The 144,179-nt window shown below is 36.0% G+C and overlaps 3 long non-coding RNA genes and 1 pseudogene across 4 annotated transcripts in view; 1 reads left to right on the top strand and 3 right to left on the bottom strand.

Annotated features, from left to right (window-relative positions):
• Nucleotides 1–5,783, bottom strand: part of LOC131381640 (uncharacterized) — a 10,144-nt gene extending 4,361 nt beyond the window's left edge. The window contains exons 1-3 of one of the 2 annotated variants that reach the window (XR_009210522.1): nt 5,740–5,783; nt 5,504–5,539; nt 4,820–4,898 (exon numbers count right to left, since the gene is read on the bottom strand). This is a non-coding gene — a long non-coding RNA (uncharacterized LOC131381640). Of the gene's footprint in view, nt 1–4,819; nt 4,902–5,503; nt 5,540–5,739 lie in introns of both variants that reach the window. The other variant, XR_009210521.1, reaches the window with a different exon arrangement.
• Nucleotides 5,784–28,596: 22,813 nt separating this feature from the next.
• Nucleotides 28,597–36,039, bottom strand: LOC131381643 (uncharacterized). The gene is made up of 2 exons (XR_009210523.1): nt 35,979–36,039; nt 28,597–28,740 (listed from the first exon to the last, which is right to left on the bottom strand). It is a non-coding gene; the product is annotated as an uncharacterized LOC131381643 (long non-coding RNA).
• Nucleotides 36,040–47,658: 11,619 nt separating this feature from the next.
• On the bottom strand, nt 47,659–82,819 carry LOC131381645 (uncharacterized). The gene is made up of 3 exons (XR_009210524.1): nt 82,452–82,819; nt 51,259–51,337; nt 47,659–47,742 (listed from the first exon to the last, which is right to left on the bottom strand). It is a non-coding gene; the product is annotated as an uncharacterized LOC131381645 (long non-coding RNA).
• Nucleotides 82,820–134,439: 51,620 nt separating this feature from the next.
• Nucleotides 134,440–134,834, top strand: LOC116475321 (small ribosomal subunit protein uS8-like; annotated as a pseudogene).
• Nucleotides 134,835–144,179: the final 9,345 nt, after the last annotated feature.

Here is a 144,179-nt window from a genome sequence, read left to right as displayed (position 1 = left end):
TTTATGCATCTTATTTATGCTGTTATGGCATGAATTCATAGAGAATAGGTTCCGACAGCTTAAGCCTCTTTCGACTGGTTCTCAAAGTGTGTTTCTCAGGGTGTAGCAGGCTGATTCTTCAGGTGAACCTAGGTACCTTTCTATTTGGCTTCCTTCTTTTTCTGATTTTCCTTCACACATTTTAGAAAGCTATCTTAGCTCTTAGAGTGCTTAATACGCCCAAAACCTACATTAGTTCTCTTTGCAAGAAGCTTAGCTTTAACTTGCTTATTTACCAAGATGACAACAGCATCCTGGATAACACTGTAGACTCTTCTAGTTTTGTCAGGGTAACATTTGCGGGCATTTCTTTCTGATCTCTGCTCATTCCCTTGATGTCTACAGTATTTCGTTTCTTGTAGACTCATAGGTATATGGCCAAAGGAAAAATTCCAAGTTTTCTAAAATGCCTGGAGAGCATATAATGGGTGTCCTTCTTCCTTCTTTTTGTGTTTGTCATGTTGGTGGATTATTGGAAGACGGAAGTTCCAGCTGAATGGAGCTCAAACTTTTTATTGCATGTAAAGACAGCACCTAGTGTTTTACTATAATTTTGAGGGGAAGCACGAAGAAATACAGCCCTGAAGGATGCCCCACTTTAGAGAAGACAGGCCAAGCAAGGCTGTCTGAAGTGACTGCCAATGCTCCCTGATCTTGTCTTCACAAGAAATCAGAAATCCCTCCTGATTTAGCATCTTTGACAGATGTAACTGAGGATTCACATCCACTTAATTTGGTGAAGTCTCTATAAGTGCCTCTAGGTGACTGACATTTGTATAATACCAAATACTCTCTCTGTATGTGCCACTACCCCTCCTCTTGATTAATTCATTCAAGAATACTACACATACAAATATTTTAATCAGCTCAGGAGAAATGGATCTGTGCTGTGGTAACTAAGTAGGAAAATGAGGTATCAGGAGGTGGTGATGCCGCTATAAAAGCATTGTTTTTTGCTTGACTTTTGTTTTTTTTTTTTTGTTTTGGGTTTTTTTTTTCCTGATTAATGAGGGTAATTGTTTTATGTAACTTCAGATCTGGAAAGCCCTTTTAGAACATAGCTTAAATGCAAGCCCTTTCAGGAAATAGTTTAAAAGCATACTTTAATATTTATGTCAGAAAGCGGTTGAAGGATTTACATCACAATAAAATATCAATTGCAAGCATACTATGTTAGTCACAATTATTATTAAGAACTATTTAACTTGGTATTTCACATTTCATGTCCTCATTAAACTATTGTGGTCCTTACTCCCCTCTAGTTCTCCCATGTCCCTCAGGAGGGAGAAATGGTTAATAAGATTTTCATTTTATTTCCTAGCACTATGAGAACTATTCATAATTCGAATTTGTTGAGAATGTTTAAAGTTGTTTCGAAGAACAAAAGAGAACATAAAAATATTCTTAAGAATTTAAATATCGGCTGATTTTAAAAGCAAGCATGTTAAAAGCTTCCATGTATGTCTTAAAGAGTGTTTCCCTCTTTATGTTTCTAGAAACCTTGACTTTTTAAAAGTAGTTCTAGGAACCTGGAACTACTGAACTGAAGAGAGCATCTGAGGTGTCAGGAGAGTAGGTGTAAAAGCATAAAGTCATGAAATAGCTGAACTATAAACATATGCATTCAACATATGAGTTTGGACTGCACCCTGTAGGTGCACAGAGCCACTGCGAATAAACATGAAAGCAACATAATCACATTTGCATTAAAAAAATTCTGGTGACAAAGTAGAAAATGCAATGTAGGGAATAAAGCTGCATGCAAAATTACATAGGAAAAACAGTCTAGGTTGGAAATAAAAATAAATTTTAAAGGTGGGAAATAAAGACATGAACTTGGCCAAAGGAGATGGTGCTAAGACTGGAGAAATATATATATATATATACGTATATATATATATATATATATATTTTTTTTTTTTTTTTTTTTTTTTTTTTTTTTTGAGACAGAGTCTCGCTCAGTCGCCCAGGCTGGAGTGCAGTGGCTAAATCTCCGCTCACTGCAAGCTCCGCCTCCTGGGTTCACGCCATTCTCCTGCCTCAGCCTCTCGAGTAGCTGGGACTACAGGCGCCCACCACCATGCCCAGCTAGTTTTTTTTGTATTTTTTTAGTAGAGACAGGGTTTCGCCGTGTTAGCCAGGATGGTTGCAATCTCCTGACCTCATGATCCGCCTGCCTCGGCCTCCCAAAGTGCTGGTATTACAGGCGTGAGCTACCGCCCCCGGCCAACCGGAGAAATATTTAAGAGAGAAGATCAACAGAGAAAGGAATGTTGGACCCTCTCAGGATTCTGGTCATTTTTATTAGACAAGTATTTACTGATCGTTCTTAGTGTGTATATTAATATTCACCTCCAAGAATCAATTCATCAAGGAATCTTACATTATCAAGTGGACTTCAATGATAAAATATTGTTATGTAAGAAAGTATTCTAATACACCAATATCTCATTTTTGTAAGACATGCATGTCACTATGTAATTTAAAAGTGTTTAAGTAAAACCTTGCTCCCATCATAAGGCTCCTGATGAATAATAGCTAGATGCTCATTGAGGTGCCTCACCCAAAACTGACTTCCAGTTGCTGAATAGTTAAATGATGCTGACCATGAGCGATCTACTTTGGCTTTAAATGTCTCTTCTAGAATTGTTTTTTAGTTCTCCTAAATGTTCTTTATCATTTCATTTTAATAATATGGTATCCCATGGTTTCCTTTGCACATTAATAATTACATTTTAATAGGCTTATATTAATTTTAACAGGCTTACAGTTTTTTAATAAAAATCTATTAACATCTGGTATTCCTTGGAATAACAGAATCTATTTCCCTCTTTTAACTGTGTATTTTCCAAACATACATATTCTGGGGATTATTAGTATATAGTATGTCAACACCTAACAAAACAATAATCCATGAAATGCACTTTGGAGACTACTACTAAAGAACTGTAAAGATGATTTGCTTATGAAAATGCCGAACAGATAGAAGATAGTTGTTGCTAAATGTTCTCCAAGGAGAAATGTGTGTGTAGGTGTGTGTGTATGTATGTGTGACTAGACAAAACATTTTATTGCTGATTTCAATAGGGACAAAAAACAGAACTGATTAATTTTAGTCTATAGTGAAGTTACTCCTTATGTACACTTTAATATAAGGTGTCATCTGTTATATAGTAAAAAAAATTACTTATTTTATGAACTGTCAGATAATTATTACATTGACTACAACTAGAAACAAGAAGAAAATTCTCATATTTATATGCACGTATGTATCAGCATATGTATTTGTCTGCATGTATCCACGTATATAAATCCATACTGAGGTTTAGCTGTGAGAAAGTGGTAAAGATGAAAATACTGAAGCTCCTGTAATCACATAAAGGCTTTAAAAGATTGGAAGAAAGCTGATGTTGCAAGCTGGTGCTTTGACCCATGGAGGTGCTAGTTATATAAATAATGTTGAAAGATTTCTCCTTTTATACAAATAAAAGGATCAGTGATGCTAGAGGCTCCTGGTACGAGAGCCATAATATAGCAAGGCCATGAGTGAGGGATTGATATCAAGGGACTTTGACCAATTAAAACTGTAGCAATGTGGATGGACCAGACAGATCAAAGCATGTTATTTCAAAGGGCATTGGTGTAAGCTGGAAATGTAAGGACAAGAGTCATGAAGATCAAGGCTGCTGCCTTCTGACCGGCCTGTCTACTGCTGTCCTTTTGAGGCAGCCTAGATCTAAATTGAACCAAGTCTCCTTTAAGTGACCTTCTTATGCAAGAGGGCTAGAGCAGTCACTCTAACTTGGTTGTCTTAATTTTACTTCAGACTAAAGTTGGGCAAATGACTTAAGAAATTCACTTTTTTAAAAGACTAGAGATTTTAGGACAATTTTGCATATGTTAAACATATTTTATATGCTAAATTAGCCATTTAACAGATTTATCACAATGCAAAATCACATGTCTTCTCAAGTTCACTATTTTTACAGTCTGGTGAAAATGGCAATTCCTGTGTTCTAGTCTGATTATAGTTAGAAAAGCAAAGAGAGATTTCAGAGACAGAAGAAAAAATCTTATAGTAATCAATCCTGTCATCCTTAGGTAACGTATTCCTAGATGGGGTATCCATACATATAATAACAACAATCATTTAATATTTCATAGATTCTGAGAGCTAGAGATTCGAAAATAGTTTAGTTGGGTGTTTACGTCTGTGTCTCTCATGAGGCTGCAACCATATGTGACATCAGGTGTGTTATAGACTGGAAGTTTGTGTTCCTCCAAAATTCGTATGTTGAATCTTTACTCCCTTCCCAGTGTGATGGTTTTAGAAAGTGTGGCCTTTGGGAAGTAATTAGGATTTGGTATGGTCATAAGGATGGAGCCCTTATGAAAGGACTAATGCTGATATGAAAACAGACTAATACAAATGGGAATTGTGCCCTTATAAGAGTCCTAAGAGTCACAGAGAGCTTGTGTCTCCTCTCTGCTCTCCTGCATGTGAGGGTACAACAAGAAATTGGCAGTCTGCAACCCAGAAGAGAACTCTCACCAGGGTCTGACCATTCTGGCACCCTTCTCTTGGACTTCTAGCCTCCAGAACTGTGACAAATGTATTTGTTGTTTATAAGCCACTTGGTTTATGGTATTTTGTTAGAACAGCTCAAATTGACTAAGACAGGTGCTGCCATCTCAAGGGTCAACGAAGAGAGGATCACTTCTAAATCCACTTACACGGCTCTTAGTTCTCAAGGGTCTATGTCCAAACTCACTCATATACCTGTTGACAGGGTTCATATCTGCTTCCAAGTTCACTCATGTGGGACTCTCCACAGGCTGCTTCGGGACATGAAAACTGACTTCTCCCAGAACAAGCAAATGTAATAAAAAATGAGAAACACTTAACACAGGAGTCATAGAGATTTTCATGCCTGATGTCAGATTTGCCTACCCAACACTTCTCCTTTTATTCTATTCCTCAGAAATGAATTCATTTAAGTCCAGCTCACAGTCAAGGGGACAGGATTACACAAGGGCATTCATGTTGGGAGGTGAGGATCATTGGGGATATTTTTGTGGCTGCCTACCACTTAAAGAAAATAAATTAATTGAGTCCTCAAAAAGTTAACTGACTTGACCAGTAGAACATGAGTTTCTTGACAAATTAACATTTAAGTGTCTACTTCTAGGAATAACATACAGCTGCTGAACAATTTTGAACGGTAATATTTTGGCATGATGTTAAAGCCAATTGTTATAAGTAACACCTAAATAAGTAAAATGTATGGGAGTGAATTCGGTATCATTAACATAAGACAGTAATCTTTGAATTTATTACGGTGAAAATTACAAAGTTTGTAAATTTTAACAGCAGTGCAATTTTTTAATTCTTTCTACATAATGTAAGTTAGCAGTGGTATCCTTCTCCTACAAATATTGGTAGTTGAATGCAAACTATTTGTACCTTGTTTGGTGTTGACATCAATTGTCCAATATTTCCCTATCAAGAGACAAACTAGACAATTTTGAAATTGACACTTTAGCACCAAAACAGAAACAGAGTCCATCATCCTTACAGTGTTTGAAAAAAGCATCTGGTTCAATTTCAGGTATTCCAAAGCAAGAATTTCTTATAATTACAGACCTTAAGTTATAAAAGTATTCTTAGAAATCATGTGGTCTAATGGTAATTAAACTTACTTTTGAGTGCCTACTCTGGAGCGAGGAGGGGCTAGTCATCGCAAACCTGAAATGCAAAAGTCCCGAAATGGAAGCATGATTAGCATGTCTGTGCAAACAGCAAAGATGCCCAGAGGACAGGTAATGCAGAGAGAGCAAAAGAAACTTGGAAAGGGATGAGATCAGAGTATGTAGAAGGGTTCAGCTTACACAGGGCCTTGTGATATCATTATGGAGCAAGCTGGAGAGAGCCTAAGTGATCAGATATCATTGAAGAGTCATAAGCACAAAAGTGAACTGTCTTGACTTATCTTTTTAAAAGCATTATTCAGGCTATTCTGTTGAGAATAGACTATACGGTAACAAGAGTATCAAAGAGGATCAGCTGGGAGGTTACTGAAATAACGTGAGTAAGGAATGATAATGGCTTGGAACATGGTAGCTAACAGTGGGGCTAGTAGGAAATGATCAGAGTCTGGATGTATTTTTGAAAATAGAAGCAGTAGAACTTGTGTCACTTATGGGCTGTGAGAAAAATAGAAAAGTAAAAAATGAAATCAATTGTTTTATTTTAGTAGTTAAATCTTTTCTTTAATTAAAATAGTTAGAATAAGTAGATAAGTAACTTAGAATAAGTAGTTAAATAATAAACCGTTTAAGGAAGGGGTGATGAGCTCAGATCTCTCACCCAAGTCACCCCTTTGCCCTTGATGTCATTCTGAGGGCCTAGACCTGTAGACCTCTTCAGAGAATAGTTTGAAAAACACTTGCAGTGGGTACACTTTTCTCAATCCATATTTTTTAATTTTTATTTTTTACTATAACTGAACTTAGTTTTTGTCTCAAACTTTTATTTCAAGTAATCATCAAAACTATAATCTTATTGAATCTCAGATAAACACTGTCATTTCAGGTTTAGTACCTTTAATTTAGTTTAGTCCCCTCTACAGCTTTTTGCATCCAGGGATTTATTATTATTATTATTATGCTTTAAGTTTTGGAATACATGTGCAGAACGTGCTGGTGTGTTACATAGGTATACACGTGCCTGGTGATTTGCTGCACCCATCAACCTGTCATCTACATGAGGTATTTCTCCTAATGCTATCCCTCCCCTAGCCTCCCCCCACTGACAGGCCCCAGTGTGTGACATTCCCCTCCCTGTGTCCATGTGTTCCATTGTTCAACTCCCACTTATGAGTGAGAACATGTGGTGTTTGGTTTTGTGTTTTTGTGTTAATTTGCTGAGAATGATGGTTTCCAGCTTCATCTATGTCCTGGCAAAGGACATGAACTCATTCTTTTTATGGCTGCATAGTATTCCATGGTGTATATGTGCCACATTTTCTTTATCCAGTCTATCACTGATGGGCATTTGGGTTGGTTCCAAGTCTTTGCTATTCTGAATAGCGCTGCAATAAACATACATGTGCATGTGTCTTTATAGTAGAAAGATTTATAATCGTTTGGATATATATCTAGTAATGGGATTGCTGGGTCAAATATTTGAAGTAGCTCTATCAAGTTCCCTATAGCGCTCAAGGTGGATAAAAATGTGACTTCATTCTGTTGTACTTTAGTAAATTAAAGGAGACAAAACAGTTGAAAGAGGCATACATACATAGAACATACCTCAAAATAATGAGCTGTTTATGACAAACAGGTATTTCTGGTTCTAGATCCTTGAGGAATCGCCACACTGTTTTCCACAATGGTTGAACTAATTTACACTCCCACCAACAGTGTAAAAGAGTTCTGATTTCTCTACACCCTCTTCAGCATCTGTTGTTTCCTGACTTTTTAATGATCGCCATTCTAACTGGTGTGAGATGGTATCTCATTGTGGTTTTGATTGGCATTTCTCTAATGACCAGTGATGATGAGCTTTTTTTCGTATGTTTCTTGGCTGCATAAATGTCTTCTTTTGAGAAGTGTCTGTTCATATCCTTCACCCACCTTTTGATGGGGTTGTTTTTTTCTTATAAATTTGTTTAAGTTCTTTGTAGATTCTGGATATTAGCCCTTTGTCGGATGGATAGATTGCAAAAATTTTCTGCCATTCTGTAGGTTGCCTGTTCACTCTGATGAGAATTTCTTTTGCTGTGCAGAAGCTCTTTTGTTTAATTAGATCCCATTTGTCAATTGTGGATTTTGTTGCCATTGCTTTTGGTGTTTTAGTCATGAAGGCTTTGCCCATGCCTATGTCCTGAATGGTATTGCCTAGGTTGTCTTCTGGGGTTTTTATGGTTTTAGGTCTTACATTTAAGTCTTTAATCCATCTTGAGTTAATTTTTGTGCAAGGTGTAAGGAAGGGGTCCAGTTTCAGTTTTCTGCATATGACTAGCCAGTTTTCCCAACACCATTTATTAAATAGGGAATCCTTCCCTCATTTCTTCTCTCTGTTAGGTTTGTCAAAAACCAGATGGCTGTAGATGTGTGGTGTTATTTCTGAGGCTTCTGTTATGTACCATTGGTCTATATCTCTGTTTTGGTACCAGTGACATGCTGTTTTGGTACCAGTGACGTGCTGTTTTGGTTATGGTAGCCTTGTAGTATAGTTTGAAGTCAAGTAGCATGATGCCTCCAGCTTTGTTCTTTATGCTTAGGATTTTCTTGGCTATATAAGCTCTTTTTTGGTTCCATATGAAATTTAAGGTAGTTTTTTCTAATTCTGTGAAGAAAGTCAATGGTAGCTTTATGGGAATAGCTTTGAGTCTATATATTACTTTGGGCATTACGGTCATTTTCACAATATTGATTCTTCCTATCCATGGGCGTAGAATGTTTTTCCATTTGTTTGTGTCCTTTCTTATTTCCTTGAACAGTGATTTGTAGTTCCCTTTGAAGAGGTCCTTCACATCCCTTATAAGTTGTAGTCCTAGGTATTTTATTATCTCGGTAGCAATTGTGAACAGGAGTTCACTCATGATTTGACTCTCTGTTTGTCTATTATTGGTGTATACGAATGCTTGTGATTTTTGCACTTTGATTTTGTATCCTGAGACTTTGCTGAAGTTGCTTATCAGATTAAAGGGTTTCTGGTCTGAGACAGGGGGGGTTTCTAAATGTACAATCATGTCATCTGCAAACAGAGAAAATTTGACTTTCTCTCTTCCGATTTGAATACCCTTTATTTTTTTCTCCTGCCTGATTGCCCTGGCCAGAACTTCCAATACTATGTTGAATAGGAGTGGTGAGAGAGATTGTCTTGTGCTGGCTTTCAAAGGGAGTGCTTCCAGCTTTTGCCCATTCAGTATGATATTGGCTGTGGGATTGTCATAAACAGCTCTTATTATTTTGAGATATGTTCTACATATGTATGCCTCTTTCAACTGTTTTGTCTCTTTTAATTTACTAAAGCACAATAGAATGGAGCCACATTTTTATCCACCTTGAGGGCTATAGGGAACTTGATAGGGCTACTTCAAATCCTATTTGCCACTTAGAACTTCAGTGATTATCTAATTTATCAGCCAAAACTAGGACATGCTGTCATGGATAAATGTTACTGAAAAGTAGATGCAAATCAGAAATGTCCTGGGCAAACTAAACTATATAATTATCCTACATCCAACTCTGATAACCATCTATCTTCTCTTGCTCTCATGCCACAATGACACCCCAGAGCATTTGCAAGGCTGCCATTTTTAGGTTTAACAGACACTTCTGGAGAGCATGGGCTCCTTTATACTCTCAGCTGCGCAAACTTGTCTGAGATTTTATTATCCCAAACTTGGATGCTAAGGCTCAGGGTTGACATATCTGAGTTTTATTATCCCAAACCTGGATGCTAAGGCTCAGGGTTGACAAGTCAGAGCACAAAGCCTCTTCATTCACTGTGGTCTACTTTGAATTCCTGTCATTCTCATGTCTAAACCTCAGCCCAGAGTTTCCATCTCTTATAGTATGGGAGCCACTTACCCAGAAAGTATTCTTCCCGAACTCCTAATTTTACCAGTGGACTGTGACTTAAAAGTCAAGCATGTATGGTTTCTATTCACTGGCTTGACTAACATGATTTTGTGGCTCAAATGGGCACTTGTATGGAGTTACAGGGAAGAATAAGGTGAAGTAAAAACACAATAGGAATTTATATATAAAATCATTCATGCAACATTCACCAAATAAAATCATTTTATAAATGGCATTACTTATATCCCAGATCACATAGTTAGATAATGGCAGAGTTGGGATGCCAAATTAGTTCCAATGCCTCTACTATTGGCCTTGATTGTTTAGTGGTGCCTTTAAAAAATCTGAATTGTTTAGTTCATGTTCTTATTGCCTCCACACTCCCACCGAGTAACACTGTTTCATTTCTTAAATCTTTAGGCTTTATAATATGCATGACAGCTTGAGATAAACTCAGGGTGCCTGCTTTCTCTCAATATATGCCATCTTCTTGATTTAATACACTATATTTTAAAGTTATCTCACTCTATTTTAAAGGCCAGTTTCTATAAAATATGTAGAGAAATAATTCAATCAATTAGTTTAAGTGAAAAAAGGAAATCTTCATATAAGATAATATTGCTATAAAAATTACAATGATTTCAAAAATTTATTTGATTCCAAAAATTATTGGAGTTTTACGATTTACTGAGTATAGTAAAATGTATCCACCACCTTACACTGAGTTTCAGAAGCTTAAATGTGTAAAAGGTTGAAATTTTTAAAATCGATGGCATCTTGGGATAGTTAAAGATTATACTATTCCATTTATAAAATGACTATTAACCAATAGGGAGCAATTCAGAATGTGCTATGTTTCCAAGAGGAGGTAAATTGTAGCATGTAAGGCTAGAATACTGAAGATACAGATTAGAAACACAAAAAGGAAATAACTCATTTTGTGAATATGGAAAAATAATCTAAGTATAAAACTAAAGTTAAATGTGTGTTCATATAAACCCCCTAATTCTCACTTAGAGTTTATCTAATTTAATTCAAAATATTTTATTGATTCTACTTGAATCTACATACACAATAGGATTAGAAAAAAAAAAACCTTGTTAAATTGAGCAACTGAATTTTCCTTAGGAGTAACTTAGGGAACTACCTATAATACTAAAGAACAACAAAATAAAAAAGTAAATGAAAATGTGCTCTTTCAAATCATTTACATACTCATCTATTCATTTATTTGTCATTTTTTAATATCGAGTATTGTTTAGGTTCTATTCTTTGAGGGCTAACGTAGTGAACAATACAAAGCACCTACACTCAGAATAATTTACAATCTAATGAGGGGAAGAGCCCATCTAGATAAATTTTAAAATAGCTACTTAGAATTATAATATGAAGTACTTTTGAGCTATGTAAAAATAAAATGAGTAAGAGGATAAAGAACAAAAGAGGTAGAGAGTGGAGGGCACCATTTCAAATGTCATAGATCTCATTCCCTAGGAAAGAGCCTGAGTCAAGGGTAACTTTCAAATGATTTATTGAAGTGTTTTCAGGCCAAGGGGTGAAATGGAAGTGGATAAAGGAGAGGAAAAAAGCATAACAAGAATGTGGTATCCACCAGAAAGTAGCGTCAGTCTTATTTCATAGGGAAGTTAGGGACATAAATTGCCTTGTGAACTTGACCTCATGTCTCTGTTAGTGACTGACCAATGCTTCTTGATTAAGTATTTTAAAGAGAGGGTACAGTTTCAGGAGCTTCCTTCTCACTTTCCTTCTATCTGTCATTCCACAGATCAAGGAAAAAGTGTGAAGGTTCTGCCCACATAAATCCAGTGGACCCCCTTTAAGATGGACCTGAGCTCTGTTTATAACTTGATCACATAATTCTGAGTTTAACAAGGAGGACATTTTGGATCCTTAAATATCAGTGCCAACTCAGATACTGCATCCAAGACTCCTCTAAAGCCCTGGTATTCTCCTTTCCCAAATGTGTAACTACCTAAATAAATGGCCATCGGTCCTTCTTCAGAGGAGCTCAGGAAATCACTGCTGCTCAGTCCACGAGCTCTGGGACTGAGAAGTGGCTCTTGTGGAGAAATTGAACAATGGATCACGACCTTCCTTTGGGGCAGGTGAGCTCCACTTCTTGTTTATTCTTGAAGTTCTAATACGTAGGTATTAAGCAGTAACCTGTTGGCTGCTTATCTATCCTGCCCCAAGAATATGATGGATCCTGTCACATCGTATCAAAAGCCACATGCCATTTGAATTAATTTTCAAGTATTTTCATATATTTCACCAATTTTACATGATTAATGTTACTAAATTATATTCTTCGTATTATAATTTTGACAATTAAAATTATATGTTAAAATGTTTGACATTTAAAATAACTCTCTTTAGTGTAAAAAAAGAGAACCATTATGCATTAGGCACTGTATTTGGCATTGTGTTAACTTAGAAATAGAAGTACTGCATTCAATTGCTATGGTAATTTTGGAGCGCCAAAGATAAATTTTCTAAAACTCAGTCCTTCCAATCTCTACTAAAAAATATTTACTCTATAATACCTTTAAGTTTTGAAGTTCCACATTAACATTAAATAGGTTTTGTTGATAAATATAAAAGCCCTCTATAAATATCATTTACATAATTATGTTCATTTGTGCAGAATGTCTTAGGTGTGTAATATTTTAGAGACTGTATGTGCATACATATAGGTGTGTGTTTAGATATACAGAGAGAGAAATTAATATATAAATTATAACATGACTTAGAACACTGATAATTTTTTACCAATAACCATTTTTAGCTCTTAGAATGTTACTTTCTTTTCACTTTTTAAAATTTACTATCCTGGTCCTAAAAAATGAACTTTTTAAAAAATTTTAATTTAAATCTAAGTCTTTCCAATACATGACTTTTTTTGCTCCCATAAAGGCCTCCTTATAAAAGCTACAAAAGACTCTAACACTTCAAATAGTTCCCTCAGATATTTCAAAAAGTGTAAAGGAATTTTTTAATCTTCTGGCAGATTCATAATGCCCTGCAGATGTGTCCCTGACTGAGAAAATCACATGGACTTCTATAAGAGGAATGCTGTCCCCCAACAGCTGCTGTATTGCTTCCGGTGCCTAAAGTGTTGTTCCCAGCTGCCATTTCATCCTTCCTAGAGTGCTTTTATGTTACAAACTTCAAGTTAGTAGAGCTTCTCTTATTACAGCAGTTCAGGACCAGCTTTCTTCTGACAAACTCCACTGCATATGACCTGAGACTCAAATGAGAAAACAGTCATTGAGTCACCTTAAAGGTTACTTGTCAAAAGCAAAATTTCCCTGGGAGGGGAGAGACAGAGCAATGGAGAGAAGGCAGAGGAAGAAGTAGAGAGGGAAGGAGGAAGGGAATGAGAGAAGCTTACACTGAAGCAATTTGTTTACTGTGTATTTTATATGTAGAACATGTTTTTTCACCCAGAAAAGCCTGTATGTATAAGGAAATACCACTGAGGCATGTTCTTCAACAATATTTGTGCTGAGGAACCCCAAGGGCAGACAGAAAATGGAAATAATTCAATCTGAACATTGCTCAATGGTACAACTGGAAAATACTCATGAATCACGACCTCTCATAAACTTAGTTTACAATATCAGATTTTAAACATTTACTTAAAGTGATCTACAGAAGTATAGTTTAATTATATGAATTAAAATAGCACAATTACATATAGCACAAATATATCCTGAGCATGACACTGGCTATTTCATATCACCTCTACTGTTCTACACATGTTTTTAATGAGATGTGGCTTAATAGGTAAATTTTACTTGTTACTAGGTGTCATTTTTTTTCTACAAGCATCAGGTATTTTATTTCAGTACTTCATTTTTCAATTTCATTTTCTCATTATAAAATGTATTCATTTTAAAGATCTCCTAGTTTAACAGGTATTCACTTCAGAAGGCTTTTCTGGAATGGATTTTCTACCAGGAAGGTAATTTATCATATTGAGTACCGTCTCTCAAGCAAAAAAGGAAATTGGTAGATAAACATTCTCAATACACCCTCAGTATTTGCAAGTGCAGTCTTTAAAATAAGACAGATACAGCTGAAGCAGTTTAAACGGTGTATGATGCAGAGCCTAACATGTGTATACATTTAGTCCAAAATATCTTTCTTGGCATACTGTAGTAAAACATTTGTAAAGGCTGAAACCCAGTCATGTTTTAAGTTAACATGAAGTGCCACTTTTATTTTACAACACATATACCTATTACAATAACATCCTATTTTAAGAAATCCTTACATAAAAACACAGCTTTATAATATGCATATATTTTTTAATATTAATATATTTACAAAAGCTTTCTTTTTTCACAATTAATGCTTTTTTGTAAAAATTGATTTTAAAATAAAATTTTAGATATATATCCATTTTCAGGAAAAAAATGTCAAAGACTACATCTAACATATAAATTCATGGGAAAATTGGCATTTAACATGAGTCTTTTGGTATTGAGGTCTCATTTGAGGAGAAATTCTGTATCTCTTTCTGCATCTAAGTTCCAAATTATACTTTATGAACATATATTGAATGGGAAATTGGAAAACACATTTTACAAAAGCATTTTGATTGACTTCCTAAGCCTTCTTCGCCATTCTGGTTGTGCAGAAACTTCTGATACGTGGAGACAGTGACATCATATGTTGAACAGCCAAGGCCTTTCCAGAACTTCATTCATTCGTGTAGCACAAACTCACCAAGTACCACTGTGGGCCACAAACTTATTTTTAATGTGATATGAATTCAGCAGTTGGCAAAAGCAGTCTTTTCTCCATGGTACTTAATTCTATTTGGATATTTTTTATGTAAACAAATATTTCAGAGAGTAACAAGAGCCATAAAGAATATTAAGCAGTATAAGGGATGGAGACTGACTTAGGGTTGTGGACTGGGAAGGGGTTTTAAAATATTTTGGTTAGAGAGAGACTTGCTGAGAAAAGGACGTATGAACAGAGAATGACATCACGAGAAAGAGTGAATCATTCAAGGATCTCAAAAAGTGATGTTACAGGTGAGGGAAGAGAAGAATAGGGGGAGAGACAAGAAACTTAGACAAGATCAGCGGGAATCTTGTGAATCATGGTTTCTAGCATTCGTTTATTCTAGCTGAAAAGGGAAAGCTTTAAGGTTTTAAGCAAGGAAGTAACATGCTAAGCTTTAAAATTTGTAAAGATCACATTAGAGAGAAATATTGTGAGCATTCCAAGGAGCTATGAGCAAGCTGAAGGCAAGGATAATATCTAGAATCTATACTTTTGTATTTCCATTACCCAACACAGCCCTAGACATCATGATAGTTAATAAATGTTTGCATAATTACTGATTTCAAAACAGTTATGAAATTGCAATAGACAGAAGGCAACCTTAATCCTACCCCTGGAAGTATTCTAGTTCTTTGAGAAAATATTTTAACTGTTGGTCTATTACTTGCAACTGGGAAGATATATTCTTTCATCATCTGTATGTTATTTACCAAAGAATTTCATTTCTAGGAGTAAAATTCCAGTAACAGGTCATTACCTCTGCCCACATTGTCCAAAAGGTAAATTTCCTTTATGGGGCAACAAAGCAGTTTCTTTATACCCACTGAAGCAGCATGATTTGTAAATATGATTTTCTAGAATGTTTACTCATAATCCACAGAGAACTTGGTATGTTCAATATATACTGTATTTAAAGGAATACAATACTAATGTATTATAAAGGTTTCTATATTAAAGCTTTCACTGTGTACACATGAAACAGTGAATAAAGACTATAGGAATTTCTCATAGTAATCATATAGTCAAAGTCTCTATCAAAATTAAAGGGTGATTTTATTTTAAAATTTATTATTTGACTAAATGTTTTCAAATTTGGATCTAATTCCTGGTGAAACTGATAGCACATATTTAGAAATGATACATATTTTTTAGCATAGTCATTATACAGGCATTCTTTCTTCTGGGAGTGTTTTAAACATGAGTCCCTTTTTCACGCTTCACTCATTTTCAATCACATTTCAGTTTCATTGTGTGGAGAATAAAGCCCTAATTCATTGACACATACAATTTACCACAGTGATGTTTGGGTGGACATTTTTTTCTCTTAAAATGCTCTCATACACATACCGCTGCAGCATCAACCATCTTTGGAAAACAATCTAGTACTGATAGCTACCAGCTCTGTTATCTGTCAGAAACTTGATGCCTGCAGCTCGGCTGCCCTGAAGCATTCACTGTGTCATAGCTCTGTCCTTTTATTCTCTTCCTCTCTGTTAACTTGGTCACTGTGCTTCGGTTTTCAATTCATCCCAGTAGTCAGTTTATACAACAGACCAGGATCTTTCAAGCTTTTCTTTGTACGATGCAAGGTGAAAAAAAATACAAGTGACCTGATTCTTAGGATCAAAAATATAGAAAACTCTCAAGTATAGAAAAGTGTAGACACAGAGATGAAAATAATGGAAGACAGCAAAAGAAATATAATGAAGGAAAACACAGTTTGGGAATACTAACCCTGCCATTAAACCCTAACCTAATAAAAATTGATATATGTTAAAAGAGATTCTGTAATCTAATTACACATTGAGTCACTTCAGTCCTGTTGAACATCTATCTTGTGCCAGGCTTTACACTAGTGCTTAGATTAGAGTGATGAGCAGGACAGATTCCTATTTCTTAAGAAACTTAGATTTTAGTAGTAAACATATACTGGTAAAAATGTAATTCCAATGTAATGAGGGAAATGTTACCATGGGAGAAGTGTGAATTAATTAAATATTCTTTCAAGTTTTTTTGTGGCACCTTAAAAGAACATCTCAGCCAGATTTGGGGGTCAATAAAGGTGCCTATAAAAAGTTACATTTAAACTGAGACTTTAAATATGAATAAGATTCTTGGCAGAAAGCTCTCTGGGCTAAAATTTCAGCATGTGCAGCGTATCAGAGCTAAGAGATAACATAGCTTCTCAGGGAATACAAGCTTAGTCTGGCCGAAGGATGGAGGGTAAGAGACGAGTGAGAAAAGGCAAGGGTGGGGAAGTAGACAGAGGGTGAGGGTACATAAGTAGCGGGGAGCTCTATCAAATAATACAGGGAATTTGACCGAATTCTGTGGTCAATGGGAAGTCACTGAAATGTTTATGCAAAATCACTCAGAAGGCTGAATTTGGGATGAATTGAAAGGAGTTAAAAATAAGACAATGGCAGAAATGGTAATTAGGAAGTTTCTGTAGTAAGCTAGCCAAGTGAAAAGCTAACCTATTCATATTGAGACTGGGGAAAAGTCAATAGTTTGAACAGATATTTAGGAGAGGGAACAAATTTTATTCTCCCAGGCAATTCATGAAATATTGGAAGAATGAAGAGTTAAGAATGACTCCCAGATTCCTGAATCAAGCAGTTGCCATCATTCCTGATGGATAACACGAGCAGTCAGTAAATATCAGACCAAGAGTCTGAACAGCATATGCTATTCCCCTGGTTGCTCAGGGTATGTTTTAGCGTTTCTAATTGTTCCAGAAATCTAAACCCTTGTGATTTTCTGTTATGGACTGAATCATGTTCCTACAAAATTCACGTATCTACCTTCCAATGTGACTATATTTGGAGGCAAGGCCTTTAAAGAGGTAATTAATATTAAAGAGGTGATAAGGGTGGGCCCTAATTCAATATGACTGGTGTCTTTATAAGAGGAGATTAGGACATTTAGTGACACCATGGATACATACATAGGAAGAAAATGCCATGCAAGAACATGTTGAAAGGAGAGTCATCTGCAAGCCGAGGAAAGAGGCCTCAAGAGAAACGAACCCTACAGACACCTTGATCTTAGACTTCCAGCCTCCAGAACTGTGAGCAAACGAATCCTGTTGTTTAAACCAAACCACCCAGTGTCTGTAATATTTAGTTATGGCATTCTTAACAAATTCCTAAAGCAGAATTCATCTAAATAGCAAATTCACCATAAGCATATTGAAAATTAATCATATTGATCAGAGATCCTGTTAAAGTTCAGGTTTAAAATAAACATTATAAACACGCTCTCTGGCTGGGTGTGCTGGTTCATGCCTGTAATCCCAACAATTTGGGAGGACGACGTGGGCAGATCACTTGAGCCTAGCCTGGGCAACATGGCAAAACCCTGTCTCTACAAAAAAACACAAAAATTAGCCTGGCACACACCTGTAGTTCCAGCTACTCAGGAGACTCAGGCAGGAGGATCGCTTAAGGGAGGTGAAGGTTGCAGCAAGCCAAGATCGCACCACTGCACTCTGGCCTGGGTGTTATTCCATCTCAAAACAAAACAAAACGAGCAAATAACAACAACAAAAAATCATTTTAAGGATGAGTAGCAAACATATAGTAACTATATATCGTAATATAACAAATATTCTTTCTCAGTTAATGTCATAGTAAGTAAATTCAGCATTTGTTCAGGTCAATGGAAAATGTCCCAAGAAACTAATTATAACAAATAAGGTTATTTAACACACTAAACTCATTCAATTAATTATTCACCCATGGTTATTGCATGGGTGGGCTTGAGGATGGTGTCTCCTCCATCTCCATCAGTCCCGTCTCATCTATATTCTGTGGAAAAATAACAGGCTTCCCAAATAAACTCGGCCATAAGACAAGTCTACTAACCCATCTTCCAACCAGATTGCTGTCCCTAAAATTCTGTTTCATAAAGTTTCTTGTACGACTATGAATCTTCTGCAGGTTTTTAATGTTTTCTTGATTTCCTGGTTATCTGTAGCAGTTTCAAGGCTATATTGGGAAATTAAGTGAATGGCCCAGCAGTTTATCAGTTTTCACTGGGCTGTAATTATTTACACAAGTGATTTCTACTTTCACAAATTCATAACATTATGTAAATTTAACCTCACATATTATAATATTTTTTCAAGTTATATACAATATCCAGGATTGTCTACATTATTTGCACTATTTGCTATAATCAAGTAAAAGTAACAGTTGTATTCTCTGAAATCAGAAGTGTTGAATTTATGAATAACCTTGCTCTGAGATTATTTTGAAAATAAGCATTAGTAAAATTTGAAGAGGATGTTTTTTAAATAAATTGCATACATAAACATCAAATATTTTAGGGTTACCTATTATTATGTGGAAATAAAATAGCAAATGGTGAAAAAACTCCTTTTGCTGTACTCCTATAATATGTTTTACCATTTTAGAACATTTTCTATATTTTAATTTCAGTGCAGTTATTTGCAGTTGCCTTCTATTCCCTAATATATTATAGAAACTAGAAAATAGCCTTGTATTATTTGCTTTGATTCCTACATGGTGCCACTCAAAATGGTTCATGCACAATATACATTTCTAGATTAAATAAAACCAACCATACCACCATATATAGAATTACTGAAAATCACAGCATTTTTTGTAGAGAGCCTGGTGATTCCAGAGAGACTAAGGAACATCCTCTGCATTATTCCTGTCAATGCAAAAATGAAACATGTGCTCCAGCTAGACTTCATCATTGACGTAAATCTTACCAGATGGCTATTACTAACAAAGAAAATAAGCTTAAATTGCATTGAAGGAAAAATCCACAAGGAGGTTTTATTTTTTTTAATTATTAACATCAAAGGGCAAATTCAGTGGTATTAATCCAGGTTTGAAAGAGAAGGCAACTCTACCTTTGAAATACAGTTCCACAGGGATCAATTTATAAAACCAATACAACAGAAAATGCAACACTGTTCAACAAGTCTAAAGAAAAAATAGTTAAACACTGCTGGCATAATCTAGTCTTTTTCTGAATTATTATTTCAATAGGCTCATAGAAAATATATTTACAACTCAAAACTGTTGTTTGATGGTGATAAGAATTTCTGTTCTCTTCTGCATTGTATGTATCATAAGGGATCTTTCCCCATGTCTAATCCATTGAGTGATTTGGGTTATGTGCCTGTGTGTGTGTAGCCATGCCATGGAGGTAGAAGTGAAAAAGTGTCAAAAGACAAAAAAAAAAATAAAGATGCAAAAAGTGTTTTACTGCCAATGTAAATGTTATATAATGACATCTTTGAAATACAGAAGTTATAGTTATTTAATATGCAAACCATAATGGAAATAGCGTGTCAATCCAATAAGGAATTTATGAGTGCTTTGGTTTTGAAATTCAGATTCCTAAGATGCAGAGTAGACTCTGAAATATTGGTCCCTACACATCCAGACGTCAGTTTTTTGGGGTTTTTTTGTTTGTTTGTTTTTGTTTTTGTTTTGTCCCTCATAGTCAGTTGAAGAGAAAAGAAAGCACAAAATAGAACCAGGGACAGAGCTTGCCTGAAATGGAGTACTGGAAGGATTTTTTTTTTTAATGAAGAAAAATGAGAGCAAATCACAGACCGAAGCCACAGTGAATATTGATGGGTTTTCATGAGAGAAAAAGGAAACTCTGTTGACCTCTGAGCCTTTGAGCTAGTTGTCGCTGAAGAATGTATGAAGAAGTATTACTCAGAGTCAGGAGACTGAAAGCAAAATCAAGGTTATAGGACCTAGGAGACTGCCCATGAGCAGTCAGACACTCTACAGATTATATGTATTTGCAAATACCAGATTCCTACTACTCCCAGAAATCTGGACAGACTCTTTCTATCGTAAATATAATATTACTTTAACCTATATACTATTTATTGTAATAATTCACAAGTTTTTTTAATTATGTGAAATAAATTTGCAGTTTTGTTTCTAAAACCTGCATGCTGTCAGGCAAACAATATGCATAGGCCTCATGTCAATATGCATTTGAATAGATATGATTGAATATCATGCAATGCATAAGATTTTCCAACATCTAAACGCTCTATATCTATCTTTCGTGAGTATTAAGAGCTTACAAGACCACTGTCACCTAAGCAAACAGTAATAACAATTTCAATACAAGCAGATAGTGCCCGAAAAGAGGAGTACAGCTAATTAACCATCACTCGAATATATAGGACAAGTAAGCAGAATACATTAATTTAACAAAACTAATGTGCAATGGTGTTCTTTTTTTTACTGTAGTATATGTGTTCTATTTAAGACTGGAGCTATGAGCATGAAATTCACTAATTTAATTATGAGTTACTGTTAAAAATTTAACAAGAACATGACCTAAAGAAACTGAAAAGCATTTTTAGTTACTAAGATTAACTAAATCTTAATCTTAAATAAACTAAGATGGTGGCTAATGCCTTAGTCCCACCTAAGTGGGAGGCTGAGGCAGGAGGATTGCTTGAGTCCAGGAATTAGAGGCTGTAGTCCACTATGATTGCACCTTTGAATAGCCACTGCATTCCAGCCTGGAATTCTTCTTAATTTTGGCTATTATCACACAGCTGTACAGTTGGCACATATTTTTTTCAATGAAATGTGGCAACATCACAGATTGAGGAGTTTAAGGTTTGTCTTACGTGGACAGTAGACATTAGAATCACATTGCCACACTATTTCCTCTAAGTAGCATGATGCTTTTCCTTCTTGCAAACAAACCGGGTGATAATTCGAAAATTTTGCACCTATCTTGGCACCTGCAACATGTGTCACAAAGTTTAAATAGCAATATGTTGCCAGTTTGTTATCTCTCTAGCTTGCATCAAACACTAGTGTTTATGGTGCCTCTTACATTAGTGCTAACAGCAATACAAGATCTAGGGTATACACATGCATGATACATATGAAGGGATAGTTTTGTTTTTGTAAGGAAATGCTAAATTTCAGTGCCTTTCACTATTTAATTAGATTTTTTTCAAGGATTCACAGAGGAGATTCACAACTTCTATCAAATGTTTGAAAACGATTCAGAGCATTTTCTTTCACAGGAAAATTCTGCACTTGCAGTTTGTCTCCTAAATAATTGTCCCTTGAGTTTTACTTCAGAGATTTGGACATTTTCTTCCAGAGTTATCTTTTTAGGAGAACTACTGAATTTATGTGAGTAATAGAATGTACTATTCCAATTGTAACTCTGGAATGCATAAAAAGCATACAGTTTTATTCCTTTTGTTATGATAGAATAAAATATAACAGTGTTTCATTAGTTAATATGGCCAGCTGTGGTATCAACACACAATCGAAAAGCAGTAAAATTTCTGTGATTTCTTTAGCAAAGTAGAATTTTTTGAATTTACTATTTCCCACTTCTCTCAATGTAAAATTGTTTTGACTTGAAAATAAGCATTCTCCTCATCAGTACAAACATGCTTCTCATTACTCTTCAACACCCACTATTGGTGTGGCCAAGCTATTTTACCTTGCTGTCACTAAAATAAATTCTCTTCTAACTCCAACCTTGATTAGCATACTCTTTCCCGTTGAGAATGTACCAACTATTCTCTAGGCACCAAACATCACTCCTGTTATAGCCTACACATGTAGGTGACATACTATTTCAATGCGTTTACCAATAAGCAAATCAGGAAACATTATTATTGGTGAATATTGACATTATCTAATCCTTTTATGTTATATATATAGAAAAATTGAAACTGTTGAATAAAATCTTGTATATAAGTTTTAAACTTCTTAGAGAAATAGCTTAATAAAATTGCTAGCAATTTACTGTTTATTAAATATTGTGTTAGAAATTATGAAGGCACAAATGATTTAACTTTAAAGCAAAATATTGGGCAAAATATAAATGCATTTATGTGACTGTGTCTCAGTTATTATCATGCCAATTTAAATTGCTAGCTGTTCTGAGCTCAGCTGTTCCGTTGACTTTAGTCCAGTTACACCCAAGGCAGCCTCAGAATGAGAGCTCCGAACTCTGGGGGAGCTTGGCCTCATTAGTCTTCAGAATTTTTTGACATACTTAAAATTCACTCTGGGAGATCTGAGGAAATGTTCTAAGAACAATTTTGCAGAATAGTTGATTCCAGCACGTCCAATCTTTTGCTATAACTACTCTCTTCCCCCAGATGAAAGATGTACCTTAAGAGTTGGGAGGTTGCCAGGCAGGAGGCGGTCACAGAGAAATGGAATGCATAGAAGAAGAATTGCAGGAACTGAGTGGAAATGAGCGGCTGGAGGGTTTACCGTGAGGGTGCCAAGTTTGTCTGGGCAGAAAGTAGTGGTGAAAAGTCAGACAAAAAAAAGAGGAAGAAGGCCAAGAAGAGAATAGTCACACCAACTAAAATAATGGTACTTTGGGGGGCTTTAAAGTAGAGCAGATATTAGAATAATAAAAGTATTTTGACAATCACTACTCTGGAAATAATCCACATACTCAGATAAAGAGGAGAAAACTTAGTTTGTGCTAACTTCGAAGAGATACAACTTGGGACTGTTGGCAGGTTGAAGGTAGAGAGGCTCCTAGTTCAAAAACTCTGTGAATACATGTGAATATGTGGGTTCTACAAACTAATTCCATTAATTAACTCAACAAAAAATACTGTACTCATCCAGCACTTCCACGTGTCAGACTCTGCACTAGGTGCAGGAAGGACGATGTTGATGCTGGCTCTGCTAAGAACGGCTCCATTGAGCATGTCGTTGTGTTATATTTCTCTTCTACTGTTCCTAAGCCTTCAGTAAAATCTTGTTAAACATTACAACCTGTTCTCAGTGATTCCTGTAGGGAACTGAAGAGGTGGCTCGCTGCCCACAATTAGAAGGAAGCAGTTCAGACCAGTAGCAGCTGCCTTTGAGAAGTTAGACTGAAGACAGAGGATGACATGACATGCTACAAGGGCCTGGTAAACCGTGAGCAGAATGGTGGGCAGGATGCTAGGTCAAGGTGGTTGCTGGATGTGGCAAACAGTGACCCGAACAGATATATATATACACATTCCCTGGAGAATGCCAGAAGGTCAAAAGTAGTATACTCTGGTAGAAGCCCAGATAGAATGTAGTCAGGTGAAATTTCAACTACCTGCTGTGCATTAGAGGGAAGGGTGACATGACACATCATCTACTATATCCTAGGATATTTCATTAGCATTATTATTAGATTAATAACTATGTATTTAATTATACATATTGTGAATACATAATCATTTTTTAAAAAGAGTAAATACATCCAAGATTTGTTTATATTTGGTGTATTTGACTAGTTTAAAATTCTATGGCTTAAAAAATTTAAAGGCTATACAGGTCTCAAACTAAGTAATTTTTATTATGTATTCACCTATTAATTTTAACTTCTAAAATCTACTAATTCATAGTTAACTCTTTTTCTCAGTAAAATCTAGGCTATTATTTCTCAAATGCCTGAATAGTCTCTTGGACTTTGGTCATTCACTGGCAGGAAAACTAACGCAACTCAGTACCAAATCTAGAAATGAATCTGACCATCATTCTCAGACTATACGTGAACCAGGGCTTTGCGTAGATTGGCAAGTGAGGGAGAGGAAACAACAAAAGGCAATGAAATGAAGAAGTGAGAGAATTGTAATGATAATAGAATAGGGAGACTTCTCTTCCCCTTTTTCTCCATTTTGAACACAAATGCAACTCTAGGTGCATTTTAAGCATGAATGGACTCTACACTGGATATACCTACACATGCTGACACACACAGAAAATCATTTAATGTATTATATCCCTCATCTCTTGAAAAGAAGTCATATTTTCCTGAAGACATGTAGTCTATATATTACCTCAGAAGGAATAAAACTTCAGAAGAATTGCTTTAGTTATACTTAAGAAAATATTATATGAGAATTCTTACCTAAAATTTTGTTGGTAAGGACCTCAGCACCATATATATATATATATATATATATATGTATTGCTAGGTATAGTCCTTCAAGAAAATGTAATGCATTTAAAATAAAAAAAATTATACCTTTATTCCTATATTTATTAATTTTATGTTTCAAGGTACATCTAAATTATATTTTAGGAATTTCACAAAGTAAGAAATTAAGAAATTAAAGACAGAGATTTCTATACTTATAAAAATGTGATCTAATTGTAATGTAACTTTAATGTAAATGAGAGTTGCTTCACAGATGCTAAAAATAAAAATTGTTGGTGACTTTTTAAAAAATCTCATAGTTATTACACAATGTCTAGGATCTTATATTGTGGCAGATTTACTATTATTTTAAATTAATAGAATATAGTTAGATCTTTGTAGAACTATGAATTACATTTTAACTGAAATTTGTTCTGAGATTCAATGTAATTGTAATTTTTGCCAGCAGTAGTATAAATTGTATAGCTTTAAAACTTATGAATCTTAAATTTACTCCTTACATTTCTTTTCATCTAATTTACCTCAGCAAATCACAAGGTGGTTAGGTAAATTTCCTTTCACTTACAAATATTGAATTCATTCAAAAATGTTTATCTGAGTTGGGTCAGAAGAAAATGGATTCAACAAGTATAAGAAATGAATGAATGATTAAATAATTAAATATTCTTTCCAATTGATAGTGACTTTTTCTAAACAGAGATATATAAATCTAATTTTAATTGCATTTTTCAGTGACAACTAAGACATTTAACTTGTGTTGAGAAATAAAGTTTATTTATGTCTTAACTATTTGTTGTACTACCCCCTTTGATTTCTAATGTATAATTTCACAAATAGCTTACATTATACTCCATCAATTAACACAAAAATATACTCCTGGTTCCTCATAATTACACTGTGTAATTACATTCATATCATATTTCATCATTCAATATATGAATATCCCAAATTCTAGCTGTTTGTTCCATTGGTTAGGAAAGAAAACATTATATACAATGTAGCTTACATACACAAAGGTTCTTATTGAATTTGATGTTTCAAATAACACACTTGACAATTTTGTTGTTGTCAGTGATAAGAGTGCAGCTCAAACAAAACAAATGTCCTTTGCTGTCAAAGACAAGGATATCTCATGTCCTGAATGCTATCACAGGCAGGAAATTGCTTCCACTGGTTTGAAAGAGGAATTTCAAGAAGGAAAAGGGAAAGCCTTCTTGAGAAACTGCATTATTCAAAAAATGTCCATCAATCATAGGAGGAAAAAAAATATTTAGATTAGATGTTACTTCTTTTAACAGATGCATAGGGCTATGCTAAGTATTCTCCATGCAAGAAAAATCCAGGAGTTTTAATAATCAGAAGGGCATATTCTGAGAAACTTATTGAGTTTCATCTATTTTGTTGAATTACTGTTAATTAAGTCACATAATACAATGAAACTATGTTGAAACATGCATGTTAACTATAATTTTAGATTACATTGCTTAAACACAACAGCAAAATGTGTGAAAGTTTAAAATAAATAAATCTTGATTGTTCTAATTTTTAAAACATATAGTTTATAATGCATGCATTTAAATGAAAAAATCAGTGTGATCAATAAACCACACAAATCTTTTAAAGATCACATACTAGAAATACAGTTTGGGGTATATTCTCCTCAAATTCAGCATTACTAATATCTTGCTCAGTTATCTGTGTTACGATCTAAGTGGACTGGCAACTAATTATCCAGGTACGTTTGCTTCCAGAGTAACAAGTCCTTTTATTGCATTTTCTTTCCTTTGCACCTTGCCACAGTCTTTTTTTTTTTTTTCTATTAAGAAACACTTTTGCAAGTGTGCTCAGCACAGTTTGGAGAGGAAAAGTCTTCAATTTTCAATTGCCTTTGGGATGAGGTAAGAAAATTAATTAAATGTATTATTCTATTTATTGACTGGAAGACATCAATGTCATTATTTACATTTCTCAAAATATTGCTACCTATCACAAAGGCAAATCTGATTTGGGAAGTAAATCTCAGCCCATGAGAAATGAGAGTAAAAAGTAGTTGCTCGCAAATGAGTAGAATTTAATCAATAATTCTTGGTAATCCATCTTATCAGTAAGTTATTGCAGAACTCATATATATTTCATGATAAAAAGATATAAAGTAAAATAGGGTGAAATATCTTTTTTTTCTCTGAAATTAATAGAATAAGAACATAAAGATTTAGGAGGCATTTGTGTGTTTGGGACTCAGCGTGAGTGAGGTGTTAGATGAATTGGCTAACAAAGAGCCTATGCTTAAACCTGTGACTGAACTGGAAAAATATTGTCACTAATGGAAAAAAGGGCAGAGGCTTTACATCTTTCCCGTATTCCATCTCGCTGTGAAGTCAATGGGGTGAGAAATATAGGCAAGTACAGAGCAGAGATTCATGGCTGAGAACTCACTGAGAAACAGTTTAACATCTTAGAAAGAACAGAGAAGGCATCCCTAGTCATTAATTATCAAAAAGTCACAATAAAAAGCATTGCATTGAGCCTACTATCCACCAAACTCGTAGCATTTAGCTGGAGGCGATATTATGTAGGATTTTGAGATGGAATTTGGGTGTCAGACAACATAGGCTCTTTTTCCGGATCTGTCACTCCAGTGTTTTGTAACTTTGGCAAACCCAATTAATAATCTTTCTCTGCTTTCATTTCTCCTTATTGACAAATGAAGCTAATACCTACAATACTGAAGTACACCCATGCCTGCAAGTCAATTTCTGCTGCTTTAGACACTGCACTGATGAACCTTATGTATTGACTTACAATAACTTCCTGCAAGTCACCAATTGATTAAATCACCATGGTACTCCATTAGTTATTGATAGTCTTCTTAAGATCTTAAAGTAAAGATCTGTTTAAAGTGATGACTTTGAAAGTTTTACAGTAAGTCAAAAGCTGTATACTTGTCAATTTCTCTAGGTAAAGGAAAAAAAGATCCATGATTTGAACGAAAAAGATAAATTCTACCTAACATAACCACATTAGGTGAGCAAGTTCGAAGGAAGAGTAGATAGCATGTCCTTTCATATTCAGATGAAACTATTTGAATGGTATTGACTGGAATTTCTTGCCCTATGGTGCTGACAGAACTTTGTGTAACATTCATATCAAATTTCTGGATATTTATGTCTGTAATGAAAGATATTTCTTCTGAAAGCAATACTTCATTCTACATTTAGGACATGTGGCTTGTTCTTGCAATGAGTATCTAAAGATCATTCATAATTTTTCTAATCATTATAATATTTCTAATAAAGAAAAAGATGAATATAAAATTAAGATATATTTTATTAGTAAGTATTGAAAAACTAAAAAAGCAAAGTCATTTATATTACTATAGTCAGACTTACTCTTGCAAATACATTTTAAGCAATAAAACTGACTATTCTATGCAGTTCAGATGCCCATTGGCCTTCTTTCTGTTTCTCAACCACCTCGCAGGCTTTGTGAAAACACCTTTGCAAAAACTGTAACAGTGACAAAATTATGAGAGTGAAAAAGATCTGATCTAACCCACCCCATCTTGCCTCTAACCTCCAGACTATCCTTGTTTATTCCTGGGCATAGGCTGAACTCACTTTAGAAGAAATTTAGTTTATAGTTTAATTTGAAACTAAGATGGTAACTGCTCCTTCTTGAAATAAACCCCTTTTTGCCTGGGGACCAGACTTCCTTTACAAGGCAAAGAGAGAGATCAAATTATAATGGCTAGTTTTCTCTCTTTTCTTTCTTTATCCCAACTCTAAGTCTATCATCCCTAAAAAAGTGGAGGTGGGGGAGAGAAGGTTTAGATTGCCCTTCCTGTTGCCCATTGCCCATCCTTTGTCCCACCAAATGTTGCCAAAATCCTCAGCAATGGACACTATTTACTACCAAAGGAATTCTTTTGGAGAATGCCCAAAAGTAAATTGGTTCAAGATGATGAACCTTGAATGCTCCCTTGAGGTGTCTGGAGATTTAACAGTAGGTAACTCAGTGCCACTAAAGGTATTTGATTGAAAATTTGGCAGTATCAAGTCTGTGTTTTGCAAAGAAACTTAATGAAAATGGAGAGAATAGAGCTACACAGAGACTGGAAAAGTCAAGCAGCTATTTTAACGGTTTAGACTACAGATGTTGAGTTTCTAACTTACTGCAATGTCAGTAAGGTTGTAATCAGAAAAGACAAATTTGAGAGATATTTCAGGAATAATCTTTAAGAGACTCAATGAAAATTAAGGGGCAGGCAAATGTGAAGGATGACTTTCTTGTTTCCATCTTGAGTCATAACTTGGATGGTATTGACATGCACAGATGGAGAGTCAGAAGAGCAGATTTGGGCTGTGGATGCAGAGAGGACAATGAGTTCAAGGAAGAAGAGAGATGAAACAAAAGATATAATCAGTGTAAAACTAGGTTGGCATGCTCAGGCTATAAAACCCAGGAGTTACCACAAAGAATATGAGTTCATCTTCTCACACATTAACCAATCAGAAGAGTTTGACTGTAGGCTTTCTCTGGCACACAGCTGTGCCACCAAACTGGTAGGCATCTTTAAAAACTCTTTTTAAACTCTTATGCTCCTACGTCTTATTTCCAAAGGTATTAACAATCTGTCTTTCCTTCCATTTTGTCCCAGTGCTACTACACCGCCACACTGCTCACTTGTCATTGTATTTCCTCCAAGCTTTGACACATTTCCAGCCATGACTAACCATTTGGAAAGTATCATCCATCATCCACTAACTGAATTCTTGAGATGAGCAGTTTGCCTAGAACCCTACTAGATAACATCTTTTTTTAAAAACATATCATAGACTTGACAGTTATCAACCTATGCAAATACTATAAAAAGTGGTAACATTAGTGGAAGGTACAGAAGAAAATTTGCTGAATCCAGTTGGATCCAATGTGGGAGGAAAGAACACAAGTGGTTAAATACTAGGAGGCAAGGATCATTGGTGATTTCCAAAATAGATAAAATAGAAAAATTTTGGCTCAAAGATTAGCATTTTGTTAAATTAAATCTGAAAGATCAATATAGCAGTGCTAATATATAATGATAAGCTTATTTTATTCACAGTTAAAAGTGAATATTATCAAGTCATATTCAACTCATTGTTAAATTTTAATGTTCAAAAAAATGTATTTTCAAACGTCCTTATCTTTGTCAAAGATACCTTTACATTTGGGAATGCAAACTAAGACCATATTGATAATCATTAAAATAAATTCAGTGGAATCCAAGTAAAGTTTGAAACGTAAACTACTTCGCAGATCATGTTAGAAAGAGAAGTCATGTAAATTATAAACCTTAGCATATTAACAGTCAAATTAAGTGGACTCCTATTTATAATTATAAATCCACACATTGAAATCATTATGGGAATTTTTCATAAATCCAAATGTCTAAATAAGGGTACCTAACTCAATTATATATTAATAAGAAATTTTACTTTGCTATGTATCAAAATAATGGGAAAAATGAGCTTACTTGCTAAGCAAATGTTTAGCACACATTCTTGAATCTATGTTGTCTTTCTGTCTCTCTCTCTCTCTCTGCCTGCCCACTCTCTCTCTCTCTCTCTCTCTCACACACACACACACACACACACACACACACACACAGAGGCTATTCATCTTTCAAGGTGCTTTATAGATGCAGTCATCTATGTTTTATAGTTTATTGATCATAATGTCATAAAAGATCTACAATTTCTGGAATAATTACATTATGCCTGTTTTGTTTTTTCCTTATTGTTAGTATTTTACACAGAATACTATCCTTTGACTTTTTTTAACCCAATAACTATTCAACAGTCAGTATATTATCTGAACATCCAAAGTGATATTTTTAGATCTCTGCAATATCAAAAAGCACAGAAAAAAATTTGTAAAAGTGTCTTAAAGGCAAAATCTACTTCATTGTCTCATCAACCACAAAACAAAGTACTGTGCTTTGCACTTAGAAGGTATTCAATAAATGTTTATGTAGTTTAATAGCATGGAGTGAAGGGAAGATACTATAATTTCATAAGATCTTTAAAAAGCAATTTGGTCCAATGTGAAGAAAATTATGCATAGAATACTGCCATTAATTTTGGAAAGGGGAAATAATATATTTGCTTACATTATTCAAAAATGGAGAAATGAACCTAAAACAAACAAACAAAACCAGTTTTCAGATGTAAGGAAATAGAGTCAAAAGAATTATATAAATATTTTCCAAAACTACTAAACAGAAGTTGTTTTTAAATTTTAAAATTCTAACTAGTTAATAAAAAATTGGCACACATTGTATAGAATTAATAAAAATAACACATTGGGAGGAAATATTTCTTTCAAGTGAGTGTTAAAAAAGAGTAAATTGGTTGTTTATTCCCAATGTGATATACACTAAGAAAAAAATTAGAAAAGAAAAAATCCTCAAACTGTTTTCAGTAATCAGACTTTTGAGTGCCACCATGGTTTTCCTGAATGTGCTACACAAGACAAAGCAAATAAATAATAATGATATCATTAAGAATTGGAATTTTGATCATGAGAGAAAGGCGACACACATGTGAGAGGAATTTGGTTAAGAAAAAAATCCTGAATTCCTGAATTTGCTAAATTTGACTTGGAGTATAAACATGAACAGATGATATATTGCATATATTTTTAAAATATGTGATACTTCTGTTCACTAAAAAAGTGAACAGGGCAATACTTATTGTTCTTGGGCAGCAGAAACAAGTATTCTTTCACCCAGATTTTTGTCTCCAATTGGCATTTCTCACAAAGGAGCTAGGGCTCTTAAAAAAATTTTAGATTTCAAGATGGGACAGCAAATATACATGTTGCATCTAGAACATATTGTCAAACCAGACAGTAAGAATACAAAGACTGTTGTGATCATCATAAAAAGGACTCAGGAGCCAACCGAGAGAAACTCACCTATCCAAAGCTGGGAAAGTGTGAACACCAATAAGAATTACAATTTTACTTAGTTAAGACAAATTAGGTGTTCAAAATCCATAAGCTCCTAATAATATATATTTTTACAAAACAAAATTGATCAACCTGCAAAGATATTGGGAGCCAACTCATTATTTTGAATACTGGAAAATAAGAAAATTACCAACACATCTATATTGCAGTTCTATCCTACATGCTCTGAACTCAGAGAAACAAATATTTGATGGAAGATAATTTTTTATTCATCAAGGTAGTTCAGACAATAATTAAAGTTATTTAATTACAATATCATCCTTTTATAACCCTTTATGAAATAATGGATCTAGCAGCAATCATCAAAAGCTACTAAATTCACAAAAAGAGAAACAGTCAGATATTAAGGGCCTTTTACTGGAAATACAATAGTACCTGTCAAATCTTTTTGCCAAAAAAAATTCAAGCCTCACTCTGATCAATTTATAAGAAAAGGAGCAGTGGACCCATTCAGAAATATCACAAGAATGTGATCAGGGCACGGTGGCTCACACCTATAATCCCAGAACTTTGGGAGGCCAAGGCAGGTGTATCACTTGAGGTCAGGAGATGGAGACCAGCCTGGCCAACATGGTGAAACCCCATCTCTGCTGAGAATACAAAAATTAGCCAAGTGTGATGCTGCATGCCTGTAATCTCAGCTACTCGGGAGTCTGAGGCAGGAGAATCACTTGAACCTGGGAGACGGAGGTTGTAGTGAGCCGAGATTATGCCACTGCACTCCAGCCTGGGCAACAGAGTGAGAGTCTGTCTCAAAAAAAACAAAAACATAAGCAAAACAAACAAACAAAAAATAATACAATCAGCAAAATATAGACTAGGGGAAACTATAACACAATCTTTAAGCTTTCTTCAACAAATGATGACAAAAAAAAAAAAACAGTGAGTTGGAGATAGGAGCTAAAGATTAACAGAAACTTAAGAAATATGTTCACTAATTGCCATACATAGAATTTTTCTGGCATCTGATTTGAATAATTAATTTCTTAAAAAGACTGAGAATTGTGGGAATTTAAACAATTTTTGTATATTCAAAAACATTACGGAATTTTTGTTAGTACTCTGTGTGTCATAATAGGGATTATATTTTTAAATGAGTTATCTTTTAGTGATATATTCAAAATACTTATAAGTGACATAATGTCTGGTGTTTTCTCCAAACTAATCCAGGAGAAAGGAAGAGAAACAGCATAGTAGTATAGATAAAATAATTGGACAGAATTAAAAATTATGGAAGCTGGGTGATGCATATCTGGGGATGAATTATATAATTTCTCATATTTTGTATATATTTAATTTTTCATAATAAAAACATTTGAAATGCTAAAAAAGTAAAAAACAAAACAAACAATTGCTTGAGTCTTGAAAGCCCCGTGTAACCAGAACAAAAATAAAAAAGGAAGAGAATGGCCCAGGGAAAATATTCAAGGAACAATCCATTTCCCATGTCCTCTCCTAGCACGCCCTTGGTCAAAGCCCTCAAGTTTTGCTATCTTTTGCACCTTCTGCCTGGAGGAATGATGTAATCAATGAGGCTAAATAATTGAAATAAAAAAAAAAAAAAGAAATAGACTACAAAGACATTTTTAAGATCATGAGCTATCGAATTGACCAGCTATACCTCAGAATAAAATGTTCAGCAAAAAGAATAAAACCAAAGATGGAATCTGTAATCATTATTTGCCCATATTCTTATCTGAAAAGTAACACTAGGGAAGGAACAATAGAAAAAGAGATCTACATTTGATTTTTATTCATTCAGTAGCATTTTATATATATGAAAACCAACAAAACTACTAAAATCAGGAGTGGTCGTTATTTTTTCATCGATGAAAATGGATAGTTAAGAGAAGACACTCTCTGAAGTCTATGCATCAGTAAACAGATGATCAAGCATATTATATAAATGTATAAAGTTAAATGTGCACCAATATGAAAGTCAAAACCTCCCAAACTAGCAGATTTAGAAAGTTTATTAAGAAACAAACAAAAGCAGAATCTGTGAAATAAGCAAAGCACTAATAAAATAAAAATGACAGAAGTATGACATATGATACATATAGAAAATACTATTATGATGGCAGAAGATACTACTATAACATGCTACTTACATTTCTTTTTCAGAGATCATGAAACATTTATAAAAATTGATCAAGTGAAATACTCAACAAGTCACAAAATAAATTTTGAAATACAGATTCTATTAGCTAACAACTATGTAATCATTCTAAATAGTGTTAAAATTCAGGAAAGAAACAAAAATATTTGATCAAATATAATAAAAATAGTATTTAATGGACCTGGTGCAGTGGCTCACACCTGGAATCACAGCACTTTGGGAGGTCAATGCAAGCATATCACTTGAGGTCAAGAGTTCAAGACCAGCCTGGCCAACATGAAGAAACCCAGTCTCTACTACAAAAACACAAAAATTAGCCAGGTGTAGTAGAACACGCCTGTAGTCTCAGTTACTCAGGAGGCTGAGGCATGAGAATCACTTGGACCTAGGAGGCGGAGGTCGCAGTGAGTTGAGATCGCACCACTGCACTAGAGCCTGGGCAATAGAGCAAGATGACTCTGTCTCAAAAATAATAATTATTATAATTATAATAATATTAGATGTTATTTAAAACATTTTAAACTACTCAAATCAAAAGGTACATAAAATCTAAATGCCTAATTATTTAAAAAATTATTGTAGCAGTAATTGGGACCTTTCATGAACATTCCATTTATTTTTTATCAGTGGGCACATGGTATATTTCTCCTTTGATATTTCCATGTCAATAAGCATTTTTCAATTTATCTGATTATATTGTCCTTCCACTCCTCAGTTATTGACTATGCCACTTCTGTCATAAATTAAAGTTCAATAAATGCATGCACCTATTTCCAATCTTCTCTTTCTCTTCTCTTGTCTTCTCTTTTTTTCTCTTCTCCTCTCTTCCTTATAAGAGTACCTGTTTTAAAGACTATAGCTTTATAATAAGTCCTGATATCTAGTAGGGGTACTCTCTTATTCCTAATTTCATTTTTCAGAATCACATTGGTTATTCTTGTCCCTTTGCTCTTTCACGTTACTGGGATTATATGACATTTTGTTTTCTACATTTATCTATTTCAAATATATAAATGGTATTGTGCTGAAAACATTATGTTTCTTTCTTTTTTCACTAACCACTATGTTTCTAGGAGTGATCATGGTCTGTGTGTGCATCTACTCACTGTTTCCAGCTGCCACATGCTAAAGCATAACCATTACAGTGAACTTCTTCATTCTCCCAGTGATAGATTGCCTCTAACTCGTTGCTACTACAAATTATCATCCATATCTCCACACATCTTGTGAGAGAGCTTTTCTGGAACATACACTTAGGAGCTGGACTACTGAGTTGTAGGATAGGCATATTTAATATCATCAAGTGTGTTTCCAGTGCAGCTGAACCAGTCAATACTTTCAACATCAAGGCACAAGATTCCTTTCTACCTAAATATCTTTCAATACTTAGAATTATAAAACTATAGCTTTTTTTCTCAACTTGATGAGTATAATGTAGGATTGAATTTTAATTTTTTTTCATTTGTATGATTACAAATGAGTTTGAGCATCTCTTCATGTAACTGTTAGTCATTTGAGTTGTTCTTATTTTATAACTTGCCCTTTTTAAATGAGGTTTGCTATCTTTTTCCTGTAATACAGTGTAGTTACAAAAAATGAGAATCATATGAATATCTTTTCATCAATATCATAAAATCCTAGGACATTATTCCACAAAAGGAACATTATTTTGAGTTTTGAATTTTATACACAGCCAAAATAACCCCAAAAAACTAAGACTTTTTATATATGTCAGAAAAGGAACTCAAAGAGTCAAAAGGAAATTACTAAATCTGGAAACATAAATTCATGAATTAGAAAATTTTTATAAGCAAGAAAACTAAAGAAAGAAGAAAAATCAATGGAAGACTTATTACTATAACCAAAAATGGTTTTTAAAAAAAAACAATATAAAAAATAAGTATTTTCAATTTTCATCAAGAGAAAAATATACTTATTGTTAGCCACCTATACAAGCATAACTAAAAATATAATAAAAATATAAAAAGTACAAATAACTATTATATGCAATTATAATACCTAGGCATTTGAAATAAAAATAAAATAATCAATTCTGTATTCATAAGACCAAATAAATATTTTTATTAAAAAATAGAACATGTAAGAAGTGTTTCCACTAAATTTGAGAAGGCAGTAATACAATTATAGTCAATATAATAAAGCTAATAAAACCAATAAATATGAATACTTAAAAGAAAATGAAAATTATCATTCTTGCAGGTAATATAATTTTCTGCCAAGAAAATTAAAATATAATTCAAACGCTATTAGATTTACTGATTACTAAGGTTGCCATGTACTAATCAACAGTGAAAATTAACAGTTTTCCTATAAACAAGATAACAAGGTATAAAAGAAAACATACTGTTGAAAAATATGAAATTTCTAGGAACAAAACTAACAAATATATGACTTTAATGAGAAATAATAAAAAAAGGACTATGACATCTACTAAAAAACACACACTCACTCTCTCTCTTAAATGAATGGAAATATATAAAGTGTTCCAAGATGAGAAGAGGCAACAGCATGAAGATGTCAATTCTTTCCAATTTATTTACCAATAAAATGACATCCCTTTAAAAAAAAACATTTTAATGGTATCAGAAAAACTGATTTCAATGAGTGAAGTACCTTTACAGAAGAGAAAAAAAATGACAAAAATAGACAGCTTTTTTTTTTTTTTAACTGTAGTAGAATATTCCAGTAAAAGGTTTTAGAAAGGCAGAGTAAACCGGTGAGGTACTGAGAACAGATATAGGCAAGTGAAGCAATGAACAGAAAGGAGATTGAAGAAACAGACTGATATTATATATAAATAACAATTTCATACATTATTAAGTTGGCCTTTGAATTTAGTAAGAAGTATATAGTTTATTTAACAAATAGTTTAAAGGTAATTGTTTAGAATTATTTGGAAAAAAAGTAGTGAAATCTACACTTTATGCCTACCTAACAAACATTCTAGTAGCTTAAATAGTTGAATATATGAAAGATATTAATGATATGCTTTTATTAGTTTGGAGGTAACAAATTATTTCTAAGTATGACACAAAACACAGAAGTCATAAAGGAAAAGATTGACCTATAGAGTTACATAAAAATGCAAAACTTCTAAAATACAAAAGCTATCAATAAAAACTTAAAAGTCAAAATAAAGAAAATATTTTTAATTTAGAAAAAATAGCTTAATATTCTCAATACATAAATAACTCCTAAAAATCAAAAGGAAAATATAAATGATCCAGTAGAAAATACAGTCGAAGCTTATTTAGAGGTTTCTCACAGAGAAAAGAATAAAAGTGGCCACTAATCATATATGAAAATCTGTTCAAACATAATATTCTGTTAAGAAATTGGTACCTATTTTTCATTGCACAGATAAATTTAAAAATTTGTAAATATATTTTTGATAAAGTAAGTTGGTGAATTCGTTGAGTAAAAATTTGTGGAAACTTAATGAAAAGTAATTTTTCATTGCCTATCACTTCAAGGAATTTATTCGTTAAAAATATTCCTATATATTTACAAAGACATGTGTACAAGCTATACACTTGTTTTTAAGGAAATTAGATTAGAAACTATATAAATGCCCAACAAAATATGTAAATGTACACAAATTATGTTTTTTCTATATTAAGCAATACTATGTAGTAATTTAAAAAATAGTATAGCTATTTTAAATATGGGTTTCTCTGCATATATTAAGTTAAAAAATCAAGTTGTAGAAAAAAACTTAAAATTATCATTTATTTTATTATATTTATAAAAACAAATGAATCATACATAATGTGTGTGAAAGCATATGTGTATGTATGCATTCATTTTTGTGTAAACTCATAGCCCTATGTCTGAAAAGATTCATAGAAAACTGAAAAAGGTTATAGTTAGTAGCAAAGAAGGGATACTTTCTATTTTAATTTTTGCATCTACATGGTTTAAGTTTTTTATAACAAAATGTATGTAAAATAAGTGGAATTATCTAGATTATTTTCAAGATCCAAAAGGCCTAGCATCAATGCTAGATCTGGTAACTACTATTAAGATTACTTTGAGACTCAGTTTTCATATGAGTAATAGGGATTAAATAGAAGTGGTTCATATGAGTAATAGGGATTAAATAGAAGTGGCTCATTCTCAGGGTCTCTGAGAAATAAAATCCTTACAAAAACTGCAAAAAAAGTCAAACAAATTTAATATATTATTATTATTTTTATATTCCTACAACCCTATGGTTCTATCACTGGTGTATCATATTGCTCACAGGATAATATGATATATATAGAAAGATAATGCTCCTCTGCCCTTCAGAAAACCTGAACAAATCAGCCTTATCTACAAAAACAGTCTATGTTGGCAGTACTTATCAAATACATATCAGAATGAAGCTCTGTCTCTAAAGAAGCTTCATATACCTTGAAATCACATTTTACCTTTATAAGTAAAAAGTACATTTTTAACTAAAACAACTTGATTTCTCTCTTTTGAGAGACAAAAAGAAAAGAAAGCAACTGAATTTCTTGGAATAGTTTTCACACATCATAGAGTATTAAATAAATGCCAATTGATTTCTCCTCACCTGATTGTTTTTATGTCAAGGTAAGTCTAGCCAGTCTCACCTATAACTTACTCATTTCCCTAAGCTTTAACGAACTGATTCTTCTTAATAAAACAGTTATGCCCAAGTAACTAAATCAATCATTCTTCATGAGGCGTAGGGTTGCATTTACTCATCTGGATTATGAAGCTGAGGATAATGGTTCATTAAGAAGCATGCTTTTCCTAGCCACAAAAAAATCGTGAGGCTTATTGGCAAAGAATCAGTTTTTACTCATTGTTTGAGTAAGAAGGAAAATCTTAAGAAGGTCAATTTGTTTATAATTGGTTTGGAACACTGCCCTTTCCTTTAAAGCCCCATAGTGACAGAATTGCTTATTTTTACTTCAGAATGATTATTTTAAATTAGGACCATATATTTATGGGATTTCTGACACTGGAAATCTCTTATGAAAAACAAACAAAATCATCTCTGATTATCAAATTTTAGATAACATCATATTAATAACCTAAAGCTGTTTTGAAATAAAAAAACTGTCTTTATGTTGTCATATCCAAAATATGGAGAAAAAAGTAACTTAACATTTAGAACAGGATCCTACATGATTTCTCTCTTTCCCATCCTAAGCAGCGTATTTGAGTTGATGACTTGCCAAATTCACATTAAAAAAAAATCTGTTACTCCCATTTGTACTTGGTCATTTGCTATAAGAAAAATAAGCATGTGACTCTAGAAAAAAAGGTGATAGTGAAAATGTTTCTTGTCTCTAAGAGGTTCATCTCTAAGGTTCCTGCTAGCTATGAAATACCACGAACATGAACCCAAGACAACTAGACTGCATAGATGTAAAAATAAACTTCTGATTACTTACCAAGAGAAGGGTGTGTATGAGAACTGACATACAACTCTACAGAAGCACAAAACAGTCAAGTCCTTCTTTCCCCAGACCAGAAAATGCTTCAGTCTATAGTGACAGCCTGTTTGGGGAACACTTTCTCTTTGATTAGGCTTTCCTCTTTTGCAAGCTAATATCACTCGGAAGTGGCAGTGCAATGCCTAGAAGCACTTTCTCAGCGAGGCATTTATTTATGGAGAGAAGGGCTGATGATACCAATGGGAACAGTTGGTGGGAGATTTGCATCTCACCTGTGTATATTAGCCTGATAGAATCAGCTTCCCCTGTTTCTCAAACTGTCCTGTACCTGAGAAAGTGACCTACATTTTGGCAGCCCTTCCTTCAGTGCAAACCTTCTAGCAAAAAGCAAATATGACCTTTGAATCCCAGGCAAAAAACAAAAAAAACTTTCAAAGATGCCACAAAGGTAACTTTCACATTTTTTCCATTGTATATTAAAATTGAATGAACTCTGTAGCAATTTAGAAGAGAATAGACTTTTTAATAGCTCGTGTCTTTTTAACAATTAATAATACCTATCAAAAGTTATCAGCCAATACCTATTCTTTATTAATGAGCCGTTGTTATGCCTAATGAATGGTGTCTTATCAAAAACTGCATTTCTAAGCCACTGATTTACGCTTTTAAATTGTTTTCAAAAATATTTCTTTACTGTCCCAATAAATTCTTTTTTTATATAATTTCATAAATAAAAAAGTGACACACAGATGGTAAATATAGGACCATAATTTTGTGGGTGAGAAAGCTAAATCCTATGTGCAAGTTAGGGATTTTAGAATCCCAGCTGTTGATTCAGCTGCCGCAGCAAAATCTCCCAAATGTGGTATTAGTGGGAGCTACTAGGTGCTGAGTTCGCTCTACCCTCCTGTTTCCAAGAGTGACCTGAGGTGACCTCAATTTGAAAACCAACTTATTTACAAAGTATTTATTGCCTGAAGAACAGGATTATATCACCTTTCCACAAATTGGACTCACACAAATCTGGGGTCAACTCCACAGAAAAAAAAAAAAAAAAAATTACTTGTCCAAGTCACACAGAAAGCCATATAACAGCTATTACTAAGGACCTCAAGCTAAAATCCCTCAAGAATATAAGGTCCATGAGAGTGGGGACTTGTCTGTTTTGTCCTATGCTCTATCTCCTATGTAGATTAACAATGCCTTAAAAGAATCTGTTTAAAATTGGGAAGATGGGAGATCTATTGCTCATTTTCAGGACAAACCAAAGAAATGTTCGCTGCTGTGGTTTAGTTCACTTCTGGATGTAGCACCCTAGTTGACCTGCAGAAGCTGCAGACACACAGGTGTATGTGTTGTATTTCATCAATTTCAAGGTGGCATATTGTAATACACTGTAACAGCTCTGAAATCTGGTGCATCTTACAGTCGGTAGAGTTTTATTATTCACTATTGATCAGTTATGACGCAGTGGTCATTGTGCATGTCATGATTTGGTTGATCCTCCTATGACATGACTGGAAAATTTCCTCCCCAAACATTTCAATGAATAAACAATTTAAGGATCTTTTGAGGAAAGAATATGCATCCTGATTGTTGTCTATCTTTTGAAAAGATCAAGAAAGTAACTTATAGAAAAGATATCAGGTACTTGGAAGAAAATCCTATCAACAATAATAGAACATTTTAAGAAATGTCCCATTACTAATGTTCTTCATGACACAGAACAGGAAAATATGTAGAAAAATACAGACATCAATGACACTGAGTCACAGAAATTCAATTATATTACACTGAATATGAAGATGTTTTAGAACTACATTAATAAATGTACTTCACTTGCAGCTTTCATTTTTATGTATGTAGTAGAATGTTTAAAAATTACATGAATAAATTTAAAAGAGTTTCTTCCATAATTGAAAAATTAAAACTAGAAGTGATAATAAACATTAGGACTGTATCACAGTATAATTGACAACATGCATTTTTTTTCTTTCTTAGTGGTTTATAAAGGTGTGGTTTTTAACCAGTAGCATCTTAAATTCCACGAAATACAGTATATCAGTTCAATTCTCACCACAATCCTGTGAAATAAGTAATAGTTTCCCATTATCTTTCTTCTTAAAGCTTTGAAGGGTCAGAAAGAGAAGTTTGTCAGTAGGGAAATAAGTGAGAGAAAGAGAAAAGAATTCAACTATATCCATTATCTAAAAGCAGGCAGCCCACCCAGAGAAGCTGGCGAAACCAGAAAAAGTCTTATCTTTGAATGAATATTTAACTATCCGTTAATACAGAAACCAGAGGCTTTCATGCCATGAATCAAGATGTATTTTGCTATTGACAATAGCCAAAACCCTTGCTATTAACAAAGAGTGAATTAAAAAGTCATGGGTATTGCCTGAGTTTTCATCAAAGATTAATGAAAAGTCTTTTCTGTTTCAGCAGTGGGACAAAAAGACAGTAAGAAGACAAAAATAAAGTTGCTTTTAGGATTATTCTCTATACATTTCTCTTGTTCAATGTACCTACTACACATGGAGTGAGCTCCTGTAAGAAAGTGCTAGTGTAATTAATGTAGTTGTCTTGCATATGTTTTCTTTATATATAGATGCAAGATGCACATAGAAATAGGTAAGGTAGAAATATAGATATATAGGTACAGATATAGATTTTCCCCCTCAACAGACCACACTCCCGAATGATTGTTGTAGGTGATTGGGCAGGGCCTAGTGACAGTTTTGCAACAGGATATAGGGATAAAGAACCAGCATGCAGGGAACTGGAGACCCTCCTTTCTCCCAATAGTATCTGAAAAATTAAAAAGAGTATTGGCCAGGTGCAATGGCTGACACCTGTAATCCCAGCACTTTTAGAGGCAAAGATGGGAGGATCGCTTGAGTTCAAATGTTTGAGACCAGCCTGGGCAACATGACAAGACCTATGTCTACAAAAAATTACAAAAATTAGCCAGGCAGTGTGGCTTGAGGTTGCAGTGAGTCACGATGGCACTACTGCACTCCAGCCTGAGCAACAGAGTGAGACCCTGTCTTAGAAAAGAAAAAGAACAAGAAGAGGAGGAGGTGAGTAATAGAAGAAGGAAGAAGGAAGAAGGAAGAAGGAAGAAGAAGAAGAAGAAGAAGAAGAAGAAGAGAAGAAGAAGAAGAAGGAGAGGAAGAAGAAAAGAAGAAGAAGAGGAAGAGGAAGAAGAAGAAGAGGCAGCAGCAGTGGCAGCGGCGGAGGAGGAGAAGAAGGAGGAGGAGGAGGAAGGAGGAGGAGGAGAAGGCGGCGGAGAAGGAGAAGGAGGATCTACAACGGGCGAGGAGATTTCATTGTTGTTTCTTTGTTCTGCTCCTACCCCCCGGGCGAGGAGATTTCATTGTTGTTTCTTTGTTCTGCTCCTACCCCCAAATCCATCATGCAAGCCTGTGTTTATCTCAAATTCTGCTGTTTCTCTCTCAGAAACCAGTGCTCTCACACCAGAGGCTGACTGCAAACTCTTTCTAAAGCAGCTCACTGACTTGAGCCTAAGGGTAAAAGTCATTGTTGTCAGTTTATTTGTTTACAAGAGGAATAAAGAGGCAGTTACAAGGCTGTTTAATGAATCACTGTTCTCATTACTCCCTGGCCCATTCCTTTGCACAAGTTGGTTCTGACTTTGGAGTCTCTAGAGAAGATCTATGCTTATATCTAGTGCCCAGGGCCAGAGTCTTCTCTTTTCTTTATCCCTCAGTCTTATTTTTATTTCATTCTTTAGGAATTCTTTTAACTTTTGTTATTCCGAAGGAAAGTTTTCTTGATTTCTAATGACAATATTACTTCTTTATTGTTTTTAAGGTTTTTTCTGTAATTGCAGCAGAATCCTCAGAAAAGAGGAAATAGATGCCTGAGCTTAGTATTCAGAATCTTTCAAATGGTTGGATTTAGCCAGAGAGACATTTTTGTTTTTTCTTTTCTTTTCTTTCTCTCTTTCTTTCTTTTTTTTTTTTTTTTTTTTTTCTGAGCCAGAGTCTCGTTTTGTCGCCCAGGCTGGAGTGCAGTGGCACCATCTTGGCTCACTGCAATCTCCACCTCCCGGGTTCAAGCAATTCCATATAGAAACTGCAAAATTTAATCTGTGATGTATCAAGTGGCAAGTTTAAGCTAAGCCACATGTAAATGAAAGTTATGGAGGAAGAGAAAAGTGCCTCAGAGAGGAAGTGTTTCCAAAGTGACAAAAGGTGTGATTCTAGTGCCCCATCTTCCAGCTCCATCCTGTAACCCACCTGAACTGTCAGGTTCCCTCTATAGTTTTTTGGAAAGAGATTTAAAAAAATGAAAACAGGAAAAATGATGTTCTCAAGTGATTAATAGAAAAGTCATTTTATTTTATTTTATTTCTTTTGAGAGAGAGTCTCGCTCTGTCACCCAGTGGAGCAATCTTGGCTCACTGCAACCTCTGCCTCCCAGGCTCAAGTGATTCTTGTGCCTCAGCCTCTCAAGTAGCTGGGATTACAGGTGCATGCCACTAGGCCCAGCTAATTTTTGTATTTTTAGTAGAGATGGGGTTTCACCATGTTGGCCAGGCTGATCTCAAACTCCTGACCTCAGATGATCTGCCGGCCTCGGCCTCCCAAAGTGCTGGGATTACAGGCCTGAGCCACCGTGCCCGGCCCAGAGAGACACTTTTCAAACAATGTCAGTAATTAATAATAGTACACTAAATGGATCTATGTCAGAATTTGGATGGTTATTCTTTAGATTCAGCTTAAATAATTCAAATATTTTCGAGCTTTTCATTTTTGTGTATGTGCAGAGATATTGGCAGGAAATAGAGTTATTTTCCATCTTCTAAGAACTGGAACAAAATTTAAAATGCCTTTTCCGGTTGGGCACAGTGTCTCACACCTGTAATCCCAGCACTTTGGGAGGCCGAGGCAGGCGGATCACTTGAGGTCAGGAGTTTGAAGACCAGCCTGGCCAACATGGTGAAACCCCATCGCTACTAAAAATACAAAAATTAGCTGGGCGTGGTGGCGGGCGCCTGTAATCCCAGCTACTTGGGAGGCTGAGGCACAAGAATCACTTGAGCCCAGGAGGCGGGGGTTGCAGTGAGCCAAGATTGCACCACTGCACTCCAGCCTGGGTGACAGAGCGAGACTCTCTCTCAAAAGAAATAAAATAAAATAAAATGACTTTTCTATTTATCACTTGAGAACATCATTTCATCATTTTTTGTGTTTTCTTTTTTTTTTTTAATCTCTTTCCAAAAAACTATAGAGGGGAACCTGACGGTTCAGGTGGGTTACAGGATGGAGCTGGAAGATGGCACTGGAACAACACCCTTTGTCTCTTTGGAAACACTTCCTCTCTGAGGGGCTTTTCTATTCCCTGGTAACTTTCATTTACATGTGGCTTAGCTTAAACTTGCCACTTGATACATCACAGATTACATTTTGCTGTTTCTATATTATTCATTTCATTTTCCTCTGTCTCTTGAAAAAGGCTTCTCATATGAGATTAGAAGTAGTTGTGGCACACAATGAATAACAGACCAAAAATCAGAAGATCTTGTTAGCAGTGGAAGTTACCCGAGTTACCGGTGGCAAATCAGTACAGGTCTGCGGCGACCTCACTTCTTGCCTCCTCAGAAGAAAGAATTTGACTGAGGAGCATAAGGCAGAAGAAGAGACTGAGGCAAGTTTTAGAGCAGGCCTGTAAAGCTTATTAAAACGCTTTAAAGCAGGAATGAAAAGAAAGCAAAGTACATTTGGAAGAGGGCCAAGCGGACATCTTGGAGGTCAAGTGTGAGGTTTGGCCTGTGACTTGAGGTTATATATGTTGGCATACTTCTGGTGTGCTGTGTCCCATTTCCCTTGATTCTTCCCTTAGGGTGAGCTGCCCGCATGCGCAGTGGCCTGCTAGCGTTTGATAGGTGAGCATGCGCAGTGTGTTTACTGGAGTTGCGTGCATGTTCGTCTGAGGTGTTCTTCCGTTACCAGTCAAATGCCCCTGGGAAGATCATATACTATTTAAACTCTGCCATTTTGCCTCTTAGTGTGCATGCTTGAGCTCATTTACCCAACTCCTGAGATCTTATCAGGAAGCTGCTGATCACTAGTTTCAGGTGCGTCCTATCTACAGGGAGACTGGCTTTCCCTGGTGCTGGCTGCAACCTATTATTATTTTAGAGAGGCAGTGTGACAACTGCCTGATCATCACCTGACGGTTGCCTGACTTTCCTGGTGGAGTGTGTGGGCCTCTCCTGCCCTGTTACTGTCTAACTAACCACCCACTATAACAATCTCAGTTCAAAAACTAACCAGATGTTCAGCTTGTCCTTAAACCTCCAAGACTCCTTCATTTCCAATAAAATGACAAGAATAAGAAATTTCACGGAGTTGCTGGGATCACATGTGCATTTTTTAAATGGGAGAGCATTATAAAATCTATATAAAAGTTGTTGTTAAATGGAAAACATCATCTTTTATAGTGAGAGTTGACATCATCTGGCCATAAGCTTAATTTAATATGAATTATAAGCATTTTTTCACATCTAGTAATTTATCGTTTCTCAATTTGGATGTAACAGGACACAATTCAAAATATGCATTCACCACCTTAGGAAAAAACACCTGTCATTTTCTGAAATCAATGCTTCCATTTCTCACTAGCAAGCTAAGTGGAAAAGGTACATAGAGGTCAAATGTAGCAGGCTAGACTGTTAAAAAAAAAAAAAAAATTATAAATAACTCTCGACTTGACGGAGGGTATTCACTTTCCCTGAAACAATCTTTTAACCACTGAAAAGCAAACTTTGAAGTTCAGAAGTTCAGTTCAATTTAAGCACCCCCAAAATTTGCCTGTTGATTCAAATGTTATTTGAAACTTGATAGCACATATAATTATACTGAAAATTGTATTAAAACAGGATGACTATCTGGTACTATTTCCATGCATTTTGCCTTTTTATATAACCATAACAGAGGGTCAGAAACATATGTAAAAGTAATTTATGAAAATAAGCCACATTTTTTGGAAATATAGGACAGGACTAAAATTGGATCATGCTCATCATGTATAAAGTTCAAATTGTTTTAAATGCATTCCCACGCGGCAGTTCAAGAAAGTGAAAAGTAAATGGTTCAGGTGATGGCTTTCTCTTTAAGGTGTGAAAGCAGATAATACAGCCACGTAAAGAAAGCCACCAATTTCTTCATATATAGTAAGACAAGCATTGTTATTCCATATGTAGAATACTGGAGACTATGTATATGAAATACTAGTCTTCCTATTGGCTGATAAAGGTTTACTTAATCAAAGACTATAAAATTTTCAAGGATGGGAGCTGCGGTGGCTCAGGCCAGCTGTCCTGGCGCATAAGGAGGCGAGGCTACAAGTTCCAGGCCAATGTGGGCAACATTAAAAACCTCTCATCCATTAAAGAAAAAAAAGGCCAGGCGCAGTGGCTGACACCTGTAATCCCAGCACTTTGTGAGGCTGAGGCGGGTGGATCACAAGGTCAGGAGTTTGAGACCAGCCTGACCAACATGGTGAAACCCTGTCTCTACTAAAAATACAAAAAAATTAGCTGGGCATGGTGGCACACGCCTGTAATCCCAGCTACTCAGGAGGCTGAGGCAGGAGAATCGCTTGAACCCAGGAGGCAGAGGTTGCAGTGAGCCGAGATCATGCCACTGCACTCCAGCCTGGGTGACAGAGAGAGATTCCATCTCAAAAAAAATAATAAATAAAATAAAATTCTTGAGGATACAAATTGTACTATATTTGAAAAGACATCAGCTAATTTGAGTTTTATCTCCATTTGAGGACAATGAATTTGCAGCTGTAGGATATAAATTTAATTGCCCTCCCTTTTCCAAACAGTATTCCATAGCACAAGTAGGTGTTACTATCAGCTACTTTATTTTAAAACATGTAAAAGAATAACACAATTTTCAAAACCTGAAAAGTACTCCAAATTCATACGTGAACTATACCATTGTCTCGTTCCCTAAAGGAAAGAGAAAGAGCAAATAGCATTTTTTGATGTCCACTCTGTGTCAAGTTTTGTTTTCTCATACTATTTCATTCACCATCGTTGTAGTCTTGATTTTAAAAAAAAAAAAAAAGGACTGGGGAATTATGCATATAAATGATAAGTATTGTTAAAATATCTGTGGAGTAGAGAAAGTAAGTGTGAACACAGAGCCTGGAACTTAAAATCAAGCTTTATTTCCTTTTGCTTGAAGTACATTTTGGTATATTCATGCCTATGGCCTTATTATGCATATGTGTCTGTATTACTTACCAATCCAAAAGGAGAGGAGTGGGGAGGGAGACAAGAGAGAAAAAGAAAGGGTGGGAGGGAGGGAAAGGAGAAAAAGAGAGAGAGAGAAATGCATACAGTTGACCAAGCTCAATTTGCTTAATTAAATGCTATCAGTTAGTGTTATATTCAACTTTATATGACAAAACAAACAAACAGGCCTACAGTATTTAAACAAAAAACTGTAATTCACTCTGGCAGTCCAGAGTGGAGATAGCAGCACTGCAGTTATCAGGGGTCCAAGTTTTCTCACCTTGCTGCACAAACATCCTTCTGAGGTCTTGAGTTTGAGTGCTCACTTGGTATCCAAAAAGTCTCAAGAACTAAAATTTTATATTATGCATTTTCATTTCCATAAGAGTATACGTACCTAGCCTCTTTTATTTCAAAGAGATTTCTTCACAAATCAAGTTTCCAGGGTGCGAGACTGTATATTTTGATTACCAACTAATTCAATAATACTTCTTATTTGAGTTGGAAACTGAAAACAGGCCATCCTGAAATGCAGATTCACAAAGTGCTACCAACCAGATGAAATATAATCCGTACTCAAATACTTCAATCTTTTAGGCAGACCAGTGGCAAATTCTATCTGACACTTATACATTTTACTTCTGAGTCATTTTACATAGCTCAGTCCAAAAGTGTTTTTTCTGCAATAAATTTTAAAATTAGTGCTTTTTTTAACAGAAGGATAAATCAATGAATGAAGAAATTGAAACTAGTTTTTCTAAAATCATGTAAAGCAAAGTATTCATGGAACACAGACAGGAATAACCTCACCCCATGTAGTCTTAATGCAGAAAGCACACTCTACCTATAAGACCACAGCATGCTTTTAGAAATCCACTGGGGTGTATTTCCTCAAGGCATATTCCTTAAGGCATATCTTAAATGAGTATTTTGCCCAAAATGTGGGTGTAGTACAAATTCTATTCCATTTAATAATTCCTCAATGGTATTCCAACTTTCAAAGTAGTTCAATATAGTTTATGTTCATAAGCTTCACTTAAGGATAAGGAAATTACCTGGATATTTTTATTTATTGACTCAGCATTGCTGCAGTCCTGAGATGCAGTTTGCTGTCACTCTCTTAGCACTAAGAAAAAGGGACCCTAAGATTTAAGATAGTGGATGTAGAAACAGAGCCAGCCATTATGAGAGTATAAGAATGTCTCATCCTTGGTTTTTATTCATATCGTTACCAAGTCCTTAGCTTAAGGACTAAATGCCATTGCTGTTTTCCACCAAATTTAATAGGTTCCTTTATATGATTGTAGAAAGAATCACATGCTATATGCAAGGGCCTGCTTCAAGAGACTGTGAGTTTCAGTTACTTACCATTGTAAATGCAATTATTAAAACCATCATTTAAAATTTGTTCAATTATCTTAACTAGATTGTTTTTTAAATAAAAAATTAATTTTGTTAACTATTGATGAACACAGTCTTCTAAGGAAAGTGGAAATAATCCTTGTCATCCTCATTCCAAAACTTTCTTCATATTGAATTCAGCTACAAAAGATTGAAAACTAGCTGGGAAACTGTATAACAAAAAAATCTTTTATTTTTCTACTTTGATTACTGATGTCTTCTTTGCACAACCCCAGAAATTCTACTGGAGTACGTGTCTTAATTTGACACCTGTCAGAGACAGCCAGCCCCACCAATTAACAGCAAATCTCTGTTGCTCCTGAATCCTAGCAGCCAACCTGTATTTGTGTAGAAAAGCGCCTCTAGAAATCTCATGAACTGCTTTTTCCTCAAAAGGCCTGAGAAATGAACCTCTATATTAACAGAAAGACAATATGAAGCAGCTGCTCACAATCTCTTTCCAAAAGCACTTGATTTCTATAATAAACAGAATTAAATTGTGTCCATTGCTGGCCCTAAACAACAGGCCTGGGCTTAAAAATGTAGCCCAGGCACATAAAATGCCACTGTAAAATTCAGCTTCTATCATAAATAGGGTAGTCTAGGGAAATTCCAGATTGAAATCGTGAGCCAAAGCTTATTAACCAACCACTTTAAAATGACATAGACAAGTTTTGTTTTAATTATTTTTTTTAATTCCTGCAAACCAAATGTTTTAAAAACTCACTTTTCGTCTGAAAAAACAACGAGGTTTTTCTTTTCTGATTTTTTTTTTTTTTTTGCCTTTCTAATTTGGGTGAAGATAAAATTAAAATTGCCATTTTTGTTTAAATGCCAACCCCTGTAATTTGTGCCCAAATGGCTTTACTCTGTATACCAGCCCCATCAATTAAAATCCACAAGTAGAAGGGACCAGGAGATTTAGTGCTTTGCCTGCTGCACGGCCAGTAAGCAGAGGAGAGAATTTATTTCTTTCATGCGTAATCCCTGACGACTCCAGGACTGCACATAAACTCTGGTGAGGATAGCTGGATTATTTCCAGACTCCTTACACCTCGCCAAAGCCCTTAGAGGCCCAGTTGTTTTGTTCTGTGTGCCCTGCAGAGATCAGAATGGAGCTCTTGGATCTATACCACGTAGGACGTAATTCCTTTGGTCTATTTGTTTTAAGTACTCCCTCTTCTAATACCTGTGAAAAATAAAAGCACTAAAAACCAGAGGAAATCAGGGCAGAAAGCCCAGAAGAAATATCTGAACAGCAAGAGGCGTGAAGGGCAGACATTTTGGGAAGCTTCTCCTTTTTTCCTTTAATTGTGACTAGATTCTACCCTAAACACCAAGAGAAATACAATAGTAACTTGAGCTCATAAACCTCTCCAAATGTTATGCCTCTCAGATTCCTAATTCAGGTATAAGGGCCAGATAGAAGCTAAGGAAAAATACCTGAATGAGGCCCTGGCCATGCAGAGACAAGCACTGCACTGGAAAATGGCCAGTTTATTAATTTGAGTAAGCTGACCAACTGACAAGATTGGTTTTGTCATGATCTACTGGCTTAAATAGTTAAAAACTGTTTTAGACATTCCTAACTTCACTGAAAATGTGTACGATTCATTCACTGAGTAATTTGGGCTTGATCAGCAATGAAAACAGACATTGACAATGAAAACAAATCATAACAAATGTTTACAAGAGTATTTTTAAAAATATAAATTTACTTCCACAAAATGTATATGTACTATAGAAACAAACAAACAAAAAAAATTGGCCGGGTGTGGTGGCTGACGCCCATAATCCCAACACTTTGAGAGGCCAAGGCGAGCGGATCACCTGAGGTCAGGAGTTCAAGATCAGCCTGACCAACATGGAGGAACCCCCGTCTCTACTAAAAATACAAAAAATTAGCTGGGTGTGGTGGCAGGTGCCTGTAATCTCAGCTACTCGGGCAGCTGAGGCAAGAGAACTGCTTGAACCTGGGAGGCAGAGGTTGTGTTGAGCCGAGATTGTGCCATTGCACTCCAGACTGGGCAACAAGAGCACAACTCTGCCTCAAAAAAAAAAAAAGAAAAGAACTAACAGAAAAATTAATAAGTATTTGGACTTTCCAGATCACTGAACAAAGAATAAAAATTTTGGACTCAAACTATTAACAATTATTTTATTTTACTTTAGTTTTTATAGACCATGAGTCTTGCTATACTATCCAGGCTGGTCTCGGACTCCTGGCCTCATGCGAGCCTCCCACCTCAGCCTCACAAAATGCTGGGATTACAGGTATGAGCTACTGTGCCTGGCCAATGTTCTGGAAGTCATAGATATGATATATACTCCTTTATGTAAGTTAGTAAAATTGAGGATATTTTCTTGGTAGTGAAATTTTGAGTAGAAATACCTTGAAATTTTCTTTTGAAAAGAGAAAAATACCGTGAGACTATTTCAAAAGTTTTCCTTGGGTGACACTGAGAATCTCAAAATCTTTTTTTTTTCTATTTTCGGATGCTTAGAAAATATTTCACCAAATAAGTATAAAATGAAAACATGAAAACTTACAGACTAGAAGCTCTAAAAACAAGGAAATATTAAAACTGAATTAATCCTGTGTCATACACACACACGCTCATAGACAAACATGCACATACCCACATGTATGTATGCATGCAGATCAGGTGTCCTTTCAGATTATCTGTTCTTTGAGTTCATTTATGTTCAGGGAGCATACTGTAAATAAATAGACACGTATGGGGAAAAATCATTCCAATGGGTTAGGTAGAAAAGGAAAAGGAATTTATTAATTATTGGGTGGCCCACAGATTCCCTGGGATCATGCTTAGAGGCTACAGAGCCAGGGACAGTTCCTAAGAAAAGACTAGAGGCACATCCTGGACACAGCCATTACAGTGTCTGCTGCTTATACTCCCAAAACTGAAATCTGAAAGAGCCTATGAATGCCTCCTTCTTCATGTCACTCTCTTCCAAGCAGAATTCTTGAGCAATGTGCCTGATAGGTAGAGCTTATATTAAATATCTATATTTCAGTTATAAGAGAAGCTGGGAAAAGGAACCTCTGTCTTAGAGAGAAGGGATTCACAACACTGATAATTCACAACATAGTTCACAACACGCTGATGGCCACAAAAGATGCCAAATATCTTGCTCTCTGCTACTATCTGCTTTGTGACCTCCCAACATCACCAGGTTTTTTTAAAAATGTATTCAAACTTTGAACAATAAGAAAATGCCACAGCTTAACATAATGGAACTATTCTTCATAGAAATGAAAATACAACTGCCCTACCTCTAAAAGGATGACAAATCCAAAGCCTCATAAGTTTCTGCATCCAATTCTAAACTAAGATATCTAGGTGGTAGACATCACTGTTCTAAGTCCATCATAATGTCATCTTTATATTCTTTAACTTATGGACTACATTGTGAAAGAAGAACATATAAATATAAAATAATAGGGGGAAGGAAGAAAGGAAAAACATTTGGAAATATGTGAATATGTATAAGAAACTACAGGGAATTGGAGTAGATACTATATTCCTCATTTCTGGAACTGCTCATTATTTCAAGTTATAATTTTCTTTCTCTATTATGTATTCTAGAATTCTTTTTCCTCAACTATTCCTCATCTAGTTCTTCAGCTGTTCAGAATCCTTACCTGGAACAGTAAATGAAATTTTATTCCTTAAATACAAAAGGATTGGTGGTCTTGTCTGCTGTGTACGCATCCATGGATCTTCCATTCATTTTACTACTAGCTATAATAGCACTATGAAGGCCAGAGTATCCCCTGTATTTTAAATATTCATTTCTGTACTACATGTGTCAGCCCTTGTTGTCTTTGATAATTAGAGTCAATCACCCCAGCAAAACTATAACTTCCATTTTTGACCTATTCATATAGTGGCACAAAAAGCTTGAAATGGTTATGTAATAGTCTCAGCTCCTAGTTCTACAAAAATATAGTTTGGTGTCATGTTGGAAGCATTCTTCACTCCGGCACTACGTCTCCCAAGCCAACGAAGCCAAAGGTCATAGAATATGAGACATAGTTTTTGTTAAGGGATCATAAGATGTAAAAGTGACATGTGAAATTCTGGCTTTTAGTCTCGTTTTCTTATTTTTGGAAGAAGCTTATGCCTTATTCTGTAAGATGGTATTCCAGCTTCACAAGGTTGGTGCCATAATATGTGTTCAATAATCTTACATACTTTTATCAAGACCAGCAGCTTTTGGGTGACTGAGTGCCTAGCTAGATCTCTAAATCCAAACAGTATATATCTATACATGACTTCTGCTTCTGTAAAAATCATTTCCGTGGTCAAAAGCATTGGTATATGGGACACCACAATTGTAGACAAGGCATTTTAATAAGTCCATAGATATTGTCTCTGGAAAAGTGGGAGGGGAAATCCAAATTTCCAAATCCAAAATTGTAATTAATTCCAGTGAGGTCAAATCACAGTCTAATTCATGGTAGAATAGGTTTAGTATCATCAACCTACCACCAAGTAATTTGTTTAACCTTTCTTGGTTAGTTCATACCTCACCCCCAAGTATGCTATTAATATCAGAGGTTAAGAGTTTTGCCTTCTAAGACTTCTGCCACTGGTGAACTGGCCATCAAATACAGCCAATAATTGGTCAGATCATGCTAAGAAAAGGACATGCTGATCCAGTGCATAATCTCACAAAAACAGGAATGAGCTTGGGCACGGTGGCTCATGCCTGCAATCCCAGAATTTTGGGCAGCCAAGGCAGATGGATCACTTGAGCTCAGGAGTTCCAGATCAGCACTGGGCAACATGGCAAAACCCTGTCTCTACAGAAAATACAAAAATTTGTCAGACATGGTGGCATGCAGTTGTGGTCCCAGCTACTCAGGAGGCTGAGGCAGAAGGACTGTTTAATCCCAAGGAGGTCAAGGGTGCAGTGAGTTGTGATCACACAGCTGAATTCCAGCCTGAGCAACACAGTAAGAATGTCTCAAAAACAAAAACAATCAAAAACAAATAAAAGCAAGAATGACTCCATTCAATATTGGCATGGTTACTGACATTCATTAGCTGGATCACCCTTTTCTATCAGAATATTGCTCATCTCCTTCCCATTGACAATCTTCAGTTGATAAGTCACATGGGAAAAAATAATTACACACTGTAGGTACATTTTGTTATCTATCTAAATACCTCTTCCCCGGCCAGGCGCAGTGGCTCACCACTGTAATCCCAGCACATTGGGAAGCCAAGGTGGGCCGATCATGAGGTCAGGAGATCGAGACCATTCTGGCTAACATGGTGAAACCCCATCTCTACTAAAAATACAAAAAATTGGCTGGGTGTGGTGGCGGGCGCCTGTTGTCCCAGCTACTCGGGAGGCTGAGGCAGGAGAATAGCTTGAACCCAGGAGGCGGAGCTTGCAGTGAGCTGAGATTGGGCCACTGTACTCCAGCCTGGGCGACAGAGAGAGACTCCATCTCAAAAAAAAAAAAAAAAAAAAAATCCTCTTCCCTGAAAGTGTAAGTAGTCTTCCATTGGCAAATAAATCCATGCCAAACTACAGTAAATCTAGCCAAACTATTCATCAATATCCATGAATGATGGTGGAACAGTACTTCAGATATTTCCACCTTCCAAGACAAAAGAACAGTGAGGAATGTTGCTTAACATTCTTCACATTAAAATAATTATTCTTTCCCATGTTCTTTTAGGAACATCTCTGAGTACTACTGTCACAATACAGAGATTCATGTTCTTTATATAACATGAAGGGTGATCTATAAACCAAATCAAGCTCTCTTTCCTCTTCTCTGTTAATTAGTCATTGGGAGGCTGGGTGCAGTGGCTCAAGCCTGTAATCCCAGCACTTCAGGAAGCCAAGGAAGGATAATCACTGGAGGCCAGGAATTCAAGACTAGCCTGAGCAATATAGCAAATCCCTTTCTCTAAAAAAATAAAAATAAAAACATTTGCCAGGCATGGTGTCACATACCTGTAATCCCAGCTACTCAAAAGGCTAAGGCGAGAGGATCTCTTGAGACCAGAAATTCCAGGCTGCAGTGAACTATGATTGCATCACTGCAACCCAGTCTGGGTGACAAAGCAAGATCCTGTTTCTACTGTATGTGCCCAGGTTTATGCCTAGATACATGAGGTAACAGTACATGATATCTATTCTGGCAAATCATACTCCTGAATGGATGCTTCCATTTGGCAGAGCCTAGGTCGCATGTTCATGGCCTAATTGCAAGGGAGCCTGGGAAATAAAATTTCTGGCATTTTTTCTGAGAAGAAAGGGAGAAAATTCCCCCAAAACATGTGAAGGAGTGTTGAAAACATAGTGGACAGCCAATAACTATGAAAAATGATCATTACAACAGACTCATAGATTATCAATGCAAATAGAATTGGCATTCGAACATAAGATATTGGAAACTAAGAGTTAAATAAGAACATATCATAAACTTTTCTGTAGAAGATAGTGGTAAACACACACACACACACACCACTGCGATTACATGACTGAGCTTGCATTCTCGTGGAGAAACTTAAAGGATCACATAATTTGAAGTCAGATAAGGTTTCATGACACAGACCCTCAAAGCACAGCCAAATGTTAAGCTAGTCCGAGCAAAGGAGGCAGGAATGTTGCTGAGTGAATAAAAATGATCAATGACAGGAAAATTAGAGATAAAAATTATTTTTAAAAAACAATTTTGATGTCATTATAAAAATATGCTTGTTCAGAAATGAGGGATCCTTATTTTAATTTACCGTCTGATCGTAATCTAAGAGTTTAAGGAGATTTCATGATTTTTTCTGGCCTCTAATATTTTCTCTGCATTCCTTATTCAGTGGCTAGTAGCCAGAAAAGGTGAAAAATAAAATGAAAATGACAGTCATCGATTTTCTAGTCAACATGTTCCAAGTTGGTGAATTGTTTCCAGATTGGGCTTCTAGTTATGTTTTAGAATGCTTTTCTGGCTATAGCCTATTAAAAAATGCAATGTCAACGATTGCCTTTATATTCAGTTTTTTATTTATTTTTCCTCCTGGAGAACATTTTTTAAATCAATTATTTACAAACAGTAATAACAAGTAAAATTTTATTTGCAAACATATTAGTAATATATTATAGACATACGAAGTAGAATATTACTTACAAACAGTAAATAGCACCCATTTTAAGCATATAGCTCTGAGTTTGGCAAATGGATACAGAAATGTAACCACCACCACAATCAAGATATAAAACATTTTCATCACTCTGAAGTAATCCTTTGTTCACCTTCCCATTTGATTCATCCCATAACTCCCGGTCATCTTTTTTCCCTCTGAATATAAAATCAAAAGCCAACATTTATATTGAATCTTTTTTTAACCTGACAAAAGCTAACATTAGTATTCTAAAGTTCTAGATTGAATTGTCTTCATCTCGGCTTCTCTACTATTTTCCTGAGTTTGTCTTTTCATAACAGTTGACCACAACCTTCACAAAGACAGTGCAATATTGGTAAATCTTAACTGCATGTCTCTTTAGGAAAAAAATCACTTAAATATTGATATTCATGTACCTCAATACCATTAAGAATTTACTTTGTGACAGTCTCAGAATATGTTGCTAAATAAGTTAGATAAACTCTCTGGCTTCATGTAGATTACAATCTAAGTTGAATAAATTTACTGTAAACCAGACGAAATATCTCTAATTCTATTAAACCTAATGTATTATATACAATTTTAACACCACAAAAATAACAAAACTGCTTCAGCTGAAAAGAAACTTCATATATTTTACATGTATACAATTAAATATATAAACAATAACATATAATTGTATATGTTCATTTTTTCATTTTTTGATTTATCATTTTCATTTTTTGATTTATCGACTTCATTAAATAATTGGATGGTTTGAAGAATTACATTATCTACATACATATACAAGATAACAGTTTTGAAAACTGGTACCAAGAATCTTTTCTTCCATTAAAAATAATTAACACAATACATTATTTGACAGCAAAACTCTTCCACTAACATCGATTCATATTCCTTTCAATCTATCATCTTACTATTCAATCTGACAGCTAAAACGATTCTTACACTTTTCTGTTATTTCTCATAATTCTGTGACACCTTAACAAAACCTATTGAAGTCTAAATTTTCATACAAATATATTTCTTCTCTGAGTTAAAATCAACTCTGCAAAATATAGAAATGGCTCAACTGAATGTGTGTGCAAGCTAGAGAGCAAAACAGCGTAGTCTCTATTATACGTTAGTCGATGAAATAGAAATGAATGATAAACTGAATGAAAAAATATACAAGCAAAAATGGCATGCAGCCAGAGCACTGGTAAATGGAAGGTTGCAATTAAGCAGGCACCTAGTGGAATAGAGGAAATTAGACTGCTGCCTCTGTGTTTCTGCTGCCAGCATAGAGTGCTTTTTAACTCAAAATAGTCAACAGCCTACCAAGAGGACTGTAATTATATATTTTTAATTTTATTTCACAGGGTATGATTGCAGGCAAGATACAATCAACAAAAATTGAGAAAACTGCCTACTATTAATGATATTAAGTTTTGTTAAGTATATATCTATGTGAGAAAAGTTATCAAAGCGTAACTTAAAAGTTGGATTGTGTATTTATTTTAATTCCAGTCATGTAGCGTTCAGTCAAGCCTCCAAGATAGAAATCAAAAGGTAAATATGTAAAGAGTTTCTTTGCCAGTATCCTGCACAAGAAACATCTGGCATCATAATCCTAAAATAACATATATGAAGAGCAAATGCCTTGAGCTGAATAAATAAATTCAAAGTGTCTCAAGCTAGAGCATCTATATTTTCAATTAATTCCATTTCTTAGGAACTTTGATTGAGGGCCAGCTTTCCAGAAAATATACACTTCAAGGAAATTTTCAGAGGACTGATCTATTAGCTCCCTCTTCCTTTTGTACACTCTCCTTTTACCAACCTTTCCAACTGGCAATGTGTATTCAGTTATCATGAGCTTTCCCAATTCTAGTTCCCCACAGTGTTCCCCACAATGGCCCCCAGTTTATTAGTCTTTGTGCCAGAAGCAAATCTGACAACTTAAATCTCAATTGCTAAATGAATAATACCTTTATGTGCTACTGGTTCTAAAGAGTATCCACTTCTATCAAGTAATATTACAACTGCAGACTAGGTGGTAAAGGATAATAGCGACAAAACTTCAGGAAGTTGGATAAAAAAAGTTCCAGAAATTAATGCTTTATCTGGTGTAATAGCTAGATATCAAATGTCAGATCATGAGGACATAGCTGATCATCCCTTTCGTTTTCATTTCTTCCCTTTCTTCCCTCAGATTGTGTTATAGATCTGTCTGCTTCCTTTTCCACTGCTACCACCAATTATAACACCAACTGCTATAGATTGGTCATTCTGACTTGATTCTCTATTTGTTTTTATTTTTAGTTTTTGTGGGTACATAATTTATATATATATATATGTATGTATGGGGTACATGAGATGTTTGGATACAGATATGCAATGCTTAATAATCACATCATGGAAAATAGGGTATCCATTCCCTTAACAATTTATTGTTATAAACAATCAAATTATACTCCTTTCGTTATTTTTAAGTGTACAATTAAATTATCATTGACTATAGTCACTTCATTGTGCTGCCGAATACTAGGCCTTATTCATTCATTCTAACTATTTTTTGGTACCTGTTAATCATCCCTACTTCCCCCAAGAACCCCCACTATTCTTCCCCTGTCTGGTAATCATCTTTCTATTCTGTATCTCCATGGCTTTAGTGTTTTGATTTTTTGATCCCACAAATAAGTGAAAACATGCAATGTTTGTCTTTCTGTGCCTGGCTTATTTCACTTAACATAATGATCTCCAGTTCCATCCGTGTTGTTGCAAATGACTGAATCTCATTCTTTTTGATGGCTGGAAAGTACTCCGTTAAGTCTAAGTACTACATTTTCTTTATTCATTCACCTGCTGATGGACACTTAAGTTGCTTCCATATCTTGGCTATTGTAAATAGAGCTGCAGCCAATATAACAGTGCAGATAACTCTTCAATATACTGATTTCCTTTTGAGGAAATTGCTGAATTATATGGTAGGTGTATTTCCGACTACATACTCTTTAAAAATAGGTTGGGCAAGTAAGTTGACTGCTATCAAATGGCCTTCTGCCTACTGAGATTGTCATGAGAACCTACATGAAGTACAGCTGGGGCTCTCAATAAATATTTCACAATTAGAAGAGTGAAGAGGCTTGCAAATCAATATAATTGAGATATGAAACTGTCCTACATATGGAAAAATTGTGAAGAATCGCTCTCCCAGCTACTGGGAAGTGTTTAGAATTGTGACTTGTTTGGTGAAACCTGGACATAATTAAGTGTGGGCTATTGAATAACTATCATCCAAAAAATAAAGAAAAAATCTTGCTTTAGGCAATAAAAGTACTTTTATTTTAATTCATTCACCCAGTTTGCTATGGAGCCATTAAAATTATATATTCTTAGATATGGAAGACACTTTAGGGATGAGTTAGCTAAATACTTTCATTTAAAATATGATGAAACAGAGTCCTTCAGGAATAAAGCAATTTACACAGTCTAAAACAAGTTAAAGCCAGAAGATTCAATCTCGTGCTTCCCAATTTTCAATGCAGTATTTTTCCTTTTCCTTTCCTTTCCCATATTATTTCCAATGCAATATCTTTCCCAGCAATGAAAACTGAAGACTTTTTTTCATGCTGATCAATTCAGGGAAATTAAAGTGATTCTTGGAGACACATTTTTCTTCATTCAAAAGCAAAATAATTGTATTAAGACTATAAAGGGAAAGAGTACATCCTTTATATCAGATTGTTTTTTTTAATTTATTTTTTTTTATTATTATACTTTAGGTTTTAGGGTACATGTGCACCATGTGCAGGTTTGTTACATATGTATCCATGTGCCATGTTGGTTTTCTGCACCCATTAACTCGTCATTTAGCATTAGGTATATCTCCTAATGCTGTCCCTCCCCCCTCCCCCCACCCCACAACAGTCCCCGGAGTGTGATGTTCCCCTTCCTGTGTCCATGAGTTCTCATTGTTCAATTCCCACCTATGAGTGAGAACATGCAGTGTTTGGTTTTTTGTCCTTGCGATAGTTTACTGAGTCAGTGTGGCGATTCCTCAGGGATCTAGAACTAGAAATACCATTTGACCCAGACATCCCATTACTGGGTATATACCCAAAGGACTATAAATCATGCTGCTATAAAGACACATGCACACGTATGTTTATTGCGGCACTATTCACAATAGCAAAGACTTGGAACCAACCCAAATGTCCAACAACGATAGACTGGATTAAGAAAATGTGGCACATCTACACCATGGAATACTATGCAGCCATAAAAAATGATGAATTCATGTCCTTTGTAGGGACATGGATGAAACTGGAAACCATCATTCTCAGTAAACTATCAGATTGTTAACACAGGGTATTTCTGAGGAGTTAGGTGACTGGGAAATTTCACTTTCTATTTGGCATATGTAGCCAAAGTATTCCAAAGTCATGCAGCCTTCCTGAGTGACCCTTTAGTAATATCCTAATGAAATCAATTCAAGCCTCCATCCCGTGAAACTGGAACAGGTTTATTCATATTTCTGAGACTTCCTGAGATGACAAACAACAGGGGCATGCAGAAGGGACACTTATACTTGCCAAGATATTTTACTCTAAATCCCTGCTACTGGTTCATTTTTTGATTATGCGTTTGGTTCATTTTTTGATTATATTTTTGACAATGCTACTGGTTCATTTTTGATTATGCTACTGGTTCATGTGGACATTTTTGATTATGTGGTTCATTTTTGAGTATGCTACTGGTTCATGTGGACAATGCTTCCACAGGCTGCTGTAGTTTTCTGTGGGTCATTTTATTCCAAAACCTTTTTTTAGTTTTTACTATATGCCTAGCAGTGGTCTAAGACCTTTATACATATTAACTGATTTAACCTTGACCATAACTCTATGGATTCAGTACATTTTACTCCCATTCTGGAGCTTAGGTAAATGAAGCACTGAGAGGCTGATAGTCGTGTGTCAGAGTCAGGATTTGAACCTACCTAAGCTTGGCTGCAAAAACTGTGTTCTTAAATGTATGTATTTTAAAATATAGTGAACATAATATTATTGTGTGAATCTTTTACCAAATCCATGGTATACTAGAGGATAATTGCTGCAGAACAAAAATATAAAGATTAAAACTAAATGGCAGCCACTATTGTTACTAAATTTCTAGCTGTCTCTGACACAAAGAATTTCTTACTTTCCTTTTTTTGTTTCCTGGTTTATCACATTATTGCTCCCCTTTTAGGGAAACTCTTAACCATTTCCCTTCTTCCTTTGAATCTTTAAGGCAACTCAACACCTTACCTCCTGAGTGTTCAATAGATAAATGAAAACCCAAATTTTCTGTTATTGTTTTAAATAAGGAATACCTAGTTTTTTTGATCACCTCTCCACAGTGGCCAGAGCTTTGACCTTCACTACCAAAAGACCTACTGATGAGAGTTCATTCTTAAACAACTCATTTATCCGATCACTTCCAATTTTTCTTCCAAAATGAAGATCCGAATATAGTTAGATTTTTTTTTTTACTTTTATTTTAGGTTCAAGTATACAGGTACAGGTTTGTTAGACAGGTAAATTGTGTGTCACAGGGGTTGGATATACAAATATTTTGTCACCCAGGTGATAAATGTAGTAACCGATGGGTAATTTTTTTATCCTCACCCTCCTCCCACCTTCAACCTTCAAGTAGGCCCTGGTATCTATCGTTCCCTCTTTGTGTCCACTTGTACTCAATGTTTAGCTTCCATGTATAAGTGATAACATGAGGTGTTTTGTTTTCTGCTCTCGTGTTAGTTTGCTTAAGATGACGGCCTCCAGCTCCATATGTTGCTGTAAAGAACATGATCTTGTTCATTTTTATCACTGTGTAGTATTCCATGGTATATGTGTATTTTTTTAATCCGGTCTACCATTTATTACAATTTAGTTTGATTCCATGTCTTTGCTATTGTGAATAGTACTGCAGTGAATATGTGTGAATGTGTCTTTATGGTAGAACAATTTATATTCCTTTGGGTATATAACCAATAATGGATTGCTAGTTTGAATGGTGATTATATTCAAAGTTCTTTGAGAAATCACCAAAATGTTTCTCACAGTGGTTGAACTAATTTACATTCCCATCAACAGTGTATAAGTGTTCTCTTTTCTCTGCAACCTCACCAGCATCTGTTATTTTTTTTAACTTTTTAATAATAACTATTCTGACTGGTTTGAGATAGTATGTCTCGTGGCTTTGATTTGTATTTCTCTGATGATTAGTGATGTTGAACATTCTTTCATATGCTTATTGGCCACGTGTACGTCTTCTTTTGAAAAGTGTCTGTTCATGTCCTTTGCTCACTTTTTAATGGGGTTGTTTGATTTTTGCTTGTAAATTTGTTTAAGTTCCCTATAGATGCTGAATATTAACCCTTTGCATAGTTTGCAAATATTTTCTCCCATTATGTAGGTCGTCTGTTTATTCTGTTGATAGGTTCTTTTGCTGTGCAGAAGCTCGTTAGTTCAATTAAAGTTAGTTAATTAATTGGTTAGTTAATTAATTCCCACTTGTAATTTTTTTTGTTTTGTTGCAATTGCTTTTGGCATCTTTATCATGAACTCTTTGCCAGAGCCTATGTCCAAAATGGTATTTCCCAGGTTTTCTTCTAGGGTTTCTACAGTTTTAGATTTTACATTTAAGTCTTTAATCCATCTTGAGTTGATTTTTGTATATGGTGAAAGGAAGAAGTACAGTTTCAATCTGCTGCACATGGCTAGCCTTAATAATGGTGGAAACGCCATTCAACATTTTTTTTTTTTTTTTTGAGAGAGAGTCTCACTCTGTCTCCCAGGTTGGAGTGCAGTGGTGCAATCTTGTCTCACTGAAAGTTCTGCCTCCCAGGTTCTCACCATTCTCCTGCCTCAGCCTCCCCAGCAGCTGGGACTACAAGTGCATGCTGCCACGCCCGGCTAATTTTTTGTATTTTTAGTAGAGAGGGGGTTTCACTGTGTTAGAAAAGATGGTCTCAATCTCCTGACTTTGTGATCTGCCTGCCTTGGCCTCCCAAAGTGCTGGGATTACAGGCGTGAACCACTGTGTCTGGCTGCTATTCAACCATTTATTGGATAGCACCATTTATTGAATAGGGAGTCCTCTCCCCATTGCTTATTTCTGTCAACTTTATCGAAGATTAGACAGTTGTAGGTTTATGGCTTTATTTCTGGGCTCTCTATTCTGTCGCATTGGTCTATGTGTCTGTTTTTGTATCAGTACCATGCTGTTTTGGTTACTGTAACCTTCTATAGTTTGAAGTGGGGTAGGGTGATGCCTCTAGCTTTGTTCTTTTTGCTTAGGATTCATTTGGTTATTTGGGACCTTTTTTGTTTCTGATTTCTTTGAGCAGTCTTTTGTAATTCTATGACAAAATCACAACCAACATTGTACTGAACGGGCAAAAGCTGGAAGCATTTCCACTGAGAACCTGAACAAGACAAGGATGCTCACTCTCACCACTCCTTTTCAATATAATATTGGAAGTCCTCGCCAGAGCAATCAGGTAAGATAAATAAAAGGCATTCAAATAGGAAGAGAGGAAGTCAAACTACCCCAGTTTGAAGACAATATTGTTTTGTACCTAGAAAACCCCATAGTCTTTGCCCAAAATCTCCTAGACCTGAGAAACAACTTCAGCAAAGTTTCAAGATACAATGTATAAAAATCTGTAGCACTTCTATATACAATGTCCAACCTGAGAGCCAAATAAAGAATGCAATCACATTCACAACAGCCACAAAAAAGAAAAAATAAAATAAAATACCTAGGAATACAGCTAATCAGGGAGGTAAAATATCTCTATAGTTAGATACTGTTTGACATTTTTTTCTTACCATTGCATGTATTTTACAAAAAGAACATCTTATTTTTTGAAATTAGAAGTTATTCTAAAAGTATAGCTTGTTTTATACTTAATTTTTAAAGTATCGATATAAAAAGTGACTATTTTCTAGACATTAAATGTAATACAGCAACGTATTTGAGAACTCAAATAGTAGAGAGGTTCCTTTCTACTTTTTCTTGCTGACTATAAATGAAGGACTCCACTATAAATCTAGGTGGCCTCATATCTGTTAAGCTATGGAAAATTGCCCTGTAATGAGGAATCAAAAAGGAAAAAATGCCACCTATACAAATTACTTTAATGTAATAATTAGAAAATATTATTTATCACCTATTATGTAATCATTATTCAGACTATTAAAAATTAACCATCTATGACTATTTGAGATGTTTTCCACTTTTTGAATTACTAACTCAGAATTGGATGAAAACTACAGACCCTTTAGGGAGAAAAATGCAAATATACACACACAAAAAGAATTTTTTATAAAATAACAGGAAGTTGACCCAACAGGAAGAGATCCAAAGGGGTACCGTTGATCCCTAAGTTGAAATAATAAAATGTGATATTAAAAATGCATATTTTAGAGACACAGTGTGGCGATTCCTCAAGGATTTAGAACCAGAAATACCATTTGACCCAGCAATCCCATTGCTGGGTATATACCCAAAGCATTATAAATCATTCTACTATAAAGACACATGCACACATATGTTTATTGCAACACAGTTCACAGTAGCAAAGACTTGGAACCAACCCAAACGCCCACCAATGATAGACTGGATAAAGAAAATGTGGCACATATACACCATGGAATACTGTGCAGCCATAAAAAAAGGATGAGTTCATGTCCTTGTAGGGACATGGATGAAGCTGGCAACCGTCATTCTCAGCAAACTATCAAAAGAACAGAAAAACAAACACCACATGTTCTCACTCATAAGTGGGAGTTGAACAATGAGAACACATGGACACAGGGAGGGGAACATCACACACCAGGGCCTATTGGGGGATGGAGGGGTTAGGGGAGGGATAGCATGAGGAGAAATACCTAATGTAGAAGATGGGTTAATGGGTGCAGCAAACCACTATGGTATGTGTATACCTATGTAACAAACCTGCATGTTCTGCACATGTATCCCAGAACTTAAAGTACAATTTAAAAAATGCATATTTTATACAAATATTAATCCTATTTTTACTAATGTTAAATAGTAAACTTAGGCACATTTAACGTTTAAATAGTTTATTTGAGTAAACAGTGATTCATGACCCCAGCAGCGTCAGACCACAAGTAGTTGGGCCATACCCAGGGGGAGCATTTTATAAGGTGCTTCAGACAGAAACAAGGCAAAGAAAATATTTCTGATTAGTTCAAACCGAAATTCCCTAGTTAGAGGCTAGTTTGACAGTTTCTAATCGGTTAAACGTAGTTTCCTTTTACTTTTTGCCTTGAGTTGGACTTCTCTTTGCTTAAATAGGAACCCAAGGCACTAGAACTGTCTCAGGCTAATGGCTTCCCAATTATATTTTTTTAACACTAAGGAATTTTGTTTTTAGTTTAGGCTATACAGTTGATCCTTGAACAACACAAATTTGAACTGTGCAACTTCACTTATACATGGATATTTTTCAGCCAAACCTAGTATTCACAGGATACAAACCTGCATATAGAGAGGACCAACTTTTCATACCTGCGAGTTTCACAGGGCCAACAAAGATGATTATGTGTGGATTTGGGTATATGCGGAGTCCTGGAATCAGTTTGCGCTTACCAAGGGATGCCTGTGTTACCATATTTAATCATATTTTGGTCATCGCCATTTGTAAGGTGCCCCATTATCTTATGTTTAAAGATAAGAATCATTCCATTTTAATTGTAGGATATCATTGATGGTAAAATGTCTCCAGGTTTGAGATGTTAAAAATGTAAAAAGTGCATCTTAGAATCAATAAATTATGGTATTTCTTTTTACTTTAGACATGACAAATTGCTTTTACTTCAGATAAATGAATATATAAAATATATTAGGTCTTAGAATATCTGCCATTTCTCTCTATTATTTTCCAAGAACAAATTCACCTTCCTTAGGAAACTCATACATTTGTATCTAATTTTATGGTAGATCTATTATTTCTAAAAGCTAATTCTAGCATAGCTGACCTTATCCTGTAAACTTTTGACCTCCTTCTTGCTTAAAATGATATCTCAAGACCTGAGCCTATCCACTCTAGCAGGTACTATAAAGGGAGCAGAGGCCAAGCAGCCTGCAATTTCTAGAATCAATCATAATCATTCTCTGATTTCTTAGATATTGAATGTTACCTTCTGATATATTTTCATCAGGTCTTCGGAGTCTAGAACTGAGGTGTCTGGCAGACCATTCATACTTGTAATTTTTTTGGTTCTGCCTCCCTTAATCAACCTTATGTTGATGTAAAAGTCTCCTGTATCTTTGATCCAAACATTTGCCTCAAACCTGTCCTAAGACTATCCTTCTGATCCACCTTTGCCAGAGGTACCAACAATGCCAACAAATAACTGTTGAACTGGCAAGGTTTTCCATCTGGGACGTAGTTTTTGGATCTGATAGCTCTTCCTCCTCATTTCCTCATAAGATGTATTTTATATCATCATCTCTACTGACAGAAACCAAATGTCAAAAGTCAGTGAGCCAAGAGATACTTAAGAAAGATTAGAAACATTAAGATATTGAAGACACAAAGCCATACCAAGTTTCCGCTAGTTCTGCTAGAAAGAAACCATAGGTGGAAATGCTGATGGGAGTTAGGCTTATTTGTGTTTCAAAATTTTTAATTTACCAAGTGTCCTGGGAAGTCATTTGACTGATGAGATCTATTCAACTCATCAGATGTGTAAAAAAAATAAAACATTTATTTTAATCTTTGAATAAACATTTATATCTTTGGACAAAGATGGAGAATGATTAATTAGTTAGATAATTACCTTTGAATGTGTTTAGAAACTGAAAATGTATTACAGGACATGCATACTAGTTTTTCTTAAGGAATATTTGAATAATGGCTGAAAGATTTTGATGTATCTAAGTAAAACTAAACTCACAAATTATAGTCTCCAATTCATAGATGCAAAAAGGCTTTCAAAGTATTAACATTTAACATGGACAATCAAATAAAAAGCAAATATATATAACCTCTTAACATTAACACATTTATCTAGTAATGGAAATATGTTAAGAATTTTCAGGGTTGAGTGGTTTCAATGCCCATACAGTACAGAATTTTTGTATATGCTATGTCACTGACTTACATAATCCCTGCTTTTACATGCATGTGTATGTTTTCAGTTTGAAAAACAGTAGTATTTGTTAGGTATATATATTTGTTAACACACACACACATAAATATACAGCTTATCCTCATTGCTCACAGATTTTGTATTTGTGAATACACAAATATAAATTTGGGGCAAATTTATTTGTGGCCCCAAATCAATACTCATGTCACTTCTGCTGCCATTCGCATACATGCTCATCTACAGAGAAGCATAAAATTGGGGCTACCCGATGCTCACATTCCCAGCAGATGTTGAACAAGTTCATGCTCTGCCTTTTTGTTTCAGCTCTCACACTGTAAACCAGTGTAGTTTTTGAGGTCTGTCTAGTATTACATTGTTTGTATTTTTGTGCTGTTTGTTGGTAATTTTGCTGTTTAAAATGGCCCCTAACAGAGTGCCCAAGTGCTATCTAGCATTTCTAAGTGCAAGAAAGCTATGATGTGACTTACGGAGAAAAGACGTGTTAGATAAGCTTTCCTCAGGCATGAGTTATAATGCTGTTGGCCAAGAGTTCAATGTTATCGAATCAACAATATATATTAAATAAGGCATCTTTAAAGAGAAACACAAACAAAGCAAGGTTATGTATTGATTGGTTGATGAAAATATTGTGACCAGAGGCTCACAGGAACCTATACCTGTATTTTCTCTGAAGGTAATTGCTTAGCACTCCCTAATTCAGTATTTTCAGTGATTTTATAGACTATAACTACTGCAAATAACAAGAATCAACTGTCTATATAATATGGGATGCCACATTTAGATGACATCTGTTTTTGCTCAGTTTCCCTTTGTCCAGTACCTCTTTCTATTTGGTGGTGGAAATTCCCCCATTGTTTAAGTCTTGGTTGGAGTGCAAGTTGGCAAGCTGAAGGGGATCAGACACTATCTCTCCATACTCCTGGAAGTAAGGATGCAGGCACTTGACCTAGATTCAGTAGATTAAATGCTGCTACCTAGGACACTGAAAGTTGAGCTTGGGATGTAAAGACAAAGGCTCACTTCCTAAAAAAGATATATTTATTCCCACTGGCAGCTTGCAGCAGCAGCGGTGTTTGGCCATGGAGATCACACTAGACAATTTTACAATGTGACCCGAGCTGAGAATGTTGATGCTTTGGCTTTCTTGTTTCCTTTCCATTTTCTGAGCCTGATTCTCTCCAGTCTTCCCATCAAATCTGTGAGTGACAGTCCCATACACTTGCAATAAATTATTTTTCTTATAACTTAGCCAGATCTTGTGTTTGTGGCTTGCAACCCCAAATCCAGATGGATACAACTATCATATGCCAAATGTTTTGCCAAACACTGTCAAATTATATTAAAAATCTATATTTTATGATTCTGGGAGTATTAGGAAAAATATAAAACCTATGTGAAGTAAATATATTTCCCTTAAAGGACTTGTCATCTTTTGTCTGCCCTTTATCTAATATTTAATCTAAATTATAGAGGAGAGATCCAGAATTTTAAAAAGATTTTTAAGATATTTTAAAGATTAATAGGTATTTGATAGAACTATTAAAATATATGTTAAAGCCTTGAGTTACATAAAATTAGGATCTGGACTTAATAAATTATTTTACTAATAAATTGGTCTTAATTTTTACTTCCTTAGAAAGAGCTTTCAAGAAATTTTACTTTTCTACAATCATTCTGAACTTTAGGGTTGACATTTTCTCTGCAGAAATATTTTGAAATTACTGTTTATAATTGAATTGCCTTTCAACACCATCGAAACATGTAAAAATATATCTAAATAAGAATTAAAAGTTAATGAAGCCAAGCAACTATTCTATAGATGTTTCTTACAAATATAAGTTTAAGAAATCTGATAAATTATGAATATTGATTAGCCACATATAATTCAGTATTTACAGGGTAATTTTCCTGGCATATAGGAATAAATGCTTTTGCTTACAATTTATTTCCTATTGGCTGCCTATTGAGTATATAAAGCCAACAAAGATATTCAGGCTTCTAGTTAATCCTTCCATCTCCTGTGCAAACCACTCAGTCCTATGGTGCTTTGGTTTTGTTTTGCTTATTTCATGTTCACATTCAGTTTCAGAAGTGTTGTATAATAAAACTGTTTTCACAGATTATATTACTCAAAAATGTTTAGATACACTCGCAATTTCTCTCACTTCCTAAAAAAGATGATTCCCAGTCCCACATATTGAAGAGTTAAAGGCCCCAGGGGGAAGAAATAAGAGTTTTGTTACTCTCAGATTAAGCCCATCCCTGAAAGCAGTAAGAAACACTCCTCACATGCTGGAAATGCAACTGCTGAATTCAAGAAAATACAGCCATCAGCTCCACCAGAGAAGCACAGACACAGACCAAAAAGAACCTCTTGGGTGCTTAATGTCTTGGCAGCTTCTAAATGCACATCCCTGGATATTTGTTGCTGTTTTTTTTGTTTGTTTTGTTTTGCTTTTCTTAATTTTATATTTTTTTATTATACTTTAAGTTCTAGGGTACATGTGCACAATGTGCAGGTTTGTTACATATGTATACATGTGCCATGTTGGTGTGCTGCACCCGTTAACTCATCATTTACATTAGGTATATCTCCTAATGCTATCCCTCCCCACTCCCCCCACCCCACAACAGGTCCTGGTGTGTAATGTTCCCTTTCCTGTGTCCAAGTGTGTTCTCATTGTTTAATTCCCACCTATGAGTGAGAACATGCAGTGTTTGGTTTTTTGTCCTTGCAATAGTTTGCTAAGAATGATGGTTTCCAGTTTCATCCATGTCCCTACAAAGGACATGAACTCATCCTTTTCTATGGCTGCATAGTATTCCATGGTGTATATGTGCCACATTTTCTTAATCCAGTCTATCATTGACAGACATTTGGGTGGGTTCCAAGTCTTTGCTATTGTGAATAGTGCCACAGTAAACATACTTGTGCATGTGTCTTTATAGCAGCATGACTTATAATCCTTTGGGTATATACCCAGTAATGGGATGGCTGGGTCAAATAGTATTTCTAGTTCTAGATCCCTGAGGAATCGCCACACTGTCTTCCACAATGGTTGAACTAGTTTACAGTCCCACCAACAGTATAAAAGTGTTCCTATTTCTCCACATATTCTCCTGCACCTGTTGTTTCTTGACTTTTTAATGATCACCATTCTAACTGGTGTGAGATGGTATCTCACTGTGGTTTTGATTTGCATTTCTCTGATGGCCAGTGATGATGAGCATTTTTTCATGTGTCTGTTGGCTGCATAAATGTCTTCTTTTGAGAAGTGTCTGTTCATATCCTTTGCCCAATTGTTGATGGCATTGTTTGTTTTTTTCTTGTAAATGTGTTTGAGTTCTTTGTAGATTCTGGATATTAGCCCTTTGTCAGATAAGTAGATTGCAAAAATTTTCTCCCATTCTGTAGGTTGCCTGTTCACTCTGATGGTAGTTTATTTTCCTGTGCAGAAGCTCTTTAGCTTAATTAGATCCCATTTGTCAGTTTTGGCTTTTCTTGCCATTGCTTTTGGTGTTTTAGACATGAAGTCCTTGCCCATGCCTATGTCCTGAATGGTATTGCCTAGGTTTTCTTCTAGGGTTTTTATGGTTTTAGGTCTAACATTTAAGTCTTTAATCCATCTTGAATTAATTTTTGTATAAGGTGTAAGGAAGGGATCCAGTTTCAGCTTTCTACATATGGCTAGCCAGTTTTCCCAGCACCATTTGTTAAATAGGGAATCCTTTCCCTATTTCTTGTTTTTGTCAGGTTTGTCAAAGATCAGATGGTTGTAGATGTGTGGCATTATTTCTGAGGGCTCTGTTCTGTTCCATTGGTCTATATCTCTGTTTTGGTACCAGTACCATGCTGTTTTGGTTACTGTAGCCTTGTAGTATAGTTTGAAGTCAGGTAGCATGATGCCTCCAGCTTTGTTCTTTTAGCCCATGATTGACTTGGCAATGCGGGCTCTTTTTTGGTTCCATATGAACTTTAAAGTAGTTTTTCCAATTCTGTGAAGAAAGTCATTGGTAGCTTGATGGGGATGGCATTGAATCTATAAGTTACCTTGAGCAGTATGGCCATTTTCATGATATTGATTCTTCCTATCCATGAGCATGGAATGTTCTTCCATTTGTTTTTATCCTCTTTTATCGGTATTTGTAAACCTGACAGGCAAAGCAGGCCATCACAGAAATATGTAAACATGTTATCTATTCAAATAAAATCTGTTAAAGTTAAAAAGGAAATACACAGTCATTACACAGTGACAATAAAATTAGCATTGCTCGACGAGGCACCATGGCTCACACCTGTAATCTCAGGACTGTGGGAGGCCGAGGTGGGTGGATCCCTTGAGGTCTGGAGTTCTACACTACCCTGGCCAACATGGTGAAACCCTATCTCTACTAAAAAAAAATACAAAAACTTAGCTGGGCATGGTGGCACGCACCTGTAGTCCTAGCTAGTTGGAAGGATAAGGCAGGAGAATCTCTTGAATGCAGTGAGCCAAGATTGCACCACTGCATTCCAGCCTGGGAGACAGAATGAAACTCGGTCTCAAAAAAAAAAAAAAAAAAAAAATAGTATGGCTCTTCTTTATACACACTGTAGAAGACAGAAAAGCCAGAGGGCCAAAAAGATACTCTGCATCACGTCATCTACACTCTCCAAAAAATTGCCCCCTTTCTTTGGGGATTTTTTAGAAACATATTCCTAGAAATATGTCTGAATTCCAACACTTAGTTTTATATATCAGGATGTTGGAACTATTTTTCCAATTTTTTTCAACCATCCCTTAAAATTATGAGCAATTTTATAAAGAAGATAGTTAGATAATAGTATATATTCCCTGTAAAGTGTCACCTGCTACTTTACCTTCCTACACTAACTACCAGTTAATTCAAGTTTTTGATTATCTACTCACTAATGTGGCCAATTTTCTGCATAACATATGCTGAAAAGTAGCAAAGAATGCATTCGATTTGAAATAAAATTAAATTCTCCGATATAATGTGAATTTAGAGATCTCAAAACTACAAATTTTTTTTCTGTTGGAAAGTTATGATCTCTAACATAAAACTGAATCTCAAAGGCACTGTGGCACTATCAACTTCTCCTACATAGCTTGTAATGAGAAACCGACATTAGGTTGATGGGGATAATAATTCCATTTTTACAGCAATAAAAGGTATTATTTTTCTAGAAAGAAAGCAATTTCTAAAAGCAAAGTAATAATGTAACTATTGATTTACCATCAAAAATGTATGTCTACCTGATAGTTAGTGAAAATAAAATTTAGAGATTTAAAATAACACTGCACAAATTTATAATTATTTTCCTCCTTCATCTCAATAGCTTTTAACTGTGTCTTATCTCTATCCTGAGATTAATTGATATTTTTTACAGTTGGAGAATGATTGACTTTTAATTTTTTTACTAATACTATCTAATACTGTTTTGGTCTTCTAAACTCTACTCTGAACTGCTGCAAAGATACTTCTGTCCTCATAATTCCGTTTACAACCTTCTTCATTACCTGTAATATTTGAATAAGAAATGCTGTCCATGGCCTTATGCTTCTCATCTGGATTTTAGAAATATTCCCAATAAACAAGTTCTTTATTATTATAAATGAGAAATTAAAAAGGTGAAGAATTAACTGCATTGCTACTCTTTTTCCAGTTTCCTAAGACATCATCACAAGTTGCCTTCCAGACGAGAAATAGATAAATGGATTATTAGTCTTAAGATAGAATGGAGCTTATTTGCTCCTCTCTAAGCCACTCACTCTCATCATCTTTGTAATTAATGAATGAATTACATTGAATGACAACATGTAATGTTAAAAAGAAAACATATTTGTTGTTGTTGTTTTAGAAATTGGTAAGCTAAAATTTACATGAAAAGCCAAAGAACTCAGAACTGAAAAACTAAGTTGGAGGATTTATAGTACCTGATTTCAAAACTTACTAAAAGCCAAAAGTCATCAAAATGTGAGGACTAAGCTCTGATTTTTTTATCTTGCCCCAATTCCTAAGGGGTCTGGGGAGTCATGCCCTACAAACCATAAATTCTCATCCGATGCATTTTATTTAACCCTATACATTGTGACTTACCTTCCAATCTGACTCTGGCATAACATTATGTGACAAAGAAGAAAGTCAAAATATTTTACTCCAAAACATGTTTCTTTGACATATTTTGAAATGGCCCTGCAAAGCTGTCCTTTGTGGGAGAGAATTTGCATCTGTGAAGAATCTCTATTAACATGGCTAGATATTTTTCTTCCAGACTCTCCCAATCCTAAAGAGATGAACTAAGAGTCTAACACCTTTTAAAGATCTGAATTGGAAACATTTGTCATCTGCTGTCTCTAAGGGCAGCCACTATAAGACTTCAAAATAACTTTGGTCTTCACAATCTTTTATCTTAACCTGAACATTGTCTTTCTGTGGATGCCAAGTCTTTAGACAAACTCAACCAATTGTCAACCAGAAAATGGTTAAATCTTTACATTTACCTATAGCCTGAAACCCATCTCCCCACCCCCTCAGGCCCCCCACACCCCATACACCCCCACTCCTGCTGCTTTGAGTTGTCCCGCCTTTCTGAACCAAACCAGTGTATTTCTTAAATGTATTTGATTGATGTCTCATGCCTCCCTAAAATATATAAAACCAAGGTGTACCAACTTGGGCACATGTTCTCAGGACCTCCTGAGGGCTGTGTCATAGGCCTTGGTCAGTCATATTGGGCTCAGAATAAATCTCTTAAAATATTTTATAGAGTTTGACTCTGTCAACAACAGCATGGAATGGGCATAAAGACAGAAAAAAAAAAAAAAACATAACAATGAGACAGAATAAAGTCCAGAAATACACTCAAACATGTAAGATCAACTGCTTTTCAACATAAATATTAAGACAATTCAGTGGGAAGTATAGGGGTTGTCCAAGTCAGATGATCCACTGATAAATCCTAGAGAACCAAACAGTGTAACTGTGAACATGTCTAATTTCTCTTAATGCTTCAATTTTCTTATCTGAAAAATAGAAAAATACTAATACATACTTTACAAGGTTTTTTTTTAAAAGAGGCTAATAGTGACATATTTAATTGTTTAGCACACTGGTACATCTGCTATTCATTTAACACATTTATTGATACCTATTATTGATGCATATGCTTTTCTAGGACCTGAAAATACATTCTTGTGACTAACCCCATAGATAATCCCTGTTAAACTGCAGATACACACCAGAACAAAAAACAAATTCTTAGGACTCCAAATAAATTCTGTGTTAAAAAACTTAAAGGCACAATAATGAAAAGGTAGTTACTTAAGACAGAGGATTCAAGGAAATCCTGCCTAAGGAGGAAAATTTAAACCAGCATCTAAATCACAAAAGGATGGAGGTAAGAGAAGATCAAAGAGAAATTCATTCCAGGTAGAAGGAACAAGACAAGAGTTATCTTGGTGTGTTTTAGAAACATAAAGAAGCCTAAGTTGATGAAGCAGGGAGAGCAAGTTGGAGACTGATAAGAAATAAAAGTCATAGAATAGACAGGGCTATGCAAACCATTATAAGGAATATAGGTTTTATCCTAAATGTAATTGGAACTACTGGAGGGTTTAGCAGAGAAATGACAAATTGGATGTATGTTCTACAAAGGTCACTGTGGCATCATGGAACATGAATTGTGGTAGGTCAAGAATAGAGACTAGCTGCAGTCTATAAGGTTGTTCAAAAAAGAGGTGTGGTGGCCTTTACTTCCTGGTTGTAATGTAGATGGCGAACAATTGTGTCGGACATTCTTGTGGCTAACCCTATAGATAATTCCTGCTCCCTTTTCCCTTGCTAGCTCCTCAAATAAAGGCTGGAAAAGCTAAACTTTTACTTTTTCTATCTCCCTTAAAGCAAGGACTAGCTATTTGCTGCAGATATGGGCAAAGAGAAACAGCAGCCTGCTAGGAGTTTTTTGAGAAGCTTTTAGCTTCCTGATAAAGGGAATACTCCTTGTTAATGCAGATGTAAAGCTCACAACTGCAGCAGCTCCTCTGCTCGTGAGGAAATCTGAAAAGCAAGAATGTCTGAAATAGCCATTTTGTTGATGGAGGAAAATAAAACATACTGGAAAGTGCAGTAGAATTGTTTAAGTAATCAAAAGGGGAAAGGGAAGCAGGTAGAAAATAAGAGATTGGGTGATATGCTAAAGTCATCCTGAAAAAGGGAGTGAAATGAATGGAGGTTTATAGATAACTGCTACAAAGAGATGCTGCAGGAGACAGAGCCTAATTATGACTTTAAAGGTGGTGAAAAGTTTGTATACACAGGGAGGAGAAATATTTTGAAAACAAAAAAGTATAAAGCAAGGATAATGTCTGTTCTCACCTCAGATATTGTTGTATATGGGGATGTTAGAGAGAAAGAGAGGGAAAGAGAGAGAAAAAAAAAAGATTTCCCTCAAGAAAGTGGCTAGAAAGTTAGGTCAATGAGACATAGCCAGTCTGCATTGGAATAAGAGTGTGAAGGGCAGGTTTAGGGAAGAGGGTCAGAATATAGGGGTTTTTGCCGATGACAGACTGTAAGTCCAAGAGGAAAAGATTGATAAAGCAGAGATTAGCAATAGAAAGAAACTGGGCAAGATTAATGAGTGTGCAGAGAAGTAAGCAGAAGCAAATCAAGGAGTTGATTGATAATCTAGAGTGCTCTGGTTCTAATGGTGCCCGGAATGAACAGGGACAGATGCATTTATTTCTCATATTTAGGCATGGCACCATGAACAACAACTCTTCTTCCCTATGGGTATCAGTGATGCAGTAGCGTGGAATGAGTCCAAGCTTCTCAATGGGCTTACATTATTTATTTATTTAATCAATATCATCAAGTATTTATATTATGTGAAGCTCTTTTAGGTTGATAAAAGAGGATGGAGAAAAGCAAAGTCTGTTCCCTAAAAGAGCTCACAGAACAATGAGGAAGGACTGACAATAAAGACATAAAAAATATAGCTACTATGTTAAGTGATGGTGACTTAATACAAATCAAGCAAGGTAAAGTAGATAGAGAATTTCAGGGAGTTGTGTTGCCTCCTCTCTGAGGTGGTGGTGGTTGAGAATTGGGTGAGGGATAAGCTGTGCAAATGTCTCAGTAAAGAGCATAATGAAAACAGTAAGCGCCAAGGCCCTGAGATGGGAACATGTTTTGCATGTTCAAGAAACTGAGGGGGAGTATTAGATCATAAAAATGCCAAGGAAGCCAGATCATTAGACTCAATAAGGACTTCATATTTTCGCTTTGTGGAGACGGATCACCAGTAGAAGGCTTTGTAGGGGAGTGACATAATCTGATGTGTTAAAAAGAATTCCCTGGTTGGATGAGACTAACCTGTAATAAGACAAGGGTGATAATTATGAGGCTACTGCAGAAATCCAAGTAAGAAATGCTGGTGTTTGGATGAGAATGGTTTCAGTGAAAGTGGTAAGAGTTAGTGAGATTCTATATTGTCTTTCAAAAATAGAGATGACAGAATTTGCTATTGATTTGGATGTAGGGTGGGAAACCTTGTCTATGTCAAGGTTTTTGGCTGAGCAGTGTGAATAACAGAATTGACTGTTACTGTGAGGGAGGATTGAGGAGGGAGAGGGAAGTAAGTATGAGAAGGGAAATCAGGAACTCAATTTTTGTTGTTATCAATTTGAAAAATCTAAGTGGACATGTTGCATGGAAATTTGACATAGATGTCTGGGATTTGTAGAAATGGTTCAGGCCACAGATATAAACTTGGAATCATCAGAAATATTGATGTTATTTGAAGCCATGTGTCCTGATGAGATCACTGGAGGTGGGTAGCTAGATTGGTAGGATTAAAGCCTTAAGATTAAGCCCTGAGCACTCTAACTTGGAAACATTAGAAAAAGTAGAACCAGCAGAACAGACTGAGAAGTAACAGCCCATGAGATAGAGGAGAAACAAGAGATAATTCTGTTCTGGAAGTCAGGAGAAGAAAGTGTCTTAAAGAGAAGAGGGTGATCATCTATTTCAAATGTAGATGATGGATGAAGTCTGCATCTAACCACATGGAGGTCACTGCTGTTATCCTAAGCTACCAGGAGCACAAAATGCTATGAAGGCATTTTCATTCTAGAGACTGTAGGGTGACTGCTAGGAAACGAGTTGTCTCATATGAAGTAGGAATCCGGGGACCTCCTCTTTCCTAAATTCATTGTAGAAAGATACCCCACCCTATCCACAATGAAGGGATCGTGACCAGTGAAATGATTGGTTTTATACTATGCCCTTGAAATCTCACATTCTAACATCAGACCACTAATTTTACCGTGCAGAGTGAGTTCTGCCCCAGCCACACCCTCCCAGAGCTATCCAAAATTCCAGCATCTGTGAAAAACTGATAGAGATTGGATTAAATGACATTAGAGGCATCTGAATTAAGAGGATACACTGCAGGGAGAGTGGAAGAGTAACGTGATTTCATAGTTATTGGAGTAAACGAATCATAATCACTCAAGGTACTTTTCATAATTTATACAGGCTTTTTGTAATTCAAAAATTAGTTATCTCATTGCTATCAGTTGAAGAGGCTACCTCCCACAAGACTTTTAATTTCCTGAGGGCAGGTTTCATTCATATGTATATTTTCAAATGCTATCATAATGCTTGGCCAATAGGTTTTACGCTTAATAAATGTGTTTTATATACAGTTACCAAAACCCAGCCTCATCTAGTGTATGAATACTTGCCCTATTCTAATGCTTTGTGGTTCACTCGTGATTTTATAGGTCTGGGATCCAGACTATCTCCTAATATTTCTAGTTACAGAATCTTAACTTGCTTGTACTGAACCATGTCTCCATAATACACTTCCTGTTGTTACCAGATTCATTTCCTGTTACCCGTCATTTAGATCAATGTCCTTCAAACACTGTGTCTTTATAACAATACCATGAAGGAGACAGGGGAAGGTATGTTGATCACCATTTGATGCTAGAACATTTAGAAACATCATGTTCAGCATGGTATTGAAAAGCAAAGAAAAGTACATTACTTTCTCTTTGTTTTTTAAGGTTGAGGCCATTTGCTTTCGATTCGAAGGATAAAAGAATTATGCTCTTTATAGGGTTACATGAGACCAGGGAAAGATTAACTACGAAGCTAATTTAGAAGCTTAAACTTCAAGGCCCTCACTAAATCACACCAATGCCAAGGTCCTAGGAGTAGCCCCAGTAGTTGTATGTTTGTAATTTAGTATTTTATTCCTTTTAGAAAGCTTCCACGTTTTTATAAGCTTTAGGAACTACAAAATCTGTATGCACCCTGCCTAAAATTCTTTTATTTGATAGACACATTAAAACAAACCTAGTCATACAACACAAAGTACCATTAATTAGTATTTGTTGGATAAATCTACCTCACAATAGAAAGATACTTTATTTATTTTTAATTTTATTTTGAGACAGCGTCTTGCTGTGTTGCCCAGGCTGGACTGCAGTGGCCTCATCTTGGCTCACTGCAATCTCCATCTCCCAGGTTCAAGCAATTCTCCTGCCTCAGCCTCCTGAGTAACTGGGATTACAGGCATGCACCACCAAGCCTGGCTGATTTTTGTATTTTTAGTAGAGACGGGGTTTTACCATGTTGGTCAGGCTGGTCTCGAACTCCTGACCTCGTGATCTACCTGCCTCGGCCTCCCAAAGGATTACAGGCATGAGCCACTGCGCCCAGCCCAAAGACTCTTTTTAAAAATATATAATATTTGTTTTGTTGAACATGAAAAATACTATCTTTGTAAGGGTAGCAAAAAATAAAATGTATTATGATCAAAATAAAAATCAATGCTGCAGTTTTATTTATAATATTCTAAACATTTTCAAAATTAATTCAGGACTATTGTCCCATTTTAACCGATTAACTCTCTTTGAGTAAGAAACTATGAGCCTCAGTTGTGTGGTAACAATATATAGTTTTTATGTTTTGATATATTAGCCTTCAGTCTTAAAATCTTTGATAATAGATCTTGGGAAGAATATTTAAATTCACATTTTTTGTGAGTTCTTAATATTAGTGTTTGTTGAGCTCTAAGACTTACCAAATAACTTCTATGAAAATCTGTATCTTTGTCAATGTGCCTGCAAAATATAGTAACTCATTTTATGGGGAACCTTTCATTTTTGAGACAAAAGATTAAGTGAAACTCACATCTGCCTGCTCTGCCGGCAGTGACTTGTCAATCTTCCAGGTGCTCGCCAATCCTCCTCTGACCATCCTGTAATTTAAAAGTGGTCTCAGGGACTAAGACAGAGCTTCACTAACTATTGCTCAGTTTGTTCAGGGAAGATAAACTAAAATGAGTTTTTGAAAAAAGTGTTTGTGGTTTGTGTGTGTGTTAATTCAATCTGTTTTCCTCCACATTCTCCCAAACTCAAAATAAACAAGTGTAATTCAGTTTCATTCTGACTCCTTTTCCAAATATTGTCTATCTCTGCATTTATTTTTCTTTCTCAATTCCACAGTTGTTATATGAAGTAGGATTGCAAGCTCAAAATGAAGAGAATCTAATTCTTGTTTTGTGTGAAGCTCTTGTGCAGATAAGTAAACCTCCCGTCCACATACGGAATTAAATGTCTATAAAGCTTGTGCATGATGGAGGCCCTTTCTCTTCAGTTACAGCCTATTGCTTCACCTATTGACTTGAGCATATTAATTCTCATGCATTTAATTTCTTGCCCTGATGAGAGAGAGGTTGAAAAGCACAAAATTAAAAACTGCTTGCACACATAAAGTGTAGGTATGCCAGTCCCTCTTACTCTTTTCTCTGTCTCTTCACCATTTTTTTCAAAGCCTAGGAAACTAGGAATAGAAAGAACATGTTATTAATAGAAAGCACAGCACATCCTTGGGCTGTCCCTTTGTCTTCAAAAAATGTGACAGAAGCACGAAGTTAGTTTCCTATTAGTCCCCATAGACCTAAGTGATGACTAGAGACAAATATGTCCCTTGCAAAATATTATAGAGTTTCTGGCTCTCAATTCAACCTTCTTTTTGACTATGAACAAAACCAAGTACTTCTTGGTTATTATACATTTGTGAAAATGTTGAAATTATAATGAAAACTTTTGATCATTTATGAAATATATTACTGACCATTGTCGTAGATAACTCTGTACTGCAAATGGCATCATCTATGAATCTCTAATCTTTCCACACCTTTTTTTGCAATGAGTCTTTGTCTCTTCTGCTTTCTGCAAAACCACTTAGAAATTTTAGTTTAGAAAACTAAATTTGCTCAAAGCAGCAAAAAAGATATTGGTAGAGATGGGCTTATAAGAGGTGTCATCCAAGCTATGAAACTTAATAAATAATATCAAAACTTAGTAGGGGAAAAGATTTGAGTCAGCTGTCATGGCAATTTATACCACATTACCCACAATGCCCAGTACTTGGAATAGTATTTAAGAAGTCATCATGATTACAAAGGAAAGAATACAAAGAAAACCTTAACAACTATTCAATCTAAATCTCAAAACCAAATTTGTGGTAATCACCTATTAAGTTGTGCTGAGAAGTGCTTTTCCATGCTGTTTGTAAATAAATAAAGAAAAGAACATGAAACGAAAGTAATTTTGTCACACAATAAGGGATTGCATTTTAGTGCAAAAACAGATCTCTGCAGGGCCATCAGACAGCTTCCTGGAGTGGAATAATTAAGTTTGAGATTGCTGGAGGGGACTGCAATGGTATTTTAGTTTATAGGCTCAAAACCAAGGGGATCCATTAAAATGAAATAAGTGAAATTGTACTAGCTCCTTGCAGGCCAAGTACCTGAGTGACATCACCATCATCAAGGTAACATCCTTAAATTATGCCAGACTACATTTAATAACAGCACAATCTCAGACAGTCTTTCTGCCACACAGGGATAAAACAATACTCTAAGGAAAGGGATCTGACAGAAAATGAGCCAGTAAAGGAGAAACAATTAATTAAAGAGTCATTTGGGAGTTGATAAACAGTCATGAGAAAGTCACTAAAATCTGATATTAAATGTGATTTAGCTGAATTAGTTTAGAAGATAATTTCACATTGTGATTTCCAGACAGTCTGACAGTAAAAGTCAGAGTTTTCTCATCTCCAGTGGGAGATAGGGGACACAGCAATATGGCATGATAAGTGTTGACCCCAGATGACAAACTCTTAGTAACATAAGCAGTACCCAGATTCTTCTGAGAATCACTACGTTTCAAATGAGCTATATTATTATATAACCTAAATAGTATAGAACACACATGAAGTATTAAGCAGGCATGATTTAGTTCTTTTAATAGTGGAAATGATGGACATTAAAATGCTTCAGCTGAAAACTAGGTACTGTTACAGTCCACCCATCTATTATCTATGGCACTGAGAAAAAAAGGAATATTTCATTTTAAAAAAGAATTATTGTATTAGGGTTCTCTAGAGGGACAGAACTATTAACAGAACAATTAATAGAATTGATGTATATACAAAGGGGAGTTTATTAAAGAGTATTAATTCCCATGATCACAAGGTCCCACAGTAAGCCATCTCCAAGCTGAGAAGCAAGGAATCCAGTCCCAAAGCTGAAGAACTTGGAGTCAGAAATTTGAGGGCAGGAAGCATCCAGCAACACAGAAAGATGTAGCCTGGGAGGCTAGGCCAGTCTAGTCTTTTCAAAATCTTCTGCCTGCTTTTATTCTAGCTGTGCTGGCAGCTGATTAGATTGTGCCCACCCAGATTAAGGGTGAGACTGCCTTTCCCAGTCCACTGACCCCAACGTTAATCTCCTTTGGCAATACCCTCACAGACACATCCAGGAACAATACTATGCATCCTTCAGTCCAATCAAGTTGACACTCAGTATTAACCATCACAAGTCCACCCCTTGTCAACTTGAACTCGTACACATTTCCTGAAATCATATACAATCTTCAAATAAAGACAATCATAAGGTCATAATTACACCTGACAGAATACAAGTATCCTTTGTACAACCTGAAATGCACCAATCCACAACCCAAATGCTATTACACAAAGTTAACACTTAAACCCTGATATGAAGTCAATACCTCTTATGTTATATGATAAAGGAAAAAAGGAAATAAAATGAAGATATTTTCTTAGTACAAGTGTATACATGCACAAACATGTTTTTAACAAAAGAAGGAGGAAATACTTATGACAATTACAGTCCTCGCTTCTGCAACTGGTCAGGTGTTCGCAGCTGGTATTAATGACTACGTTCTTCTGCTACCCATTCTGTATTCCCTCTGCCTTCAGCAAGCACCTCAGCAGGTCGTGGGTTTTTTTTCCTGGTGGAGTGACCCAAACCTTCATTTTTGACAGATCTGGGCCATTTGTACTCCTGCATGGATTGGACTGTTGTAGCTTCCCACCTGACCTTAATCACAGGGCATAGTGATTCTAAGAGACGCCCTAATGGATCTCCTGTATTCTATGCATACTCTTACTTACCTCCATTGTGGAGTAGTAGACTGATTTCATCTTGATAGTCCAGGTCAATCACCCCAGCCAACACAGTTATCCCCTTCTTAGCCTGTTGACTTAAAGGTGGGAGGAGCCCAAAGTGTCCGGGTGGCAATCTTCACTCCCAGTTTAATGAAATTGTTGTTGTGTCTCCTGGTGGCAAAATTCCTCCCTCTGGAACTAAGACCTCTAGGGCAGCAGAACATAATGTCACAGGAACAGGAAGCAAAAATTTTGCTAGTGGGTCACTAGGGGTGATGGTGAGTGGTGCCACTTCCACTTCCACCCCTTCATTTCTGGACCCATGAATACTGGCTATGGGAGAAACAGCGCCACGTATTGGACACTGCTTCAGAGCATACACAACATTCTGGAGAACTTTGCCCCAGCCCTGCAAAGTATTGTTGCCTAGATGGCATTGTCATTGTGACTTCAAAAGGCCATTCCACAGTTCTATCAATCCAGCTTCTCCAGGATGAGGGGGAACATGGTAAGACCCATGAATTCTATGAGCATGGGCCCTGTGTGTTTGCCTCTTCTCACTCACTGCTCCAATCAGCATAATGTCATCAATGTTGTCGATGAAAAGAGTTGAACTCTGTAAAATATTTGAAGAGATTTATTCTGAGTCAAATATGAGTGGCCATGGCCCATGACACAGCATTCAGGAGGTCTTGAGAACATGTTACCAAGGTGGTCGGGGCACAGCTTGGTTTCATACATTTAAGAGAGGCATGAGACATCAATCACACACATTTAACAAATACACTGGTTTGGTCCAGAAAGGCAAGACAAATCAAAGTGGGGGCTTCCAGGCTATAGGTGAATTTAAACATTTTCTGCTGGACAATTGGTTGAGTTTGTCTAAAGACCTGGGATTCATAGAAAGGGAATGTTCAGGTTAAGATAAAAGATTATGGAGACCAAGGTTCTTTTGAAGCCTTATACTGGCTGCCCTTAGAGACAACAGATGACAAATGTTTCCTATTCAGATCTTAGTTAATCTCTTTAGGATTGAGAGGGTCTGGAAGAAAAAAATCTAGCTATGTTAATAGAGACTCTTTACAAATGCAAATTTCCCCCAACAAAGAAGAGCTTTGCAGGGCCACTTCAAAATATATCAAAGAAACATGTTTTGGGGGTAAAATATTTTGATTTTCTTCTTTGTCTAGTAATGTTATGCCAGAGTCAGGTTGGAAAGTCACAATATATAGGGTTAAATAAAACCCATCTGATGAGAATTTATGATTTGTAGGGCATGACTCCCGGGACAGCTTAGATAGGAATTTGGGCAAGTTAAAAAAAAAATCAGAGTTCAGTCCTCAATGTAATGAACCAGTGTGATATCTTGTGGAAGGGAAAATCGATCAAGGTCTCTCTGAACAAGACTATGACACAAAGCTGAAGAGTTGATACACCCCTGAGGTAGGACAGTAAAGCTATATTGCTGGCCTTGCCAGCTAAAGGCAAAGAAACTGCTTCTGGTGGGCTTTATAGACAGGAATGGAGAAAAAGGCATTTGACAAATAAAGGGCTGCATATCAGGTATCAAGAAATGTGTTAATTTGCTCAAGCAATGAAACCACATATGGTAGAGCAGCTGCAATTGGAGTCACCACTTGGTTATGCTTACAGTAATACACTGTCATTCTCCAAGGTCCATGTCTTCTGCACAGGACAAATAGGAGAGTTGAATGAGGATGTGGTGGGGATCACCACCCCTGTGTCTTTCAAATCCTTGATGGTGTCACTAATCTCCACAATTCCTCCAAGGATGCGATATTGTTTTTGATTTACTATTTTTCTAGGTAGAGGCAGCTATAATGGCTTCCATTTGGCCTTTCCCACCATAATAACCCTTACCTTACAAGTCAGGGAGCTAATGTGGGGGTTCTGCCAGCTGCTAAGTATGTCTATGCCAAGTTTGCATTCTGGCACAGGGGAAATAACCACAGGATGAGTCCAATGACCCACTGGGCCCACTGTAAGTTGAACTTGAGCTAGAATTCCATTAATTACCTGACCTCCGTAACACCCTACCTTAACTGGAGGACCACAGTGATGTTTTGGGTCCCCTGGAATCAACGTCGACTCAGAGCCAGTGTCCAATAATCCCTGAAATGTCTCATTATTTCCCTTTCCCCACTGCACAGTTACCCTGGTAAAAGGCCAAAGGTCTCTTTGGGGAAGGATGGGAGAAAGATTAACAGCATAAATTGTTGGTAGTGTAGTGGGGTCCTTCCTCAAGGGGACTTGGCCTCCCCTTCAGGCAAAGGGTTCTGTAAACTGGCTCTAGTCTGGAAATTGATTGAGGGGCCATGATTCCCTGTTTCTGTAATTCAAATTAGTCTTTCGTCCATTTGGCCTGCAAGTTTTCTGCTTGTTTTAATTAAGTAGGAATGCAGTAAGTTTCCTACCAATTTCACTTCTAGGATCACCGTGATTAACTAGCCAATGCCAGAGCTCTACATAAATCAAACTATTCTGATTGCTGCTTTGCCTCTCTTGTTCATGATGGTAGCTATGCCCACTGTGACTTTGATGGATGAGTGCCACCACTTGGCTCCTGCCACCTTGGGTTCTAATTATTCCCACCACATTTAAATTTTGTAGTTGAGTGGCTATGGTTCCCACAGTTAGATATGGCATACGGAGAAAAGCAATACATACAGAACTCTTCAAGGATGCAGGTGCTGCCTTCACAAATCTGTTTTCCAAAGCATTGGTAAAGGGTACATCTTCTGGACCTTGCCAGCTGGGATGAGTAGGCCTAAAGTGACTAATCACTCCAGCATCCCAATCTCCCTAAGCCTTTGGATCCCTTCCTCTGCATTAAACCAAGTGAGGAAATCAGGCATTTCCATTTCTCTCACAGTGAGCCATCTTTTAATCCATATTTCAGCTAACAAAGTAAATAAACTATTAGAACCTTTATTAACTCCCTGAACTGCAACATTAAATGTAGAGTCCCTATTTAACGGGCCCAAATCAATAAATTCAGCCCAATCCAACTGTATGTTCCTTCTACCATTATCTCATATCCTTAATATTCATTCCCATATCTGTTCTCCAGATTTCTGTTTATATAAATTGGAAAACTCAAGCAGTTCTTTTCAAGTGTAGTGCACCTCCTTGTGGGTCACACTCTGAACCTCACCTCTAGGGGCCGGCCAAAACTTTAGTTATAAGTGTAGAAGCAAGCAGGGATGTTGGTGGGGGGAGGGGGCTCCTGAGAAGAATCAACATCATCTTGCCTAGCAACTGCTTCAGGGGAGGCCTTCACTCTTGCCTCAGGCAGAGCAGGGTTCATCTCCTCGGACAAAGATGGAAAGGCTAATGGCAGCATGGGTTGGGGAGGGGATGTTGCCACTACTGGGGATGGGGAAGCTGTTTCTTCCGGCAGAAAAGTCTCATCAGAATTTACAAGCTCAATGTCCGCAGCTTCATCAGGGTCATCTCACATATCCCTATTCCAAGTTGCAAGGTCCCATTCTTTTCCAATCAATGCTCTCACTTTAATAGTAGACACCTGGCGAGGCTGTGCATGCACCTTTTGTTGCAGGTCAACCACTCACATGGTAATAGCCTGTGTCTGATTTTCCACAATTTCAGCTCTTTCTCTGCAGGAGATAAGACTCATTCAGGGCAATCTTAGCAGATTTGAGGCTCAGTATCTGCTTCTGAAGCCAGGAGTTAGTTAGAATCCCTGAGTTCATCATTTTCTTTCATCACTCTGTCCAGTGAACTTAGGAGCAACCAACCAACTTCATTATGTTCCTTTGTTCTCCACATGTGGTCAAAGGTATTATGTATTGAGTCACTAAACTCCTTGCCTTTCATGAGCAGTGAATCAAGAGTATCAAATGCATTTGTTTGCATAATAACTCTCTAAATTGTTCATGCCAAGGACTATCTGTTCTCCATACTATTAGAATTAGAGTCCTTAGCATTTTTAGGTCTAATCACATTAAGAAGCCAACTCCAGAAACCTGAAAACCAATAAAAGAACTCCATTTTTAATATTCTTTCCTCTAGAACCACTCCTGGTACCAAAATCTGTATTAGTCACAGTTCTCTAGAGGGACAGAACTAATAGGATTGATGTATTTATAAAGGTGAGTTTATTAAGGCGTATTAACTCACAGGATCACTGGGTCCCACAATAGGCCATCTGCAAGCCAAGGAGCAAAGAAGCCAGTTGAAGTCCCAAAGCTGAAGAGCTTGGAGTCCAATGTTTGAGCGCATGGAGCATCCAGCACTGGAGAAAGACGTAGGCAGAGAGGCTAAGCCAGTCTAGTCTTCATGTTATTCTGCCTGCTTTTTATTCTGGCCATGCTGGCAGCTGATTAGATTGTGCTCACCAAGATTAAGTGTGGGCCTACCTTTCCCAGTCAACTGACTCAAATGTTAATCTCCATTGGCAACACCCTCCAGACACACCCAGGCACAATACTTTGCATCCTCCAATCCAATCAAGTTGACACTCAGTACTAACCACCACAATTATCAATCATAGTACTTGCTGCTTGGATTCTGTTAAGCAATATAACTCATATAATGATCAAACTGGACTTCAGACATGAATAAAGTACAACCTTTTGTTTTTTTTTCTCTCCCACTTAGGGGATGGTAGGTTAGGAAAAGACATAGGGACCATCTTCCCCATCCCTGAATAGAAGCTCAGGTAGGTCTCAAGGTTTTTTTTGTTTTGTTTTGTTTTTGCACATTCTTAGGGAATATATCACAATATGATCACTTTAATTTGCAAATGACTTTCAGTCCAGTAATTAGAATGTCCATTACAAGATAGATACTCAAAATATTCCAACCTTGATGTAGCCTTAAATCCCTTCTTTCCCCAATTAGACGCTTGAGGAAAATGGGCTAAGGTGGTATCTGGTGCCTCTAGTATCTACTCTCTGCAGTTCCTTTTCTTTCTGCACTTGCAAGGGGCTGTTTGGCTCTGTGCCAAATTTACTTTGGGTGGCTTTGTGCTATCTGGACAGAGTAGATCAGTGAAGCTGGTATTCTTCATAAAATTGGCAGATGATTAAAACCTACTCTCTCTGTCTCATGATTTTGATTATAGGAGCTTGGGAATAGTTCTCTGCTCCTCCTCTTGTCTGAAATTCTCTTGTCTTGGGTGTATCAGTGTCTACAACATGTGGATTCTTCTGACCCTTCCCTATTCCAAGGGCATCTGGCAATACACTTGCAGCCCTTATCCCTCCTGAGATCCCAAATGGACAGGCCCAAGAGGATCCCGTACCACATAGCCCACATCCAATTCACCAGAAACAATCAGGACACACATCCAGTGTCCTGACAAGCTAGGAGAAAGTGAACCAATCTCAACATGGCAGCATCTCCTGGTTCAGCCACCAGCACTGTTAGTCAGACCCTCTCTCTTCTCCTGGACCTCCTGGGAAGAAAAGACCTCAGAACACTAACTGCTTTACCTTCCTTTGTTGGGATCAGGCATTTATCCTCAAGGCTTTTTGACTATTTCAAAGATCTTCAATTGGGTGCCTAGAAGCCCACCCTCTTCAATATTGGGACTGGAAAGTAAACCCCTGCCTAATGCCTCTCCTCCAAAAGAGGATGGAGGAGCCTGCATGTGAAGCACACTCTCCAAAGCAATAGTTTTAATAACCCCTTTCTTAAAACCTTCTCTTGCGACCATGATTCTCTTGCGACCATGATTCTCTTGCATATTTCCTAAGTACTTGAGAGAGTTCAGGAATTAAGAGTTTCAACCAGTTTCTTTTAAAATCTCCACATGTCAGTGTTTCTCACAGGATTTTTGGTGTCTGATAACAACAAAATGGAGTCTAAGTTGAAACTGATGCAGGAAGAATCCCTTTCAATCACACACTCCACAGTCATAAATGCCATGTTATCTTTAACTAGAGATAAGCTTATTGAGCTTACTAAATTAAATCATTGGAATGCACAAATGAAATATATGGCTTTCAGGAATGTCACTTGGGTAGAGTTGAATGCCTTGGAAATGAAGTGAAACTAGTCTTTATGTGAGCAAAGCCTGTCAAAACCAATAGTGTTCTTGGATTGTAAAGACCAAAATAACGTATCACAACTATTCGATAAAGGGCAGGATAATTCATGTATTTAGTGAAACATTTAAAAGAGAGGAGAAATTAGATCTTTGCCTGCAAAAAAGCAGAAAGCTGAAATTTCAGGGGATCTTAATGTTTGAGGGGGTCATGGATAATCATATTTTAGAACTGGATCTTACCAAATGGGCCACTTCCCCCCAAAATATCATGCAGGTGTGCACACACATGCACACACACAAAAACATGGGGAAAAATGCTTAAATTATTGTATGCAATTTCAGAACTTCACAGATATCTTGAAGCTCCGAACTCTAAAGCACCCCTCAGAGACATGACAGTCACAGGTTTCTTCGAGCAAGGTTGCTACCTTGAGGAGAAATTTCTGTGTTATATAATACTGCAGTCACATCCTCTGCCAGACAAACTTCATTAGTGGAGCCCCTTAGTAGAGTTAAAAATAGAAATGTTTCTCACTGACAATATAAAGAGAATCCTTCTGAGTTGTACTGCTGTCTATATACAGTGTCAATCTGGGTTTTATTTCAACTTCCAAGTTTAGTTTAGTTTATATATATACAAAGCTTTACAGAAAAAATACAGAAAAATGAAAATACAAAATAGGGAGAAAGAAGTTACAGAAATGCCTACCCTTCACATTACTTTTGTTGCTCAATTCAGTAAATGTATTGAAATTTTAAAATGTACATTTTTAAAAAGAAAATGTAAATTAACTTTTTCTATTATTGCTGAATAATGAGGGAAACTGAGTATAATTCCTGTCCCCCATTTTCTATTTCTCACAACAGCCACCCTGTTCCTTGACTATATCAGTGCTCACTACATTTGCAGATTAAGCATGGAAATTTCAGTAGAAATTACTGTCTCACTTGCTTACTTCTCAGTTGTAATTAAAGGGAATTAAAGAAATGAGCAAATAGGAAGATTGATCTGTGGACAAAAGAAAGTAAATTGCTGAAAGGAGAAAGATCAGATAATTAACTTTCTGTAATTTTATGCCACTTTTTACCTCTTTGCAAAATTTTTATGTCAAATGACAATTATCTTGCATAATAAAAATTTTCTTCAGAACTTATGCACGTGCATGTATATGTATATATACACACATATGTATAATAGTACTTGATATCACTGTATTAAGCATCTATGAGGATCTCATTAATATTTTCATTTTTTTAGCGTGTGCTAATTAGAAATTCAATAAGATAAAACATTTGAAAATTAAATAATGCATTCTCTTTATAATGATGAAAATGCTTTACCAGTTAACACTAACTTGATCCAATTTATTAGTTTAAATTTTAAAATCTCCTCAGTCTCAGAAATATTTTAATCATGGCAAAACAATAATTTCTAATATATCTACAAATAACCATACACAATATTTAGGGGGCTATACTTCTTTCATATTAAATCTAGACTTGAAAACTGTACCTACTCAGGAAACCATCAAATGAATAGGTCCTCTGGCAGTCAGTCTCTGGTTGAAGTTTTTACTATGCTACAAGTAAAACCAGATTACTTTAGGCCCCTGGTGACTAAGAGAATATTATAGCCTGAGAACCATAACACGTTAAAGGATATAACCAAGGGATAGGTGAAGACTGATATATGTGTGTGTATATATATATACACATTAGAATATTGGTGACCTCTGAGATTTTGTAGACCTCTGACAGTGGATATAGAGCAGTGCTATCGAAACAATTTTCCATTTTTATAAAAAATGCTTTGTAATAAATGCTTTACCACCTGAAATGAAGATCATGGATGTAAAGATCTTCCTACACATAGCTTTTTGAAAAAGTCTATATAATGCCTTATCTGAAATTTAAGTATAAATAACAAGAAAGCAGTTCATTAAGAAGAAATCTGAAGTTCATTATGTATATTCAGGCATGACTACATGAGAAGATTGCATAAAATAGTCAGCTGCTGACCTCTATCTGTATAATCACATGAGTTAAAAACTACAAATGCTGCCTGACTCAAGTGTGAAGTGTTATGGACTCAAATTCTATCAGCAACTTGCTATCACTGAAATTATTTTCTGAAAGTGTGGCTGATACTAGATAATGATGGAAAACAATAAACAAAATAAAGTGCGATAATTCTTCAATATAAATAGCAATTGTATTTCTGGAAAATATGCAAAATACTCTTCTGTCTGTCTAAGCTCTATATAAAACAGAATTTGGATTATGCTCAAGTAAATATGAACAGTTTCTGCATTAATACCTTATGTATCATTTGAAAATCATGCGAGACAAAGGACAATTGCATTTATCACTTTTCCGATCCCTACTTACTAAAATGGCTATAGCACCCACTCCCAAACATTATGACAAGGGAAAAATGCCCTCATATGTTATCTACATGCCCATAAAGAGTGGATATATGGACACTTAAATGTGGAATGGACATTGAAAAACATCTCTCAGAGCTTAGAAACTCGCTTCAAGAGGGCCTAAGATTAATTCAACGACTCAGGTTGGTATTACCACTCTCAAACTGGTCACAGTCCCCATTCAAAATAACTACTTCCTGCATTTACTTTTCCTTCTAGCTCCTGAAATTGTTTGGGTAAGCAATTGCTGATTTTAGTCAAATTCCCTCACTTCACAATAAAGTAAGTTGAACAGTTGAGTTGAATGTCAAATATATAGTGAAATCAAATCTTGCTAAATGCTTTTCACTCTAAAGTTCCAAACCCACAAACTCATCTGATGCTAGTGGAGGGATTTTGTGTTAAGCATGTATAGCTAGTGGTTAAGGGAAACGTAATCCAGTGCCCAAGAATCAGTAACCCTGGCCCAAAGTTGAGGATAATGTGGCATTAACTACCTAACATTTTAAAGAAAGCTGGTTAACTGTTAAGGCAAGCATTGCATCCCCCCACACTTACTCCTGAATTTATGGGATTGGAGAACCAGCATTAACTCTACCACCAGCTACAATGCCACTTTCCTTCCCAATCCAGGAAAGAAGATGAGTCAGTATGGAATTAAGGAGATAAAGGTATCAGGTTGTTGTTCATGTAGAAACTATAAGCTCTTGGAGAAAAATTATTAACTCCCGCCCCCAAAGGGACAGGGGAGCTGCTTCTCAAAAATTGGAAAGCATATGACACTTTTAGAAATGGATTTCTGACAAGAAGAAAGCCTGGCATACCACCCTCCTAGTTAGTTGTCTGTTAGACAGTAGATCTCCTAGAGCAGAGCAAGAAAACTGGAGACAGCTACAGAAGTGAAGGGAATAGAGCAACCTGTTTTTTACATTGAGAATTTCTGAGTTTCTCAAAGATCAGTGGGATGCCACCAAAGGACTAAACTTTCTTCCAGAACTGCACACCATATATGAAAACTTACCTCAAGACAAGAGGATGACATCTGCATGAGCTTTGGATGTACTCCAAGTTACAGGAATGAAGAGGAAGGGAAAGTTAAGTTTAAGGCTGGCCTTTCAGACCGGGGAAATGCAGTGGAGAGATTCTCTAGGATTCTCTCAAGAACTCACCCATGCAAGCCAACAGAGCAAACTTTTGGATGGCTGCCACGGAGGCGTCATGGGTCTGTATTAGTTTCCCAAGGCTTCCATAATAAATTAGCACAAATTAAGTGATGTAAACTAACAGATATGTATTATCTCACATTTCTGGAGTCCAGAAGTCCAAAATCAAGGTGTTGGAAGTGTTGCTTCCTTGTAGAGGCTCTGAGGGAGAATTTATTCCATATCTCTTATGTACTTTTGGTGTCTGCCAGTAATTTTAATGTTTCTTTGCCCATAGATGCAGAATTTCAATCTTTCCCTGTCTTCACATGGCCTTTCTTCCTGTGTGTCCCTCTGTGGCTTATTTATTTATGTATTCATTGAGACAGAGTCTCACTCTGTCACCCAGGCTGGAGTGCAGTGACATCATCTCGGCTTACTGTAACCTCTGCCCCCACCAGGTTCAAGAAATTCTCGTGCCTCAGCCTCCCAAGTAGCTGGGATTACAGGTATGCACAACCATGCCCAGCTAATTTTTGTATTTTTAGTAAAGCTGGGAGTTTCGTCATGTTGGCCAGGCCGGTTTTGAACTTCTGACCTCAAGTGATCCACCTGCCTCAGCCTCCCAAAGTACTGGGATTACAGGCGTTAGCCATCACAATATATATATATCACAGTTTCTTTATCCACTGGTTGATCGATGGGCATTTGGGCTGGTGTCACATTTTTGCAATTGTGAATCGTGCTGCTATAAACATCCGTATGCAAGTATCTTTTTCATATAATGACTTCTTTTCCTCTGGATAGATACCCAGTAGAGGGATTGCTGGATCAAATGGTGGTTCTACTTTTAGTTCTTTAAGGAATCTCCACACTGTTTTCCATAGTGGTTGTATAGTTTACATTCCCACCAGCAGTGTAGAAGTGTTCCCTGGTCACCACATCCATGCCAACATCTACTATTTTTTGTTTATGACCATTCCTGCAGGAGTAAGGTGGCATCGCATTGTGGTTTTGATTCGCATTTCCCTCATCACTAGTGATGTTGAGTATTTTTTAATATGTTTTCTGGCCATTTGTATATCTCCTTTTGAGAATTTTCCATTCATGTCCTTAGTCCACTTTTTGATGGGATTGCTTTTTATTCTTGTGGATTTGTTTGGGTTCATTGTAGATTCTGGATATTAGTCCTCTGTCAGATTTATGGATTGTGAAAATTTTTTCCCACTCTGTGGGTTGTCTGTTTACATTGCTGACTGTTTCTTTTGCTGTGCGAAAGCTCTTTAGTTTAATTAAGTCCCAGCAATTTATCTTTGTTTTTACTGCGTTTGCTTTGGGATTCTTGGTCATGAAATCCTTGCCTAAGCCAATATCTAGAAGGATTTTTCCAATGTTATCTTCTAGAATTTTTATAGTTTCAGGTCTTAGATTTAAGTCTTTAATCCATCTTGAGTTGATTTTTGTATAAGGTGAGAGAGGAGGATCCAGTTTCATTCTCCTACATGTGGCTAGCCAATTATGCCAGCATCATTTGTTGTATTTTTTGCAGCTATTGTAAAAGGGGCTGAGTTGTAGCCTCTAGAACTCTGCAAAACAAATCTCTGTTGTTTAAAACTACCCAGTTTATGGTACTTCGTTATAACGACCCAAATTGCCTAAGACCCCATGTAACAATCCAGAGAAACTGATATTATTTCTATGTTATTTGTCCGAAGTCACATGATTAGGAGTTAAAATCTCGGGATCCCAATCCTAAATATATCAATTATTAATAATTATTAGCTATAAGACCATAAAAAATAACTTATTCCTTTGAAATTTCATTTCCAATCTGTGACATGGAAACAATAATATATATCCTGCTAAGTAACTGATATATTTTCTGAAAGAGAGGCAAAGACTAAAAGAACAGGGAGAAATAAAGAGAAAGAGAGAAAATGAGGTGGAAATGAAAGGTGATTTGATAATTGCAAGGTACAATATAGGTATGATTTATTATTATTATTGAGAAAATTCTGATTATAGAGTACTTACATATAGTATATAATCAAAAACTAATATCAATTGATAAAAACCAACTTTGTGCTTAGATAAGCATATTGTGTCTCCTAACTAAAATCTGTCCTGATACATTACCATCTCTTTCTGAAACTACATACTTAAATATTTATTAATATATTATTTCTGTTGATATTTTTATGAATATATGAATACATGGTATCTTGTAGAACAAGAATTTATGGTAAATCTGAGCTAAGAAAATTGCATGCCATATTTTATAGCTGGAATTTGAAGATAAATGGAAAAGTGATTCAATGAAGAGCATATGAAATGTATCTCAAGATCGCAAAATATAACTTAAATCTTAGCTCATTCTTTGGACAAATAAAAACGGATGCTAGTATAATTGCATATTTTAATGAATAAAAATCTCACACATCTAATTGGAAAAATCAATCGGAATCTACATGATGTTAAATTAAACCCAATTATATTAAACCTTAATTATTTACATATTACTGTGAGCAGTACCAAGAAGTCAAAAGACATGGATCCTGTCCTGATGGAAATTAAAAGCCATTGGGAAGATAAGACTTGAAAAAAAATGAAGAATTTAGATACCAGTGTGGAATAATTTTTAAAGAGTATTTGTAAAGCAACAAGTAATATAAGATTTCAGAGGAAAAAGTGTTAAAGAGGGCCAATGAGGAAATTTTATTTAAATAATTGAAATTTGAAGAATTAAACTATCAGAAGAAGGCATTGCCAGGTGAAAGAAACACACTTGTAGATGTATATTTATTATTCAAAACATCACTGTTGTGGTTTAATTGTGTCTCCCAAGATCCACGTGTTTGAAATGGAATACCCAGTGCAACAGTCCTGAGAGTTGAGATCTTTCTAAGATAATCAGTGCTGTTATCCTGGGAGTGGGCTAGATATTGTGGGAGTGGGATCCTGATAAGAGTAGGAGTTCACCTGTCTTCCTCTTTTACACATGTTCTCACCACGTGATGACTTCCACTATGTTATGTTATGACATAGCAAGACCTTCACTAGATGAGGCCCCTCAGTCTTAGACTTCCCAATCTCCAGAGCCATGAGCCAAATAAACTTCTGTTGTTTATTAATTACCCAGTCTGTAGTATTCTGTTATAGCAGCACAAAATGAACTAAGACAATAACATAAAACAAGAATTTCAGTATTTGTAAATGTAAATGATTAAGAAAAATATCTTAACATTATAGTAGCCTCATTGTAGAATCTGACATATTTACTGATTGTATTAGGCTGTTCTTGCATTGCTCTAAAGAAATACCTGAGACTGAGTAATTTATAAGAAAAGAAGTTTAATTGGCTCGCAATTTTGCAGGCTGTACAGGAAGCATAGTGCTGGCATCTGCTTTCCAAGTGGCCTCAGGGACTTCACAATCATGGCTGAAGGCAAAGTGGGGGCAGGCACTTGACATGGTGAATGTAGGAGCAAGAGAAAGAGTTGGGGGTGGAGGTACCACACTTTACAACAACCATTGTAAAGTGATCTACCATTCTTGGTTCTGGATGATGGTGGCCCACTTCTCACAGCTTCACTAGGCAATACCCCACTGGGGACTCTGTGGGCTTCCAAACCCACATTTCCCCTCCACACTGCCCTACTAGAAGTTCTCTGTGAGGACTCCACCCCTGCAGCAGGCTTTTGCCTGGACACCAGACTTTTCCATACATCCTCTGAAGTCTAGGCAGAGGCTACCAAGCCCCTTAACTCTTCCACTCTGTGCACCCACAGCCTTAACACCATGTGGAATCTGCCAATGATTATAGCTCGTGTCCTCTGAAGTGATGGCCCAAGTCTTACCTGAGCCCCTTTGAGCTGAGGCTGGGGCCACAGTGACCAGAATTTGGAGAGTAGTGTCTCAAGGCTGTTCAGGCTAACAAGGTACTGGGCCTGGCCTACAAAACCATTCAGTCCTCCTAGGCTTCAGGGCCTGTGGTAAGAAGGGCTGCCAGGAAGTTCTCTGAAATGTCACTGAAACCTTTTTCCCTTTGTCTTGGCTATTAGCATTTGGCTCCTTTTCAGTTATGCAGATATCTCTAGCAAATGATTGCTCAACAGCCTGCTTGAGTTTCTCTCATGTAAAAGGTTTTTATTTATTTGCCACATGACCAGGCTGCAAATTTTCTGAACTTTTAGGCTCTGCTTCCTGTTTAAATGTAAGTTCTAAACGTAAGTCATTCCTTTATGCCTACATCTGAGCATAGTTTGTCAGAAGCATCCAGGCCACATCTTGAACACTTTGCTGCTTAGAAATTTCTTCCACCAGGTACTCTAGGTCATCATTCTCAACTTCAAACTTCCACAGATCTCTAGGGCATAAATACAATGCAGCCAAAAGCTGTTTAATGAGGAATAATATGCATAATCTTTGATCCCAATACATTTCTGATTTCTATCTGAGACCTCAGCAGCCTGGACTTCAAAGTTCATATCACAATCAGCATTTTGGTCACAACCATTTAACCAGTCTCTAAGAAGTTCCAAACTTTCCTTCATCTTCCTGTCTTCTGAGCCATTCAAACTCTTTGGACTGCTGCTTGTTACCCAGTTCCAAATTTGCTTTCACATTTTTAGATATCTTAATAGCTATGCCTCACTCCTAGTACCCATTTTCTGTATTAGGCCTTTCTTGCATTGCTATAAAGAAATACCCAACACTGGGTAATTTATAAGAAAAGAGGTTTAATTAGCTTACAGTTCTGCAGGCTATACAGGAAGCATGGCACTGGCATTTGCTTCTGGGGAGGCCTCAGGAAACTTACCATCATGGCAGACGGTGGAGCAGGAGTGGGCACTTGATATAACAAAAGCAGGAGCAAGAAAGAGAGTTGGGGGTGGAGGTGCCACACTTTACAACAACCAGATCTCAAGAGAACTCACTTGCTATCTAGAGGACAGCACCAAGACATAAGGGATCTGCCCTGTAACCCAAACACCTCCCACCAGGCCCCACATCTAACACTGGGGATTATAATTCAACACGAGATTTGGGTGGGGAGTAATATCCAAACTATATCACTGATATATTAAAATATACACCAAACTATCATGCTCTATCTAGGGGAAAGTGATAATTGGCCAATTCTTTCAAAATGTTTCATGTCTGAAATATTTTATTGGAAAATTCTTATGAATTTGGGTGAGATTTTTACTAACAAATCTCCTGAGATACATCAAAGGAAATGAATTTTGAGTATCAATGAACCCTTACAAAGAAAAAACACGAAAGCAAATTTTATCAAATAACATGATATGTAAAAGAGTTAAAATAATTATACCTTTATAGATATCAATATATTTTTCCTATATTAAAGAACTATATTTCACACAATATGTGGCAAGTTTTATATATGTTATGCATATGATACTGACAATACTGCCATTTTTTAATGGATTTCTTCTTATCCAAATGATGATCCAGGCAACTAACTTTCCTGCTAAGGAAAGTCCTGTTAAGGAATCTCCTTTCCTTCAAGTGGACTCCTTTGCCATTTGTAAGGCAGTTAATACTTACAGGTTTATTATCAAGAGCTTAAAAGAAAATTATTCCAAAAATACAATTTTATTTCTTTGTTGATGCTACTTTCAATGGCAAAAAATGCAAATACTTTTGCATCATCTAATAGCTTATTTCTGGTTAAAAGACTAAGAGTTCATGTTCATTTAACCAAATGGATTTTTAAAATTATTATTGAGGAACATTTATCAGGGATAGATAAAACGTTTTTAAGGAGCCTGAAACATAATTTGGAGGATTCTAAGAAAAAAGTAAAAGTTACATATTTCAAAAAACTGATGGTAGCATAAACATTACAAAATTGAGCAAAACCTATTTGTATTGGCTGGGCTCATGCCTGTAATCCCAGCACTTTCGGAGGCCGAGGCAGGTGGATCACAAGGTCAAGAGATAGAGACCATCCTGGCTAACACAGTGAAACCCCGTCTCTACTAAATATACAAAAAATGAGCCGGGCGAGGTGGCGGGTGCCTGTAGTCCCAGCTACTCGGGAGGCTGAGGCAGGAGGATTGTGTGAACCTGGGAGGCAGAGCTTTCAGTGAACCGAGATCATGCCACTGCACTCTACCCTGGGCGACAGAGTGAGACTCCATCTCAAAAAAAAAAAAAAAAAAGTATTTGTACTAACTGCCTGATGCATTTCTACACCTTTCCTGTATGTACTTCAATAATGCAGAATTAATGAAATTACAACTTACAAATACAATTTAAGTTAAATTTTACATTTTCTTTTAGGTTATATTATCCCACACAAATGTGTAATCAAATTACTCATGTATACATATGTAGGCAAAGATGAGTAAGTTTTCTCTCCAGACCACTTGTTTCTTCTGGGTGTTTTGTAACATCAGTGACAATTTTCCAAGATGTTTCATAGGAGCTGCCATATTTTTCCAAGATAAGATATACCAGTTAACACTACAACATAATATTTTTTGTAATTAATTAATTTTTATATATTTAGGGGGTACAGTTACAAGTTTCCTACATGTATATATTGTGTAGAGGGCAAGTCTAGGCTTTTAGTGTACCCATCGTCTGAACAATGAACATTGTAACCAATAAGTCGTTTTCCAACACTCTCCCAACTTTGACCCTCCCACCTTTTATAGTCTTTAGGGTCTATTATGCCACGCTGTATGTCCATGTGTATCCATTGTTTAGCTCCCACCAATAAGTGAGAACTTGCTGTATTTGACTTTCCGAGTTATTTCACTGAGGATAATGGCCTTCAGTCCCATCCATGTTGCTACAAAAGACATGATTTCATCCTTTTCTATGGCTGAATAGTATTCCATGGTATATATAGATATATTTTCCTTTGGGTATATACCCAGTGGTGAGACTGCTGAATCTAATGGTAGTTCTACTTTTAGTTCTTTGAGAAAGCTTCATACTGTTTTCCATAAAGGTTGTTATGATATACATTCCCAGCAACAGTGTTTAGGCATTCTGTTTTCTTTGCATCCTGGTTAACATCCTGGTTAGCATTTCTTTCATGTTTTTTGGCCACTTGTATGTCTTGTTTTGAAAATTATCTGTTCTGGTCAGGCGCCATGGCTCACGCCTGTAATCACAGTACTTTGGGAGGCCAAGGCGGGCAGATCACCTGAGGTCGGGAGTTCTAGTTCAACCTGTCCAACATTGTGAATCCCCATCTCTACTAAAAATTCAAACATTAGCCGGATGCAGTGGCATGTGCCTGTAGTCCCAGCTACTTGGGAGGCTGAAGCTGCAGAATCTCTGGAACCTGGCAAGCGAAGGTTGCAGTGAGCCAAGATTGCACCAGTGCACTCCAGCCTGGGCAACGGAGTGAGACTCCATCTCAAAAAAAGAAATATATATATACACACACACACACACACACGTATATATAAAAATATATATTTATATATGCGTATATGTATATATTTTTTATTTAGTTATTTTTCCATATTTATGTGTGTGTGTATATATATATATCTGTTCATGTTCTTTGTTCGCTTTTTAATGGGGCTATTCATTTTTTCTTGAGTCGCTTAAGTTCCTTGTAGATTCTGGGTATTAGCCCTTTGTTAGATGAGTAGTTTGCAAGTATTTTTTCTCATTCTGTAGGTTGTTTATTCTGTTTATTTGCTGGACAGAAGCTTTTTAGTTTAATTACGTCCTATTTGTTTATTGGTTGTTGTTGTTGCATTTGCTTTTAAGGACTTCATGATAAATTCTTTGCCTACGCCATTGTCAAAGGAGTTTTTCCTATCTTTTCTTCTATGATTTGTATAGCTTCAGGTCTTATGTTTGGATCTTTAATTCACGTTGAGTTGATATTTTCATATGGCATATTAGTTTGTTTTCACACTGCTGATAAAGATATACTTGAGACTGGGAAGAAAAGTAGGTTTAATTGGACTTATAGTTCCACATGGCTGGGGAGGCCTCAGAATCATGGCAGGAGGTGAAAAGTCCTCTTACATAGTGCTGGCAAGAGAAAAAAATGAGGAAGATGCAAAAGCAGAAACCCCTGATAAAACCATCAGATCTTGTGAGACTTATTCACTAGTATAGGAGCAGTATGGGGAAATCACTCCCATGATTCAAATTATCTCCCACCAGGTCCTTCCCACAACACGTGGGAATTATGGGAGTACAATTCACAGTGAGATTTGGGTGGGGACACTGAGCCAAACCATATTATGTGGTGAGAGGTGTGGGTTCAGTTTCATCCTTCTGCAGTGCCATTTATTGAATACAGCGTCATTTCCCCAGTGTATATGTTTGTTGAGTTTTTCAAAGATCAGTTGGTTGTAGGTATGTTGCTTTATTTCTCTGTTCTCTATTATGTTTAATTGATCTCTGTGTCTACTTTTATACCAGTACCATGCTGTTTTGGTTACTATACCCTTGTAGTATAATTTGTAGTATAATTTGAAGACAGGTAATGTGATTTCCCCCAGCTATATTCTTTTTGCTTAGGATTGCTTTGGCTATTCAAGCTCTTTTTGGTCCCATGTGAACTTAGAATTGTTGTTTTCTAATTCTGTAAAAAAAAAAAATTATGTTGGTAATTTGAAGGGTTATGTTGAATCTATAGATTGCTTTGTGCAGTATGTTTATTTTAAAAATACTGATTCTTCCAATCCATGAGCGTGGCATGTTTTCCATTTATTTGTGTTGTTTACAATTTCTCTCATTGGTGCTTTGTAGTTCTCCTTACAGTGATCTTTCACCTCCTTGATTAAATATATTCCTGAGTATTTTCTTTTGTAGATAATGTACATGGGATTGCCTTCTTGATTTAGTCCTCAGTTAGATTGTTATTGATACATAGATACAATACTGACTTCTGCATGTTAATTTTGTATCCTGAAACAGATCATATCATCAGTGAACACAGACAATTTGACTTCCTCTTTTCTAACTTGAATGCCTTTTAATTTTTCTCTTGTCTGATTGTTCTGGTGAGGACTTCTAGTACTATGATGAATAAGAGCAGTGAAAGCGAGCATCCTTGTCTTATAATCTTAGATGCTAATATGCATAAGACATGTAAGTTTATACACAGTTATACCCACTCTTTTAGTACTAATAAAAATAACTATAAGCATTCAGGTGATTCTCCTGCCTCAGCCTCCTAAGTAGCTGGGATTACAGGTGCCCACCACCACACCCAGCTAATTTTTGTATTTTTAGTAGAGATGGGGTTTCACCAGTTCGGCCAGGCTAGTCTGGAACTCCTGGCCTCAAGCTATCCACTGTCTCAGCCTTCCAAAGTGCTGGGATTACAGGCGTAAGCCACCATACCCGGCCAATTTAATTGCTTAAGAGTCTTAATTGTGTATTACAGATGGTTTGCAACACACTTACACAAGCAGCACAGCACCTGGAGCATATTAAGTGCTCAATTCTGTTGACAGATGGTTTCCTTAGTGATCGCTGATTAAGAGTCCTTTAAAAGTTCAAAGACAAGAAAAATAGTATATTTTTATGATTACCTCTTATTCTTCCATGAATTTTAGTGAATTAATGAATTTAATAATTTTAAAGTACCGCAACTGACAAAGATGACCTTCAAATGCTTGTGCCCAACCTTGGGTAGCCTTGTAGGGTGATCTTATGCATGTGTCAAATAAAGCAAGTTTGAAATAGCACAGTAAATTACGTATTTGCAATTATCAGAGATCTTGCAATGTTTGCCTATTTGAGCCTCATTCTATCCCTACATCACATGTTTTGTTTTTGTTTTTTCATTCTCTTATCTTTTTTTGTAATCCACATACCCACAGTATATTTCTTCATTTGATGGTTTCATCTTCTAGTTCAAGACTAAAACAATGGAAAGACATATGACGAAAAGAAATTTGGATTTGTAAACATAAACTCCTAGGTCTCAAGCATTCTCCAAGTTTGATTATGTTCCCCCCACCCAACAATGAGAAAAAAAGTGTTAGACTCAACATGCATAAATATTGAAAAAACTGACTTGCCTAAACTGTGACTTTTTGTCACTTTTAATGGGAACTCATAAAAATGACACAGCTTCTTTTATATATCTTGGACTTAAAATACTGCCAACTGCACTTTGACTGAGCCTCTAAGTCATGTGTTGAGCATGAGAAGGTGAAGGATTCTATCAATTTTATTCCACTCTTCTCTTGGCCTCTACATTGCACATCTCTGAATAGATTTTTCAAATAATCTCACTGAAATCGAGACTCTTAGAGTCCCTTCTGGCAGATCTATAAATCACATGCTTTAATAGTGACTTCTATTTTCTGGACCTTCTCTATTTTTCTATTAGTTTGCACATAAGATTGTTGTCTGTCTACCTCTCAACTTCCATGAGCTATAAAATTATATCCTTAAGCACAGTGTTCTGATTTTCTTCTGGATCAGCTAATTTAGCTCTTTACTTTTGTCATAAGAGTAACAATAATTTATTTTGGACTTCTGTATACAACTGCTTCTGAACTTCCAAGATTTCTATTGCTGTTACAAACGCCTGCATGTCTATAACATCGATTATCCCAAAAATTTTTCTCTGAGCCTGCTAGCTAATAAAGCAATTGCTAGACCAAAGAACGTAACTTATGATAAATGGTCAAGTGCTTTAGGGTTGTTATCTGTATAAAACAAAGAACCTTTCAGATGACCTTGTGGATACTTCAACACCTGGTAAAGGTATAAATAAATTTAATTGCCAAAGATCCACACTTAGGAAGATAAAAGGGGCAGAGGAGACTGAACCATACAGATAACACCACAAACTTCATTTAGTCATTAGACTGAACTTCACTCTTGTAGTTTCATCTCCTCTTTTTTTTCTACAGTGAAGTTTCTGAAACGTAGTACAGCAGGCAAAGAAAATCTGCAGGAGACAGCAGAAGGAAAAGCAATTATTCTGAAAAATCTACACATAAAATGAGTGAGTATCTTTATTAAAAAAAATTTAAGTTGGTGGCTGGCACATAGCTTTTATTCCTGAAACAATGGCATGAACCTATTGAAAGAGTGACGCTCAGACTTAAGACCACGGCACACCGGCTCAGCCAAGAGATCTTTATTGGAGGCAGCAGGCTGGGCTGGGCAGGAGACAGAGGGAGAGAGAGCGGTGGGGGGTTTGCTTCTTTTATGCCCAGGAGGGCTGCGTGGATGTTTGTGATTGGTTGGGGTGGGGCTTAGAGCGAGGTGGGAAAAACACCTCTCTCTGATTGGTTTTTCCTTTGGCGGGTTTGCATTGAGGAAGAAGAACCCGGAACCAGCGCCATTAGGGTGCTCTAGTTACCTAACACCTATTGCTCTGAACTTAAAAAAAATAATAGTGAGAAAGAAGTTAAGAGTAAATTTGACCTAATCAACAGCAAAAGAAACAGCACCTTGTAGAATCATTTATTTGAAAGTCTATTTAAATAAGTGATGATTTAGAAATATGAAGTAGTATTATTTGGCAGCCTTTCTGGGCAAGAAAAAAAGAACTGAGTATAAAGATTAAAATGAAGCCAAACAATACATGAAATAAAGATCAATTCAGTTCCAATAACAGCATCTTACAACTTACAAACTCAAAGTAATTATTTTTGAATTTAAAAATATAAGCACAAGATTAAGTTGAAAGGATATACATACCATTTCAGTAAAATTTATGAATTGCTTCAAGAATAGGACTTGACTTCTTTTTAAAGGTTTAGTCAAAAATTTTTGCATTCATACAAGTTTATAACAATGCTCTATTTCTATTCCATTGTTATCAGAACCACTATTATTATTAAAAACTATTTCCTGTGGCTAAAGAACATATTCTTTTAGAATTTTCATATGCAATGAAATTGTTTTAAAATAGTGAATCCTCCCTCAACCACATTCTCTGTCAATCTAGAGGATTCATGTGGTGACATTCTATGTTTCAATTTCAATCTTAGTCACAAAGGCAAGCCTTCTAATTCTGTCATTATTTAATGATAGACAGATGATTTTGCACTCATTTGACCTTTACCATGCTCTCTTGTTTGATTAGCAGCTCATTCCTGTTCTCCTATAATAAAAGGTAGAATGGATTAGCCATTCAGAATTCAGAATATTGAAGTAGTTAAAGCATAACAACAGACCACTGCTGGCATTTAATGCAGACATTAAAATTCTAATGACTCATTCCCCCCCGTCGCAGATGAGGAAAAGAATAGAAATAGACATAACAAGGATCTGTTCTTCTGAAACTAATTATAACAGGAATTTGCGATGGTAAAGACTTCATCTAGTCATGTAAATCAGTGTTTCCTTTAACTTGGTAAAGAAGGCACTGTGATTTGCCAAATTTGAGGATTTCTGGAATCAGGTTAATTTAGGGTTCAGTACTAAAAGAGATCTTTTGAAGATGAAAGGACAGACAGTGACGTGAAAAAAGAAAGGGGGGTTATAAACATAGGTATACCCTCCTGAGAGGCATAATTTAAGAAAAATTTTGATTTTTTTTAAAAAAACAGACTTTAAGAAAAAACGTTACAATCGCTCTATGACAAGAAGTGAATATCTATACAAAACGTTTCTTTTTTGTGTTATCATAACATAATCTCAGATATTAAAAGCTATTCTTATCCTACACTGTAGGAAATCATAGTTAAAATAATTAATATGTATATTTCTTGAACCCATGGCAGGTTCTTTGCAAGGTCCTAGTGATATCAGATGATAAATACAACATATTTCCTGTCCTCTTGGAGCCTACAGTTGAGTTACTAAGAGATACATTAATCAAATAATCACAGAAAGAAATATAGCATTTCCGCTGTAATAAGTAACGTGTTAGTCACACTGAGATTATTCGAATTTATAATGCAAGGACCTGACCAAGATAGGGGGTCCCAGAAGGCTTAGCCAAGGAAGTCATGATTGATTGAAACTTGGAGGAAAGGGAAAGTTAATTGGTGAAGAGGAGAAAGGACTCATGGTAGAGGGAGACTCTGAAAATGGAAGGACAGGAGAAAACAGCAGTTTTGAGACTATGAGAGATCAACGTGTTTGGGTTGTACAAAGATTGAGGGGCAGGATTTTGCATTAGATGGAAAAAAATAGGAACCAAATTATATGCAAGGGTTTGTATCTTATATTCCGTGTTAAGTCTTTAAGATCTGTTCTTTTGGCAATTTCAAGTTTACTTTATTATTAACTATAATCACTCTGCTATGCAATAGAATTAGAGAACTTACTCCTCTTGTCCACCTGAAACATTGTACTTTTTGACAAACGTCTTCCCATGTCTCACACTCTTCCAAGCCCCAGATAACCATCATTCTAGTCTCTGAGTTCTACATTTTTAGATTCTACATATAAATGAGGTCATGCATCATTTGTCTTTCTGTACCTAGCTTATTTCACTTAGCGAAATATCCTCCAGGTTAATCCATGTTGTTGGAAATGACAGAATTTTCATTCTTTGTAAGGCTAAATAGTATTCCATTGTGTGTGTGTGTTTCAGGGAAAAACTCCCAAACTGCATTTTTCTTCCTCCTTACTTCACCACAACAATCATCAACACAGAAGACGACTTCTGTGACCAAAGGTGTGGGAGTTTTTCCACACACACCAAACAGTGGACACCAGCTGAGTGTCCTTCAATTCAGTTTTGACACTATCTACCCAGAGAGAGTGTCAGAATACACAAGTCGAGGGCTCAGATTCACAAGACATCCCCCTCCTTCCCTCTAGTCACATGTTCGGGCCTCTAGAAATTCTGACTGACTGGCTTCAAGGCGGAGTTTCTACAACCTTCTCTTTGAGTTCAGTTAATGTGCTAGAGCAGCTCACCGAAATCAGGGAAACATTTACTTACATTTACTGGTTGAGTAAGGAGATCTTAAAGGACAAATAAACAGCCAGATGAAGAGACACATGGGGTGAGGTCTGGAGGGGTCTGGAGCGCAGGAGCTTCTATCCTCATGGAATTGGGGTGTTCCACCCTCCTGGCACGTAAATGAGTTCTTCTTTACCTTCCTGTCAACCTCCATGTATCCAGCTCTCCAGAAGCTCACCAAACTCTGTCCTTTGGGCCTTTTACAGAGACTTCATTTGTTGTCCATGCTAAAGGTGCTGAAGCCTGTATGTTGAGATTCTTCTTTCCCTCTCTGTGCAGGGTTGCTTCCTCCAGAGAAGGAAGCAGGACTCTCTGGAATGAAGGTCTTATGACCCTCAGTCAGATTAGAGTCCTGCCTTAGGCAAGTGAAAGGGGGACACAAAAAGTTCAGAGAGATAAATTTTGTTTCCTGAGGTCTGCTTCTGAGGCTTTAAGTGCCCCAACATCATAACAAAAGATTGTAACAATGGTTATGGGAGTTATGAGCTATGAACCAAGGCTGAAAACCATTATATAAATATAATCAGAATATCACAGTGTATATGTACTACATTTTCGGTATTCATTCATTAATTGATGGTTGCTTCTATATCTTGACTGTTTTGATAATCCTTCCAGAAACATGGGAGTACAGATATCTTCTCCACATACTGATTTCATTTTCATTGAAGATATAGCTAGACACAGAATTGCTAGATCATATGGTACTTCTATTTTTAATTTTTTGAGGAATCTCCATATTAGTTTCCATAGTAACTGGAGTAATTTACATTCCCACCAAGAGTTTACAAGGGTTACCTTTTCTCCACATCACCAACACTTACGTTTTGGCTTTGTGATAATAGACATGATAGCGGATGTCAGGTAATATCTTGTTTGGTTTTAATTTTTATTTCCCTGATGATTATTAATACCGAGCATTATTTTCATGTACATGTTGGCCATTTATATGCCTTCTTTTGAGAAATATCTAATCAATTTATTTGTTTTCTTGCTATTGAGTTGTTTTATTTCCTTATATGTATTTTGGGTATTAATCACTCATCAGATATATGATTTGCAAATATTTTCTCTTAAGCTATAGGTTGTCTCCTCACTCTGTTGATTATTTGCTTTGTTATGCAGAAACATTTTGGTTTGATTCAATCCTATTTGTCTATTTTTGCTTTTGTTGCCTATGCTTTGAGTCATATTCAACAAATCATTACCAAAACTAATGTCAAAAATCTTTTTTTTGCATATTGTCTTCTAGGAGTTTTATAGTTTCAGGTCTTATGTTTAAATCTTTAATTCATTCTGAATTAATGGTGTCACATAAGGATCCAATTTGATTCTTCTGCATGGGGATATTGTTTTCCCAGCAGTATTTATTGAAGAGAATCTCCTTTCCCTATTGTATATTTTTGTTACCTTTGGTAAAGATCAATGACCATAATTGCCTGGATTTATTTATAAGCTCTCTATTCCGTTCCATTGGTCTGTATGTCTATATTTATGCTATTCTTTTTTTTTTTTTTTTTTTTTTTTGAGATGGAGTCTCGCTCTATCGCCCAGGCTGGAGTGCAGTGGCGCAATCTCGGCTCACTGCAAGCTCCGCCTCCCGGGTTCACGCCATTCTCCTGCCTCAGCCTCTCCGAGTAGCTGGGACTACAGGCGCCCGCCACCACGCCCGGCTAATTTTTTGTATTTTTAGTAGAGACGGGGTTTCACCGTGGTCTCGATCTCCCGACCTCGTGATCCGCCCGCCTCGGCCTCCCAAAGTGCTGGGATTACAAGCATGAGCCACCGCGCCCGGCCGATTTATGCTATTCTTATGATGGTTTTGTTTGTTTGTTTGTTTTTGTTTTAGAGACAGGATCTTGTTTGGCTGCCCCATGAGGTAGAGCTCAAACAATCCTCTTGCCTCAGCCTCCTGAGTAGCTAGGACTACAGGTATGTACCAACATACCTGGCTTTTTTATTTTTTTTTTGTAGAGATGGAGTCTCACTATGTTGCCCAGGCTGGTCTCAAACTCCTGTCCTCATGTGGTACTCCCACCTTGGCCTCTGAAAGCACTGGGATTATAGGTTTGAGCTACAATGCTCAGCCCCCATGCTGTTTTGATTACATTAGCTTTGTAGTATATTTTGAGATCAGGTAGTATGACTCCAGCTTGTTCTTTTTGCCCAAGGTTGCTTTGGCTATTAGATTCCATAGGCTTTCCTTACACATTTTTTTTTCTCTTCTTACTGGATGATTTCAAATAATCTGTTTTTGAGTTTCCTTATTCTTCTTGTTGTTCTCGTCTTCTGTTGAAGCTCTGTATTGGATTTTTTAGTTCTGTCATTATAGTCTTCAGCTTCCAAGTTTCTGTTTGTTAGTTTTTGTTTTTGTTTGTGTTTGTGTGTATGTGTTTTAAATTTTTCTATCTCTTCGTTGCGCTTTTCCTTTTGTTCTTATATTGTTTTCCTGATGTCTTATATTGATGTTCTTATATTGATTTCCTGATTTCATTAAATCATTTATCTCTGTTCTTGTAGCTCACTGAGCTCCTTTAGAACATTTATTTTGAATTCTTTGTCAGGCAATTAGTGAATCTTCAATTCTCTGGAATCAGTTACTAGATGTTTACTGTGTTCCTTTGGTAGTGTCATGTCTCTCTGTTTCTTCATGATTTCTGTAACCTCATGTAGTTCTCTACACACTTCAAAAAGCAGTCTACTCTTCCAGACTTTTTGTACTGGATTTAAATATGAAAATCTTTGTAAAAGATTTTTACTTGTCGGGGTTGAGGGGCACAGTGGAGTGTGCTGTTGCACCTGGTCTACTGGTAAGGGGCACTGAGTATGGAGGTATGGCTATGTTGTGGGGGTGCAGTGTCTTGGGGGTTCAGGTAGTTAGAGTCTGTGACACTGGCAACTGCATGATTCTTGGTGGCAAGAAACACAGAGTTTCACAGTAGTTGCAAGCGCTGCTGGGGTCCTAAGCAGTGCCTTCGGGTCCAACAGCCAAAGACCAGAGTTGAGGCCAGTGGTTTTCCTGTGCTGGAGTATGGAGGCTGGCTCCAGCACATGTGTGGTAGCAGGGGCCAGCTACAGGCACTCTCACAGTGGCAAGGGTTAGGGTCATGAGCAGGGACTCTGGCTGACTGCAGGTTCGTGTGCTGGTGGGAACCGGAGCTGTGTCCAAGCATAGCTATAGGAGCTGGCAGCCTGCATGTCAGTAGCTGCAGGGGCTAACTGGGGGTTGTGGACAGGGGTTAAGCCAGCTATGTATGCCTGTGTTACTGTGGAGACCAAGGCTGGCCATGGGCACATGCACACGTCCGTAGCTGCAGAGGTCCTATGTGGGCATGATCACAGCAGTGAGAGCTGGTAATGGGTCAGATAACTGCATCTGTTTGCTCAGCTGCAGGGACTGGAGCTGTGCATGTAAACACAGTGGTCAAGGCCAGAAATGGGAGTTGGGCCCAGCTGCTTGTATATACACAGCTGTGGGAGCCAGGACTAGTGTTATGTATGAGCCTGGCTACAGGCATATGTGCTGTGGTGAGAGCTGAGGCCAGGGCCTGCAGTGTGGGCCCAGGACCATTTTCAGGCGCGTGTACTGTGGCTGCGCTGGGTCCCTGGGCCAAGGCACCTGTGATGACAGGAGCTGGTGTGTTTCCTGGGAGGGAGAAGGAAGATGAGCAGTGGTTCAGGCACCTGGAAACAGCAAAAGCAAAAAGCTGTGGAATCCTGCATGGCAAAACCTGCAGGGCATCCACTGAGGCTGTGTGGGTTGCTGATTTCTTCAGTAGCAAAAGCTGCTAATGTCTATGACAGCGAACACTGCAAAGTCCTCAGCAGTGAAACCTGCAGCGGGTGCATAGTAACCATGAGGACTATTGAGGTCCTCAGTAGAGAAGGCTGCTGGAATATGTGCAGAGCAGGGCACTGGGGACCTCAGTAGATTCTGCCTTGGTGGCTTGTGCTGAGAGATCACATCCTTCTTCTTTGTTCCTGGTTGTCTCCAGACATCACATATAATACCAGTCTCCTTAGCAATCCGCGTGAGGAGAAAGTAAATACATTTGTTTGAGCAGTGCCTGGAAAGGCTGGCGAAACTAGTTGTTCACACCATATTCTTTTTCTTTATGAGAGAAAATTGAGAGCTTGGGTGTCGCCTTTCTGTGCTGAGCAGTACAGACCTGGGGGATGGGATGATGTAGGCAAAAGAAAACACTTTTATCTATTTTGTGTGGTTCTTTTTGTTTTTCGTTTTTTTTTTCTTCTTCCATAGGTATGGCTATAGCTTCCCAAGTGGCCTCCTTAGCTCTTCTAGAGTTATTTTTATTTTCATATAGCTGTCTAATCATTATTCTTTGTGGGGAAAATAAAGGCTGAGGTTTCCTACTCCACTATCTTACAGATAAGAAAACATAAATAACCCTACAGTTAAAAAAAAATTCCAAAAACTTCATTAAAAAAAACTATTTTAGATTGAACTATTGCCCCAATTCTTCTCCCCTACCTGCACTCACACCATTGCCATGGCCTCATCATGGATGTACTTACCCAGTTCTTGAATTTGGGCTTGGTCAAATGACTTTCTTTGACCAAAAGTTTCTGTACAGAAATCATAGTTTGCCAGTGTCAAGCCTGGATCTTAGGAGGATGCACATGTTTGTGCTTATTCTCTTGCACCTCTGCCAGTGATATAAGAGGAAGAAATATCTCTGGCAACCTCTCTGACACAAGGAGAATGAAAGACACTGAAGCTGGAGCACCCACCCTGCCTTCAGTTCCTAACTTGGAAGCAGGATGCTAACTACCATGGACTACAAAGTGCCACCAGTTGAGTCCAGCCAATATTAGCCAAGCCCCCAATGACACACAGATGTACAAGAAGATATGAGTGTTGCTTTAATTCACTGAGTTTTGGGGTGGTTTTGTACAGAACATTGCTGTGATTTCTCAGAATCTTTAATATGCTAGGAGTCTGAGGATGACTCCTTTGGAGGTGGAGTTCTCTCAAACAACACTGGGAAATGCTAGATTAGAATAAGGTATATCAGTCAGAAATAATCTTTTTCACTAAATCTTAGTTTAATATGCCTTCATTTTTCTGAACAGCAAATGAGCATATTCATATATGCCATATGTTATAGAATGTTGAATAGGTTGCTTCCTATCTACTTGAAAATTTTGGCAAATTCTCCAAAGCTACAGATAGTGGGTAATATATTACACTCACATTAAAAGAGAGCTACAAACATATTCCCACAGAGCTTACTAACAAATGATTAAATCGGTCCTTCAGCTACCAACTACCATCACTCACTTCCAGTATCTGTTAAAAGTGACTGGAACGTACATTGAGGAAATTACTTAAAGGAAATACATATGAGTAGAGAACGCTATGATCTCTCCCTTTCCTACTTACATGGGGAGAGTTTGTCTCTCCACTGCCCCCCCACCACCAAGTGAAGAGAGGTGCACAAGAGAATCATTCCTAGTGATAGTGATTATCTGTAAAAAGGATGACAAGCATCTCTCTCTCTAACTGCCTGGGATGCCAGTTAAGCTGCAAGGATGTAGGGTATGGAAGAATTCTTAGGAGCAACTGTCATTAGTCCCCAGGATTTGCAAGTATGTATGAAGACAAAGACTGGAACATGCGTCTCTTGGGAAATTCACTGAACAAGATGCAAGCCTTGGTAACATACATCTTCTATACATCTTCGGAAATCCAGGCAGAGGTTCCCAAACCCCAATTCTTGACTTCCGTGCACTGGCCGACTCAATAGCATGTGGAAGCTGCCAAAGCTTGAGGCTTTCACCTCTGAAGCCATGGCCCGAATTCTATGTTGGTCCCTTTCAGCCAGGGCTGGAGTGGCTGGGACACAGGGCACCAAGACCCTAGGCTGCACACAGCACAGGGATCCTAAGCCCGACCAACAAAGTCACTTTTTTCTTCTAGGCCTCTGGGCCTGTGATGGGAGGGGCTGCCATGAAGCCCTCTGACATGCCCTGGAGACATCTTCCCCATTGTCTTGGAGATTAACATCCAGCTCCTCATTACTTAGGCAAATTTCTGCAGCCGGATTTAATTTCTCCTCAGAAAATGGGGTTTTCTCTAATATCGCATTGTCAAGCTGCAAATTTTCCAAACTTTTATGCTGTTTCCCTTACAAAACTGAATGCCTTTAACAGCACCTAATCACCTCTTGAATGCTTTGTCGCTTAGAAATTTCTTCTGCCAGATACCCTAAATTATCTCTCTCAAGTTCAAAGTTCCACAAATCTCTAGGCAGGGGCAAAGTGCCACCAGTTTCTTTGCTAAAACATAGCAAGAATCACCTTAGCTCCAGTTGCCAACAAGTCCGTCATCTCCATCTGAGACCACCTCAGACTGGATTTCATTGCCCATATTGCTATCATTTTGGTCAAAGCCATTCAACAAGTCTCTAGGGAGTTCTAGACTTTCCTACATTTTCCTGTCTTCTTCTGAATCCTCCAAATTGTTCCAACCTCTGCCTGTTACCCAGTTCCAAAGTCGCTTCCACATTTACAGGTATCTTTAAAGCATTGCCCCACTCTACTGGTACCAATTTACTATATTAGTCTGTTTTCATGGTGCTGATAAATACATACCCAACACTGGGCAATTTACAAAGGAAAGAAGTTTAACTGGACTTAAGTTACACATGGCTGGGGAGGCCTCACAATCATGGCAGAAGGCAAGGAGGAGCAAGTCATGTCTTACATGGATGGTGGCAGGCAAAGAAAGAGAGAGCTTGTGCAGGGTTTTCCTGTTTTTAAAACCATCAGATCTCATGAGACTTATTCACCATCATGAGAACAGCACAGGAAAGACTTGCCCCCATGATTCAATTACCTCCCACTAGGTCTCTCCCACAACACATGGGAATTCATGATGAGATTTGGGTGGGGACATAGCCAAATGATACCAGCCCTCTTTACTTATTATATTATTTTATAATTAGCATCCTTAACATATTTCCTCTTAGAACAATTTTAAGTGTACAGTAGACTATTTTTCTCCATTGGCATTATGACAGTAGATGTTTAGAATTTATTCATCCTAACTGTACATTATACTTCATTCTCCTTTTTCCCTATGGGCATAGAAGTACTTACAAGCCAAGAAGATATTTCTCAGTACTCTATTCTGCAGGCTTGGGGAAGACATGATGTGAGTCATGTAAAATTGTTCTTACCATTTTCAATGTGCCTTTTTTGGTTTGTTTCTTTCTGTGCTCCATCCAGTTGCTGTAACTTTTCACCTGGATTCCAGAGCTCTCATGAAGATATTTTCATCCAGGGATGGTTGTTAAATCTGTGTTTCTATAAAAGAGCTGACTTTTTGTGTATAGAAGTTTTTTTTAAAGGACATAAGTTGTCTAGCTGTTGTGATTTCTTTCCTTTGTTTTGTGCTATAAAAGTCCTCTTTATAATACAATTTGAAATTTACTTTTTTATTGTTGTTTTGTCTTTTCTTTTTTGTTTGTTTTGTGTTATTGTTGAATGGTAATTCTATACCTGGTTATGGTCCTCATATAAAATACAAAGAAAAAGACATTGGCATGCTGAAAGAGTAGTTTGTATCTTTCTGAAATTTGACTGCCCAATTTTATCTGTTTGAGAATGCAGACAAGTGTGTAAACTGTTTATATACTTTAATAAAAATTTAAAGATTCTGTCACACTCAGGAAATCCAAAAACTGTGTGTCTCCCACATTGTTTGCAAAGACTAGCTATCCATAGAGCTTTGCAACCACAGACCTTACCAATTCCCTTAACAACAGGGAATGCATTCCTAATGACTGGTAGTGTGTACTGTGGTCATGTTTGATATGATTTGACAGTCTAAGGTCATTTCTCAGAAGAAAGAAGAAATAGTCCATTGGATAAAGATTTTCTTTCATCTTCTAGTTATGAAAGCTTTTACTCTACCTCTTTCTTATTTGGATTTAGTCATAATTCAGCACCTTACAACATTCTGGTATTACACCAGGAAACAATCCTAAAAATAGTCAAAGATGAGGAGCTGAGTAGGAAAATTTTGCCTCATTGTCTCTAACAAGACAACTGTCTCTGACACCTCTTAAATAGCAGAAGAAAACTGTCAAGGGCCTCTCAGCTAAAAGATTCCCAGGGGCTTCACCAAAATGCTTTAGTATCCTAAATAGCAGGACTTTTGTCTAGTTTGTAGCATATGTTTCTTATCTTTTTCTTGATTTGTGGGGTCTGTGAAAATCAGTAACATCTAATTCCATTGTAGGGTTGAGGAAATAAATCCAATACAATGGATAAACCATAAAAATGGTTAAAATCATAAATGTGTATGTGCAACAGAGGCCTAATGGAAGGGTCAAATCTGTGAGCACACTGTGAACTCTGGCTTGTCATTTCTTTTAATGCAAAATGTATGGCCTCCTCAGAAAAATTGTGAAAGAACCATGAATTCTGACAGTTAACTTCAGAATCAACCAAGAATCTATACAGGGTAGGCACCAGAAATTCCCTTTGTTTGTCTTATTTTACCACAATATACACATTAAAACAAGCATCAAATTTATGGAATTTATCTCCTAAGAAATGTGTAAGCTCATCCACTCTATTGCACTTGCCATTTTTAGGATGAAGCCACCATTCTGTCTCAACTGTATTAATGTAATAGGCTCCAAGCTACTTCACCCAATCTCCAAGCTTGCCATTTAATCTAGCCATACAAGTTAAAGAATGATCTTCCCAAACACCAATCGTGCAATAGCACATCTCAGGGGCTCCATTTTGCTCTTTTTTTTTTTTTTTTTCTGAGACAGAGTCTCGCTCTGTTGCCCAGGGCTGGAGTACAGTGGCGCAATCTCAGCTCACTGCAACCTCCACCTACTGGGTTCAAGTGATTCTCCTACCTCAGCCTCCCCAGTAGCTGGGACTTCAGGCCTGTGCCACCATGTCCAGCTAATTTTTGTATTTTTAGTAGAGACAAGGTTTCGCCATGTTGGCCAAACTGGTCTGGAACTCCTGACCTCAGATGATCTGCCCACCTCGGCCTCCAAAAGAACTGGGATTACAGGTGTGAGCCACTGCACCTGGCCCCATTTTGCTCTTTATATCAAATCTAGTTGTCTTAAAATACCCTCAAAATCCTCAGGATCTGGCTAACCTCTCCAGTCTTCTCTCTTCTCAGTACTTGAAATGCTTCAGCCATCCCAAAATTCACTCAAAACTTTACACATGCCATACTCTTTTATTCTTCAGGTCTTTGCTTCAGACTGTTCTTACCTCTTTGAAATTTGTGTTCTCCCTGCAGCCATCAGTCGTACCCATGTTTGCACACATCATTTGTCTATGGAGAGCTGATAAGTCTCACCTTACCAACCACTTTCTCCAAGAGCCATCCTCAGACTCTCCAAATCAGAGTTAATTGCCTCTCCAATGGGCTCCCCATAGTACCCTGAATCTCTAGCATATCATCCTGGATGATAATTACCTGCCTTTTTAAATTTCCTGTACCTAATTGTGAACTTCTTGGGCAGAGACTGTAGCTTTCATGTTCATCAGCATAGGCTTGATGTGTACTAGATGTTTAATCATTATTCATGTCCTAGCTCAGTAGAAAACTCATCCTGTCTTTGGCAAAAGGCAAGGTTTTCATCTTGAACAGCTTCTGTTAATGAGGCAGCTGATGGTAATAGTCTCCAATTAAGCCCCAGGGAAATCTGCTTGAAATGACGTGAGAGAAGGCTGTAAGAGATCTATAGATGCCAATTAATTATGGAGTGTACATTAGACCTGGTTAAAAAAAATAGAAATGCAGGTGAGGAGGAGGGCTCAAATACTGGGTCAAAATATCCAGGTGTTGAAGGGAGAAAGAAGCTCTCTGCCTTGCATCTATGGTTGAGAACTCATGGTGATGAAACAACTCAGTCTCAGTGCCAGAGCTGGATACATCAACAACAGAGCCATGACGTATCAATAATACAGGAAAAATGCAAGGTGGACATTTTTGCACATCAAAGGATGAAAAGTGAAAATCAGGAAATAGGCAGAAAAGAAGATTTAAAAGTACCACAGAATGCAAACGTGCTTACTTAAAATAATGTGAAGGAAAAGAAGGGATTGGGTGTCCTTGGAATCCCAGTATTCCACAAGGTGAGGCTCAGAGAGAAAGGCAATTTCCACCCTTATTGCTTTTGTAATCCATTTTCTTTGAATAATACTCATAAGGTTTGGCTGTATCCCCACCAAAATCTCATTTTGAATTGCAGCTCCCATAATCCCCACATGTCATGGAAGGAACCCGATGGGAAGTAACTGAAGCATGGGGATGGATTTTTCCCATGCTATTCTCATTCTAGTGACTAACTCTCATGACAGCTGATTGTTTTATAAAGGGCAGTTCCCCTGCACACACTCTATTGCCTGCTGCCATGCAAGACGGCACTTTGCTCCTCCTTCACCTTCCGCCATGATTGAGGCCTCCCCAGCCATGTGGAATTGTGAGTCCATTAAACCTCTTTTATTTATAAATTGCCCCATCTCGAGCAGTTCTTTATAGCAGTGTGAGAGTGGACTAATAGAAATGTATCACACAACAGTGTCATTTTGAAGGAAGTCCATGATCCCAATGTGTATAACTATAAATTCACCTGTTTCACAATGACAGTAACTTACAGCACTTATTGAGTAAGCATTTACTTAGAGGTAGTGTAAAGTACTTACATGCAGCATCACATTTATGGTAGGAAGAATAATGGCACCTAAAATTATCTGCATCCTAATCCCAGAACCTACAAATGTTTCCTTATATGGCAAAAGGAACTTTAGAATGTCATTAAACTAAGTGTGTTGATGCACACGTATGTTTACTGTGGCACTATTCACAATAGCAAAGACTCGGAACCAACCCAAATGCCGATCAATGATAGACTGGATAAGGAAAATGTGGCACATATACACCATGGAACACTATGCAGTCGTAAAAAAGGATGAATTCATGGCCTTTGCAGGGACATGGATGAAGCTGGAAACCATCATTCTCAGCAAACTAACACAAGAACAGAAAGCCAAACACCACATGTTCTCACTCATAAGTGGGAGTTTAACAACGAGAACACATGGACACAGGGAGGGGAGCATCACATACTGGGGCCTGTTGGGTTTTGGGGTTAAGGGAGAGATAGCATTAGGAGAAATAGCTAATGTAGTTGACAGGTTGATGGCTGCAGCAAACCACCATGGTACGTATATGCCTATGTTAACAAAACTGCACTTTCTGCATGTGTACTCCAGAACTTAAAGTATAATTAAAAAAAAAAAAAAAAGTATGTTGAAATGGGAAGTCAATCCTGGATTATTTGAGTGGGCTCAAAATATAATCACAAAGAATGTGGGTGGTCACTAGCAGTTGAAAAAGTGGGAAAACAGATTCTGCTCCTCAGAGCCTGCAGAAGGAACCAGCCCTACCGACACCTTGACTTTAACCTAAAGAAACGGTTAAGAATTCTAAGTTCTAGAACCACAGCATAACACATCCGTGTTGTTTTAGGCCACTAAGTTTGTGTTAATTTGCTGCAGTAGCAACAGGAAAGTAATACAGCACTTACTCCTCACAACCACTCAGTGTAGAAACTGTCATTATCCCTTTTTAGAGGTGAGGGACTGGAGGTACAGGAAAGTTAACTAACTTGACAGAAGTAGGATCCAGTCCGGGCAGCTGGATTCAAAAGTCCTTGTCTTTAGTCACCATGCTATATTCCCTGATAAGAAAATTGACTGGCTCGCCGTGTATACATCTATGGTCCATCCAACCACACATGGATTTTTTAATTAACCAATTTCATAAATATTCAAAAACTAAAATGCACATTTTTTAAAGGAAACTGGAAATGATTTCAACCATTTTTAAGTTTCTGAGAAATATTATGAGAAATAATCCTGCAGGAGGAACCAGCCCTACTGACACCTTCACTTTAATATTCCTGATTATTTCTCGTAATGAAGAATAATTACTTCTTCTACTGTAACAAAGACTTTGAAAAATTATCCTGGTATTAATTCATTAGCTATTATAATCACATTATTACTATATTCACACAAATAATATACTCAATTGTAATTAATGTATGATTCTGTTCCAAGAAAAAAAAAAGCTATAAAGAAAATGTGTATTAGAGACTTGAACTTAACAAGTTAGCAGACATGAATTTAAGCAGCATATTTGCTCCTTAGGGTGTAACCTTTAGCAAGCAATTTAACCTCCGTTGATTCCCTTATTTATCAAATGTGGAGTTTGCCCTATCAGCCACCTTCCTTTTCTAAGATTCTGTGTGTTTGTGATTCGATTTGTTCTTCAAGCTTGTTGGTGATACTGGATTTTTCCATATAAAAAATTACATCTTTGCCCTGTCCTTAGCATACTATTCCAAATTTGATTCTAAGCAGAAATCCATCCTTTTGGCCCATTAGTAACTTCTTTTATCCTGTTGGTACTCTTGGACTTAATAGCAGATAAAGGCATTTCTAGTGCCATTTCCTGTGGAACCAAAATATGATGAAGGAGGCAGAGGAGCATTAAGTATCTTCAAATATTTTTGTCTAATATCTCTCTAATCCTCAAAATAACCCTTGAAAATAAGTGTATCCTCCTAGTTTAATAGATGAAGAATGTAAGAGACTAATAAGGACTTTTAAGTTAAAAGTGGCAAATGTCCTGACCACCAATCCTTGCTTTTTCCACAATTTCACACTATATCATATAGAGGTAGTCATAGCTTTGGTATGTTGAGTACTGCAGAAGATTTAATTTTCTAAAGATAATCACACAATATATGCACCCCCATCCCATATGCTCTTCTTATAATGTGAATGAAAATCTCCCATCAGTAGATCGGGTTCCATTTTTCTTCTACTTGAATCCAACAAGGGCTTGTGGCTGCCTTAACCCACAGAGCATGGCAGTATGATGTCATGTGACTTCGCAGGCTAGCTTACATAAAGGATGCAGCTTCTACCTGGTGCTCTCTCAAGACAATTATCCTAGCAAACCAGCTTGCTGTGAGGAAGCCTAAACTAGCCCTCACTTAGAGAGCTGATGTGCAGAGATACTAAGGCCCTCACATGACAGTTAGCATCAACTCTAGATATATTGGTTGATGATTTCTTCAGATAATTCCAGCCTCCAACTTCAAGTCTTCCAGCTGAGGCCAAAGACATTGCAGAGCAGACATGAAAATTGAAATATTAAAATGTACCCTGACTTGTAGACTCACACAATCCATAAGTATGGGGGTTTCATACCATCCCATTTTGCATAATTTGTTAGGCAGCCCTGGAATAAATATGCATAATGTGCACAGTACCTTAAAATTTTCCCAGATTGCATACATGAAAACAGTCTCCAAGAGATTATGTGACTCACACTGAACCACACAGTTAGTATATGAAGACTAACTTAATCTTTAGATGAATCCCAATGGATTAAAACACAGGTTGTGTTTTATTTCCAAAACTTATAATGCTGAATTATCTCCTGAGAGAAACCCAATCTGGAAATTGTTGAACTCTAACTTTATGGATACTCACTAGTCTGTAGAAAAATACATTTTAGTGCAACATTAAATTTTTGATAATTGATAAATCTAAGACCATTCTATATATGCAATCTGATACACTAATAAACAAACAAAACAATAAAATATGCTTGGGAGAAGACCACATTATTTCTAGATCATTTATAGCTTGTACCCACTTTTATTTGTTAATTTATCTATTTTCATTGGCTTTAAGTTGCATTTTTATGTTATCATATTACCTTTGACTATATTTTTTTTTAATTGGGGGGGTTAGCTTTCATAAGAAATACATCAATCAATACATGAATGTAGCAATACATTAACATTATGCTTCAAGTGCATTGAATAATTTGACTACATCAAGAGTAATTTCAAATAAGCCCTTTAAGCAGAGGTGGATGATCGCCTATCGAAAAACCTTTTTGTCTTTATCCTTGCTCACAGAAATATGATTTTGTTTGATATTTACCACCCCCTTCAATTCTGAGGGGCGATTACTTCCAAATGTAAGTAAAATGAATTTTGCTAATCTAAATATTCTTGTCTTTCAAGAAAAAAATATTTTAAAGAAATTATATGATAATGTGAAAGAGAAAACTCTCAAGTAATCTTTTAAAGTAAAACTCAAAATTCACTGTGTAGATACAATGTATATCCTATAAATGTTTGCCTTCTAACCTCAATAACTATTACAAAAAAGCCTTTAATCTTATGTATTTCTAATGCTTAAGACCTGATATCATTTCCCCTATACCTTAAGGGTAGTTTATTTTAAAGGACTCTTCCTTTTAAAAATGAAGTCACTGAAACACTAAGTAAACCCCAAAAGAGTACTTTGCTCTGATTATTTCTTTTAAATTTCCCCCATAATATGACTTCTGCATTTCCTCTCTGAATTCAGTCAATTTTCCAATTTTTTAAAAACTCTCTGTGGAAATAGGTCAATAATGTTGCTGTGAGGTTAAATGTTGACCTTCCTTTCTTTAAACATGAAGGAATGTAAGTGCTGGTCAATAGAGCTAAATCTTTTGCTATGCCTTGTCAACAATAATACACAGAATTTCTTATAGGGGAAATTTCTCCTTAAATTAAGTAGTATAATTGGTGCAAAAGAAAACTGAGACTACTTTTAAGATGTTGTACCTTTTAGTAGTAATTTAATAAATTCAAAAATGCCAACTTACTTCCTCAGAAATTTTTGTCACTGATAGAATCTGGTTCACAATGAATGAAATGGCAGGCATTTTTTAAACCAGACATATGTTTCCAATAACACTCTTGTATATGCAGTGTAGTGTTTTAAATGTATATTAGGTACCCTGGTGACATCATCCTTTAAACTCTCTTTAGGTAAACCAGATGGCTGGCTTGTATGCAGTAAGAATGCCATTAAACTGTCCAGAGAGAATAGTTTAATCATCTTTAATAATGTCACTAATACCCAACATGTGTATTTTTAAATGGGTAATTGTATTGAAAAAGCTGATGTCACAAAATCTGTTTCAGACACTTTTCATTTAAAGTAAGTGATAAAAGTTGCAAGGTTTTTAAAAGACACACAAACAATAGTCTTTAAAACAACAATTAATATGTAAGATTTCTGTATACTAGCCAGTGATTTGTCACCACACTACAAAATCAATAGTATTAACATTTGTGCTGTACTACAAATCGATAGTATTTTGTTACCTACTATCAATCAATAGCTATAATTTAGTTTTTATGTTGAAAAATAAAAAGAAAATAAGCTTCTAAAGAAGTTTGGAGATTATAAAGAAAAATATAAAGGTAGAACATAGAAGGATAAACAGGCAAGGAGAAACAGAATTTAAATTTCTTTATCCACTCATTAAATTTTACAGCCTAGAACTTTGACAAATAAATCTTGTCTCCATGGCTTTCTTATGCATTCCACACACAGGGTTTCATGGGCAGAGATTAGCTTCTTGTGATGAAGAGTCTAATTGAGGTTGGAGCTGGAGGAATCCAAGTAAATTGAGTTGATCCGATGAAAAAGAAAAGTAAAAACATATTCTAAATTTGATACTTGAGATTTCTATCTATGTAATTGCATTATAATTAATGCTTTGCCCTGAGACTTAACCAATGAGCTTCCTTCAGTCCCTGGACTTAAAATATCAGGGAAAAAGTGGAGCAGAAGAAAACACACAAACTTAAAGAGGTTTGGTAAAGAAGGTCTATCCTTTAATTGACAATGTTAAAAAGGAATTTAACCGCATTTAAAATATATATTCAATGTTACATTTTAATTCATATTTCCAAAGAATAGGCTAGACTTTATTTTTCTGGGTGTTGTAAATCCCAACTTATTCTTATATAAAATATGAAATACTATTTAAAATACTTCAGTTGAATAATCTCTCCTTAGATTCTAATAACTATTCAGAATGCTAAAATACTATTCTTTACCAGTTCTTAGAATGCCTTCAATTCCATTGTATAATTAAAATTGTGTACCATCTTGCCGAATTATCTTGAGGAAAAAAATAGGGAGAAGCTCAAATTACTTTGATGGTAGGAAGAGAAATTATCCTGATGATGGTGTTCGAAGAAAGAAACATGTATGACTCTTGGCAACTGCTGTCCTTCTATTTTGTCTGCAGGAGGCATGTATGCTGAGTTGTTCTTTGTCTCATCTATAAAGGTATTGAAAAAAGGCCTCATATGTCCGCTCTAGAATTGTACGGTTCTCCCACTAATGGCATGAGTTAGTCTAATACAGAAATGGATTATTAACAGAACAACCTAGACTTACATTTAAATTTACCTTTGACAATTAATCATAATTGGAAATAAACATGGTATTTTCCTCTTTGACCCCTAAATTTATCTTTCAGTTCACTTCAAACCTGAGAAAATAAGAATAGCATTATTTATAGTCTGCTATAACTCCAAAATAAAGAATTCAAGGTGTTTTTATGTGAAATATAGTCTACGTAAATTTTTCATCTTAGAAAGTATATGAGATGAGACATAAGAAATGAAATATTGAACCAGAATAATATTCCACCTAACCCCATGTGTTACAGAGATATTAAAGGCTATTTGCAAAGTTTTTTTTTAAATCAGTTTTAATGCGATCAAAAATTATCTTTGTGATTATAACGAGGCATAAATTTACCACGTAACTTTCTAACCTAGAGTTTTGGACCTAAAATGTTGCGTAGGATATCTGTGGCAAATCTAATATTGAATTAGAAAGTTAGAGTTCTATATATGGACAGAAATTTGGCAAAAATATATGTAAACGTCACCAAACAATGTCTTCCATGTTGACTTTTCTCTCTGCTTACCTGTTTCTGACATTGTATGTATACCACAGTGTAAGATTACATGAAGTCAACCTAAACAAAGAATTAAGTGAAAAACTCCAAATGGCTTTTATAGTCAAATTCAGGTAACACATGCTGTTTTCAAGTTTCTATTTAAAAAAGAGATCTAATGACAATTACTATCTAACCCAAAACAACCACACTTGGCTCAGTAAGAAACAGGCAGATTTTAAGAAGAAAGCTCCTTTTCCAAGTAATCAGATAGAGTAAAACTTACTGTCATGAACCAAATGAAATTAAAAATGAGCATATAATAAAGTACATAATTATAACAAAAACTAATTTTTATTGATGCTTACCCTATGCTAGAATATATACATGTTTCTCTTTTAATCTTCATAACTCTATATAGAAAGTATAATTATTATTTTCACTTTACAGACGGGGAACTGAGGCTTAAGAAGTTGATATGCCTAACTTGAGCTTATGCAACAAGAGGTTGAACCACAATTCAAATCCATGTCTGTTCAACTTCATATGCCAAGCTTTAGAGTCAAGATGTATACTACAGTAATAAAAACAAAAAAGAAAACCTAGCTAAAAACAACCCTATTTGTAAAAATTGAGTTATATCACAATCTAAACAGAAACAAACATAAATCAGAAAATCTATGTAAATTATTTGGAAATGTTTCTGGCATGTAATAAGCATTAATAACACCTAGCTAATAATGTTTTACTCCACAACACACACCTATGTGAAAATTAAAGGTATGTAATACCTAAGAGCTAAAGACTTCCATTATTTTAAACATTTTTACCTAGGTTACTTGGATTACTTGTTTCCATCTGAGTTGCCAAATTAACTATTTCTTTGGTAATTAATATAAATGTATCATACTAGTAAAATCTAGAAATATTAGAAATACGTTGTCAGTGAATATATTGTGCTATCTTTCATATATAAAATTGAAACTATTGACACACGTTATTAAGACCTGTACCTTAAATTGTTTGATTTTCCGCTAGGGGAAATGAATTTGCAGTAATATACACAGTCACTTTAAGAATCCCTTTATATTATAATTTTTAAAATATATTTATAAAACAGTTGATAGGGATTCTTCCAGGATGCAAAGGTTTAACTCAGAAAGCTAAATGTTAAGTCTGGTTAGGAGTAAAATGTACCTTGAAATAAAACCAATTTTTCACACACCTGGATACTGACTTTTTAACAGACCAGAACCATGTTTTTAATTTTTAATGTGATACAAATCACTTGAGAATCTTGATAAATGCAAATCCTAATTCATAAGGGGTAGGGTAGGTTGAAGAGTCTAAATGTCTAACAGGCTTCCTGGTAATATTGGTAGTATTCCATAGGCCACAAATGCAGCCTCTGGCCATACACAGACAATTACTAAATTTTTTTCCAGCATCTATATTCTGGAAACATTCCCTTCTCCTTTCATCAACACTGGTAACGTAGCAGCCACCACATTCACACCTGCTCATCACTTATACCACAGGGATGAGCCCTAAACCCAACCAGTCTATCCTCTTTTCAAATATTGGGAACTGAGATTCAGATAAAGTCAATTCAGTATTTCTCAATTACTTCATGCCTTTACATAAATTCCATAGCACGTGTTGGTAGTTTTCTACCTATGAGACTGAACAAGAAAAAACTATTCTGCGACCAAGGAGAAAAATAAAGCATGACATACAGAGAGAAGTAGACATGATAGGCACCAAGAGAAAAATGTAATGGATTCTTTAGTGTGCTGCCATTCTAATTCTGTTCCTGAGGCCCAGGTGTATTGCTGTCCTAATAAATTACCTTTTTACTCAAGCTGAGTAGGTTTCTATTTCATACAACCTAAGGAGTACTAACTTTATGCTCTAAAGTGTAATGTATTTTATCTCTGCACAGCTAAAAGCACATAAGATTGGGATCCATAATCACAGCCTCATTTATGTGAAGTGCTAAAAATCTGTGCTAAGAGGGAAAACGTATGTATGTCATAATGTATATTACACATGTGCAAATTTTTGTGAAGAATTTTTGCATCAAATCTATTTCAGCACATCTGTTACTTTAGAATTTGGTGCTAAATAAATAAAGATAATGACCATTGAACTTACAGATGTGCAATGATAGAAAAATCTATTAAGTGCCACTTTAGAGTGAATATTATATTTCCATAAGCTAAACAGACTTTTTAAAAATGTATGCATTTTTTTCTTTAAGAAGCTCAGTAGTTAATTAGAAGGATGAAAAACCTTACATTAAATATACTGGTGAATTGCTAAGGAAGGCACCAGAATGGTATTCTCCTTTAAATAAAGGTATTTAAAACTACTCTGGTGCTTAAATTGTTATTCACAGTATCTATTCATTTTTTTACTGCTTCAAAGTTTAGGCTCATTAAGCAAAATGTTTACAAATAAGCAATACCATAAAAACATCTCCAGTTTTTGGGCTCTAGCCAAATCAGCTTCTTGTAAAAATCCAATGATGAATTTTATAACAAAATAGCTAATAAACCCATCTAACCTTAAATCCTAAAATGAATTCATACATTTGTAGCAATCAGATCATTTCAGTTACACAGGTGTTATAAAGCTATCACAGAAACTAGGATCTAAAGAAAATAGCAGATCTCATATTCCTCAAGTACTTAGACTAATTGCAATGCAAGCTCAAAGTTGGTTTGTTAATCTTAAACACGACCAATTACATTATTTGAATAAATCACCAACATTAAATTCCAAAAGCAAGTGTATATTATAAAATTGGCTTTGCAAAGTAGTAACTACAGGCTGGTCCTCAGGTGAATTTGCAGTCAAAAATTCATATTGTACAGGTAACCCATAAAAATGAGTCATAAATTTACAGTAAAGTTGTTGGAGATCGGTAGTACTTTCAAAGATCTTAAAAAGGCAAACAAAAATCTCTAGAGGAGCACATCTTCATCTTAGAACTCAAAGAATTCTCGTCAATATTTTCTCCTCAAACCATGAGCAATTCTAAGAAAGAAAAAAATTTTAAAATACTGAAGGAGATAATACACTATGTGTAAGAATCAGTCCACCTCCCCACTTAAAAAAATCAAAAATCAAACAACAGAAATAGACCATAAATTCATCATATAATCACATTATTAGAATAAAGGGTAATTATGCTGGCTAGAATTTGAAAAACAAAACACAAGGTGAACTCTATCTCCAGGGATCTGGAAGCTATAAGGAAAAGTAAAGGAGCTTTGAAAATAGAGAACTCACAGAAACAAAAAATATAAAAATTGAATGAGAAACTCAATGAATGGCTATATAATTATATTGAAAACAACAGAGAGAATTAGCAAGATGGAGGACAGGTGAGAAGAAATTAAACAGAGTATAGAACATAGAGAAAAAACATGTGGAAACTATGAAAAATAGGTTAGGAAATGGTAAAATTAACTAAGAAAGTCTAATATACTCCTAATTAGTGAACCAGATAGAGAGAAAAGAATGAATTAGCCAAAAGAGAATGGCTGAGAATATTCCCTAACTAATAAAAGATATCAAACCAAAAATTCAAAAAGTCCAATATATTATTTGTAGAACAAGTCAAAAGAAATCCACATCCAGAAACGTCTGCAGAACATCAAATAAAAAGATATGTTTAAAAATGTGAGGAAAAAAAAGGCAGATTATGTTCAAAGTATTGAAAGATGAACAGCCAATCTTTTAGCAATAGAAATGCAAGACAATTTCAAATAACAGATCAGGCCAAATCTTACAGACAATAAAAAAGAGGAAATCTTTCAAACTAATTCTACTACTTCTGGAAACACCTGATATTAAAATAAAAAATATATATATCATAATAAAGGCAAATAATGTACGCATTTTACTCATAAATGTGGATGTAATATCCTAAACAAAATATTATAATAGCAAATTGAATCCTAATGTATTTTTCAAAAAATATACCTTGGCCAACATTATATTCTGGTTATATGAAAACAGATCAATATTTTCAATTTCATACATTCAATTTGACAAATTAACATATTAAAAGAGAGGAAAGACGATAATTTACTTAGGTTGAAGAGAAATATTTAATAAAATTTAATATACATATTATTAGGAAATAAGAAATAGGAAAGAATATCTTTAACCTTATAAAAATGATATACACAGGGTAAATATTTTCCTGAAAGGGGAAAGATTTAAAGAGTTCCCTTTATAAGCAGGACTAAGACAAGGATGCACAATATCAGTACTCTTATGCAACATTGTATTAGAAGTCTTAGCAAGTGCAATAAGACAAGAAAAAAAATGGAGACATAAAGATGCAAATTAGGAAAGAAGTAATCATTTACATAAAAAATGAAGTCTTTAAATTACTACAAATAATTTAGTAAATGGTTGTATATAAAATTAACATTTAATTAAATATTAATATATTTGTCAGTTGCATTTCTAATTACCAGTAACAAACATCCTAATAATACAATTAAAGAGAGATGATAATTTACAATATTATCACAGAATATCAAGTATCTTTTCAAATATTCAAAACTACTAAAGGGAAATTGCTTCAATAAAGGATATCAAAGACCACTTCAATATATGGGATGATGTACCATGTTCATGCCTACAAGGATGTAGATTTGAAAATAGTATATCTTTTGCTAATAATCATCTCCAATACAGTTCTAATGTATAACAAGGTTATTCATGATCTGATGATAAGATGATTTTAAATTTTATATAGAATAGTAAAGGGCCAATAATAACCAGAAAGAACAGAGAGAAAAAATTGCTCAACTAGCTAATGGTAATTATTATAAAGCTATAATAAGTATGATAGTGTAGAATTATAATAAATGAGAATAGTGTGGAGATAAACAGTGCTCCACCCAAAATAGAACAGAGAACTCAGAAACGTATCCACACATGTTGATTTTTGACAGAAGTGACATTTTAGATCAGTAGGGAAAGGGATGATTGGAGAATAAATGACTATCCATATGGAAAGAAGAAAAAATTGAAGCCACTTCACACTATATAAACACAAACTGCAGAAAATGAAAGATAAATGTCAAAAGTGAAATGTTTAAATACCTACTTGAAATAACTCATTTGGAACGTGTTTAGGTTTAGTGGGATGAAAAAGTTTATTTAAAATATTTTTTAAGTCTGTTCTGCCTATGGAGTAGCCATTCTTTTATTCCTTTGCCTTCTTAATAAACCTGCTTCCACTGTACTCTATGGAAAAAAATAAAAAATAAAATAAAATAAAATACATTTTTTTAAAAAAAGAGCTGACCATAAATAAGAAGACCTATAAATTTGACTGTATCAAAATTGAAAATTGTTATAAATCAAAAGATATATTAAAACAAGTGAAAATATTATAAATTGGGAGAAAATATTTGTGATACAGATAACCAACAAAATATTGAGATGTTATTTAAGAAAAAAAACTTTCCACAACTCAGTATGAAAAACTTTTAAAATATAGAAAACGGCTGGGCATGGTGGCTCACGTTTGTAATCCCAGCACTTTGGGAGGCCGAGGCGGGCGGATCACGAGGTCAGGAGATCGCGACCACGGTGAAACCCCGTCTCTACTAAAAATACAAAAAATTAGCCGGGTGCGGTGGCAGGCGCATGTGGTCCCAGCTACTCGGAGAGGCTCAGGCAGGAGAATGGCGTGAACCCGGGAGGCGGAGCTTGCAGTGAGCCGAGATTGCGCCACTGCACTCCAGCCTGGGCGACAGAGTGAGACTCCGTCTCAAAAAAAAAAAAAAGATAGAAAACATGTTGAAAGGCATAGAGACTTTTCACAGAAGAGAAAATGTATATGACCCATAAAAATATTAGTAGTGATTCCAGAAATACAAAACATGAACACAGTAAAGTACCAGTTTACATGTACTTAATAACAAAAATTAAAATGAGTGACCACTTCAAGGGGAGGAGATATGTCAATCTAGGTTTTATGTGAAGCCAGAGGTTTATTTAATTTGGTGATTCATTCTCTAAGAAAAATAAATTTTAAAAAATAGCTAGCAACAAATTATTTGCACTTTATAATATTTATTTGGAATGAGAAAAAGAAATCAAGCCAAATTACAGTTTTTAAAAAGCTGACAATACCACAAATGACATAGGCCAAAATAAAAACCTTAAAAAATTTTCCTTTTGAACACATATAAATAATACTATTTTCTTACATACTTTGGCTGCATACTTTTTAATTTTATAACAACAACTTTGAAAATTTTGGCAAACAGATTAGAAAGATAATTCCAATTATTTAAGGATCATTATAACTTGGTTTTAATATTGATAGTAAAGTTTCAGCTTTATGACTAGTTATTAGTAGTACCACATTGATTTTTTAAAGACTTTTGTCAAATTTGGGAAAACCTCTCTATATTTGTTTTCTATATAAGTTGTGAGATTTTAGAGCATTTAAAGTTTTCTTGTGCAGGGAACTGTATTAAAGAATTATGAACTCATTAACTAGATTATTGTTGATAGCCTCCTCATGTGGTGTATTTTATGTTACATTCATCAAAGTTAGTATTTGGGGCCACATTAGCGGGAAATATACATCATTCGTATATGAGCAATGGCATCTGGGACTTATAGAACATGATACATCAGATATAACAAGATACATTCCCATATGTTGAGGTGCATAAAACATGAGACTTGAAGACACTGATGTATTTATTTGTAGAATGCCTAAAGATTTATGCCGTACAATGCATAGACCGTCTAAAAGATTCTATTGTGTAAAATACTTTTAACAATTGCATATTTATAATTGTATATGTGAATCACTGAGTGTATACCTGATGACAGGAAACTTCTGTTTTGACTAAGCATCAAAAAGAAACAAATCCGGCTGGGCACGGTGGCTCACGCCTGTAATCCCAGCACTTTGGGAGGCTGAGGCTGGCGGATCACAAGGTCAGGAGTTTGAGACCAGCCTGGCCAATATGGTGAAACTCCATCTCTATTAAAATACAAAAAAAAAAAAAAATTAGCTGGGCATGGTGGCGTGTGCCTGTAGTCCCAGCTACTCGGTAGGCTGAGGCAGAAGAATAGCTTGAACCCAGGAGGAGGAGGTTGCAGCCACAGAGTGAGACTACATCTCAAAAAAAAAAGAACCAAATCCTTTCCTTGCAATTTTAAACATCTTTGATTGGAAGAATTTTACATTCATATAATTCAAATTTTATTTCTGCATTCGTATATTTCCAAACTTATTTCCTCTCCACTCACACCTGGTTTTGGTGCCAGGTACTGTAGAACAAGTTCTTACAGCAGGGCAACCTCAGGTCGTAAGTCTTGTGAGATGATGCCAGCTGAGTCAGCACAATGCATAGCAGGAGGATTCCTGGGAGGCTTTCCTACACCAATATGGCACACAATAACCAAGTATCCAGGAAAGTGACTCTAGAAGCCACACAAACATATTCCTCTACACCTACTTAACACTGTAGCTTAACCCCCAAAATTCCAATGGCCATTTCATTGCATTTATCAGGTAGGGAAGTATGACCAAGAAAAAACTGAGTGGGAAAAAGCAGCAAACTTAATCAATTGCAGTCAAGATGCCTTATATTGCATAGTTAACCAAAACATATGGCTAGTGACTATATTGCTAAGGCCCTTCCAAGGGCCTTGCTGCATGTAAGAGAAACATCTACAATTGGAAAATAAGAAAGTTGAAAGTAACAAATTTTTAAAAAGTTATAATCAAATTACTATCAAAGAAAGCTGGTATAACTGTATAAATATTAGACTAAGTAGACTTTAAGTCAAAAGTACAGGTAAAGATAGTGATTTCATAAAGATGAAACACAATCATTTTAATTTTAAAAAGGTATTCAGATAATAACAAAGCAAGAAAAAAATACACAAATCCACAATGAAGCAAGTAAAATTTCCTTACAATGTCTCTATTGAGACATAATTCACATAAAATAAAATTCTCCTGTCTAAGGTGTACAGTCCAGAGGTTTTTAATATTCATAGAATTATGCAAACATAACAACTATCTAATTTCGAAAACATTTTTATCACTCCCAAAAGAAACTCCATACACATTAGCAGTTACTCTCAACTGAACTCCTTCCCCAGCCTTTGGCAACCACTAATTGAATTTCTCTTTCTACGGATTTACCTACTCTGGATGTTTTATATATATGGGATTATATAATATGCAGTCTTTTGTGACTGTTTTCCTTCACATAGCACAATATCTTTGAGATTCATCCATGTTGTAGCTTGTATCATTACTTCATTCTTTTTCATGGCTGAATAAAGAATACACCACATTTTGTTAGTCCATTTATCAGTTAATAGACCCTTGGGTTTTTTTTTTTAATTTTGACTATTATGAATAAGGCATCTGTGAACATTTTGGTGCAAGTTTTTGTGTGGATATGTTTTCAGTCGTCAGTCCCTTTTCAGCATTAAGGGACATGCTTAGGAAAAGAATTCTCTCATCATATATTAGCTTTATGTTTAACCTTTTGAGTAATTGCCAAACTGTCTTCTATAGTGCCTGTACCTTTTACAATCCCACAGGCAAGATTGGATAGTTCCAATTTCTCCACATCCTTGACAGAACTTATTATTGTCTGTCTTTTTTGTTTTAGTGATTCTAGTGAGTGTGAAGTGGTATCACACGGTGGTTTTAATTTGCATTTCCCTAATGGGTAGTAAGATTAATAATCTTTTCATAAGCTGATTTGCCACTTGTATACCATATTTGGAGAAATATCTATTCAGTTTTTTAATCCATTATTCTATCAGGTTGTTCGATGTTTTCTAGCTCAGTTGTAAGAGTTTTTTATATATATTCAAGATACAAATCCCTTATAATTTGCAAGTATTTTCTCCATTTTGTGGTGGTCCTTCACCTCTTTAATGGTGTGCATTAAATCACATTAAATCACAAGCATTTTTATTTTTGATGACTGTTATGTGTTTTGTTCTTTTGTTGTTTATACTTAGGGCATCATAACTGAGAAACTGTTGACTAATCCAAAGTCATGAAAATTTACTCATGTTTTCTCCTAAGAGTTTTATGTATTTGTCTCTTAAATTTAGATCTTTGGGCCTTTTTTAGTTAGTTTTTATACATGAGGTGAGATAGAGAAATAAATTTCTTTTCCATGTGAATATCCCATTCACTTGTACTAGAACCATTCACAGAAACTCTTCTATGCTCATTAAATTGGCTTGACACCCTAGTCAAAACCAATTGACTGGAAATGCAAAAATTTATTGCTGGAATTTCAATTCTGTTGTACTGATCTGTATGTCAATCCTTATGGTACTATCACATTATATTGATAACTATTCTTGTAGAAAGTTTTAAAACTGGGAAGTGTGAGTTCTTCAATTTTGTTCTTTTCAAAATTTGTTTTGGTTGGAAAACTAAACATTTCCATGTGAATATTAGAAACAGCTTGTTAAAATCTGTGAAACAAATCACTGGGATTTTGATAGAAATTTAATTGAATCTTTAGATCAGTTTGGAGAGTATTGTTATCTTAGCTATATGTGTATAATACATAAGCAAAGAAAACAGTGTATGTGACTATTAAAATATAGAAGGTCTGTTCATCAAGTCATTGTAAACTAAATAAAAACACAGTTACAAAATGACACAAGATATTTTCAACACATATATTTAAGAACTCAGGTCCTGAATATATAAAAATTTCCTATAAATAAATTAGAAAAAGAAAGTGAACACAAATAAAATGATCCCAAGACTAAAATAACTATTTGATGTAAATGGATATCCAAATGACCCAATAGCTATATGTAAATATACTCATCTTAATTCCCAATAAAATAATACAAATTAAAAATAACATGAGAAAGCAGTACATGGTTACCAAGCTAACTAAAATTAATAAGAATAAGAATAAGAAAATACTAGTGTTGGTGAGGATATGGGACAACAGAAACTCATACACTGCACATACATTCACTTTTGAAAATAGTTTAAAATTATTCAGTAATATTGAAAATAATTTGACATTATCTAATTAAAATAAATAAGGCCCAGATATTTTTGTAAAAGTACATAAAAAACATGTACTATAATGTTCGTAGCATCGTTGATGTTATAGCCCCAAACTGGAAATAATCCAAATATCCATTAACAGTAGAGTGAATAAATAAATGGTAATATGTTGACAAACTGGAATGCTCTCCAACAATAAAAATTAGCTATAGATATTCACATCAATAAAATGGCTTTCATAAACATGAAATTTAGCAAAAAATAAAAGTCAACAAAGGATTCAACATAATTTCACTTTAATGCCACTCAAAAAAAGAAAAAACAATATTATAATTTTAAATATTTGCAAACAGATAATAATGCTGCAAAGAAAAAAACAAGAGTTGAAAGGAAAGGGTAAAAGCAAGAAGAAACATACAATAGGTCTGTGAGTTAACTGGCGAGTTTCTGATTCTTAACTTGGATATTGTTTACATGTGTGTTTGCCTGAATCCAGCAGCACATCAAAAAGCTTGCCTACCACCATCAAGTAGGCTTTATCCCTGGGATGCAAGGTTGGTACAACATATGTAAATTAGTAAATCTGATTCATCACATAAGCAGAACTAAAGATAAAAACCGTCTGATGATCTCAATAGATGCAGAAAAGGCTTTTGATAAAATTTGACATCCATTGTGAACTAAAAACTCTCAATAAACTAGGTATTGAAGAAACATACCTCAAAATAATAAGAGCCATATATGACAACCCCACAGCCAACATCATACTGAATGGGCAAAAGCTGGAAGCATACCCCTTGAAAACTGGCACAAGACAAAAATATCCTCTCTCACCACTCTGATTCACACAGTATTGGAAGTTCTGGCCAGGGCAATCAGGCAAAAGAAAGAAATAAAGAGCATCCAAATAGGAAGTGTGGAAGTCAAACTATCCCTGTTTGCAGTTGACAAAAATGCCAAAAGCAATTGCAACAAAGCAAAAATTGACAAATGGGATCTAATTAAACTAAAAAGCTTCTGCACAGCAAAAAAAAAAAAAAAAAGAAAAAGAAAAAAAAAGAGTGCAGACAACCTACGGAATGGGAGAGAATTTTTGCAAACTATGCATCTGGCAAAGGTCCATATGCAGCATCTATACGTAACTTAAACAAATTTACAAGAAGAAAACAACACCATTAAAAAAGTGGACAAAGGACATGAACAGACACTTTTCAAAATAAAACATATATGTGACCAACAATCATATGAAAAAAAGCTCAACGTCACTGATCATTAGAGAAATGCCAATCAAAACCACAATGAGATGCCATCTCACACCAGTCAGAATGGCAATATTGTAAAGTCAAAAAAGTAACAGATGCTGGCAAGGTTATGGAGAAAAGAATGCTTATACATTGTTTGTGGGAGTGTAAATTAGTTCAACCATTGTGGAAGACAATGTAGTGATTCCCCAAAGACGTAAAGACAGAAATACCATTTGACCCAGCAATCCCATTACAGGGCATATACCCAAAGAAATAGAAATCATTCTATTATAAAGACACAGCCTCGTCCTCTTTCCACCATCTTTCTGCGCCGCCACAATGGTGCACACGAATGTCCTGGCTGATGCTCTCAAGAGGATCAACAATGCAGAAGAGAGAGGCAAACGCCAGGTGCCTGTTAGGCCGTGCTCCAAAGTCATCGTCCGGTTTCTCACTGTGATGATGAAGCATGGTTACATTGGCAAATTTGAAATCATTGATGATCACAGAGCTGGGAAAACTGTTGTGTACCTCCAGACAGGCTAAACAAGTGTGGAGTGATCAGCCCCAGATTTCATGTGCGACTCAAAGATCTAGAAAAATGTCAGAATAATCTGCTTCCATCCCACCCGTTTGGTTTCATTATACCGACAACCTCAGCTGGCATCACGGACCATGAAGAAGCAAGACGAAAACACATAGGAGGGAAAATCCTGGGATTCTTTCTCTAGGGATGTAATACATATATTTACAAATAAAATGCCTCATGGAAAAAAAAAAGACACATGCATGTGTATGTTCACTGCAACACTATTCACAATAACAAAGACATGGAATCAACCTAAATGCCCATCAATGATAGGCTGGATAAAGAAAATGTGGAACCTATATACCATGGAATACTATGCAGCCATAGAAAAGAGTAAGATCATGTCTTTGCAGGGACATGGGTGGAGCTGGAGGCCTTATCCTTAGCAAACTAACACATGAATAGAAAACCAAATACCGCATGTTCTCATTTAGTGAGATCTAAATGATGAGAACACGTGGATACATAGAGGAGAACAGCACACACTGGGGCCTGTAGCAGGGTGAAGGGTGGGAGGAGGGAGAAGATTTTTTAAAAAATAACTAATAGATACTAGACTTAATACCTGGATGATGAAATACTCTGTACAACAAACCCCCATGAAACAAGTTTACCTAAGTAACAAACCTGCACATGTGCCCCTGAACTTAAAAATAAATAAATGAAATTAAATAAATGTGTGATTGCTTTACAATTATTCCTTAAACTATACATTTTGGGATTCTTATGCAAGTGTGTGATATATTTTATCTTTTGTTTTCTTTTTTTGAGATGGAATTTCGCTCTTGTTGTCCAGGCCGGAGTGCAGTGGCAAGATCTCGGTTCACGGCAACCTCTGCCTTCCGGTTTCAAGCGATTCTCCTGCCTCAGCACCCTGAATAGCTGGGATTACAGGCACCCGCCACCACGCCCAGCTAATTTTTATATTTTTAGTAGAGACGGGGTTTCACCGTGTTGGCTAGGCTGGTCTCGAACTCCTGACCTCAGGTGATCCGCCCACCTCGGCCTCCCAAAGTGCTGGGATTACAGGCGTGAGCCACTGTGCCCGGCCATATTTTATAATTTTTAAATATGTAAAAATAATGTATGGGGTGGCATTAGTCAGGAAAAGACTGTAAGAAGGGGCAGTATAGGCAATCACTAGTTGAATGAGTGAGGAAATAGCCGTCAAAACCTATTTTCTTTCAGCAGACGTGCATTGAATGAACTGACTTGAATGACTGACTGAAGAGTCATGGTACAGAAAATGGGCTGGTTTCAGGGCCTGTAGAAACCAGTAGGTGCAGGAGACTGAGTGTTATATTCAACTATTTAGTTTTATTAATTAAATTTGTTTCCTACTAAATGTTTTAACATTTTCTTTCTTTTTTTTTTTTTTTTTTTTTTTGAGACAGAGTCTCGCTCTGCCGCCCAGGCTGGAGTGCAGTGGCGCAATCTCGGCTCACTGCAAGCTCCGCCTCCTGGGTTCATGCCATTCTCCTGCCTCAGCCTCTCCGAGTAGCTGGGACTACAGGTGCCCACCACCACGCCCGGCTAATTTTTTGTATTTTTAGTAGAGACAGGGTTTCACCGTGGTCTTGATCTCCTAACCTCCTGATCCGCCCGCCTCAGCCTCCCAAAGTGCTGGGATTATAAGCGTGAGCCACCGCGCCCGGCCCTGTTTCAACATTTTCTTAATCTCATTACTCATTGAATGCAAGAGTAATTCTTGACAACATTATCTATCTCTATCTATCATCTATCTATCTATCTATCTATCTATCTATCTATCTATCTATCTATCATCTATCATCTATCTATCTATCTATTTATCTATCCGTGTGTGTGTCCCATGTTTTATTCCTCTTCAGTTTGGGAAAATACCTTACCTAGTAGATGTTTGATACACAATACATGGAATTAATACCAAATTTGCAAACAGTGCTCCATTATAAGATGACTTTTTATTATCTAATGATTTTTACCTATAGCTAGGCTAGATGGACAGAATAATCTAAAACCCTTTTAAAACTTCCTTTATTTTAATTAAAACTAGTCTCTTATTTAAGCGAATATGTCCTTCATGCCACAAAGTGACCTCTTGCCCAAAGCATTCTATTCAACTGAGAAAAGGACATATGATATGTCTTCCTCCTGAAGGAAGGAACCCTGGCATGAACACTGCAAATTCAGTTCTATTAAAAGTAATGAAGTAGGAATGTCAGTACAATTATCTGCAAACAGTTTGTGTCTGTTCAGGCTTTTTCACAGTTCAGGGTAATAACTGCTGTAGGCTTATAAAATTTATGTGCAGCATAGCCTAACTGCATGATGTTTATGTGGATGTTAACTCATAGTTAGCTTTTTATTCTTCAGATACCCAAAAGGCCTACCTAGAAGATGATTTTGGTCTCAAAATCTGTTACTAGAAGTGAATTGGAGAGTATCCAGTTCACAATATTTAGACAAAGGCTGTGTGTATGTATGTGTGTGTATACTGTTTTACACTGTGTATGAAAAGGTCTTTTAAATATGTGTTTATATATACCTGTATGTATATACACTTTTTTTTCATGCTGTAGTGGTATCAATCACAGAGTTGGAGATAGGCTGACTAGTTTTTGCTAATTGTATGATTTGGCACACTTACTTAGATTTTCTTTGCCCCAGCTTCCTCAAATGTAACAAGGGAAAATAGTATTACCTAACTCTTAGAATTATGCTAACAATCTTATATGAATACTAAATGAGATCAAACTTGCATGCCATTTATCTTAACATTTGGCATATAGTATCTAATAAATGTTAGCTATTATCAGTAATAATAAAAATATTATCAGTAACAGTAAAAATAAAGAAAATACTGATACATGCATCCCATGCATACCTAGATTTACTTTTATTGATAGTAATTGATAAATATGTTTCTTTTCTTTGACTACCCTCTATTTCATAGATAAACCAATGTTGCAGAATCAGTACAGAGAGAAAAATTGTAGGCAGACTTCTAAGATGCCTGTAATGACTCTTCCCTCATGTTATTCATGCACTTTTCTAATTCCCTCCACTTGCATCTGGGATGAACCTAGTAACCCACTTCCAGTGAACTGAGTAAAGCAAAGGTGGTGGGATGGTACCACCAAGGTTAGATTAGTGATTGCCATCATGCTAGCACACCTCTCTCTTGTCTTTTTGCTTGTTTGCTCTGATGAGGCAAGCTGTTATGCTGTGAGTTGCTCTACAGAGTGACCCAAGTGGCAAGAAATTGAGGGCAACTTCTGACCAATAGCCAGTAAATAACTGAGGCTCTCAGAGAAACTGACGTCTTTAGTATGACAACCATGAACCACTGAATTTTGCCAACAACCATGTGAATGGGCTTGGACGGGGACTTTTTTTTCCAGTTGAACCTTTCTACATCTGCAGTCCTAAACCACACCTTGATTGCAACTTGAACCAGAACACTCAGTCTAGCCTCACCTAGATTCTCAAACTATGAGACAATACATGTTTTTGTTTTAAGCCACTAAGCTTAGGGATAGTTTGTTGTGCAGCAACAAATAATTAATATAAGGAGCAAGGACTTGAAACAAGAGCCACGTTTTCCAGTATACCAAATAATCTCTAAAGAGGAATTAGGGGACGTTAAGACATTTATGTGTAAACTACAAATACAACTGTTTTGTAGAAGAGATTGTACTTACTCTGTTCTTTCAAATCTAAGCCTTGCTTTTATTCTTTTTTAAGCATTCTTCTCTTCTTCCATAAAAATGAATCCAAACAATAATTATTTTAGAAACTCTTTGTACCCAACTGATGTATTTATGATATTAAAAATGACTACTTTTATGGGTTTAAAGGCTTTATAAAGATTTATATATGATTTTCTGGAGGGAAATTGGAAATAAAAAAGGATAACAATAGGATATTAGGCAATAAGCTCTCAAGTCAAGAAATAACTTATCTTTGTAGCCTTAGCAGTTAGCACAGAATCTGGCACACAGAACACAGAACAGATTTGTTTTTCTTGCTCTATGAAAACAATCATATTTTTAAAAAATAAGAACTATGTAAATAGAGTACAGATTTTGGAGCCAGGACTCTTTTATTTCAAATACTGCTTCTACCCACCACTAGCTATGTGACCTCAGGCAAGCCACTTACTCCCTTAGACACTGAAAATTACAACTGAATTTCATTTTGTTAAAAGAAAAAAATAAGAAAGTTTGTTGAGAGGGACATAGTCCTTGTGTTAGTCCGCCTTCGTGCTGCTGATAAAGACATACCGGAGACTGGAAAGAAAAAGTTTTTTAATTGGACTTGCAGTTCCACATGGCTGGGGAGGCCTCACAATCATGGCAGGAGGTAAAAGGCACTTCTTACATGGTGGTGGCAAGAGAAAATGAGGAAGAAGCAAAAGCGGAAACTTCTGATAAGCCCATCAGATCTCATGAGACTTATTCACTATCATGAGAAGAGCATGGGAAAGACCAGTCCCCATGATTCAATTACCTCCCCCTGGGTCCCTCCCACAACACATGGGAATTCTGGGAGATACAGTTCAAGTTGAGATTTGAGTGGGGACACAGCCAAACCGTATCAGTCCTGATATTAAAATATTAAACCATAACAATTTGAAATGAACGTTTATAGAAAAAGAATAGGCACACAGTTCAGTGACTCAATATTGAATGTCCATTAGTCAATCTAAGTACAGTTTGGTAATTTAAGAGTAGTAAATATAGGATTTCAAATAATTTAGGGAAAAAGGATATTTCGATAACAGGATGTTTAAATAACAGGATATTTACAAAAAAACAAAAGACATGGAATACTTAATGACACATATACATTACCATGTTAAAATTCCAAAAATAAACTTGTTAGCATATTAAAATAATAAATTAATACAAACAAGACCACTAACCTGTAAGAAATGTGTTCAAAGGATATAAAGCATAAATCCATAGGAAAACATACAAGATTGCCTAGTACATCTGGGAAAAAGGACAGATTACCTCTCTTTTAAGTTGCATTTATGAAAGTCCATGTAAAGCACCGACATAATTGCTTATTGGTTAGATTGCCAAAGACGAAAAGTAATGGTGGTATCGAATGTGAGTCATGATGCACGGGTGTTACCCAAACACCAGGGTTTGGTTGGGGTTCTAATACTCATCGCATGACCAGCCAATAATTGAGACAACGAATATTACCGTTACCAGAGAAGAAGCCTTTATCGGGATGCTGCAGCTAAGGAGATGAAATATAAATCTTAAATCCATTTCCCCAGTTCTCTGACTGTAATTGAAGGTTTACATAGTGAGGAAGGAATGTAGCTATGTGCAGGGAAATGGGAATTAGGGAGGGAAGGAAGAGGAGTTGGTCAACAGGAAGCAGATGATCAGTTAGAAAAGCAGGAATTAGGGGATAAGGAAGAGGCATTTCAGTTCCTTAATACTATCTGGGAAGCCTGAGGGTTGCTTTCCTGAGGAGGGAATTCAGATAAGACAAATGTATGTTTCAAGCTTTAAGACCAGGAAGGTAAATTTCTATGTTTATTCAAACAAAAACAACAATAAAAACAAAAGCCATCTGTAAATATAAGTTCTATGGGGAAATTGAACCTGTTTCAGGGAAACAAACTTTTATAAATTCTATGTGAGAGAATACAATGAACAAGTCTTTATTAAGGGACATTTGTCACTATCTATGATAATTAAGAATCCGCACACCACTCTAGGCCAGGCACAGTGGCTAACACCTGTAATCCCAGCACTTTGGGAGTCCGAGGTGAGGTGCATGGATCACTTGAGGTCAGGAGTTTCAGATCAACCTGGCCAACATGGTGAAACTCTGCCTCTACTAAAAATACAAAACATTAGCAGGTGGTGGCAGCTGTAATCCCAGCTACTTGGGAGGCTGAGGCAGGAGCATCACTTGAACCTGGGAGGCAAAGGCTGCAGTGAACCAAGATCATGCCACTGCACTCCAATCTGAGAGGAAGAGCGAGACTCACCTCAAAAAAAAAAAAAAAAAAAAAAAAAAAAAGAGAACCCACACACCACTTTTCTAGAAAATTCTGAGGAGATGATTGTAGTGGCATAAAGTTGGAGTTTCCAAAATCATATCGTAAAAAGAGACACAGAAAGTAGGAGAGCAAAAAAAAAAAACCTCACAGCTAGCAAGTACAACAAAAGTGGATAATAAAGTATCTCCATGGACTCCAAAATACAAGCAGATGGAACAAACCACCAATAACAATATTATTGCATTGTACAACATCTCTAGGAGGTACGAGAATAAAGCCAATGGGCATCTAAATGACCTGGAAAAGATTCTCACCAGAAAACAATCACGGCAAGTGAAACCTGGTAAGATGCAAAATCCAGATTGTTATAAACTCCACAAAGCAAACAACGTTTTCTTCAACAACAATAAAAAACGTTAAGAAAAAAAGGGATAACAGGATGCCCAGGAGGCATTATATCTGGTTCCTGATTCAAGCAAACTATAAAACAACTGACAACTGAAAATATGCACGCTGACTAGCTAGATATTTGAGGATTTTTTAAAAGAACTTTTTAATATGTACAAGTTGTATCACAGTTAGGTTAAAATTAAAAGTCATTATCTCTTAGAGAGTTATATTGAAATATGTATTGATGAAACGGCATGATTTGCTTTGTAAAAAGCAATGCTAATCATAAAAATGATATTCTTCAAAATAAAATGGGAAGGGAAGAAGTGGATGGGAATATAGGTGAAACAATACTTGCTGTTTGTTGATAACAATTGAAAGAGAATGCTAATTACTTGTGGGTTTTATACCATTCTGTTTTAGTATATGTTTAACATTTTTGATAATAAGTTAAAACCGCATACACCATTGACTTGGTAATTTTACTTCTATCAGTTTATCTACGGATACACTAACAAACATAATTGTGAAGCAGATGTGAAATGAAGAGCAAAAAATCTAGAACTAACTTAAAGGAGATGTTGTACCTGGTTGAAAAACATGAACTGTTATAACAAATAATAGAAGTATATAGGTATTAAATAGCAAGTTTCCTGTGGACTAATCATAATGTTAAAAAAAGAAACTTGCAGCAAATTTTTTCTCCTAAGTAATATATTAAATCTACATATAGCAGCAGTCCTCCCTTAGCTACGACTTCACTTTTCATGATTTCAGTTATCCACAGACAACTGCAGTTCAAAAATATTAAATGGAAAATTCTAGAAATAAACAATTTATAAGTTTTAAATTGCATGTCATTCTGAGTAGCATGATGAAATGTGGCACCATCCTGCTTTGTCCCACCCAGCATATGAATTACCCTTTCGTCCAGCATATCTATACTGTATGGTATGAATGTATAGAAAAAAATACAGTATGTATAGAGAGGTCAGTACAGTCTTCAGTTTCAGGTATCCACTGGAGGTCTTGAAACATATTTCCTGAGGATAAGGGCAGACTACTATATATAAATTTAGGTCAGTGAGAAATATATAGTTAAATAAAATGTGTGTATATATGCTTGTAAATATATATACACATATGTCTGCATGCACACAAAACCACACATATACATTGCATGTCCCTAGAATGTTTTTGGTAGAATATGTACCAAATGATATCAGTGGCAAGTTTTATAACATGCTTTTTTGTTTTATTTTGTTTTCATTATCACTTATCCGTTTATTCACTCATTCATTTAACATATATTAATTTAGCATATACTATTGCCGTGTACTATTGTAGGTATTGGAATATGCTACTTAACAACACAGACATAAATCACCGTTCTCCCAGAAATATAATATTGGAAGATGGGTAATATACCAGATAAATACGTAAGAATTATAGTATGTCAAAAGACAAACAGAAAAGGAGTGGGAGAGGGAGACTGATGAATTTTTAGATAGAATGGCTAGGGAAAGCCACATTGAAAGGGCAACTTTTAAGTAAAGACTTGAAGGAAATGTGGGAAATAAGCTTAGTGATTTTCTTGGCAAAAAGCTGTAAAGCAGAGAGAACAGCAATTAGAAGATTCTGTAGCAAGATTATGCCTTCTAAATTTGAAGAACAGCTTGGAGATGAGTGTGGCTGAGAGGAATGTGGGGAACAGTTATAAGAGATGAATTCAGAGAGGAAGCTGGGCGCTGAATCTTGTAGTAAAGATTTAGTATTTTACAATGAGAGAGATGGGAAAGGGCATCAGATCTTTCTTGTTTCTGTAATACTCGCTTTGAAGATTTTTCTTTATAGTTGTTTTGTTGTGATTTATAAGAAGTTTGTATTATTTTTCATAGGAAGATCCTTATAAAAAGACATCTACAATTGTCTTCATTTAATTTGAAAGTGTTATGATTTCCAAAAAAGGCTTTCTATTAGCTTGGCTGCCAATGGTCATTCATCTGTGTGAGAACGAATGAAATCAAACCTTGATTCATTTTTAAATATTCATGAGTTTACCTCTAATAATCTTCACTGTTCTTTCATGTAACCACCTGCTAAAACTCATCTCTTCACTTGTCACTACACCCAGACCTACTCTTTATGTTTGTTCCTTGTAACTCCAGGTAACAGAAATACCTGCATGTGGGCACAACAAGAAGATGTTGCTTCTATGAACAGAAATTCACTTTCCCAACAAGTGGTTTTACCAACCAATCACTTATAATCTATAAGTAATTATAACATGCTAGTCACATGTCTTGTGTGTAGCCTAAAGAGAGAGTTACATCTTTCTGAAGTCTTTAGGTAAGATGGCATATCCTCATGAAGAGAAAAGTTATATCCCATATATGACCATCTCCTCCCTAATAAGAGAGTACAGCTTTCCTTCAATGGCCACCTCATGCTGTGTTTGCCAGTACAGCCCTTGCTAAACCTTATTTAGTGCTGGTTCCTAATTGAGTATTTAAGTGTTGGTATAGACAGCTTTTATTTATGAGTCAAGAAAGAAAAGAAAGATGTGTGTTGCTATCAAGTTTTAATTGAAGCACACTTTACTATCTTTTGACTGAGTACCTCATTGCCATTTTCATAATGATTACAACCTTGAGAGGAAGCTCTTCTGATAACTGCAGGCTGGTAATGAGAAAGCATGCTGTGCTGTAGCTAAATGACAGCTGGGATTTCCCCCCACAATAATATATAATCCATGAAGAGATTAGAATTAAATGGAATTGTCCTGTTTTAAGCAGTCTAAAAGGAGCCTTTGATGTGAACTTGCAGCTTAATGTTGAAATGTAAAGCTCTGTCACCCTCTCCTTATGTTTAAAGAAATGGCATGATTATTACTTCCCCTCACCTCTACCAAAAAAAAAACCCAAAATATTAATTTTCACTAGATGTGCTATCAGTTAGGAATTATGTTTAACTGTCTATGACAGGAAAGTCTAAATAACTATGACTAAAACAAGACATATTTATTTCCTCACTGATTAAGGAGGCCTGAAAGTGGACAGTTTACATTTGTACAGAAGCTGCAGTCAG

The sequence above is a fragment of the Hylobates moloch genome, unplaced genomic scaffold (genome assembly GCF_009828535.3).
Source record: "Hylobates moloch isolate HMO894 unplaced genomic scaffold, HMol_V3 SCAFFOLD_2, whole genome shotgun sequence".
Classification (NCBI taxonomy): Eukaryota; Metazoa; Chordata; class Mammalia; order Primates; family Hylobatidae; genus Hylobates; species Hylobates moloch.
This window is presented reverse-complemented; position numbering and strand designations above follow the sequence as displayed.